The sequence below is a fragment of the Hemitrygon akajei genome, chromosome 2, assembly GCF_048418815.1.
Source record: "Hemitrygon akajei chromosome 2, sHemAka1.3, whole genome shotgun sequence".
NCBI classification, from domain to species: Eukaryota; Metazoa; Chordata; class Chondrichthyes; order Myliobatiformes; family Dasyatidae; genus Hemitrygon; species Hemitrygon akajei.
In genome coordinates, this window is record NC_133125.1 from 44,003,366 (window position 1) to 44,147,544 (window position 144,179).

Consider the following 144,179-nt stretch of genomic DNA (forward strand, 5'->3'; position numbering starts at 1 on the left):
TACTGAAGCAGCCACAGTGAATTATAGAACTCCCATTGAAATTTGTGGTCATCAGTGAAAAAGTTGCATGCCTTTTTTTGTCAAAAGAACAGTTGGATAGCTACTATGGAAACACTTTTTTTTTAGTAAAATAGCACTGTTCTGTAAAGTTTCCACCAATATTAAACATTCAGCAGAAAGGTAATTCTGATCAACTTCCTCTGGTCTGCCTTCTTTCTTCATGAGGTGAGGGTATGTGGTCTTCTGCAACAGTTCTGGAGGAGTTTAGCAGGATGTGAGGTGTTCTTATTGAAACAGGGAACGTGCTGTGGGAAATTGACAAGATATATGCTGAAAGCTTCATGAACCCATGAACTCGACCTCACTGTTCCCTATTTGTACTATTTTTTTTATTTTAACTTATAGTAAATTTTGTCCTGCACTGTACAACTGCCTCAAGACAACCAATTTCACCACATATGACAAGGTATAATAAACCTGATTCTGATTGTTCCAATTCTGAGGGGTGTGTCCTTTGATACAGATATACAGAACTTAGTGCCATAATCTTAGAGTAAGTGATCGTCCATTTCAGTTGGACATATACAAGAAATTCTTCATTCAGAGGGTTGTAAATCTTTAGAATTCTCTGTCCTCAGGGAGTTGAAGTGGCAAAGTCATTGATTATCTTCAAGGCAGAGAATGGCAGATCTTCCAATTACAAGGGATAGGGCATAACAGATTTGATGGGCTGACTGGCCTGCCATTGTTTCTAATGTTCTTACAGTATGTGCTTACATTCTGCTGTGCCTGCTCAGCTTCTGGCTCAGAAGGCAGATGACTGTAGAGGAACCTTGAGCATTAAAAGCAAAACTCACTGGCCGTGGCTGTAGTGAAAACAGAGCCTCCTTTCATATTTCTCATATATATATATCATATTTCATTGTGACTGAAAGGATGCCATTCAGCCAACTGAGCCTATACTGTCCTCACAGTATCCCCATCCCATTACCATATTTGAATCAATCAAGGTTTTCAAAAGGAAATGGGTAGCTTGTGGAAAAATAAATTGTATTGGGAAAGGAACAGGAGAATGGGGCTGATAGGGTGGCCCATCCAGGATCCAGTAAATTTACAGAATAATCACCTCCTGAGTTGCAACATTTCTTCAATTCCTTAACTCTGGATGGAACACTTTAAATGATAAACATTGTTTGTTCCTCTTGATCAATTCTAAGTTTTTCCAGCATTTTATGTCTGTTGCTCAAGATTTTCAACATCTGCAGAATCTGTAGTCTGACTTTTAATGATGATCCTTTCTCATTTTTCCAATGTTATCAAAGCATTTAGATTCCAATTGTTTCTGCAAATCATTCCATTTCTGACTTGATAAATAACGGCTGTAAAATACTGAGGACAGAAAGAGGACCAATGGGATGGCAGAACCTTGAGGGGGATTAGGGTGGTGGCCAGCTAAATCTGCTGGGTTTGGCTTCATTCCTCAGATTATGCAAAACCTTGGGAAACATGGGGCCTCCTTATAGGAAGAGATAGAGCAGGGCAACTTCCTGAAGTTCCTGGTTGAGATACGTTTATAAGGCTGAAAGAATTCTTGTGAGTTTAGAGCTCATGTGATTTATTGGGGTTGGAATTTGCTGGGGAAAGGAGTGCCAAAGAGGACTGATTAACTTTAATAATAAAATTTCGTGGAGACATACAGAAAGGAAACAGGCCACCAAGTCCACCCAAACCCTCAACCACCCACTTTTACACTAATGTGCTCTAACCCCACATTCTCATCAAATTCCTCTAAATTCTATCACTCACCTGCAGACTAGGGGCAACTTACAGTGGCCAATTCACATACCAAACTTCACGCCATTGGTGTGGGGAGTTGGAGATGGGGTATCGTTTCTTCATGACCTGCAAGGAGACCTGGAAAAGGGACTTTTCTGTGGTATCAGCAGCTCCCTCGTCCAACTCACCAGGAATCCGGAGAAGAAATTTTATATCAAGGTTTTCAACTCCACAATGGTACCTAATTGAAATGTCTTTATAATTTCCCCATTCCAGTTGAAGATGAGTCCACTAAAGTATAGCAACAACAAAGAACATGATGTGGTCATTGTCCCCATGTTCCATATATCTAGATCTTTAACGCACATTGGCCCCACCCCCACAACCCCACAATTCTTGCTACAGCTCTTCTCCTGCCTTTTATATGAAGGGTTAATATTATTTCCCAAAAAGTCCTAATACAAGAGTATATCTGGCCCATCAAGCCTGAGGTGGTTCTTGTAAGTTTCATGCAAACAGTGTTTCTCCTTCCCTCTGTAAGTTATCGTCTTTTCAAGTATTTATCAGATTCCCCTTTGATTCCTTTTTACTAGCCCCACTGCCACAGAAATGACTAAAAACACACTTTTGCACAATTTTAGTGTCCATTAGTGTTGCAATGCAGTGGCAGGCATTTTACTTCTGATGAAGGCTCTAATTCTCTCTCTCCCTTCTCCAGCAAGGATAGGATCTAGGGGACAGATCTTCCATGGAGACTCAAGAGAATGCGGATGCTGGAATCCTGGAGCAGCAGACGAAGGAGCTGGAGGAAAACCATGGGTCAGGTAGCATCTGTGGATGGAAATGAACAGTTGATGTTTGAGGTTGGAACCTTTCATTAGGACTGGAGAGAAAGAGGGAAGATAGCCAGTACAATAATATGAAGGGTAAGGGTGGAGCAAGAGCTGGTGGGTGATAGGTGGATCTGGGTGAGGGGAAAGAGCGATAGGTAGCTGGAGGAGGGAGTGAGTGGGAATGAAGAAAGAAGTTTGGAAATGATAGGTGGAAATTACGAATGTTTGAAAAAGATGAAATCTGATAGGAGAGGACAGTGGACTGTGGAATAAAGGGAAAGAGGTGAGGAGGGAATCTAGAAGGAGAATTGTGTAGTTAAATGGCAGATCGAGAGAATGAGAGAGAAGAAAGAGATGAGATGATGTTGTGCTAGTAGAGCAAAGAAAAATAGAGCAGGACAGAGGGGGTGGTATTGGTAATTATAGAAATCAATGTTCATGCCATCAGGTTGGGGATTACCAAGGAGGAACACAAAACTCCCATGGAATATTAACAAAATATTCACATTAGCTAGACCATGAAAAACCAACTGTAGTTCAGACCACAACCACAGGACAGGTGCAGAGTCAAAGAGCCAAGTGTATGTTGGAAGATCTGCTGATGGGTTTAACATGGAGCTGATCCCAGGTGAGCATAAAAGCTTCCTTCTCTTCCAAGTATCCCATATTGTGCCTCAGGACGTAAGTGAATCCCAATTCTTTCTTCATGTACATTTTCAGATGGCTTAAGGTACTTCAGTAAATTCTTGTATGAAGATAGTTTTGATTCTTCTTTCAGACTGTACAGTTATAATTTTATTTGACATTGTTAAAATTAGGTTATAAGTAAATCTAAGGTTTGGATTTTATTTTATAAAATTCTTCAGATGAACCAGTCATCTTACTTTAAACAAGAGAGAAAGGTAAATGCTGAATGAGACATAATGGTTGCATCACCTGTGTGGGATCTTAAACAAACCTCTAATTATATGCATGAAATGCAACTCAAGTAGGTCCTAAAGACGTTTACTTAAATTCCTCAATACTCCTACCTGTCAAAAGAATCCAATCCAACCTGTTGTCAACACTTCAGCGAAATCGTAATTATAGTCAGCACTGATGACTTTAAGCCATTTTGGGACTCTCATAAGGGTGAGGACATAGAATTTCTTTTTTCAAAGCTATTCAGAGGATGCTGTTGAGCTGTTTTCTCTGTCCTCATGGAAGTCCTTTCGTGACAGAGTTTGGAGGAGGTTGCTTGCTATGGTGTCCAATATGTGGGCACGTCCTATGGGAAGCTATTTGAGCATCATCAGACTGACAGCAAGAAGAAGACACTGACATTGAAAGATAGAGTGAATAGAGAAATAGGAGGAGTATAGGACCAGAGGGCACAGCCTCAGCATATAAGGTTGTCCCTGTTTCCAGGCCTTCCAGTTTGAGCTCAGTGAGAATCCAGGGTACCTGCTTTCAACTGATGGCTTCTCCTTCCAGAATCTTTGAGAAATGAAGAGGAATTCTTTACCCTGAGTGTGGTAAATCTGTGAAATTCATTACCACAGAGAAGTATCGAGGCCAAGTCATTGGGTATATTTAAAGCAGAGATTGACAAGTTCTCGATTAGAGGATCTAATGGAAAAATTCTGTTCCTATGTCTTATGGTCGTATATAAAATTATGAGAGGCATGGATAGGAGGCTCAGTCAGTTTCCCATGGTAGGAATACCAAATACTAAGGATCGAATGTTTATGATGAGAAGGGGTAAGTTTACAGGAGACATACAAGGCAAGTTGTTTTTACACATAGAGTTTAGGTGCCTGGAATGGCCTGCCAGAGGTGGTGGTAGGAACAGGTACCTTAGTAACATTCAATGGGCACTTAAATTGACACATGAACAGGCAGGAAATAGAAAGATAAGGATAGAAGTATATTGTATAAGAAGTATAAAATGGGATTCGCTTATTGGCACCATGATCAGCACGGACAATGATGGGCCAAAACTTCATCTGAGTATTTCAAACATTTGTTGCTTTTATTTTGGATCCTGGGTGTCAACATCTCTGAGGATCTATCCTGGGTCCAATATATTGACACAATTATGAAGAAGGCACATCAGAAGCTATATTTCATTAGGAGCTAGAGGAGATAGAGTATATCACCAAAGACTCTAGCAACTTTCTACAGATGTGCTGTGGAGAGCATTCTAACTGGTTGCATCACCGTCTGGTATGGAGGGACCACTGCACAGGATTGGAAAGAGCTGCAGAGGGTTGTGAGCACAGCCATCACCATCATGGGCGCTGACCAATGCTGAGATGTCCACAGTACTGAGGACATCTTCAAAAGGACATGCCTCAAAAAGGTGGCATCTATCATTAAGGACCCCCATCATCCAGGACATGCCCTCTTCTCCTTACTACCATCAAAGAGGAGATACAAGCACCTGAAGAAACATACCCAGCATTTAGGAACAGCTTCTTCCCCTCCGCTTTCTGATTTCTGAGTGCACAATGAACCAACCCATGAACACTACCTCATATTTCTGCTCTCTTTTCACACTATATATCTAATTTATTTTATTGTAGAGCAAGGAGACTACACCTGCAGTCTAAATGAAAATAATGTTGGCACCCTGAGAAGCATTGGGATTTCACATGTCGCACATCGATCATGAGCGGACGTACGCTGACAATTGGCAGTCAGTGCTGACTGAAACTATAATTTTACTGAAGTTGTGGTAGGAGGTTTTTAATAGGCAAGAGTATTAAGGATTATAGATCCAAGGTGGGTGGATGGATTTAAGATACCAATCAGCCAGTATCATCAACAATAGCATGAGAATCAGACATCGGCAAGATGACACTGGAGTGGGACAACTTCATGAGCTGACATCAGCAGATCCATTCATTGCACTTATTATAATTGTTCTACTCTCTTAAATCTCAGCTCTAAGAACTGTAAGAATTACTAAGAATGTTCTACACAATATTGTGTTTTTTCTTTTTGCTACTTTGAAGTACTTTAGTCTGGAATGATCTGTCTGAAATGCTACAAACAAGCTGATTGATTGATCTTAGAGCAGGTTAAAAGGTCGATACACCATTGTGGGCCGAAGGGCCTGTACCGTGCTGTACTGTATCTCAGTCCATGTGAAAATCATCAACCAATTCCAGTTTCAAGCCATTATACAGCCAGGCTCAGGGCTGAGTGGTGTGGACTACACTCTGTGTTCCAATAGGTTACTACAGAGATCATTGTTAGCTGAAAATCCCAGCAGATCACCAACCCTGTCAGCAAGAGGAGAAAATCCTCTTGTGCGATGATATCATTGTCAGCAGCGATGAAGAGCTTCTGCTTCTTGAACACCAAGGGGACCCCCTTGTCTGCTGGATTTTCCATTAAGCTGGAGGAGAGATACCAGATTTTTTTGGCTAGCTCTGCGACGCAAAATGTTGCAAGGTTTTATTTTAAAGCCTGCCTTCTTTACCCCCAGCACCTCCAGTTCCCCCACCCTCCTCACAGCTTTAATGAAGAGAGGTGATGTCTCCCGAAGAAGCCCTGTTTCAGATTTCAGGAAACAACTGTGTGCACTGACATTCACTCTGACTGCGTTGACTTGCACTGTGCAGCAGAAACACATATACTTCAGAAAGCAGATGGACTCTCCCAAGTCAACCCAGTCACCGTGCCAGTATGCAACGGCAATGCCCCCATCAGAAACTATTATTATTCAGAGCTGCACGGAGGCAGCTGAAACTCATTCTCTTGGGTGGTATGGGGGGTGGTGGGGAGGGGGGGGGGTGACATCTGTTTGATCTGTGACCTCACAGCCTCAACCCCCCACTACTACATCTCCAGGGCTGCACAGTGTGGATCATTCTTTCATCCACAGCACTCCCAAGGCCTGGCAACCAGCTCTGCTTCAATATGTAAACAAAACAGAAATAGTGTCTTTGTTTCTTTCCTCAATCTCTCTGCGAACATCTGCAGACATTGCACTAATTTAGACCTATATTCTCTGTGCATATCATCCTTTAGCTCAATAACTAGCCCATCCTGTAGTGGGGTAACTACTCTCGACTAGTTGTAACAGGAGACTGCAAGTGGACTTTCACCTGCTCTTTAAATCCAGCCCCAAATGAAAGCTCCTTCTGTTTATCAGTCAGAATGTTCCTTTGTGCTAAGTGCTCGGGGTTGACACAGTGGGAAATGAAGCACAGCACAAAACTGCTCCTACTTCAAGATCAATTGATCTAAGCGTTCTGCTAAAACTAGAAAGAATATTGTAGACACAAGTGACAAAAGAGACTGCAGGTGCTGGAATCTTCTGTAGCACCTTGTTGCCTCTGCCTGTCAGCTTCCACCCTCTGTCACTATCACCACTCTCCCTGCTGCCATCTGACTATTGCCCCTCCACACCTGGATCTACCGCTTACTTGCCAGCTCTTGCTCCATTCTTTCCCTTCCCTCCTTCTTAACCTGAAATGTCGACTGTGCATTCCCTCCATAGATGCTTCCTGCTGAGTTCTTCCAGCAGTTTGTTTTTTCTTCCCTCAGGAAAGAATATTGCTGTTCCTGAGTTTGGATTGAAACCCATTTTTGGGTCAGAGAAGTTGAAACTTTACTTTGCATTTGGCTCTTCTACAAACTGGTATGTTTGATGTTGAGTCCATTTTTAGACAATAATCTCATTTCCTTTAATATTAACATTAACAAACTATTAAAGTTTTTCACCAGTAACATTTACTACCCGTTGCCTCCCTTAGTTTCTTCTCTATTTTCCTTGCTAGCCCATGATATCCCATTCAAGCCACAAGATGTGCTTCTCAGTACAGTGACCCATCTCCTGTAAGGAGAGCAGTCTGTTTCTGGAAGACCTAATCTAACTTAATGTTCTGTTCCCTTTGATCACATTTTGATCACCGTTATAAGACCACTATCCTGTCAGCACTAAGTGATTTTGTGCAGGCGCTGACATAAAAACAGCAGTATCAGTTCGGAGTCAAGCCAGACCAGATTCCCGGTGGCACTTGAAGTCTCGGATCCTTTTCAGCATCCCAACCTTTTCAGTTAGATTTCTACTGCTGACTATTAAATCAGAGAAATCAGAAGCTATATCTGAAAACTGTTCAGACATCTGTGGGTTCTGTTGCTATTGTGTCCTTCCAGTATTAAAGAAAATGAAAATTGGTGCAAGATTATCCAATTAAAGAGGAAGAATAGAAAGGCAGTATATTATTTAAATGGTGTTAAACTGTCGAATACTGGCTTACAAAGAGATATGGATGTCTTGGTGCAAGAAACACACAAGTTGGCAAGAAGGTGAAGAAAATAGTTTAGAAGAATCTGAAATGTTGCCCTTTATTACAAGAAGGATGGAATAGAAGAATACGGAAGCTCTGGAGCATTCAGTAAGTCATTTTCAGTGAGATGCCATCTGGAAAATAGCACGCAGTTGTACATTTGACAAAGGATAAACTGGCAACAAAAATGGCAAAACAAAAAGGCATCAGGAAAATTCATTGAGTAATTGTGTTGGCGAATGAGAATATGTTCCTTTCAGTTCATCAACCCAGCAGGCTGAACATGTATAAAGAAACTAACTGGTCCTTGAATAAAATTCGGAGTGATTCAGGAAATGCTGCCTCTGAAACATTACTGAATATGTCCACAACTACTGTTTTAAATGTGTTAACCAGCCAATAATAATGCTCTTTCATTTTGTAAGATTTATGTTGGCAATGTAGAAAGGATTCCAAGGTGATTCAAATAGAATGAATGGCTGGTGTAGTGTAGGCAGCCGCCGATCCCAGGGGATCATGTGTTTGTACATCTGGTGGGCTGTGTCCTCTCCAGTGCACAAGCCTGGACAGGAAGATTTGAAGAACCAGCAGTTACCCATGCAGCGGGTTACCCCTCTCCATGTCACTGATGTAGTCCAAGGGAAGGGCAAGCACCGATACAGCTTGGCACCAGTGTCGTCGCAGAGGTTGCCGGAGTGAAGTTGTAAACAACATCAAACTGCCTTAGGAACCCCGGCTCCGTATTTCTTCCTCAGAGCACAAAGTAGGAACTGTTGGGCAGGGTAGGAAAAAACAACTAAATACTTGGGTCTTAGAGGAGAAGGTAGGCTAGCAGTTCAATACCCTTACAGAGGAATCTCCAGCTACTTTAACTAAATGGCTCAGTATTAGAGGTCCAATAATGGAGCAAAAGTGGAAAGGGAAGAATGTATAATTAGCCTAGAAACAGAGGAACAATGTTTAAGTCAGATTTATACATCCAGATAAGGTTGTATAAGCAGGAAAGGTCGAGGTGCATATCAGCATTAACTTACACCATAGAAGGAAGCCATCTGGCCTAATGAATCTCTGATGGTTCTCAAAACAATCCCATCGATCCCATTCCCCGCTTGATTCCCTGTAACTTATTCTCCCTTACATGTCCTTTAACATGACCTGATTCTCCCAATAGCCATCTATCGAATATAGAGTGGACGTGGAGTGGATATTTCTTCTAGTGGGGGAGTCCAGGGAAGGCACAACCTCTGGATACAACACTGGTCCTTCAGAAGAAATTTCTCTAGCCAGAGGGTGATGAACTTGTGGAATTCATTGCCACAGACAGCTGTGGAGGCCAAGCAGTTGGGTATATTGAAAGCAGGGGTCGATAGTTTCTTGACTAGTAAGGGTGTCAAAGGTTACCGGGAGAAGACAGGAGAATGGGGTTGAGAGGAAAAATAGATCCGCTGTGAGTGAGCAACAGAGCGGACTCAATGGGCCAAATGGCCTATTTCTGTTCCTATGTTTTATGGCCTTATACTTTAAATTAACAACCATTTACAGTAGCCAATTAACCTAACAACCATATGACATAGGGATATGAGAAGAAACACAAATACATAGGGCAATGGTATGTGGTGTCAGGGAGACTGTGCTAACTCCAACAGAGAGGGACATCACTGGAGCTGTGAAGGGCAGCTGGAATTTAGGAAATGAAGTTTCAATTTCAAGCTGTGAGGCACTGACAGTTCATGCCAGCTATTAAAGTTCAGGATTCAGAGAGGGGATGGGGGAGGACTAGGTATAGAGTTTTCAAAGTTCAAAGTTCAAATTAACTTAGAGGTTTTCTAATTAACTGGAATTTATTAAATATAAAAAGGCAACAGTGTAAATTTAGCCGTTACCGACTCAGGAAATAGGAATAGCAACAGAGGTTCACCAGGATGTTGCCTGGATTAGAGGACCTTAATTATGGGGGAGGGATTTGGTAGGCTGGAGCAAAGAAGATAGATGGATAAGCTGTAAGATGTAATATATAGAATTAGTTTGTGCCATTCAGCCCATCAGGTCTGCTCTGCTATTCAATCATGGCTGATTTTCTTTTCCAACCCCAACTTCCCACCTTCTCTCTGTAACTCTTAACCCTTAACCCTCTTACCAATCAAAAACCTATGAAACTCTGACTTAAGCATGCCTGATGACTTGGCCTCCACAGCCTTCTGTGACAATGTATTCCACAGATTCACCACTCCCTGACTGAAGAATTTTCTCCTCACTTCAGTTTTAAAAACACATCTTTTATTCCGAGGCTGTGCCCTCAGATCCTGGACTCTCTTACTAATGGAAGCAGCCTCTCCACATCCAGGGCAAAACTTCTTCCCATGATTGGGGTATCAATAAGAAAGCATAGGCTTAAGGTGAGACAAATCAGTTTTAAAGGGGATCTGAGGGAAAAGTGGGCAGAGGAGGTCGTGGAATCGGAGACAATTACTACATTGGGTTAGCGATTTCTGTGCTTTACAATTCTTTGATCCTGGGTCTCTATGATTTTATGACAAAGTGATGATAAATCAAAAAACAATGTGAAGATGTGGGGTCACAAACAGCCCATGACTATACACAACGTTGAGACAGTGACTAACCAGCCTTGGTCGAACAGTAGCCTACTCATAGAGTTATAGAGTCATAAAAAAGTACAGCACAGAAACAGGCCTTTCAGCCCATCTAGTCCATGCCAAACCATTTAAACTGTCTGTTCCTATCACATTCAGAGTCAGAATCAGGTTTAATATCACTGGCATATGTCATGAAATTTATTGCCCTACAGCAACAGTACATGGCAATACATAATAATATAGAAAACACTGTGAATTACAGTAAATATATATATATTAATTAAATTAAATAATAGTCCAAAAATAGAAATAAAAAAGCTGTGAGATAGTGCTCATGGGTTCAACATCCATTCAGAAATTGGATGGCAGATAGGAAGAAGTTGCTCCTGAGTCACTGAAAATAATTTAAAAATTTTTCATGCTCTCTTACTTCACGTATTTTTTAGAAAAGCAATCAAAATTGAGTACATTTTTATGATGGTTAAATTGTGAGCAGTATTCTGACTAAGGATCAAATGACCATTAGTTGCAGATTCACTTTGTAGTGCTTGATGCCTTTTAAATGCTTTTACAGGGTCTGTATCTTGTCGTGAATCTATTTCCTATATAGCGACTATTCAGAAATTCAGCCTTTTGCCACACTCTGATGTCAAAGAAATTCCAGCAACGTGTTACATATTTTTTTAAATATTATTTTGAAATGAGTCTATATTTTTGACTTACTTCAACAAACAGGCAACCAAAATCAAACAGAATGGTGAAATGAGCTGTCAGGGGACGATAGGGGTAGTTTAAGAAAAATCTATAGAGAACAACAAGAAAATGCATTTTTGTGTCGAGGTCATGAGAAGGTTGTGAATCTGTCCCCTTTTTTTTACATGCAAGAAACTGCTTCAAATATAACTAACTGTTCCCTAAATACTAACAGATATACAAGAGCATGGGTGGCCCACACTTGAACCTTGTTAACCTCAGATAAAATTCTGGGCATCTTTAGTCTATAAAGTTGAGAAACCAAGACCACCCAAGTTGAAAGCACTGCTTCACCCTCCTTGGACCCATTAGATTAGAACCCCCTAGAATTGTGCCATGATTCTTTCCACAAAAAGAAACACATGGCTTTCCGGGAATAACCCTCCTGAAATGCCTGTGGTGGCAACGGCAATCTTTGTGAGAGAATCCAGCTTTTCAGCAGCACTTTTTTTTAACAGCAGACAGGTGAAACGCAATGTTAGTTGATTTAGTAACTTATAGTTGGGTGGGCGTGCATATTTATCTTCAAACACTTTCTGAGATCACTGCGAAAACTTGCTGGGAGCGAAATAACTGAATGCGGTCCAACTGCAGTGTGGTACCGGTCTCAGAATCACTATTTGTTTCATGTGAAATTCTATTCTAGACAAGCTCCAGGCTCTGTCAACATACATCCTTGTTTAATAACCTTGGTTACAAAGCCTTATTCACACTAGCAGACCCCTGCTGATAATAATGTATTAACACCAATCCACTCCAATGTTGCTCATCGATATCTAGCACTGGATACTTGGCCAGAAAGTTACCAGACAAACTTTCAAAAGCATGAACTTTGTACTGGAATATACAACTATTTCAGTGGGAGCTGGAGGAACTGGTTCCCTGATACTGCTTAGGGCATATATGTCAAACTCAAGGCCCGTGGGCCAAATCCGGCGAGATAATTAGATATTATCTCGCGGGCCAAAGATAATTCCGGCCCACGGTGGAATTATCTTTGGCCCGCGAGATAATATCTAATTACTATTAAAGCTGGCCCCAGTAATCGAAGTGCCTATGGCGTATGATATGGCTAATGCTGAGTTTATTCAGGTACCAGGTTTTCAGGGTTTTTAGTGTTTATTCGGCAGTCTTGCTCGGCAGTCTTCTTCATAAGAAACGGAATTTGTAAAGTGAAACACTTTGTAGTTATAGCAGAGACTGAGACACATGAGAGCAGGCTGAAAAAACGGAGGCAACGAAAGCTGCGTTTGCACGCGTCCGACTGAGCCTGCATGAAGCTGCATTTTGCTCAATCCGGCCCGTGACCTAAAAAGAGTTTGACACCCCTGGTTTAGGGCTAAGAGGGAAACTGACTCCATTCAAGCTGCCTTGTAAAATGAAGAGAGGGGTTAACTGTAAGCGTACAGTAGGATCAGAGAGACAGAGAACTTCCATGTTGTAGGATTTTTTTTTGCTTTTGACAACGTGGATTTGCTAGCTTGTGATGGCGATTGAAAGAGGGGTCCATGGGCCACCAGAGTTTATTTTGTTTAGTTAAATTGGTTCCTTATTTCTATGTTGATTTTGCACATGGATGGTTAGAGTATTTCCCTATTGCTTAGCTCATAGAGTTTCTTATCCTGTCAGATATGTTAAGGGTAACACAGTACAGCAAATGTGGAAATGAAATATTTTCAATTACAGTTTTCATTTTCAAATAGAAAGTGCATTCCGAATTGGAAAGGACATAAAATGAGTATTAACAGCTAGGTCCACAGAGAGATTACCTCCCCCGTGTTTCTTCATACCTCACATGAGCCCACCTATTTGTTTATTTTTGCCATGCCCTCCTGTCTACTCCGCATCTTGTGCTGCTTGTCCTCTCCTCATTCATTCAGCTGAACAACAAACTGGCTAGCGTTACCTCGGCCTGCCAGCTCACTACACCGAGCACGTTCTGCCCGCACCACAGAGCAACAGAAGTACAAGGCACCTTTGAGTAATTCTGCTTTGAAATGGCAATAGCCCTCACCACAGTTATCCCAGTTTCCAGCCTGGCTGTAATATATGGATGTGGTCCACACCACAAGGAAGGTGGGAATCGTTATTCCTCACACTTCCAAAGTACCTCACGGCAATATTTGCAGAGGAAACCAGATTCAAAGTGTGTCATTCTCTTCTTTTGGCTTCTCCAATTTTCACCCATTTTCTCTCTCCCGGGAGAAATACATATCCACACTCACTTATTTCCCTTTTTACGTACCTCATGTAATAAAGAGTGGATCTCAACAAAAAAAAAATGAACATAGGAGGAATTATGAACAAAGAGTTATCCAGAGCTGCACCCGGTGAGGGGGAGATGCAGGGGCAGGTGAAAAGGGAATGTTTGGATGGTGGGGGTGGAACCATTGGGAGAGGAATGATGTTAAAGTTGAGTGGTCAGGGCAGGGTGGGGTGGGGTGGCGTGGCTGTTTATTAGGTGGTGGTTTGTGGCCAGTGGCGATTGTGTGGTTGGAGGGTGGGTCGGTAACTTGGGATCTGAAGGCGTAGCTGCTGGCGAAGTGCGGGTAGCCAAATGTTGAAAGCTGCAGGTAAGCTGTTGATCTGGCTGGCAGGCATCAGGGCCCAGTGTGTGTGTGGAAGAGACTAGTTTCAAAGAACTATAAAATCGCTTGGCACAGAATAGGGCCGTTTTCGTCCACCTCGTCCACACCAACCATAATGCCTCTTTATAATAATCCCATCTACTTGCATTAGGCCTGTATCTCAAAATGTCTTTCTTACATAAGTATTTATCCAAGAGCCTTTTAAATGATAGAAATGCATCCACCCCCATCAGTTCCTCCTTCAGCTCGTTCTAAGTAACCACCAACCTCTTGGATAAACTTGGATTGTTAAATCTAGAGGGATGAGGGATGAAATGATGAAGTATATGAAGTTAAGAGAAGCATAGACAGGATTTATAGTCAGAGTCTTTATTCTCAGAGCAGCAAGGTCATCTATGAAAACGGGGGGGGGGGGGGGGGTTCCCAACCTTGGGTCCACGGAGCCCTCAGTTAATGCTAGAGGTCCATGGCAGAAAGAAGTTTGAGAACCCCTGTACGAGAGGGTATAGCCTTAGGGCAAGAGGGGAAAGGTGAAAGGAGTTTTACAAGATGAGTTCTTTAAACATGTGTGGTAAAAGCCTGGAATGCATTGCCAGGGAAGTTGGTGGAAGCAGGTATGGTAGCAATGGTTAGGATGCATTTAGACAGGTCCAGTAACAGGCAGGGAGTGGAAGGGTGCCGGCCACTTTCAGGCAGATGGGACTAGTTTGGTTTGGCATCATGTTCAACACACGCTTTGTGGGCTGTAAAGCCTACAGATGTGCTGTACTTTTCTCTGTTCTCTGTGTGGAAATCTTACCCTACAGGTCTCTAGTAAATTTCTCCCCTCGTACCTTAAAAATGTGCCCTCTAATTCTGGGCTCGCCTGCCTGGGAAAAAAGACCCTCTTATAATATCTGCCTTATCTATGCCCTTCATAATTTATAACTCCCTATAAAGTTACCCTCAGTCTCTTATTCTTCACTGAGAATAAAGTCAACCTACCCACCTCTCCTTGTAAATACAATCTCCCATTCCAGCCAACTTCATGGTCTCAGCAAGGCTCAGAATTGGTCACTTTCAGGGCAATACTGCCTCTGGCCCCTACTGATAGCTGGTTTCAAGGACTTTTTGTTAGCAATGGTGTGAGTTAGCAAAGGGAACAGTGGCAGACGCCAGGCCTAACTGAGATGGTGGAGTAGAAGTATTTTCATAATCAGAAAAGTTCTTTCATCTTGTGACACTTGAAGGAGGGCAGTAGGCTGGATTTTACAAATTAGGCCTGTCAGCATAAGTCTTGCCTTTCAGCCGCACTGATCCATATTCAGGATGAACACGGCGGCCAGTTTTCCTGCAATGGTCTGGTTGAGAAATTACGGGTAACATTAGGCCGCCCTTTCTGATTTGGATTAGCAAGTGCTTAGTTCCGCAGGCTCAGTTATAATATGCGAAATTCAGATCAAGCTCATTTTGATCTTACTTTGCATATTTAAGATGCAGGGTCAGAATCAGATTTATTATCACTGACTTATACTACGTGAAATTTGTTGTTTTGCAGCATCAGTACACTGCAAAGATGGCGTGGAAGTGTAGTGGTTAGCACAACGCTTTACAGTACCGGCAACCTGGGTTCAATTCCCGCCACTGCCTGTAAGGAATCTGTACGGTCTCCCTGTGACTGTGTGGGTTTCCTCCGGGTGCTCCGGTTTCCTCCCACAATCCAAAGGCGTAACAGTTGGTAGGTTAATTGTAAGTTGTCCTGTGATTAGTCTAGGGTTAAATCAGGGGTTGCTGGGCAGCATGGCTCAAAGGGCAGGAAGGGCCTATTCCACGCTGTTTCACAATAAATAAAATACAATTACTATAAATTACAAAAACTAATTAGAATCAGAATCTGAATCAGAATCAGGTTCAATATCACCGACATGTGTCATGAAACTTGTTGACTTTGTGGCAGCAGTACAAAAAAGCAATACATAGTAGTAGAGAAATAGACAGTGAATTACAGTAAGTATAATGATGGACGCCGCCCGTTTGAGGCATTGCTCCTTGAAGATGTTCATGTGTGCATGGATTGTTCAGGAATCTCTTGGCAGAGGGGAAGAAGCTGTTTCTGAATCGTTAAATCTGGGTCTTTAGGTTCTTGTACCTCCTTCCCGATGTTAGTGATGAGAAATGTGCTTGTCCTAGATGCTGAGGTCCTCAGTGCTCAACTTTATTGTTTCAAAACTCTTCATATTGAGTGTCTCTGTGTGGGCTACTATTAAAACACAATGGTAAACTAAAATTTGGGCAGATTTGTGATTTATTCTCAAGATCCAGAGCGAAGCTGCATTGATATTTTCTCCTAGTTGCTTCCCTGCTTGGTTCATCATGATTATAAAGGTAATCTTAAGGATTTTTTTTAAAGAGTCACTAGTCTTTAAGAATATTTTGATAAATAGAGCCATTTCTTCTAAATTCAAGTGGAAACGATCATTTATTGAAGATAAAACAGATTGTGTGATAAATGAATCAGGCTTCAGAAGAGGGAGGGATTGTTCCCAACACTGGATGCGAAGAACGGTTGCACCTTATCTCCTTCCCCACCCAATGTCTCTCTCTAGTGCTCCTCCCCCTTTTTCTTTCTTCCATTGTCTTCTGTCTCTTTTACCAATCAACTTCCCAGCTCTTTACTTCATCCCTCCCCCTCCAGGTTTCACCTATTACCCTGGTGTTTCTCTCTCCCCTCCCCCTCACTTTTTAAATCCAGTCCTCAGCTTTCTTTCTCCAGTCCTGCTGAAGGGTTTCAGCCCAAAACGTTGACTGCACTCTTTTCCATAGATGCTGCCTGGCCTGCTAAGTTCCTCTGGCAATTTGTGTGTGTTGCCGGCTTTTCCAGCATCTGCAGATTTTCTTTGTGAATGGATTCATTTTGTATTCCGGTAAGCGGAAGAACATTGCCATCTGCTGGAGATCAGGGGTATTTTGCAAACCTTTTGGAGCACTGAGCTGTCTTGGGATGTTCCGAAAGAAATTTGACTCTGGTTGGAAGAGGACTGGGCTAGATTTATTTACTGAACTGACAAGCTAATACAACTGCTCTTGAAAAGATGGAGTGAGGAGTGAAGCCCCGAGCACCGAAGGGCAGGATGGACAAGGAAATGTAATATATCATCAGCAGATTTCAGGATTTGGAATTAAAGTCATTACTAAAGATAACCTGGCATTGGCCATTAGGTAAAAATGGACAAAACATCACTAGGCTAATGATCACAGGACGTCCTGACGAAGGGTCTTGGCCCGAAACGTCGACTGTACTTCTTCCTATAGATGCTGCCTGGCCTGCTGCGTTCCACCAGCATTTTGTGTGTGTTGCTTTAAATGCATATTAGCTATTCCTTTTATCAACTTGGTCTTCTACGTCCAAGGGAAATCAGGCAAATTCTGTGCATCATTATCTCAGTCCTTTCTTTGTTAGTATTATTTTGGTAAATGTGCTCTGGACTTCCTCCAAGATATATTAAACCTGAAGAGAAGCAGTCAAAAATCAGTAACATTCAAATTTCTAATGATGTGGAAAGCGAAGTCCTCCAGATATAGGTTAATCAGAGCTTTACATATCAATAACATAACCTGTTTTTGCCTGCATTACAGTCCTATTGAGATAAAGAGTATCATTGCATAGAAAATCTCAGAAAATGCTATTTCTTAGATTCATCATGGATAACCTCTTGGAATCGCACATTAAATGCTATGTATCACAATCTGCCTAGCCACTTAATCACATCCGTGCGACTTTATATACAACATGATGTGTCATCAGCAAACTTTGATAAAGTTATTCCTTCATCCTCGTCTTTTGAAAATGTCATGATAACTTAAATATTTTGTTTAGACTTTTTAAAATTTTGACTTTATGCAAGAAGGCAAGGAAGGCAGTCTATCATCTGCACTATGTGTCTATGTTGATTTTGATCATTTACAGCTAATCGAAAGAATGTATCAACAAACACTGGATGAGCTCCTCCATCGAAAACTATCAGGAACTAGTACACGGTTTATAATACATTAGTAGTGGTCTAATTTACTCTGTATTTCATCTAAATACATAATTTCTTATTCAGTTAAATTGTAGTTTGTCTTTCCATGTAATTTCAGCTAACTGGGACAGCCGCTTAATTGGGCCAAAATGTACTGATCCCGATGTGCCCCAATTAACTGGAATCCACTGTATTTAAAGTGGAGGTTGATAGGTTCTTGATTAGCGAGGGTATCAAAGTTTACGGGGAGAGAACAGGAGAATGGGATTGAGAGGGAAAAATAAATCATCTCTGATCAAATGGTAGAGCAGACCTAATGGGCCAAATAGTCTCCTGTTTCTTATGGTCTTATTGTATCAATTCTGTACCTTGCTCTGAAATTGGATCATCATTAGGAGACCTCAGTCAGTGTGGATCAGTGATAACATCTCCTGTTTGCTGACAATCAACACAACATGCCTCAAGTGTGCTCTACTCTCTACATTCATGACTGTGTGGCTAAACACAGCTCAGATGCCATCTACAAATTCACAGAATTACCATTGTTGTTGGCAGAAACTCAGATGGCAACAAAGAGATAGATTGGCCAGTTGAGTAGTGTCACAACATCAATCTCACATGTAGTATCAGGAAGACTAAGGAATTGATTGCGGACTTCAGGAAAGGGATGTCGGAAGAACATACACCAGTTGTCATCGAGGAGTCGTGCAAATTTCTACAGAAATGCAGTGGAAAGCCTTCTGACTGGATGCATCACCACCTGGTACAGAGGCTCCAATGCCCAGGATGGAAAGAGGCTGAAGAAGATTGCTGTCTCAGCCAGCTCCATCAACGGCACCAACCTTCTCATTGTTGAGGATATCTTCAAGCAGTGGTACCTCAAGAAGGTAGCAGTGTCATTAAGGACCGTCACCATCAGGACGTGGCCTCTTCGCATTACTACCATCAGGGAAGAGGTACAAACCCACCGAGAAACCCACATTCAATATTTCAGAAACAGCCTCTTCTCAGCCATCAGATTTCTGAGCAGTCAATGAACACTACCCCATTATTCCTTTTTTTGCGCTGTTTACTTATTTAGTATCTATAGTAACTTTGTGTCTTTGCACTGTAAAGCTTCCACAAAACAGCACATTTCATGTCATACAGTACTGTGCAAAAGTCTTGGGCACATTTATACAACTAGGGTGGCTAAGACTTTTGCACAGTACTGCATAACATGAAATGTGCTCTTATAGAAACATAGAAAACCTACAGCACAATACAGGCCCTTCGGCCCACAAAGCTGTGCCGAACATTTCCCTACCTTAGAACGAGCTAGGCTTTACCCATAGCCCTCTATTTTTCTAAGCTCCATGTAGCCATCCAGGAGACTCTTAAAAGACCCTGTTGTTTCCACCTCCACGATTGCCGCTGGCAGCCCATTCCACGCACTCACCACTCTCTGCATAAAAAACTTACCCCGACATCTCCTCTGCACCTTCTTCCAAGCACCTTAAAACTATGCCCTCTCGTGCTAGCCATTTCAGTCCCTGGGGAAAAGCCTCTGACTATCCACATGATCAATGCCTCTCATCATCTTGTACACCTCTATCAGGTCACCTCTCAACCTACGTCGGTCCAAGGAGAAAAGGCCGAGCTCACTCAACCTTTTCTCATAATGCATGCTCCCCAATCCAGGCAACATCCTTGTAAATCTCCTCTGCACCCTTTCTATGGCTTCCACATCCTTCCTGTAGTGAGGCAAACAGAACTGAGCACAATACTCCAAGTAGGGTCTGACCAGGGTCCTATATAGCTGCAACATTACCTCTCGGCTCCTAAATTCAATTCCAAGATTGATGAAGGCCAATACACCGTACACCTTCTAAACCACAGAGTCAACCTGTGCAGCTGCTTTAAGCGCCCTATGCCCTTGGACCCCAAGATCCCTCTGATCCTCCGCACTACCAAGAGTCTTACCATTAATACTATATTCTGCCATCATATCTGACCTACCAAAATGAACCACTTCACACTTGTCTGGGTTGAACTCCTTCTGCCACTTCTCAGCCCAGTTTTGCATCCTATCAATGTCCCGCTGTAACCTATCCACAACAGTAGTACTGTGCAGCATTATTACAGTGCAAAACATAAAATTACTACAAGATAGTGATAATAAACCTGATTCTGATTACGAACTTGTATGAGGCTTAAGAAGTGAAACTACAAGAAATATGAGCGAGGGAACAGATAACTCAAAGACAAGTGAGCTTCAACAGGCATGAAAGATAGGGGAAACAGAGAGAAATTAAAGAGGATTGCACAGTGAGAGGTAGGATGCAGAGGAAAATTTGAAATTTGAGCTGGTGAAGATTTTACTTGAGAAAAGAACAAATTCTTCCAAAGTTTGACAAGATAGATATAGAGTTAATGTTTTCTCTGGCTGATGTTTCTAGAACTATATGTCTGTCATTCAACAAAACGACAAATCGCTTTACACATGTAGTGAATCTTCAGAATTTCCTACTGAAGAGGGCTGTAGTAACTCAGTGTCGAATATGTTCAAGCAGTGATTAATAGATTTTAGATATTAAAGGAATATGATTAGTGCTAGTTATATATCAACTGTGATCTTATTGAATAGTAGGACAAGCACTAAGGGCTGAATGGCCTGTTACTGTTTCTAATGTTCTTAGATAGAAGATGTGGAACAAAATGAGATGCTTGAAGGACAGTATGCCAGAGGGGAAGAGGGGCAAACCATGGTGTGATTCGATGGTGAGATCCTCATTGCCACCTTAATAGTCTGGATGAGACAAGTGATAGAAGATGCACTCAAGTTGGGAGGATATACTGAGGCAGAAATGTCTTCCCTATTGGCCACATTTCCATAAAGACCATGATGCTGATACAGTTTTACATAATGTCATAGGTAGCTTGGGCATTCTTCAATGTTGAATTAATGCTGTGAATTTTCTAATGCAAGGGAACAATTTGTGAAAGGAAAAAGTTTGAGATAACTATGATTTAAACAGTAATCTCTTCTACTTGCTAATGCCTTTGAATAGAAAAAACATTCTTCTCTGTTTTCACTCATATTCAACCTAGTAAATTCCTCATCCAAATCATTTTTAATTTCTCTTTGTCTCAGATACTCTATCGACATTGTTTGTTGTTTGACTGACGTCTCTCACTTGTGGGTCCACATTCCTGTAGCCATGATAATTCTCTTAAAATATTCAATGCTGTTCAATACCCCTCACAATCATTTCCTTTCATTTTCTTTTCACAGCTCTTCAAAGTCCAAAGCACATTTATTATCAAAGAATGTTTCAATTATATAACCTTGAGATTTGTCTGTAACCACAAAGCAAGGGAAAAAAAAGACCAACCCCAATGCACAAAGAAAGTGAAAAAACTGTAAATCATGCCTTTAATAGAAGCGAGTAATAGCATTCTGAACCAAAATGAGTCCTTAGATCTAAATCTCCGGAGCAGACCGAAGTAGGCCCAAAGCCTTGAGCTGATGCTCAACATATCAGTGGGACAAATCACCATGTAGCTCGCAGTCAGGAAGCACAGCAGCCGGGGGTGGTGTCAACGCCGTGGAGAGAGGTGAACATCGCAAGACAGCCAACGAAATCGGCGGAACTCTCACCTCCAATCCCGACACCCTGCCTTCCCTTTATTGACACTCCTTTGTTGTTTACTGTAACTCTTCTCACAGAATCTCTCCTCCTCCAAAGCAAGATATAGATTTATACAAAACTAATATGAATACGAGTCACTAAGGAGTATATAACTGCTAATTGATATTATAAACTATCTTTCCAATTGACACAAGGTTCCTTTCTCAAGATCTTTGAGACAGAATTTAAAATCTGCAGCATGGTTATTCGTTGTCTCAGTAGTGTGATGTGGAGTTTAATGTTTGAAGTAAGCAAACTAAAGATATGACAATTAACTAATGCTTTGGCAGCTTTTTTCACTTCAAATCAAAGCTTTGATGGTGGAATATATTAGCATTCCATTGATATGCATTATCTGTGCCTTTTAGGAATTGCGAGGTCACAATATGCAACCAGTCAACTCTTCCTTGACAAAGCTCCTCTTCAGTTGCTCAGCTTTTGCAAATGTTGGAAATCTAAAATAGAAACAGGAAATACTGGGGAGGAAACTCGACTTGTCAGTCAGCATCTGTGGAAGGAGACGGACTCAACTTTTCAGGTCGCCGACCTTCCCTTGGTTTGGCTGGATCATTGATCTAAAACGTTAACTCATATGCTTTCTCCACAGATGCTGCCTGACCACTTTGAGCCCTTCCAGCCGGATGAATCGAAGGTCGGCGGCCTGAAAAGTTGAGTGTCTGTCTCTTTCCAAAGATGCTGACTGACAAGTCGAATATTCTCCACATTACTTCCTGTTTCTATTGTAGAATTCCAAAATTTACAGGGTTTTTTTGTTTGCTTTTCAAAGTAATGAGAAACTTAAACCTTTAAAAATAGTTTTCCTGTTTTGACTATTTGTTCTGTAGTAGCATGATTCTGCTCATGTTCAATACTTGAGGGAATTAGCAGCTTCATGATATTTGAGAAATTGGTTGCTAAATGAAGAGATAAGGTCATGCAGCACAAGTATATTCAATCAATCTCAGCTACAAATGGAAGTTTCTAGATTCATTGCCTCTTCCCTAAGATCTCCCTAATATTGGGAAGATTAGATTAGAAATTCCTTATTAGTATTCAGCCAATAATTTTAGGTCATTTTCCAGATAATGTATTTCATAATACCACTCTAGGGAGATTCAGCTTTGTTCCTTAATTGGCAAGGTGAAGTCTTGTTATCTGTGGGTTTTTTAATCACAAGCAAAAATTCAGAGAATCTTTTCAGCAGCTGGGCATCATACTTTAAAAGTAGTTATACATGCTGGGCAGAAAACTCTTGGTACGTTTTCATCGAATTACTTAGAAATATTGCTATATAAGTGGAGAGGGGTGGAGATGTGTCTCTACCAAAGGTGTAAGGAGCACTAGCCTGCAGGTCACCCTTAGATAAGTGGTAGCACCTGCTTAGCTCCGACCTGATCAGAGTCACATGAAACCACGGCAGCAGGTGGTGGATGGTCATATGAACAGCTGGTGCTCATCTCGAGTCTTGGTTGTGCGACCACCAGCACCAAACCGATTATCTTTGAAGAGTGTTGATAATTGCTGGGGTCACACATCTTGTAAAGAGACTGCCCAGAAGAAAGCAATGGAAAACCACTTTTGTAGAAAAATTTACCAAAAGCAAACATGGTCATGAGTTCATGATCACCTACGTCATTAATGTTCAAGGATACACATTGTATCAAAAGGACAGGCAGGAAGCCAGAGAGGACGGTGTTGCTCAGTCGGTAAAAAAAATGAAATCAAATCATTACAATGAGGTGGCATAGAGTCGGAAGGTGTTGAATTGTTGTGGAAAGAGCTAAGGAACTGCAAGGGTAAACAGACCCTTATGGGAATTATATACAGACCCCAAACAGTAGTACGGATGTGACCTACAAATTACAATGGATGACAGAAGATGCATGCCAAAAGGACAATGTTACAATAGTCATGTGGGATTTCAATATGTAGGGCAGGTAGATTGGGAAAATCAGGTTTGTGCTGGATTCCAAGGGGAGGGATTTCTAGAATGCCTATGAGATGGCTTTTTAGAGCAGCTTGTGGTTGAGCCCACTGGGGGGGTTAGCTATTCTGGATTGGGGGTTGTGCAAAGAACGGAAATTGATCAAAGAGCTTAAGATAAAGGGGCAAGTGATCATAATGTGATCGAATTCGCCCTGAAATTTGAGAAGGAGAAGCTAAAGTCAGATGTATCATTATGACAGTAGAGTAAAGGGAATCACAAAGGCTTGAGAGAGGTGTTAGCCAGAATTGATTGGAAAAGAACACTGCCAGGGATGATGGCACAGCAGCAATGGCTGGTACTTCTGGAAACAATTTGGAAGGCACAGGATATTCTGTGTATTTTAGAGCACAAATTAGTGGCAAGTTGGAGGATTAGTAAGCTTTTAAATACCAAGAAAAGGCAACTAAAAAAGTCATTAAAAAGGGATAGATGGAATACGAAAGTAGACAGCCAATAATATTAAAGAGGATGCCAAAAGTTTCTTCAGATACAGTAAATAAAATGTAAACAACAGGTGAGAATGGATATCGGACCATTAGAAAATGATGTTGGTGAGGTAGTAATGGAGGACAAGAGGCAGATGAACTGAGTAAATATTTTTCATCAGTCTTCACTGTGGAAGACATTAGCAGTATGATGAAAGTTCCAGGAGTGAGGGGACATGAAGTGTTAAGTTACCATTACTCGGGAGAAGGTTCTTGGGAAACTGAAAGGTCTAAAGAAAGATAAGTTGCCTGGACTAGATGGTGTACACCCCAGGGTTCTGAAAGAGGTGGCTGAAGATACTGTGGCGGCGTTAGTAATGATCTTTCAAGAATTACTAGCCTGATCTCAGTGGTTCGGAAGATGTTGGAGTCAATCGCTAAGGATTTGGTTTCGGGGTACTTGGAGGCACATGATAAAATAGGCTGTAGTCAGCATGATTTCCTTAAAGGAAAATCTTGCCTGACAAATCTGTTGGAATTCTTTGAAGAAATTAGAAGCAGGATAGACAAAGTTCATATTGAGTACTTGGATTTTCAGAAGACATTTGACCAGATATTTAAGGCTATTTAACAACATATGAGTCTATGGTACTGCAGAAAAGATTCTAGCATGGATAAAGCAGAAGCCAAAGGGTAGGAATAAAGGGAGTCTTTTCTGGTTGGCTGCCAGTGACTAGTAGTGTTTCACAGGGGTCTGTGTTGGGACTGATTCTTTTTACATATATGTCAATGATTTGGATGATGGAATTGATGGCTTTGTTGCAAAGTTTGCACATAGGTGGATGGACAGGTAGTTTTGAGGAAGTAGAGAGGCTACAGAAGACTTAGATTAGGAGAATGGGCATTGAAATGGCAGATGGAATACAGTGTTGGAAAGTGTATGGCCATGCATTTTGGTAGAAGAAATGAAAGGGTAGACTACATTCTAAATGGCCTGACTTGGAGTACAGGTGTCCACCGGTTTACGAATGTTCATTTTACGCCACTTCGCTTTTACAAAAGACCTACATTAGTAACCTGTTTTCATATTACAAAGAGGATTTTCATTTTTATGAAAATTTTTCCCATATAAATTAACAGTTTTTCGCTTTATGCCATTTTGGCTTAAGAAAGGTTTCATAGGAAAACTCTACCTTTGTAAAGGGGGGGGAGACACCTGTATTCTGAGTAGTTTTGGGCCCATTATCTTGGCAAAGATGTGCTGAAACTGGAGAGGGTTCAAAGGAGGTTCACAAAATTTTTTTCAGGGCTGAACAGCTTGCCATATTTAGAACATTTGATGGGTCACCCTCTTTTTACTGGAATTCAGATGAATGAGTAGTGACCTAATTGAACCATATTGAATGGTAAAATGCCATGATACAATGAATGTGGAGAGGATGTTTCCTGTGGTGAGATAGTCTAAGATTAGAGGACGCAGCCTCAGAATAGAGGGGCATCTTTTTAGGATGGAGATGATGAGGAATTTCTTCAGCCAGAGTGATGAATCTGTAGCTAAAGAAATTTCTGTGCTAGTGAGAGGGGTCTTGATGAATGTGAGGACAATGCAGAACAGACTACTATGCTGGAATATTTCAATGTTGAGGAAAAGGATATGGCGGAACTTTAGAAAAACATTAGGATAGATAAGTTCACTTCCTGTAATAATCTGGGGTTGAGATTGCTGACCTTTTGGCATTGATCTTTGCATCCTCATTGGTCACAGGAGTAGTCTGAGGACACACAGTAAATTGGAAGTGGAAAATGTTACTCCTTTATTCAAGAAAGGTAATAAGGACAATCCTGGAAATTGGGGACCGGTAAGTCCTATGTGTGTGCTGGGCAAACTATTGGAGAAGATTCTTGGCGACATGATTTATGAGCATTTGGAGAAGCATAGGCTATGAGGAGAAGTCAGCATGGTTTTCTAAGGGGCACATTATGCCTCACAAGCCTTGTTTAATTCTACGAGGAAATAAAGCAAATTGATGAGGGTAGAGCAGTGGATGTGGTGTATATGGATTTTAGTAATGTAGGCTCATTCAGTAGGTGAGGAAGCATGGGATCCAAGGAAATACAGATGTATGGATTTAGAATTGGCTTGCTTGGTGCTGTTGCTCCACAGGGATCTTCTCTGGGACCTCCTCTTTGTCATTTTATAACTGGCTCATATGAGGAAGCGGAATGGTAGGTTAGTATGTTTGCAGATGATGTAAAGTTTGGTGGTGTTGGTGATAGTATAAAAGGTTGCCATAGGTTGCAATGGGATACTGATAGGGTGCAGAGCTGGGCTAAGAGGTGGCAGGAGGAGTTCAATTTGGAAAAGTGGAAAGTGATACAATTAGAAAAGTCAAGCTTGAAGGCAGAGTCCAGTGTTGATGGCATGATTCATGTGGTGTGTTGGTCTTCATTAGGCATTGGACTATGTTCATCACCCATGAGTTAATGTTGCTGCTCTGTACAACTCTTGTTAGACCACACTTAGAGTATTGTGTTCAGTTCGGGTCATCTCATTATAGGAAGAATGATCAAGTTTTAGAGAGGGAGCAGACGAGATATACCAGGAAAGGGACCAGATTAGAGAGCATGTCTTATGAGGAATGGTTGAGTGAGCTGGGGCTTGTTTCTTTGGAGTGAAGGAAAATAAGAGGTGACTTGTTAGAGGTACAAAAGATAAGAGGAATGTAGTTAGTGGACAGGCAGCATCCTTATCATAGGGTGGAAATGACTAATTTTGAGGTGATTGAAGGTAAGTACAAGGGGATGTCAGAGATAAGTCATTTTTTTACACACCAACAATGGTGGGTGCTTAGAAGGCACTTCCAGGGGTGGGAATAGAGGCCATTTGAGAGCCTCCTAGATAGGTACATGGATGAAAGAAAAATCAAGGTCTATGCGGAGGAAAGCATTAGATTGATTTTGGAGTAGTTTAGAAGGTTATCACAACATTGTGGGCCAAAGGGCCTGTACTGTGCTATTCTATCTTTCTATCTTAAAGTGTTCTGACAATTCACATAAATAATAAACTTGATGTATTTTCTGTCAGCAGTGTTCAGGAGTAATGCAATTTTAAAGAAAGGGGGGAAAAATCACACAATTTAATTAATTTACATAACAGTCTTCACAATCTGTCTCCATGACAAATTACCTAGAAAAGAGCACACACTGTAACAATTATTCCAGGTATGGATTTAGATATTATAAATCATGCATGAAATAGTTGATACATTTCTGAGCAAATGGAAAATCAAGTCTTTAATTAGTCATTCAAATATTAACACATTTGTCTTTAAAGTATAGAAATCCACTCAAGTCAGTTTGAACATCTCATACAAACAGCACATTGTCCAATCAATGTAACACACATAAAATGCTGAAGGAACTCAGCAGGTCAGGCAGTATCTATGGAATCGAATAAAGAGTCCATTTCAAGTGGAGACTGTTCATCAGGATAGTCAATATAAACCATGCAGTGAATAAACCCAACATAGCAAATGGCTCAGCAATAATTACCTCCTGAAAGATTGCCGAAAAATAAAATGAGCCAAACTTACTTCAGCAGAATGCTTGGAGATGGCCACCATTTGCTAAACAAAATGAACGAGCTATCTGGAAAATATTGCCTGAGAAATTGTTGCTTTCTGGTGCCATCTTGACCGTAAGATAGACCAAATGTCCTAATTCTGCTGCTACATCTTATGGTCTAATCATTCTTTGTTTTTTTAGGAATCCAGTTTTCAGTCCTAAAATTGCCTTTTACTAATTTGAGTCTACGCTGCAGAGCCCCATTGTTGCTATTTAATTAAAATAACTTATTCCAAGCTTACCTGGAAATATTTCAGAGTGAAAGAGAATTCTCTTTGGATTATTCTATTTTAAGCTCAATGTATGTGCGCCTTCCTGGATTGTTCAGTCCACTAATTAATTGTTATCTCTCAAACATTTACTTTTGTATATATGGGGGTGATTTACTGCTGCAGTAGGCCATCCACTTCAAGGTTTGACATGCTATGCATTCAGAGATAGTCTTTTTCACACCATTCTCTGTAAACTCTAAAGACTGTTGTGTGTGAAAATCACAGGAGGTCAGCAGTTTCGGAGATACTGGAATCACCTCATTCCATGGTCTAAGTCACTTATTCGTCCCCATTCAGATGTTTGGTCTGAACAATAACTGAATTTCCTGACTATATCTATATCCTTTTACTTATTGATCTGTTGCACATGATTGGCTGATTAGATGTTTGCGTTAACAAGCAATGTACAAGTGTACAGATGTACCCAATAAAGTGGCCACTGAGTGTATGTTTTTCCGAAAATGAGTCAACATCATGAGACAAATTCGAAAAGCAAATCTGCAAATGCTGAAAATTGGAATTAAAAGCAGAAAATGCAGGAAATAACCGGTAGATCAGGCAGCATCTGTGCAGAATCAGGCGTAATGAGTTAGTCAATACGGAGGGACGGAGAAGGAATGCAGAGAAGCTTTTACAGGACTGCTTTGAATCAATTGACTGGACCATATTCAGGGATTCATCTTCAGATTTGAATGAATATGCCACAGCCGGCAATGCCGTGCCAGGATTCAAGATTCATTTATTATCAAAGAGTGTATAAATTATACAACCATTTTTTATATATAAATTTTTTATTGAATTTTCAAATAGGTTACAGAAAGAAAAAAATTTATCAACCCTTCCCACCTCCCCTTAACCCCTCCCCCTAACATATCCCTATAGAAAAAAAAGAGAAGAAAAAAGAAAGAAAGAAAGAAAAAAGAAAGAAAGAAAGAATGCCTGGCTATTGGAAGATCCCCAGATGCTCCATGGAGTTCATAATAGCTTTAATATATATTTCTTTCTTTCTCCAAATAACCAATAATTTTATCTTTGGAGCACCTATATATTTAATCCTATCTTTTGTAAATAAGGCCACCAAATTTTCAGAAATATTTCATATTTATCTTTTAAATTATAAGTAATTTTTTCAAGTGGAATGCAGCTAAAAATTTCATTCTTCCAACGATCTATACTTAAGTATGAATCCGATTTCCAAATAACTGCAATAGCCTTTTTGGCTACCGCCAATGCAATTTTTATGAATTCTTTCTGATATTTATTCAATTTGGATTTCAATTTTATCCCTTCAATATCGCCTAGTAAAAATAATGTTGGATTATGTGGAAGTTGTATTCCAATAATTTGTTCCAGTAAAACTCTTAAATTTGTCCAAAAAGGTTGAATTTTAAAATAAGACCAAGTAGAGTGTAAAAAAGTACCAATTTCTTGATTACATCGGAAGCATTGATCAGATAAATTGGGGTTTAGTTTATTTATTTTTTGTGGTGTAATATATAATTGATGTAAAAAATTATATTGCACTAGTCTTAGCCGGACATTTGTTGTATTTTTCATACTGTCAAGACATAGTCTTGACCAATTTGTTTCTTCAATTTTAATATTCAAATCAGTCTTGACTTATGAATTCCTTGTTTAATTGCCTGCTTTTGAATCAAACTATACATACAAGAAATAATTTTTTTAATTTTTCCTTTTTGAATTAAAATTTCTATTTCATTAGTTTTCAGCAATAACATTGTTTGACCCAATTTATCTCTTAAATAAGCCCTTAATTGGAAATCCCTTCTGTTCTTCCGAATTCAATTTTGGAAGTGTTATTTGTGATAAAAACCTTTCTATCTCAACATTATCATTTTGTGATTCTGATTGATACAGTTCGGAATAAAAATTCTTAAATATTTCATTAATTTCTAAAGGTTTATAAGTAATTTTATTTACACTTGTTCTAATTGCATTTATCGTTTTAGAAGTCTGGTCTGTTTTTAACTGCCAAGCAAGAATCTTGTGTGATCTTTCACCTAGTTCGTAATATCTCTGTTTAGTTCTCATAATTGCTTTTTCTGTTCGGTATGTCTGAAGTGTATTATATTGTAACTTCTTGTTAACAAGTTGTCTTCTTTTTTCTTCTGTCATATATCTTTGAGATTCTTTTTCTGATTTTGTAATCTCTTTCTCCAATTGATCTGTTTCTACCATATATTCCTTCTTAATTTTAGAAGTATAACTTATTATCTGACCTCTCAAATATGCCTTCATTGCTTCCCATACTATAAATTTATCATCAACTGAATGTAAATTTGTATCTAAAAAAAACTGAATCTGCTTTTTCATGAAATCACAAAGATCTTGACGTTTTAATAATATTGAATTAAATCTCCATCTGTAAATCGATTCCTCTTTATCCATCATTATCATTGTCATTATCAAGGGGGAATGATCTGACAATATTCTTGCTTTATATTCCATATTTTTCACTCTGACTTCAATATTCATTGATAATAGAAAAAAATCTATCCTTGAATAAGTTTTATGTCTATTTGAATAAAATGAATAATCTCTTTCTTTTGGATTAATTCTTCTCCATATATCAATCAAATTTAAATCTTTCATCAATGATAAAGTTAATTTTGCAACTTTTGATTCTGTAACAACCTTTGTTGATCTATCTAAAACTGGGTCTAAACAAAAATTAAAATCTCCACCTATTAATATTTTGTCATATGCGTCAGCCAAATTCAAAAAGGCCTCTTGTATAAATTTTACATCATTTTCATTTGGTGCATAAATATTCATAAGAGTCCATAGTTCTGAAAAAATTTGACAATGTATTACATATCTCCCCGCAGAATCAATTAATACATTTTGTATTTTAATTGGTAAAGTTTTATTAACCAAAATTGCAACTCCCCTTGCCTTTGAGTTAAATGAAGCTGCAATAACATTTCCGACCCAATCTCTCTCTAATTTCTGATGTTCTATCTCTGTTAAGTGTGTTTCTAGTTAAAAAGCTATATCTATTTTCATTTTCTTAATATATGTTAAAATTATTCTTCTTTTCACCGGTCCATTAAGCCCATTAACATTAAAACTTTAAAAATTCAGTAAATTAGTCATTATTTTTAACAGGGTTACTCCAATCTAAAATAATACCTAATCTTTCAACTTTCATAGTACCTTGGGGAATCTTTTTAAAATTCTTCATGTTGCTATGTGTCTCCCCACTGATCGTCCAGGCAAAGAAAGAAAGATAAAAGAAAACTAGATTATAAAGAAAAAAAATAACAAAATATCCCCCTACTAACGTTGTGAATGAAAAAAAAACATTACCCCCCTCTGTTGTACGGGTCATGGCAATCACTATGATTACACACGTGAATCCTGTAGCAAATGATCCGAAGTTCCCCCAGCTCCCCCGTAACATAAAAAAGTATATATAAGAGAAGAAAAAAATAATATCACTACTCTCGATTAATATTTCTCAAATTTTAACCTTTCTCCCCCTGTATCATATAATTAAGAATATATTTAAATATTCTTCTGTCCTTAAACATCCATCAGTTCCATTCACTGTCCCTATCTTCATCTTTAATCAGTTTCACTTTTAAATCTTTGACTGTAATTAGCGAATATTTGGGAGTTCTTGTGCGAATTCTTCTGCATCCCGATAATCAGTAAAAAATCTTCTTTTTCCATCATCCAAAAAAATTATCAGGGTTGCCAGGTGGCGCAATATAAATTTATAGCCTTTTTCCCCATAAAACTTTTTTTGCTGGGTTAAATTCCTTCTTTCTCTTCAAAAGGTCATAACTTATACAGGATAGAAAAGAACTGTTTTCCCTTCTATCATCAATGGCTCGTTTCTCTTTCTGGCACGTTGGGCAGCCGCCTTCAGGATCTTTTCTTTATCTTGATATCTTAAGCTTTTATCAAAATTGATCGTGGGTTTTGATCAACTTGAGGTCTTGGTCTTAAGGCTCTGTGAGCCCTTTCAATTTCAATTAACTGGGTTCCTTCTTCCATTTCCAAAATTTCCGGGATCCATTTTTGAAAAGAAATTATTGGATCCTCTCCCTCTATACCTTCTTTAAGTCCAACAATCTTAATATTGTTTCGTCTGCTAAAATTTTCAAGCACATCCACTTTTTCCAACAACTGTTTTCTTTCTGATGTCCAGGCAGAAATATTATCTTCCATTTTATTCACTCTATCAATGGTGTCTCCCATTGTTTCTTCCAAGTTTTTAATTTTCTTGTCCATTTTGTCCAGTCTTTTCATCATTTTATCAAACATAATCTTCATATTTTTTATATCTTTTTATTACTTTTAATGCTTTTAATTCATGCATTATTTGCACCAAAGTTTTTCTTATGTCTCCATCACCTCCAACCTCTTCCTGTTGCTCTTCTTTATTTGCCTCTTCATCTTCATCTGATTTATCCAGAGAATCTGATTCCACCTCATCTTCACTTTCACTTTCAGTTCCGATCATAGCTGGGATTTGTAGTTTGGGTTGCTCATGTTTGCGCATGCCCTTTCCTTCACGCATGCGCAATTCCTGTTGCTCTTTTTTTTGGAAACGGTTGATGGTGCCGCAGTTTCCTGTTCTGTATCGCCAGAGGTAAAATGCACTTGAGCCCGAGGCTCTTTCATAGTGACCGGCCTTGATTCTTTTCCAACTTGTGATGTCTTCAAAGTAGTAGTTTTCTTCTGCTTCTGTTTAGGAGGAATATCTTAAGACAATCCTGAATAGTTTATAAGTAGTTTTAAAAAAGTATTTACTAACTTTTCTTCACTTAAATGTTATTTTACTGGTTGTTTATGGGAGAGCTGGATTTCCACGTCTTGATCCTACGTCATCACATGACGTCCCCCCAAATTATACAACCTTGAGATTTGCTTGCTCACAGGTGGCCACAAACCAAGAAACCTGAAAGAACACAATTAAAGAAAAAAAGAATAAAAATAAAAAGACCAGTACTCGATGCAGAAGAGAAGAAAATACAAATCATGCAAGTAATTGAAGCAAACAACAACATTCCGAACCAAAATTGAGTACTCAGATCCAAACCTCAGAGCAGCCTAGAGTAGGCCCAAAGCCTCGCTTATCAGTTTATCATATTAGTGGGCACAGAGCACAGCAGCCAGGGCAGTCTTCACAGCCTCAGCGCCATGGAGATGACCATCATGGAGAACAAGTGAAATTGGCTCTCATCCTGACTGACACCCTGTCTTTTCAGTCTATCTGGGCCAGCGTTTAAATTGACATAATGGCGGAACAAAGGCTTCATGCCCTGGAAAAAGGAGTGAAGATCATGGAGAGTGAGCAAAATCGGCTCTCATCTCCAATCTGCAGCAGCGTTTATTTTGACTAAACCTCGAACTAAGACCAAGGCACTGCTGCTGCAAAAAGGCTCCAGGCCTAGACCACGCCACCCAACGACTTGCTGCAGGCCCAGATTTCACCACCCAGCCAGTCACTCCAGGCCCAGATTTCATTACTCATCCTGAAGCCACTCTCAAGCTCTTCAGATCAGCTCCACACCCAGAGCTTTCCAACCTCACACATGAGCCAGTTGAACGAACATTGGAACTTCTCTGCTCGGGCCTCGACTTCTGTTTTCGGCACCCAGGGTGATCCAACCTTGCTCTCGGGCCAGCTATATGGGCACTGGAACTCCTCTTGCAAAGATTCTGCAACACACCATCTTGGCTCATCCCCTGAACTCCACTCGCCCTTGCTCACCTTTTCACTGTGTGTGACAGTAATTTAACACAATTTACCATCAAAAAGGTGTTTTAGTGACGTATTTAGTTGGATTTCGTAGATTTTTGACCACCAAAAGGCTGCTGCGCATATTTGGTAGTGCCATCTTAACTGGAAGGCCTAAATGGACAAGTGTGAGTTTTTCAGAATATATAAATTCTTCAAAACCAGGAGATTCAAGGTGAGGAATCCAGAACCCTGCAAGAAGTCTGGGGCATCTGAGAGTACACACAGCAGTCCTCATTGAGGGGCCAGCAGAGGAAAGGGTGAGCAGCTACAAGTTCCTGCATGTCAACATCTCTGCAGATGTATCCTGGACCCAACACATTGATGTAATAAAAAAGATACTCCAGGGGCTCTACTTGGACCATAAGACCATAAGGTATAGGAGGGAATTGGGCCATTTGGCCCATTGAGCTTGCTTCCCCATTTCATGATAGCTGATTCATTTCCCATTCGCCTTCTCCCCCTAACCTTTTATGCCCTGATTAATCTAGAACCTCATCCTCCACAGCTGTCCGGCTGTCTGTAACAATGAATTTCACAGACTCACCACCTTCTCTGGCTAAAGATATTTTTCCTCATGTTTCCTATGCTGGGGGGAGTCCAGGATCAGAGGCCACAATCTCCGAATAGAGGGGCGTCCATTTAGAACAGATATCCCTCCATTTTGAGGTTGTGCCCTCTGATCCTTGGCTCCCCCTGCATAGGAAACATCCTTCAGCACAGCCACTCTGTCTAGAATGTTTAACATTCAATAAGCTTCAATGAGATCCTCCCTCATTCTTCTGAGTTCCAGCGAATACAGTCCCAGAGCCATCAATCACTCCTCATATGATAACCTTTTCAGTGTCGGAATCATTCTCATGAATCTCCTCTGAACCCTCTCCAATGTCAGCACATCCTTTCTTAAATAAGGGGCCCAAAATGCTCACAATACAGCAAGTGTGGCTTCATCAGTGTTTTATAAAGCCTCAGCATTACATCCTTACATTTATATTCTGGTCCTCTCAAAATTAATGCATTTGCCTTCCTCACCACTGACTCAATCTGCAAATTAACCTTTTTGGGATTTCTGCATAAGGACTCTTAACTTCCTTTGAGCATTAGATTTTTGATTTTTCTCCCTGTCTAACAAATAAACTATCCTCTTATTCCTTCTACCAAAGTGCATGACCATGTACTTCCCGGCAATGTATTCCATCTGCCATTTCTTTGCCCATTCTCCTAATTTGTCTAAATCCTTCTGCAGCCTCCCTGTTTTCTCAACATTACCTACCCCTCCACCTATGTCTATATCATCTCCAAACTTGGCCACAAAGCCATCAAATCCGTCATCCAAATCATTGACACACCAGGTAAAAAGAAGCGATCCTATCACTGACCATTGCAGGACACCAGCTGCCAATCAGAGAAGCCTCCCTTTATTCCCAATCTTTGCTTCCTGCCAATGCATTATCCGTTAGTATCTTTCCTGTAATAACGTGGGCTCTTATCTTGTTAAGAAACCTCATGTATAGCATCTTTTCAAAGGCCTTCTGAAAATCCAAATACACAACATTCACTAATTCTCCTTTGTCTATCTTGCTTGTTACTTCCTCAAAGAATTCCAACAGATTTGTCAGGCAAGATTTTCCCTTAAGGAAACCATGCCGACTTGGGCCTATTTTAGCATGTGCCTCCATGTACCCCGAAACTACATGCTTAACTAGAAATTCCAACATCTTCCCAACCACTGAGGTCAGACTAACTGGCCTATAATTTCTTTACTTCTACTTCCCTTCCTCCCTACTGAAGGGACATTTGCAATTTTCCAGTTTTCTGGAACCGTGCTGTTAATAATGCCTCCACAATCTCTTCATCTGCCTCTTTCAGAATCCTGCAGTGTAATCCATTTGGTCCAGGTCACTTACCTACCTTGGGACCTTTCAGTTTCCCAAGCACCTTTTCCCTAATACTAGCAACTTCACTCGCTTTTTCCCCTAACTCTCCAGAACTTCCAGAATACTGCTAGTGTTTTACACAGTGAAGACAGATGCAAAATACTTCTACAGTTCATATGTAATCTCCTTGTCCCCATTACTATCTCTCCAGAGTCATTTTCCAATATCTACTCTTGCCTCTCTTTTACTTTTGATTTACCTGATAAAACTTTTGGTATCCTCTTTGATGTTGTTGGCTAGCTTACCTTCCTGTTTCATCTCCCACCCCCCCCCATGGCTTTTTCACTTGCCTTCTGTAGGTCATTACAACTTTGAGGAGATTTGATATGTCATCAAAGATTGTGACAAATTTCTACAGCTAAGAACTTGTTGACTGCTTGCTTTACCGCTTACTCTTAAGGCTCCATGCACAGGATCATAAGAGGCTGTGAAGGGTTGCACACTCAGCCAGTTCCATCAGGTGTACAACCCTCCTGAGGATATCTTCAAGAGTTGTGTAGATGCTGTCCATTTATAAGGATCCTCTCCTTTCGAGAGATACCCTCTTCTCATTACCATGATAATGAGAAGAGGTATAGGAGCCTGAAGACACACGCCCAACAATACAGACTCAGCTTCTTCTCCTCTACCATCAGATTTCTGAACAGCCCATGAACAATACCTCATTATTTCTTAAAAATTGCAACAATAAATCATTGTGCAGAAATTATGTCTTTGCACTGCATTACTTCCACAAAACAACAAAATTTAGATCATCTTCGTAAATCAGTGAAAACAAACCTGATTCTAATTCTGAAAACAGGCAGCCTGCTCCATTCAGCTCACTCTACCACTTTACCTTAACCTCTGACTTTATTTCCATTAATAATTAATTGATTATTAACACTAATTAATCCATTTCCATTCTGAGTCACTTTAATGACTTGGCCTTTATCACTTGACAGTAATCCCATCACCAAACCCATTGTTAGGTGGATTAAACGGATTTGGCAATTTAATCAGTCACTAACTGTTGCTTTTTCCATGAGATATTTTGGCTTTTGACTAATTGATCAATATTATTTCTGTTTGTTTTCATCTACCCGAATTAAACACATACGGAGATGATTATTGGAGGAATGGCAGAGCAGACTCAATGGGCCAAATGGCCTAATTCTGCTCCTATATCTTATGGTTTTATAATTACATTTAAGCCCATTTTGAAAAAGGTTTATGTCTAGCTAATGGAAAAAAAGTAAAATTAGGTACTTTTTTGATATTAAATGGAAATAAATGATTGATGGAGAATGAGCAACCTGGGCTAAATTAGATTTACGTATGATGCAAGTGAAGCATGCCCTGCGTGCTCTCCCTACTTTAAAAATGTGATGTCAGTGGAGGCTGTTGTGAAAATTCAAGGATTGCAGTCAAGAACTCTTCCCTCTGCGTTTGAATGGAATATGAGCCAAGGCATTGAGTCATTTCATTGAGAGAAAGGTTACTGCAAAGACTGTTTTATTGCAGAATAAGTGTTGCCACATATTCCGGCACTAACATAACATGACCTCATTTTCAATGTGAAACCAACATTCAGCAAGCAATGACAACAAAACAAAGCCCCTTTCAAACCCTCCCCTACCCACACTAGCGAACTAACCCAGGCACATCCTCAGATTGCGTTGTTTGTTAATGTATACAAAGCATTTCACAATATATTTCAATGTACATGTGATTAATAAATATTCATAATATACAGAAAACCAAGACACACAGCATATCCACAGAGCAAAATGTAACACAAGGAGGATAATCTTAAGAGTCTATTGAAAGAAGTAGAATGACTGATAACAGTAACCAGGAGAAACGCAGATAATGACAGCTTGATTTGTCTCCTGCTGTAGTTAGATAATTAAAGACCTTCTCAACCTGAATCTAGAAACCTGTAGCTGACCTCCTGAGCAAACATCAGCCATCCCATATTTGTTGGCTTTGCTGTGCTTTCTTCCTGATATTGGATAGGAGATCTTTCATCCTTGTAGGCCGTCTCATCATCCCCTCTGATCAGGCCAATCACCATGGTGTCAGCTGCGAACTTGGTTATAGAGTTAGAACCATGTACAGGAACGCAGTCATAGGTGAAGAGGGAGTACAGAAGAGGGCTCAGCACACAGCCTTGAGGCACGCCGGTGTTCAGGGTGAGAGTGGAGGAGGAGAGGTTGTTTAACTTATGTTATGTACCCCGTAACTGGGTCACTTACCAGCAAAGATAGAGAGGTCCGTTGAAGTCTGATGGTACTATTTTTAACAGTATTTATTGATAAAAATACACAAAAATAATATCAATGCAAACATACAGATAATATACGTCATCAATACTAAATCTAAAAGCGTGGGTATAATAATAATCAATAAGAAATAGCTCTATCGTTGTCTAGGGGATAATGTATTGTCCGATGAAAATATAAAAGTCACTTTAGTTCATTCAGGCTGCAGCCTTTGGTTGGAGTCAAGAGAGAGAGATTTTGGAACTTGCCAGTTTCCTTTTTTATGATGTCGATCCTTCGAAATGTCGTTGGTGTCTTTTTCCTTTTAGCTAAGCCATTCTTCCGTGGTCAGTCCCGCCAATCCCAGGCAATGGGAAAGGACGCACGTGGGCCCCACCGGCTGTCGCTATTAAACGCTGTCACGGGATTTCTAGCGTTTCTCCTGGTGCGTCTGAAGGGGTTGTTCCCCAGACCCTCTTTTATCCTTACTCACAGAGTCTCAGATGTCAATCAGGTTGGGATGGTGCAATCCCTCAACCAGCCCACTCTGGTCATCCCCTGAGGGCTTCAATGAATAGTACAGTACTCAATACACAATTCCGTCTCCCAGAGACAATGGCCATTATCCATGGCTTTGTATCGCGGAGGCCAGGACACATTCCAAACGTCTCTCTCTCATTTCCTGGGTCACCAGACCCGAATTAATAGCGATCTTGCGATTCTCGAAAAGGAGGGGGCTACTTTGTACCCTTCAGCCCCTCAGAGTTGTGGCACTTTCGTAACACCCCCTTTCTTCAAAGCGTTTTTACCAGCGGTGAAAACGAAGTAGTACAGAGTCTTACAGGATTTTGGAATCTAACACAATACAAAAGTTTTTTTTCTACAGAGTAATACAGTTATACATTCAATTCAGCATCTAAACAGTTAACGATTACATTGTCACTTCCTTTAATATCTTAACATCCTGTACCTTATTAAAGTCTTGTAGCATCAGAGTCCAATTTAATAACCACCTATTTTTTTTATTTTCTTTCCTTCAGCAAACAAAACTAAAGAGTTGTGATCTTAGCTTACGTGTATACTACAAAAGTTCATGCAAATACTAATCTTTATGTTACTTTCAAACTTAACAGTCAAGCTTCCATGGGGGTTGTCTTGATTATTCACATGCTTTGTCGATATCCCTTAAAACCGGCTTCTGCTATTTAAAAATGGCATCCCATTAACCCTCGCCTCTTTTCCAGTTAATTCCCACGTGGTGAGCTGGTGCACCCTGGCAAAATAGGCTTTTGCCCGCTCCTTTCATAGGAGTTATTTTATCAACAATGTGTTCCAAACTTAGACCATTTTCCGAATTTCCACACAATTCTTTCTCTTCAGGACCCTTCAGGCTATTAGTTCTCAATGCCAGCGATCCCTCTTTGTTCAAACAGCATTTCGAATTCTGCGGTTTCACACCACACTCCGGAATAACAATAGCGTGTGGGGCCCCTTTACCGTCCAACTCAATCTGTAATGGATCCACAGGTGCTGCGGTACCAAGCCTTTGTCCCTGTAGCCTGGTGGCTGCTTCTAATATCAATTCAGACTTTAAACTTTCTTCATTCGATTTGGGAACTACACTTTTCCCTTTTCCTTCAATAATAATATTCACCTCACCACCTTTTATCTCTTCACTAACTTTTAACGCACCTTCGAGCACAAACAACTGGGAACTCTCACTTCCCACTATTACCGAGGTTAACCCTTTCTTCACTGAACCAAGTCCATCTGACCCACAAGGACTGCATTCCTTTTCAACTGAATCAAATACCTCAGACTTTTTCTGAGCTCCATTACTAGGTTCAGTACCACGTGCATCCACATCTTGGACACGCTCAAACGGGACATTTGCCTCTTCCAGGCTTTCAATACCCGTACCCTTTTCAAATTCCAAATTCCCTTGATCCTCCCAGCTACTCTCTGGGCAACTCCCTTCCAGAGTAAACTCAACCCTGCGGGCTGAAACAACCTCATCTGCCAACCCAGCAGACTTCTTCAAAGTAATGGCATCCTTTTCATCTAGGACTGCCCTCATTTCATTATCGGGAACACCTTTAGAATTTTCAACTTCTTCAAACAGTTCTGCCAAACCAGACAGATCATCCATGTCCAACTCTAGACCTTTTAACAGCCTTAGCTGTTTCTCATCTTTATTTCGTGCCTCTACAACTTTTCTCCTCGCTAAGGGTAGATCTACCTCCTCTCCCTTACTCTCTTTCACTTTACTACTCTTCGTTTTACCACCCTCTAAACCCTCGTGGTACAGGGTCGGTAAAAACATCTCGGCCAAATCGATACAGGCCGGATTTAAACTGCTCTCTGTCTCAGCTGCCTTTCTCGACATGCTGCGAGTGATCGCGCATGCGGGATAGATCTTGGAATCTAGGGGCGGGACCTCCACCGGCTGTCTCGTCAGCTTCATTGCTGACCAAACCTTACCACTGGCTAAATCATTACCCAGAAGGACGTCCGCATCAGTTCTCGGGAATTCTGATCGCACCCCCATTTCAACTGGTCCAGATACCAGCTCACAATTCATAATGATCCTATGCAAGGGCACCGTTTCTGTCCCTTTTCCTATTCCTTTCAAAGCTACCATTCCCGTCTTGCGACCAAAATCCAGTACCTTACTGCTAATCAATGACAGTTCAGCTCCCGTGTCTCTCTAGATCCGCACGGGAACTGGTGGGTCTCCCTTTCTCACAGACACGGTTCCGTTTGACATACAAGTCTCAGACCCTACTCGTACTCTGTCTACCCGGGGCTCTCTTGTCGATTTACTGATCACCACGGCACATCCGATAGGGACTGCTGCTTTCCCTTTTCCTGTCTCCTTCCTCGGAGCAAAGCACCTAGATGCAATATGTCCCCCCTTTCCACAATTAAAACAGGTCAAGCCCGGAAATCTCTGGCCGTCTTGCCTTTCCCCCTCAATCTTACCACTAGCTCCCGGCGGGACCTCTGCCTCAGCTGGTGGGCTTTCTCTATCGTTCCCACAGTCTCTCTGGTAACTTTTATTTGAGGAAAACTTTGTCTTGTGGGTTAGGGCATATTCATCTGAGAACCTAGCAAATTCAGAGATGGACTTATTCAGCTTCTCATTCAAATACATCCGGATATCCTCTGAAACACAACCTTTAAAGTCCTCAATCATAATTAACTCCCTGAGACACCAAAAATCCTCTTCCACTGTTTCTGCTGTACACCAACGATCCAAGAGCACACCCTTCTCATAGGCAAACTCGGTATACGTCTGATTCCACCCTTTCTTTAAATTTCTGAACTTTTGTCTATACGCTTCAGGTACCAATTCGTAGGTCCGGAGAATGGCCTCTTTTACTTTGTCATAACTCTCCTCCTCTTCCTCCTCTATGGACAGCGCCGCATATGCCCGTTGTGCCTTCCCTTTTAACACACTTTGTAACAACGCCACCCATTGCTCTTTGGGCCACTTCTGATTCACTGCCACCTTTTCAAAAAGCAAGAAATAACTATCAACATCCATCTCCTCAAACGGAGATACTAACCTCAACTCCCGACTAACATTAAACCGCTCCTCTCAGTCTGAACCTTGAGCTCTTCGCTCTTGCCTTAACTTCTCCATATCCAAGTCATGTTGCCTCTGTTTCTCTGCCTCCCTCTCCTTCTCGGCTCTTTCCCTCTCTTTTTCAGCTGCTTCCAGCTGTTTTAACTGCATTTCATGCTCTCTTTGTTTCTCAGCTCTGTCCTGCTCTAACTCCTTTAGCTGGAGTGCATGCTTCCACTGCTTTTCGGCTCTTTGCTGCTCTTTTTCCTTTTCAGCTGCTTCCAGCTGTTTTAACTTAATTTCATGTTCCAGCCTTAATTTCTCCAACTCTAACTGAGCTGTCCCACTAGCTGGTGCCTTTTCAGGGATATTTTCCAATACTTCTGCTGAAAACACATTCTTCATAATATAATACTGAGTTATGGCCCTCCGCACCTCCCGCTTTTTCATCGACAACCTCACCTCTGCGAGGTTTAGTCCTTTCACAATATTTATTAATTCTGACTTGGTGGCCGCCTCTAGCACCTCCAGAGTTGGGTTTTCTATAAATTCATCCACGTCCATCTTTGCTGGTTTCCCCGTCTGGCTACCCGTGCAACCAGATCCAAGTTTGGACTTACAAGCCCGATTCACTGGCTCCCCAATTTGGTATCAAATCCCGAGACGAGAACCCCAAGTTGTTACGTACCCCGTAACTGGGTCACTTACCAGCAAAGATAGAGAGGTCTGTTGAAGTCTGATGGTACTATTTTTAACAGTATTTATTGATAAAAATACACAAAAATAATATCAATGCAAACATACAGATAATATACTTCGTCAATACTAAATCTAAAAGCGCGGGTATAATAATAATCAATAAGAAATAGCTCTGTCGTTTGTCTAGGGGATAATGTATTGTCCGATGGAAATATAAAAGTCACTCTAGTTCATTCAGGCTGCAGCCTTTGGTTGGAGTTAAGAGAGAGAGATTTTGGAACTTGCCAGTTTCCTTTTTTATGATGTCGATCCTTCGAAATGTCGTTGGTGTCCTTTTCCTTTTAGCTAAACCGTCTTCCGTGGTCAGTCCCGCCAATCCCAGGCAACGGGAAAGGACGCACGCGGGCCCCACCGGCTGTCGCTATTAAACGCTGTCACGGGATTTCTAGCGTTTCTCCTGGTGCGTCTGAAGGGGTTGTTCCCCAGACCCTCTTTTATCCTTACTCACGGGGTCTCAGATGTCAATCAGGTTGGGATGGAGCCATTCCCCAACCAGTCCACTTTGGTCATTCCCTGAGGGCTTCAATGAATAGTACAGTACTCAATACACAATTCCGTCTCCCAGAGATAATGGCCATTATCCGTGGCTTTGTATCGCGGAGGCCAGGACACATTCCAAACGTCTCTCTCTCATTTCCTGGGTCCCCAGACCCGAATTAATAGCGATCTTGCGATTCTCAAAAAGGAGGGGGCTACTTTGTACCCTTCGGCCCCTCAGAGTTGTGGCACTTTTGTAACACTTAACAGATTGGGGTCTTAGTCAGAAAGACCAAGGTCCAATTGCAGAGGGATGAGTTGATACCAAGCTGGTGAAGTTTGGCAATCAGCTCGGAGGGGATCACAGTATTGAGTGCCGAACTAAGGTCAATGAACAGCATTCTGACGTAAGAGTTGGGGCTGTCCAGGTGGGTCAGGGCAGAGTGAAGTGCAGTGGAGATGGCATCCTCTGTTGACCTGTTGGTGCGACAGGCAAATTGATGGGGGTCCAGGGTAGTGGGCAGACAGGATTTCAGATGTGATAGAACCAGTCTCTCAAAGCACTTTGCAATGATGGGGGTGAGTGCAACTGGGCAGAAGTCATTCAGGCCTGTGGCAGTGGAATGAAAGGTGAAAAGTTTGAGAGATGAGCAGGGCAGGAACCTTTTTTAAGCAGAGCCGGGTACAGGCTGGCAGGGTAATGGTGGAAGTAGGATACCACAGTGGTGTTTAAGAGGGTCTTAGATGAACAAATAAAATGCAGTGAATGAAGGGATATAGAAGAGATTGTGTGTTGGTCCAGACATTGTGGATTGCAGGGCCTGCTGCTTTGTTCTAAGTTTTACATGTTTCATCAGAAGAGCCAGAGAATTTAAAATTAGATCATGAATCATTAACATTTGGGATACAAAGCTGGTATCAAGTATGATGAATACTTGAATAGCTGGTATGATGAATCTACTGGATTGTCATAAAAATCCAAGTGTTGTGCTCGCCTATCCCAAAAGCAGAAATCTGTCGTCATTGTCTGGACAGGCTGTTTAGCTGTTAACTTTCCACAGAAATTTCCAGCCAAGTCAATCAGTTCAAGGGCAATAAAGAAAGGAAATAAACATACCAGTGATAATAACAATCCATGAATAAGGAAAAATATATAAATCAATCTTTTTCGTCAGATAAAATAGAGCAAATATTGTTCAAAGCTATAATTTGTAATAATGTTGAATTGGTCTATATATAACAGTGGATGAAGTATGCTCATCTGGCTTTATTTTTGCTTTGATTATGTATTTTCTTTATCCACTCTATCAGTAGTTCCTGATATGCATCACTGAAAATAATCCATTGAGGAATTCTTCTGAAACAAATGGCCTGAAAAATGAATGAGTTATTTATTAGATGATCTGATTTGTAGTGGATACTATAAGTTTCTATTTCACACTCTTGAAACGATTACCACTGATCCATAAATAAATCTGAAAACAAGATGAACTCGCATTGGATGTGATTACCTGTATTTCATGTATCAGACCGCCACTGCATCGATCCCCAAGCAGGACACAGTTCAATGATTCTCTTGCAAATTGTTCAGCGCTCTGAATCATCAATCCAGGATCAGATTGTGACATTTGACTAGCCACACCGTAGGGCATTAAACACTGAAAAACAGATAATAAAAAGGATCACCCATTTTCAGAGTATTACCATGCTCCAGCAATCCAGGCACGAGCCTAACCTTCTGTGCTGTCTGTGTGCAGCTTGAACATCTTCTCTGTGACAGTGTCAGTTTCCCCCAGGTGTCCCAGTTTCCTCCTTGGTAAGTTAATTGACCAGTTAAATTACCCCTAGAGTGTAGATGAGTGCTAGAATCTGGGGGCAGTTTGGAGGTGCAGTGTTAATGCAGATGTTTCGAGAAAAAACATTAGGAGGGATACTGATAAATTAGTGCACACTAGTCAGTATGAACTAAGTGAACCAATGGACCTGTTTCTGCTTTGTATCTCTCTTTATGACTTTAAGATTTGAGACTCAAAATTAGAGTGAGACTTCAAATTAATTACGAGGAAATGTATATCTCCATCAAAAAATGGGCGCAGAAGAAATTCCTAATTCTCAATGCATGGACTTGAACCTTGCTTAACCTTGGGCACCTGATATCTAATTGTTATCTTCGAACAGCCTGCTTGGCAAGAGGCTTGAAGATTGGGGACATATTGTAGCAAATTCTCAAAGGGAACAAAAAGTTGGAGACATCTGGGAGAGGAGATGATTATGAGGGGCGGGTAGAAGTTAAGGTCACAATGGGAAAGTGGGTTCGTTGTGGGGGGGGTTGAGGTGGTTTAGCAGAAATGAGTCTTATTAAGCTTTGGTCCCACTGTTTCATGCAGGACACTGCATGAGAAATATTGCTGCCCTTGCAGGCTTTACATGCAGCTCAGTATTTTCAGCATTATTATATATTTGGATGGGATCTGCCATGATTTTTATATTTCATGTGGATTAGGTTTTCCTTAATGCAATCGGCTTCAATACAATCTTCCTCAAGGCAAAGTAACTGCTCTATAGATCAACAAATGTAAAATATTTCCGATGCAGGGAATCTAAAATAAATAAGAAAATATTGAAAACACACAGCAGGCCAGACAGTGCAAATGGAGAGAGATGCACAGTGGGCATTTCAAATGTATGTCCTGTCATCAAACTGACAAAACTTCTCTTTGCCTCTCTTCCATTTTTCTGGAAGTTGAATCTTCTTTTATCTCTATCTTTTTCTCATTTCTAATGAAAGGTGTTACGAATGTGCCACAGCTCTGAGGGGCCAAAGGGTGCGGGGTAGTCCCCTTCTTTGTGAGAATCGCAAGATCACTATTAAGTCAGTTCAAGGGACACAGGAAATGAGAGAAAGACATGCAGAATCCACAAAAGGGTTGGAATGTGTCCTGGCCTCCGAAAGGCGGACCCATTGATACCGGCTATTGTCTCTTGGAGACGGACTTGTGTATTGCATCCTGTACGATGCAATCAAAGCCCCAGGCAATGAACCAAGGAGGAGGTTGGTGGAGGGATTGCATCATCCCAACCTGATTGACACCTGAGACCCTGTGAGTCAGGATAAAAAGAGGGTCTGTGGGAACAGCCCCTCAGATGCACCAGAAGAAACGCTAGCGATCCCGTAATAGCGAAAGCCGGTGGAAGGCCACGTGCGTCCGCTTCCATTTGCCCGGAATAGGTGACCTTTGCCACAGAAAAACGGTTTTTAGCTAACAACGGGGAACTCAACTCCCAACGACTCTCGAAGGATTGACATCATAAAAGGAATGGGCAAGTTTTAACCCGTCTCTCTCTCCAACCAAAGGCTGCAGCCTACAGCTTGACTGAACTAAAGTGACTTTTATATTTCCATCGGACAATACATTATCCCCTAGACAATGATAGAGCTATTTCTTATTGATTATTATTATACCCGAGCTTTTAGATTTAGTATTGATGACGTATATTATCTGTGTGTTTGCATTGATAATATTTTTGTGTATTTCTATCAATAAATACTGTTAAAAATAGTACCATCAGACTTCAACGGACCTCTCTACCTTTGCTGGTAAAGTGACCCAGTTACGGGGTACGTAACAAAGGTCACTACGCTACAATGTAAGCTCTTTTTTTCTATCTATAGTTGCTATCTGTTCAGTTGAGTATTTCCAAAATGTAATAGAGTCATAACGTTATGCGGCAAGAAAATAGACCCTTTGGTCTAACTTGCTCATGTCAAGCAAGATGTCTATCTGAACTAGTCCCATTCCCCCACAATTCACCCATAACCCTCTTAACCCTGTCTATCCATGTCTTTTAAACATTGTAATTATACACCTTCCCTGCACCTCCTACTTCCTGAAATTACCACACAGATCTCTTCAAAATCTCACCTGAAACTTATGGTCTCTTGTTTTAGATTCCTCCTTCTCTAGGAAAGAGAGTGTAAACCTACACAAGTCATTATTTTATAATGTGAAACATAACTCAATATTTTTATTGTCCTATTAATGATTTGACCTCTCCTTTAGCTAGTATCAGGAGACCACCAGAATACTACACATTACTTCAGAGGCATTCCTGGGCAACGTACTGTACTTCACTGGTTCTGCACACATGATAAAGAGGAGCAGGCGGAGAGCATGTCTGATCAAATCTTGATCTCAACACAACCTTCTTGCTCTCTTTTCCCATACCCTTTGAATCCCTTGTAGTTCAAATATCTGTCAATCTTCTCTTCTGGTAAGAGGCAGTGCACACGGCCACAGTGGCCTCTTGGAGGCCAACCAAAGGTGTATTTTTTTTTAATGTCTTGTTTACAATTGCAAGACAATGCTGGACTCCAAGAACTTCAGGTACTCCAGGTCTATCCCATCAGTGAGCTGCCCGTTGGGGAAGAAGATAAACCAGGTGAAGATCGTGCTGCTGCTTGCTACAGGAAGGTATCGAAGACATTGGAATTAGAGGGCGAAGACGGCGTGCAGTATAACCATAGGTGGTAGTTTTAGGCGTTTTTCTCTTGTGATTGCAATACCCTATTGGACATAGATAATGTAAGATACCACAGGCCTGTTTCCCTTGTTCGGTGGCACGATAGACAGCAGGTGAACTGTCTGACCTGATATTTAACTGGGACTGGGCCTCAAGCTGCGGTCTTGTCTGCTACTGCAGTGCAGGAGAGGAGACACAGGAGGCAGCGTAGTGTGGTGACTACGCTCAGTTGGAGGATGGCCTCTCTCATTGGTGCTGCCCTCCAGTGCTCGATCGGTGGATTACAAGCATGTGTTTGTCTACAGACTGCCGAGAACTGCACTATCAATTTGCAGGACAGGTCACCCTGGGACTTGGACTGTATATATAATTTTTTTTTGCATGACTCTATGGGTGCTTGCTATCTTGATTATACTGTGCGCCTTGTGCTGTGTATGTTTTGCACCTTGGCCCCAGATGAATGCTGTTTTATTTTGGTGTATTTATGTATAGTTGAGTGATAAGTGAACTTGAAATTGATGATTTGATTGATTTAAACATTCATTCAGTAGCCTCTTACCCAGGTACACCTGCTCTTGATGCAAATATCTAACCTGCCAAACAGGTGGCAACAACTAAATGCATAAAAGTATGCAAACATGGTCAAGAAGCTGAGTGTTTGTTCAGACCAGACTTCAGGATGGGGAAAAATATGATCTAAGTGACTTTGATCCTGGAATAGTTGTTGGTACTAGATGGGCTGGTTTGAGTATCTCAGAAACAGCTGATCTCCTGGGATTTTCACACATAACAGCCTCAAGAGTTTACAGAGAATGGTGCAAAAAAAAAACAAAAGCATCCAATGAGTGGCTGTCCTGTGGGGAAAATGCCTTGTTAATGACAGAGATCAGAAGACAATGTCCAAACTGTCCCAAACTGACAGTAAGGTGACAGTGACTCAAACAACCAGGTGTTACAACAGTGCTGTGCAGAAGAGCATCTCTGAATTCACAACACATTGAACCTTGAAGTGAATGGGCTACAATAGCAAAAGACCATGATCATATACTCAGTGGCCACTTTATTAGGTACAGAAGGTACATAATAAAATGGCAACTGTATGTATCCAATAATTTTGTCTCATAGCTTTCCAGGGGTGGAGTCCCAAAGATTCAAAACCTAGAGAGAAGAAATTCTTCCTTATCTCTGTCTGAAACGGGGAACTCCCTACTCTGAAATTCAGCCTGCTAGCTCTAAACAGTCACATAAGGAGAAACAGTGTTTCAGCAAGTTCCCCTCAGAACCTGCTTACATACTATCATCTCTCATTCTCCTAATCCTCATTGAGTGCAAGTCCATTTTGCCTAATCTTTCTTCAAAGTGAAATCCTTTTGTTCCAGGAATCAATTGCATGAGCTTCCTTCTAACACAAGTATACCCTTCCTTAACTACGGAGATCAAAACCAGACTCAATATTTCAAGTGTGGTCTCACCTGCACCAGGTATGATTGCATCAGAATTTCACATTTTTAAACTCCACACACTCTGCAAGAAAAGCTAACATTCCCTTTTTCTTCCTAATCATAAGCCATTCTTTAAAGTTTTATGCATCATAAAATACCGCAGAACACTTTGAATAACATATATTCCATTGGATAGCAACTTCCTATAGCTCACTCTTTAAATATTTGTGTTTTCTCAATCACTTCTCCAATGTAGGTGCTCATATTTTCCCACATTATATTCCATCCACTATCTCTTTACCCTCTCAATTATATCTATCATCAGGCTACGTCTGTCCTCTTCACAACTTTTTTAAACATCAGAACTTTGTATCATAAGTAAATTTGGCTATAGTACTCTCAATCCCTTCATTCAAGTCATCAATATAGACTTCAAGTAGTCAAGGCCACTGCAGAACTCACCAAGTACTGACTACCAATCTAAAAATGATCTACATAAGCTAACCTTTGTCCTATTAGTTAGGCAATCCCCAATCCATGCAAATGTATTCCCCAATACACTTGGCTGTACAGTAGCTTTTTATGGACACTTTATCAAAATGCCCCCTGGAAGTTAAAATAATGGTTCCCCTTATGTATGTGACTACAAGACATAGGAACAGAATTAAGCCATTTGGCCCATCGAGTCAGCCACGCATTCAATCCTGGGTGATTTATTTTCACTCTCAACCCCATTCTTCTGGCTTCTCTCCATAATGCTTACTAATCAAGAACCTAACAGCCTCCACTTTAAATATACCCAATGATCTAGCCTTCACAGATGTCTGTGGCAATAAATTCCACAGATCCACCACCCTCTAGCTGACGAAGTTCTTCATCATCTGCTGTAAATGGACGTCCCTCAATTCTGAGGCTGTGCCCTCTGGCCCTAGACACTTCCATGAATGGAAACATCCTCTGCACATACACTCTATCTAGGCCTTTCGATGTTTGATAGTTTTGAGAAGATACCCCAACTACATCAAGGTAGAGCATCTGCTTTGGATTATCCAGCCTGTTTGGTGCATCCTCAAGATCAAATTTGTTAAGCAGAGTTCACATTCATAAAATTATGCTAACTTTGTTCGATTGCTTTGTGATTTTCTAATTCTTCATAATGGATTCCAGAATGTTCTCAATCATAGGCCAAGTAGTTATTTTCATTTCTGTACTTTTTTTAATAATGGTATTGCATTTGCATGGGAACCCTCCAGTATCTAGGACATTTGGACAGATTATAATCAATACATTCACTATTTCTGCAACTAATTAAAACCCCAGGATGCAGAACAACAAGTTCAGGGGATTTGTTGAACCTAGTGTGTAGGCACACTAGTTTGCCTGCTACTTTTTTCTCTAGTCATAGAAATTGTGTTAATTTGTATTAATTTCTTCCCTTTCAACAACTCTTAAGTATTGGGATGTATTTAGTGTGTTCATCTGTGAACATCAGTCTAGATAGTCCCATTATTAATTCTGTACTTGTCTCATTTTCTAAGGCAGCAAAAATTATTTTAACCGCTGTCTTTTAAAATACAATATATAGTGGATTCTGGTTAATTGGGACACATCAGGACCAGTACATTTTGGCCTATTTAAGCAGTTACCCCAATTAGCCAAAGTTTCATATTTAAAAAGGTATAAAAAAGAGTAACAAATGAGGTATTACAATGAAATTAAGAACAAATTGGAACACTACTTATACTACTGCAGTACTATAAAACTGTATTAGTTCCTAATACCTGTACTTATCAACAGATGAATTCATCCACACTGTGTTCTTTTTACTGTAAATTAACAAAATCAGCACAGGCACCTAGTGCAGGTAATGGACTGCCTTCATACAACGCTGTTGACAATTGCATCCTCCAAATCTTCATTTTTATCATAACATTCCAGATGATTGCTATTGCCTTCAAATCCTTCATAATTTCTAACTTGTTGCAGTAGTGAAATCCAATCCAGGCCACTTCTGGCATCTCTAAGCCAGAATGTTTAAAACCGCAGTGAGCAGAATTGTTCTGAATTGTCTTACTCCTTATTTCTGGTCAAATATCAGTGACCAAAATCAGTGCTTTTTGAACACAAAGGCACGTAACTGATACTATTTAAAAACTGTTTGCTTGAAGCAAATCATATATAATTCCTTCCTCTTCTCTTGCCAACCACTAATCTTTGCAAATTGCTTGCCTTTGCTTTCAATCCAATGCATCCATTCTTCCTTAGTTTGGCACCATGATACATCCTTCGAGTAGACCCTTTCTTTCTCACTGGAAAATCGATTCCTTGAGGTTTATGAAATGTTTTGTTAAACATCATTCTTTTTACTTTATAATCTATTTCCTTGGTCCACTTTGACTAAATCATATTCATGTAATTACCTCTATTTAAGTTAAGGGAGACAATTTCAGGCCCAACTTTCTTCTCTCAAGTTATACTTGGAAATTTTACCATATTATGATCACTCATTACTAGATGATTCTGGATGAGAATTATTAATTTAATCTGTATCCTTTCACAAGAATGTAACAAGTCTGGGTTATGAGCACAACCTCAAGGCTACAGTTGCCATTTAGATTTCTCTATAAGATCCAAGTTCAGAATTGTTCTGTGTGGAGTTTTAAAGTTCTCTGTATGACCATGTGCGTTTTCTCCATATCCCAAAAACCTGCGGGTTGGTGGGCTAATTGGCCATTGTAAATAGCAACTGAATGCACTTTGTATCTGTATATCAATGCAGTAGTGAGTTGAATGCGAAGTCCAAAAGTGGAGACGAAAGGCTGATGAGCCAGCACCTGAAAACCAGCTCTGCTTATATTTCCAAGCGTGTCCACACACGAATATTACTCTGAGAAACAAAACCCTCGGGTGTTGGCACATAGTGTTTTGTTACAGAAACATCAGCAACAAGTAAACTTAATTCAAGCCAAAATAAGGCCAAAATCTTGTGCATTACTGTAGCCCTGCAGGGATGCTGAAGACAAACTGTTGAATTATCAAATAGAATGGAGCATGTTGCATGTTGCAAATTAATGTTTCTTTGTATAAAAGCTCACTAAGGCCAACCCCTTTTTACAAATTCTTGGGCAAGAAAGTGACCTCCAGTCATTGAGTTCTATATAGTGTCTTAAGTTCTAAGTTCTTGAAAAGAGAATTTTGGTCATAAGCTCTTCAATAGAGAGTAGATGGAAATGAAGAACATGCTTCAACAAATGGAAGGACCAGTCTTTCCAACTGGTACTAAACTACAGCATGGATTATCCTTCACCCTGACTGCCAAAGTAACTTCATGCTTTCTTTTAGCTGTCCTGATTTCTTTCTTAAGTATTTTCTTACTCTTTTTATACTCCTCGAGCATCTTATTTCCCCCCGTTGCCTATACATGTTATACATCTCTCTCTTCTTCTTTATCAGAGTTCTAATATCCCTCGGGAACCAAGGTTCCTTATTCTTATTCGTTTTGCCTTTAACTCTGACAGGAAGCTCGAGCATCTTATTTCCCCCCGTTGCCTATACATGTTATACATCTCTCTCTTCTTCTTTATCAGAGTTCTAATATCCCTCGGGAACCAAGGTTCCTTATTCTTATTCGTTTTGCCTTTAACTCTGACAGGAAGATACAAACTCTGCACTCAAAATTTTTCCTTTGAAGGCCTCCCACTTACCAATCATTTCCTTGCCAGAGAACAACCTATCCCAATCTACGCTTTTTAGATCCTTTCTCATTTCTTCAAATTTGGCCTTTTTCCAGCTTAGAACTTCAACCCAAGGACCAGATCTATCTTTATCTATGATCAAGTTGAAACTAATGGTGTTATGATCACTGGAACCAAAGTGTTCCCCTACACACACTTCCGTCACCTGCCCCAACTCATTTCCTAATAGGAGATCTAATATTACATCCTCCCTAGTTGGTACATCTATATATTGACTTAGAAAACTTTCCTGAACACATTTTACAAACTCTAACCCATCTAGACCTTTAACAGTATGGGAGTCCCAATCAATGTGTGGAAAATTAAAATCCCCTACAATCACAACTTTCTGTCTCCTGCAGTTGTCTGTTATCTCTCTCTGCAGATTTGCTCCTCCAATTCTCGCTGACTATTGGGTGGTCTATAATACAACCCTATTAATGTGGTCATACCTTTGCTGTTGCTCAGCTCCACCCATATGGCCTCAGTAGACAAACCCTCTAATGTCCTGCTGAAGCACTGCTGTAATATCTTCCCTGACTAGCAAAGCCACCCCCCCCCCCCACCCTTCATCCCTCTGCCTCTATCACGTCTGAAACATCGGAACCCTGGAACATTGAGCTGCCAGTCCTGCCCCTCCTGTAGCCAAGTTTCAGTAATGGCTATGATGTCATAATTCCATGTGTCAATCCAGGCCCTCAGCTCATCTGCCTTTCCCACAATACTCCTCGCATTGAAATATACACACCTCAGAAGATTATTACCACCACACACAACCTTACTATTTGTGACTTTGCATGAACTACTAACATCATTTATTTTTACCCCTGTTCCACTATCTACTCTGGCACTCTGGTTCCCATCCCCCTGCAGATCTAGTTTAAACCCTCCCCAACAGCACTAACAAACCTCCTTGCAAGGCTGTTGGTCCCCCTGTAGTTCAGGTGTAACCCATCTCTCTTGTACAGGTCCCACCTGCCCCAGAAGAGGTCCCAGTGATCTAGAAATCTGAAACCCTGCCCCCTACACCAGTTTCTCAGCTACGTGTTCACCTGCCAGCGCATCCTACTCTTACCCTCACTGGCATGTGGCACAGGCAGCAATCCGGAGATTACTACCCTCAAGGTCCTGTTTTTCAACTTCCTACCAAGCTCTCTGTACTCACTCTTCAGGACCTCCTGACTCTTTCTACCTATGTCATTGGTACCGATGTGTACCACGACATCTGGCTGATCACCCTCCCACCTCAGAATGCTGTGCACGCGATCAGAGACCTCCCTGACCCTGGCACCTGGGAGGCAACAAACCATCCGGGAGTCTCTGTCATGACCACAGAATCTCCTGTCTGTACCCCTGACTATGGAGTCCCCTAGCACTACTGCTCTCCTCTTCTTCCTCCCTCCCTTCTGCACTGCAAAACCAGACTCAGTGCCAGAGATCTGACTGCCGCAGCTTGTCCCAGGTAAGCCATCCCCCCCCAACAGTATCCAAATCAGTATACCTGTTCTGGAGGGGAATGGCCACAGGGGAACCCTGCACTACCTGCCCTTTCCCCTTTCCTTGCCTGACGGCAACCCAATTACCTGTGCCCTGTTCCTTAGGTGTAACTACCTCCCAGAAGCTACTACCTATAAACTGCTCAGTCTGCCGAAAGATCCGGAGGTCATCCAGCTCCTGCTCCAGTTCCCTAATGCGGTCTGTTAAGAGCTGCAGCTGGATGCACTTCTTGCAGGTATTGCTTTCAGGGACACCGGAGGTCTCCCTGACTTCCCACATCCTGCAAGAGGAGCATTCCAACATCTTGCCTGGCATATTCTCCAGTCTGAACAAAAAAAAACAGAAACTTCCCGGACCCTACCCTCGCCTCTGCCTGTTTCTCGCCGAAGCCTGATTGAACCAAAGCCGTCCCAGTCCGACTCAGTCCACTCCAACGATGGCCGCTGTATATGGCGGTCTTTCTTTTAAACCTTGGCGCACTACGTCACGTGCCTGCGCAGTCTAGCCTCTTTTCCCTGAGCTGTTAAAGAAAAATGACCCTCTCTCCGCGATGCCTTCAGTCTTCCACTCACAAAATGTGTTTTGTAGCAGCTACAAATATATTGCTGAAATTTGGAGGCTTCCTTGAAAAAATATGATATAAAAACATCTGGAATATTTTTGGACCCAGACCTCTGCACAAATTACATCCTGTTGATTGGTGAACTCAATTAGTCCTTCTCTCAGCTGTGTTCTCAGCAAGTGCTGGAAGTAGAGGTTATAATCCATGTGGGAACGATCTCTGGCACTGATAAAATGCAGAGATTTTATCAGGCAAGATAAAATTCTTGCTGAGACTCCCCTTTCAGATAAGGAATCGCACCTGGATGTGTTAGCCAGATGGTTTCTTTCATCATTTGTAATTATTTCAGAGAAGAATCATGAAATTGTGAAAATTAATCATGGTAAGAAAGTTTGAAGTTAATAACTCATCTCCTTCTACTTTAGGTTACAAACTTATCAATCACCCCGATGCGTTATTAATTGATGAGTTACTAACTTCAAACTTTCTGCATAATTACTCAAAGAGTTGAACTGCATGTGCATGTAACAAGAGCTGTATAACTCATCTCCTTCTACCTTAAGGCCACAAACTTATCAACCACCCCTGCTGCGGACACTTTCTGGAGGTCCAAGATCTGTATGCTTCATGACCACTGGACTAAGTGTGTAAATGTAGGAGGGGACTATGTTGAAAAATAAATGTGCTAGGTTTTCTAAAATTGACTCCTTCTACCTTAGGCCACAAACTTATCAGTCAGCCCTGGTATGTATTTGTCTACTGAGGTGGAATGTGTGAATGGCACTAATACAAGATAGGACACAAGCAGATATTTGTCTGGACTCAAGTCTACAGAGGGTGTAAACTGAGAAGCAAGGTGAGATTACATTGGAACAGACCATTTCAGAGACAGTGCCCATATGCGGGCACCATTTCATATGAGGGTTCCAAAAAAGTTTGAGATTGGAATGTAAATAGCATTGTTATTCACAGTAACTGGAAAATCATCTGGAGTCAAACATTTCACCATATATGTGAACGGTTTGATTTGATTTCAGATGTTTGTGGTGAGAAGGATTGATTCAATGCTGGGGCCTGAAAACAATTCCTTTGGTCATTTGGAAGGAGCTTCTGCTCATCCACTCCTGGAGGTCAGATAGGGAATCTGACATTTTAAAAGTGTGGAGGGACCAAGGCTGGTTGGGAGTGGTGCTGTGCTGTTGGAGTACAAGCAGAAACTCATATTGTGTTGCTGAAGGCAATGTGTATAAGCAAAACAGAAGATGGTCACTTCCTCGGAGTTATTTATGAAACAATTGCACTGAATTTTCCTTTGCAAAACGGCGGCTTCAGTATTATTTCCTATCTCACCTGGGTTCTTAAAGGAAGATTTTTATTATGAATTTTGATTAATAGCCGCATTTGTTTTTCTGAGTTGAAATTCACATTTTGAATTGTAGTCTGTCTGATTGGGAAGTTGTTCAAGGGGGACACGTTCTTGTTTATAAACATTTCCTCTGTCATCCACCTCTATGCTGTGTCCGGTCAGTTAGGCTGAGGGATCAAATAGTTTTTGTTTTGGTTTGAGCTTTCATTTCTCTGGGCCAGTACATTAGCTAAAGCAGAAGACGGAGCTCTGAATAGCACAGCACAGTGTGGGGCTTTCAGTCCATGATGTTGTGCCGACGTGCACTCAGTGGCCACTTTATAAGGTACACCTGCTCATTAATGCAGATTTCACATCATCTAATCCTCTAGCAGCAACTCAACGCATACAGACATGGTCAAGAGGTTCAGTTGTTGATGTTTGGAATAGGAAAAAAATGTGATCTAAGTGACTTTGACCAGAAACTGCTGATCTCCTGGGATTTTCACACACACTCTCTAGAGCTTACAGAGAATAGTGCAAAAAACAAACGAAGTGGATAGACAATAGAAGCAGAAGAGCACACCAGGTCTGCTCCTGAACACATTAAAGTGGCCACTATATAAACCTACCCTACAACCAATCTAACTATTTCCTCCCACACTGTCTATACCCTCCATTTCTTACATCCATGTGCCCATCTCAGAGTCTCTTAAATGTTCCTATTGTATCAACATTTATCACCAGCCTAGGCATTGCATTCCAAGCACCCACCACTCTGTAAAACACCTACCTCCGACATCTCCCCTAAATTTTCCTCCATTCACCTTAAACGCAATGTCCTCTGGCACTGGTTGCTGCCACCTTTTTTTTTAAAGTGTTAGATCACTTAAAGCTGAACACAAATATAATTTCATACCACTTGTATCACATAGGAGTTTGCAGAAACAAGAAATTAACTATTACTGAATATAATGCATTTAATTGCATTACAGTGCTAACGATTTGCAATAGTTCAACTAAACTAATAATGTTTTGTAGATGATTTTAATTTGTGCTCAGTATCTCAGCTTCTCGCTTAAGTGTCAAACGATAATCAGCCAGCATTGATGGATTCCAGTTGCCCTGATACTTTCTCTATGACTGCAATGTCCTGGTGAAACCTTTCACCATGCTCATCACTAATAGTGCCAAGATTTTCAGGGAAGAAGTCCAAATGGGAATACAGAAAAAGGATCTATAGTGACATGTTGCATTTCATGGTTTTGTATGCCTGAAGCATGTTGTCAACCAGCTGCATGTAGTTTAGTGCTCTGTAGTTGCCATGGAAATTTTCAACAGCATCCTTGAATGCCTTCCATGTGATTTTCTCCGGTCCCATTAGAAATTCTTTGAATTACCTGTTTGATGTGTGCACCAACAAAAATCTTAGCATCAGTTATTCTGGGAAACATCTGTCTCAAATATCGAAATCCTTCACTGAAATTTTGTGCCTGGTGGCTGTAGATTCCATCCTTGCAGACTTGATGGGCCAAATGGCCTACCTCTGCTCCTATATCTTATGGTCCTATAATCTTGCTCAGGTAAGCATGTTCAACAAACTTATCATTTTGGCAGCCATCTTCTTCAATCCCTGTAGGAAGCATTGGCCAGGGTGCATGCATGCCTTGATATGCATTCAGGCAGTCCAACCTTATAAAGGGCTCAACATCTGTTTCAGAGTTGAAGTTTCATTCTCTGCATTCATCAACATGGTGGGTGGGGCACCAATGGTGCAGAATGGGAATTTGTTTGCCACCAAGCATCCTGCCTATTTATAATATGTATACATCAGTCAATTTCTCGGCTACAAGGTTCAGATTGTACACATTGCTGAAGGAGCTACGAATCAATATATAGAGAAAGTTCCAGAAAGATTGCTTTACTTTATGCACTATATTACTAAAGGCAGAATTGAAAACATCAATACAAAACAATTAAATTTAATCAATTGATTATGGCAAATAGTACAAAATTGTGGATAAATAAAGCAAGGCATATTTTTGTTGATTTGCCTCTGGATGAAACAAATTAGAAAATAGGGTTTTAAAATGGATAATGCTCAATTATTTAAAAACTAAATTCCAGATAAAATATAACTTTAAGTAGTAGAAAATAATGGCTGCATTCTTGTTTCGCATTATACCTCTCAGCTTCTAAAGTTGCAAAAGATATTGAAATTTGTCAGATACTGAGCAATTACACTCCAATGTCTGAACTTGCAGCAGGGAGGGAAATTATTACCTGGAGTTTTCTCAGTATTAAGGCATAACAAGACCTAGGCCATAGTGAAATCAATCATTTCAATAGTCTTTATATTAGTGAATCCAAGCATAAGATGATACATTCACAGTAATGTGCTGTAGTGCATCACATCATCTGTCCAGTCTTTATGCTGTTTGTATAGCACTCTTAGTACAAAAGAATATTGTATGCCAACAATGTCAGCAGAACCAGTCTTTGCCAATATGTGGAAATAGAAACAATGCCATCACCAGCATTACTCAATCATCAACGTGTCCTTACCTGCATCTCCTCCATTTCCCGCACTTCGGCCCTCACCCCATCCTCCTGTCACCACAACAGCGAGTGTGTTCCCCTTGTCCTCACCTACCACCCCACCAGCCTCCGGATCCAACATATTATCCTCCGCAACTTCCACCACCTTCAATAGGACCCCACCACTAAGCACATCTTTCCCTCTCTACACCTCTCTGCTTTTTGCAGGGATCGTCCCCTCCACAATTCCCTCCCCACAGATCTCCCACCTGGTACTTATCCCTGTAAGCGCAAGTTCTACACCTGTCCCTACACCTCCTCTCTTACCACCATTCAGGGCCCCAAACAGTCCTTCCAGTTGCGGAAACACTTCACTTGTGAGTCTGTTGGGGTAATCTATTGCATCCAGTGCTCCCGGTGCGGCCTCCTCTACATCGGCGAGACCTGACGCAGATTGGGGGACCGCTTCGTCGAGCACATCCGCTCCGTCCACAACAACAGACAGGATCTCCCGGTTGCCACCCACTTCAACTCTCCTTCACGTTCCCATTCGGATATGTCCATACATGGCCTCCTCTACTGCCATGATGAGGCCAAACTCAGGTTGGAGGAGCAATACATCATATACCGTCAGGGTAGCCTCCAGCCCCTTGGTATGATCATTGAATTCTCCAACTTCTGGTAATTCCCTCCCCCTCCCTTCCCCCATCCCACTTTCACTCTGTCTCATCTTCTAGCTGCCTATCACCTCCCTCTCATGATTTTGCCTTCTACTACCCATAGTGCTTTCCCTTTAGATTCCTTCTTCACCTCTCCTGCCTATCCCCTCCCTGCTTCCCCTCCCCCACCCTTTGATCTTTCCTCTAATTGGTTTTCCACCCTCCCCCCACCTCCTTTATGGGGCCCCTGCCTCCTCCTCCTTCAGTCCTGACGAAGGGTCTCGGCCCGAAACATTGACTGCTCAATTCAACGGATGCTGCCCAACCTGCTGAGTTCATCTGGCTTGTCTGTATATGTTGCTTACACAAGCAGATTAGCTGCTCAGAGATTGTGCAATTGTATTCAACAAACAAAGAAAGAAATCAGCAAAAATTTACCAGTTGTGACGCCTCATGCTTGTGTGGTATTAAGGCTGCAGTTCATTTAAGAGGGAAGTCAAGATGGCAAAAGTGACCATGAGGTAGCATTGGTAGACAACGTAAAGGAGAATCTTACAAGATTCTGTAAGAATATTAAGAGCAAAAGGGAGAGAATAGTTCCCCTTAAGAATCAATGGGTGGAATCACAAGGGATGGGTGAGATCTTAAGTGAATATTTCTCATCAGTATTTACTATGGAGAACGACATACATGCTAAAGAATTAAGGAATTTGAATTGTGATGTCTTGGAACATATCCACATTATATAAAATAGAGTAGAGTCAGTCTTAATATCACTGATATGTTTTGAAATTCATTGTTTTGCAGCAGCAGTACAGTGTAATACAATACATCATAAACAAAACTATAAATTGTAATAAGAAATTCAAATTAACTTAAATAAGTGGTGCAAAAAGAGCAAAAATAGTGAGGTAGTGCATATGGGTTCATTGTGGGTTCAGAAATCTGATAGTGGAGGAGAAGAAGCCACTTCTAAAATGCTGAGTGGGGATCTTTGGGCTCACATACCTCCACCATACTGGTAGCAATGAGAAGAGGACATGTCCTGGGTGATGGAGATCCTTAACGATAGATGCTGCCTTTTTGAGGCATCACCTTTTGAAGATGTTCTTGATGCTGGGGTAGCTAGTACCTATGTCAGAGGTGGCTGAGTTTGCAACCTTCTGCAACTTTATCTGATTCTGTGAAGTGACTCCTCCATACCAGATGGTGATGTAACCAGTTACAATGCTCTCCATGATACATCAGTAGAAATTGACAAGTCTTTGGTGACATACCAAATCTCTCAAAACTCCTAATGAAATATAGCCATTGCTGTGCCTTCTTTGTAATTGCATCAATATGTCGGACTGAGGATAGACCCTCAGAAATGTTGACATACTTGGAAACTGCTCACCCTTTTACTGCCGAACCCTCGATAAAGGACTTCTGTGTGTTCCCTTGACTTCCCCTTCCTGAAGTTCATAATCAATTCCTTGGTCTTCCTGATGACATGTGGAAGATTGCTGCTGCAACACCACTCAACCAACTGATCTATCTCACTCCTGTATACCTGTTCATCACCATCTGAAATCCTGCCAACAACAGTTGTGTCATCGGCAAATTTATAATGGTGTTTAAGCTGGGTGTATAGTGAAAATAGAGAGAGTAGAGAGAGAGTGGGTTAAGCATTCATTCTTGAGGTGCACAAGGAGGAGATGTTATTTCCAATCCATGCTCTGACTGTAGACTCCCGATGAGGAAGTCAAAGATTCACTTGCAGAGAGGTGTACAGAGACCCAGGTTTTGGAGCTTGTTTATTAGTACTGAGAGTTTGATGATGTTAAGCAACAAGCTGTAATCAATAAACAGCAGTCTGAAGTAGGTATTACTATTGTCCAGGTGGTCCAAGCACAGGAGCTCCACTTTCCATAGACATCTGTACCATTTACATCAGCATGACAGACAGGATGCCAATGCTGAACAGAGTGATCATGATGAAGATGCAACTATAGTTCAAAGACTGGAAATCAAAAATATCTCCATGATCCTCTCTGAAGTTAAAGAAAAATAGAAAAGAAAATGGGGAGAACACATAGACCTCAAGGTAGAACATCAGCAACAGTTCAACACAAACCAACAAGAGGAGTTGCAATCTCTGATATGCAGCCAACAGAAGGAGCGTTATGAATTGAGACAGAATCAGTTGGAACTTGGGCAAAGACTCACTGATCACATGAATGTAGTCCAGGGCTCCATTATGAGGCATGTAGAGCAAATAACGGTCACACAGCAAGATCGAAAACAGAGACAATCAGATATGATCTTGGCAGAAGGGTGTGAAAGAAAGGAATATGTTCATCAGAGTTCTCATAAAGACACTAATATTAACACAGCAAATGAAAGCAAGGCATTTATGGAAACAAATAGCAAACCAAAAGGGATTATTAAACCACCACAGAGAAGGATTAGAAGTAGTTGAGTGAATAAGGGACTATGGTTGCTCATTACAATTGGTTAATGTAAGTATCTTTGTTGGAAAGCATTGCTGTTTCTTGCAGGTTTATGAGGATATAGTATTGTATTTGATTTTTCTTTAAAGGGGAATATGTATTATTCTGTGTGTAATAAATAATAAATAACTGCAGTTCCCAGTGGGCGATGCAGGCGGTTCACCCGGAACCGGAAGTGAGGTTGGTGAGGTGGGGTTGCATGTGCTCATATTTAGCTGGAAGTCTTTAACTGTAAATAAATATGTTAGTGTTTTTGCTCATGATGTTTGTCTTTATTAAGACAAACAACAAAACACCAACCTCTAGGCATTTACTGTCACTGTCTGCTTTACATGGGCAAGCCAATTCCAAATCCATGAAGCCCAGTTTCCCCCGATCCCGTGCCCCCTGGCATTCTGAATGAGCTCACCATAGGGAACATTGTTGAATACTTTACTAAGTCCATATATACCACAGCCACTGCTCTACCTTCATGAATTATGCCTGCAATAAGTGGTTAAGTCCATTACCTATTGGGAATCCACCTGAGTATGATTCTGTCTGTTGCTTCCATGACCTTGGACCTGGTTAGGCAGATTTCCTTTGAGTTCCATTGAACCAAATCTCACATTCATTGCAAAAGTCTGTTTCTTAACACATGTGACATAATGCTGAGGAAGAAACATTCAAACACTTTGGGTGCCACTGAACATGCTCAAGTTGCCCTTGTAGGTAAATGTACAATGTATGTAAAGCACCAGAATTAATTTGCTGACCACAGCAAAATAATGGTAAGTTTTCAATCACCTTTTGTGATTGTTTTCCCAGTTAATTTCTGTACTATCATGCACATAAACATTCAACTGCAAAACAGAGTCTCTAGCCCTTTGTGTTCTAATACAATTCCTCATAAATTTTATGAAAGTATCTGGAATATATAGTTGATATGTCAAAACATTTTCTGACCATATTTGACTATGTCTAGAAAAATACTTCAAAGTACACTGTGAATATCTGAAATATTGTCCTGCAAACTAAAATGCTAAGAATTCACATAGTGAAAATTAATCAGAAGTATAGATTTTATGATTTTTCATTTTTAAAGACATTCCAAAAGACATAATCTATTCTTACCTGTATAATAATATCCTTTGATCCATATTCTGCTTGACAGCCTCTAGAAAATCTTTCGATAAAGATCTAGCAAATAATTTAATAAAAAAGTAATGATTTATTAATTTTAAATTATCCAGAATTCTTGGAACAGAAACTATTTTAAAGATCTCAATTTATTATAATTTTAAAACATCTTTAAAAATTTACAATATGCATACTACTATACATTCAGGTTTAACATTCACAAGGACATAAAAGGTACAAGCCTGATAACTTATTTTTTTTAAAAATTAACATTTATTACAGCAAAGATAATAATCATTTTCTGCAGTATAGATTAGCACCTTCTGAAGTTCCTTTTCACTAATTCATAGTATCTTCAATTCACTGCTCACTGAGCTAAAAAATGATCATTAAGATGAAAAGATAATTTGTTTAAAGGCCACAGACCTCATTAAAAATGCTTGGCATCATTTCATTCTTGGCTCAATTTGCATTAAGGGAGACTTCAACTTTTCCATTATTAAATGTGATGGAAACAATGAATGAGGCATTTGTTGATTATATCTTTAGTGTTCAGGTAAGACGACTAATGGTAGTAAATTCTACATCTGATTTTCAATAACGATTCTGATATACAATTTCCATGCAGCTGATGAGTCCAAAGGAATGGCCAAGACCAATACAGTTTGGAACCAGTGGCGTCGCAGGAGTTGCCAAATCAGCTTTGAACTCAACATAGGACTGCCTTAGGGACGCCTGATCTGTACTTTTCCCTTGTGGTTAATCCCAAAGCTTTTCCCATGGAGTTGGTATAGCCGCAAGGCAGCGGAGGTTGGAGATCAGGGTTTTCCTTCTCCTAGGTGTGCTGCCAACCACGGCTGATGAGCCCCGACTGCCCAAAGTGTCTGGTTTTAAGGTGCCAGTAACACACCTTTGCCCCTTTTCCTGTTAGAAATGGTTCCACTGGGCCTAGTGGCAAGCTACACGTGAAGGTCAGGAGCTGGACTTGAGGCTATTTGAGACGCATGTCATAGAGAGCATTTAATAGGTAGTGGGAGGTTATCCCCACTACCTCCCCCGGCTATGACAACCTTAAGGAAGCTAACTACAGTACAATAAAACTTATTCCATTCAGAAATCCTGATGATTCAGTGTCTGGCTCATAAGGTAACGTTTGCTGTACTGCCTTCCAATTCACTATTTCTGAGTCCCAAATTTGAATCTAATTCACTGTAGCCCAATTTCTCATGCTCCTTTTCAACTCTCCAGGGATCTAGTTCCCCCAGTTCTTGTACTTCCTGTTCCCCCAGTTCCTGTGCTCTATTTCCCCTCAATAAGGTTCCATTTCCTGGTTTCCGGTGACGTCATCGTCGAGAACGGCAGCTTAAGTCACTAGCTCCTCCGGAAAATCGCGTATTAAGCCCCATTAACCTGTCAAATATAATATTTTTTGAAAAATATTTGAACTGAAAAGAGGGACAAGAATGGGGAGAAGAAATGGAAATAAAAAAAAGCAACACTGCGGAGCGTGCGTCCAAGAGGAGTGCAGCGAGCGGCTCTCCGACCCGACCGCGTGCTAGTGAGGCGGCTGCTGGGCCTCGTTCAGTCAAAGCGGCGAATTTCTTCGAAATCCTGAAAGAAATAATGGAGCTCCAGAAAGAAATAAAGCAGCAGCTCCATTTTAAATCAGAGCTCGCCTGCGTTAATCAAAAAATAGCGGTGGCAGAGACTCACATTGAGAAGGTGGAAGATCACGTTCAAAACGTGGAACGGATACTGAGTAAGACAATAAAAATATTACATCACCAGGAAGGTAAACTGCTTGACCTGGAGGGAAGATCACAGCGGAATAATAACAGAATCTACAACGTTCCCGAAAGAGCGGAGGGCTCGTCTAATACGGATTTTGTCGGAAAGTTACTGCGGGATGTGCTGGATCTTCCCCCGGCTATGGAGCTGGATATCGAGAGAACGTATCGCATGTTAGTCCCGAAACCTACCCAGGATAGAAAGCCATGCTCAATAATAATAAATTCCTTTGGAACAGCACCAAGGCAGAGATTCTACGAAGGGCCTGGGGTAACAAGAGAGTGTTTTCCAATGATAAATTAATATATTTCGACCAAGATTACCCCCCCCCCCCCGCGGTCCTCCAGAAATGCAAAGAATACTTTGAAGTAAAGCAAGTACTAAAGCAAAATAAGATTAGTTTTCAAACTCCATACTCTGCTGAACTTCGAGTGTTTTATGACAATGGGACACGGTTGTACCAGACAGTGGAAGAGGCGACTACAGACATGAAGGCCAGAGGGTTGCCCGTCAGCATGACCAAAACGAAGGAAAGTTTGACTTAGGAATTATCCCGCTCCGCTTGGGAAATAGTGTGAGAATCGAGAAGGCAGGAGACAGGAGGCCGAGAGAAATATATCAGGAAGGGACCGGGAGTTTCCCAAAGACAGTCCTCACCCCCTTCAGAAGAGCCATAAGGTTTAGCTAACTTTAAAAAGGTTGAGAAGCTAAACTGAAGCAAAAGTACATGGTAATATACCCATCTCAAGAAACACTTATTATAATGTGGATTTTATATTACTTAGTTGTTATTGTGTGTGTGTGTGTGTGTGTGTGTGTGTGTGTGTGTGTGTGTGTGTGTGTAGATATATATATATCTAGCTGTGGGGGAGTACACAGGGAAAATATTTCCCCGTGTAATAAAAATATATATATTATACACACACACAGAGGGAAATCTTTTCTGTGTAATGGATTTGTTCACTGTGTTACGTACTCGTGACACGTGACAGTGGTACCCTTGTCACGTGACTGGGGTTGAAGCTATACTGGACTTGAGGTAATGGTCTTGTGATGGTGGAGTGATGTCATTTTCCCACCAGTGGAGGTCATGTGACAGGTGTTTTTTTACAGGGTATAAAAGGACCCCTCCCTGTGAGGAGGGGCAGTTCGTGGCTGGATTTGTCATGTTGACTTCATGCCACTGCGTGATTTAATGTGATGACGCAGTTTAGTTGAAAGATGAAGTTTTATCTAATGCCTAAAGTTTAAAAGGTCATTGCTAGCAGTTTCTTTTACAATACTGCTAGTTGAGAATCAGTGGAGAGTGAAGATCGAGGAGAATCAATTTTCGACGGTGAAACGGGTTCGACCTTGTTTGATCCTTATTCGGAAAGATTTTGTTGACTATTCTCGTGTTAATCCCTGGGGTTCCAGAAAGGATTGAGAATAGTGCGGTAAAGGAAAGGTCAGTGCCTTTAAGCCGTTCCGTTTCATAAAATTCTACGTGGGAAAAGTTCGACTTTGGGGACTGAAGAAAAACTATGTGAAAGAGAATTTAGATCGTCTTAAAAAGTCTCTCCTTTTAAATGGACTGTGAGCATTTTGAACTTTTGGCAATACCACTTTAAAAAACTGTTTTTGCAAAATCGCTTTAAGAACTGTTTGAGCTGCATCGCTTTAAGAACTGTTCAAGCTGCCGCACAGCAGCTGGTTTCCGGTTACGTTAGTGTTTTGTTTACTTTTGGGGGGTTTGTTTTCAGTGTTTAATAAACGTGTTATTTGTTATGAAAACCCTTGCCTAGCTCATCTGTTCATTGTTGCCTGAATTCGTAACATTTAAATATGGGGGCTCGTCCGGGATTGGATTATTTGAGTTTAAATGCTTGTTGAATTTTGAGTCGGTGTTTTGGAAACGGGGAATACTCGATTCTTTTGTTTGATTGGCTTGTGAGTGGCATTCAGCAACAATGAATATTGATGAGTTTCTGGCTTCGCCGGCCGCGGAGTTGTTAGTGAAGGCGAAAAAATCTGAGGTATCTGAGACAGCTAGTAAATTGCAACTTAAAGGTATTTTGCAGACTACATCAAAGGCTCTATTGCAGAGAAAAATCACGTCACACTATGTGGATTCGGGTGTTTTCGATGCATCGATTTTAGAGTCGTTTCCAATAAGTAATCTGGAGATGCAGTTGCAAATCGAACAGATGAAGTTGGAACAAAGTAAAGCTGAATTGGAGCGTTGTAAATTAGAAGCTGATCAAAAGAAAAGGGAATTTGAATATGCAATGTCGGAATTAAGGTCTGGGAATCAGTCTTCTGGTTCTAGAAAGCCGTTCGTTGCTAGTCATTAAATTGGTCCCTCCATTTAGTGAAACAGAAGTGGAAAGATATTTTCCACATTTTGAAACTATTGCTCGGATGTCAGAGTGGCCGAAAGATAAATGGTCAGTGCTGTTACAGAGTGTAATTAAAGGTAAAGCACAATAAGTTTACACAGCTTTAACTGCTACGCAAGCACTTGATTATGATATTGTAAAAATGCATATTCTCAAAGCATATGAATTAGTCCCAGAAGCGTATAGAGAAAGATTCAGAAGTTTGAAAAAGTCTGTGGAAAAAACTTATGTGGAATTTGCCTATGATAAAGCTGTGTGTTTTGAGAGATGGGTTTCTTCTAAAAATGTAAATGAGGACTATGATACATTGAGAGAGCTGATTTTAATGGAGGAATTTAAAAGAAGCATTCCTGTTGAAGTAAGGACCTACTTAAATGAGAGGGATACTGATAAATTGCAGGACTGTGCTAGATTAGCTGATGAGTATGTTTTAACCCATAAGAATAAATTTTCTCAGGGCAAAATTTTTAAGAGGAAAAATAACATGGAGACTCAAGGTAAATCAGAAATTAAATCAGAAGTTAATGAGAAAGGTAAGGAGGAAGGAAAACCTGTGAAGGAAAGACAGTTTGGTCTTATTTGTAACTATTGTAAGAAACCTGGCCATGTAATAGCTAACTGTTTCAGATTGAAAAAGAAAGAGAAGGAAGCAGTTCCAGATGCTTGTGTGCAACATACTGAAGCACCTGTAAAGTTACAGGGTTTGATAAACACAAATGAGGCTTTGTTAGAGTCTGACCAAGTTAGAAAGGGATAAGATCATTTTATAACTGAAGGGTTTGTATCCTTGAAAGAAGGATCTACTCTGGTGCCAATAAAAATCCTTAGGGATACTGGAGCTTCTCAATCACTGATGTTAGACAGTGTGTTGAAGTTTAATGAAGAGTCTGATACTGGTGAGGTAAATTATGTAAGAGGTGTTGGGAGTGATTTTATATCTGTACATTTACATAATGTAAATTTAAAGTCAGGGTTAGTTACAGGATTTGTTAAAGTAGGATTACAGCATAGCTTACCTGTGAAGGGTATTTCTTTATTGTTAGGTAATGACTTGGCAGGTGGACAAGTTTTTCCTGAAGTGCATTTGACAATGGAGTCAGAGGAACCAGAGAGGAATTCTAACACAGATTCTTCCTGTGTTGTGACTAGAGCTATGGCTAAAAAGATTGATGTGCAAAATGAGGTTGTTACTCATGACTGTTCAACTCAGGATTCGAGTTTTGAGGATGTGTCAGAGACTTTCTTACCTTCGTTGTTTGAACAAGATTCTTGGAGTAAGTCTATGAAGATTTATCTCTGTCTCGGAAGGAGATGATAGCAGAGCAGAATAGAGACCCTGAGATTGCACAATTAAGAGAGCAAGCTTTACTAGATTTTGAAATTGAGAAGGTGCCAGTAGGATATTACTTGGAAAAAGGAGTGCTGATGAGGAAGTGGAGATCGCCTACAATTCCTGCAAGTGAGGAATGGAATGTTGTTTACCAGGTAGTTGTCCCTAAAGTTTATCAAAATGAGATTTTGACTTTAGCTCATAGTGTGCCTTTAGGTGGACATCAAGGGGTAAGGAAAACTGTGGACAAGATTTTAAAACATTTTTACTGGCCTGGTCTAAGAAAAGATGTGGCGATGTTTTGTAAAACGTGTCATACTTGTCAAATTGTGGGTAAGCCAAATCAAGTTACACCAGTAGCTCCATTACAACCTATTCCAGCATTTGGTGAACCATTTTCTAAAGTTATTGTAGATTGTGTTGGTCCATTACCAAAGACAAAAACTGGTTATCAGTATTTGTTGACTATCATGTGTACTTCGTCTAGGTTTCCAGAGGCAGTACCACTTAGGAATATAAAAGCTAAAACTGTGACAAAGGCTCTTATAAAATTCTTTACTTATTTTGGATTACCTAAGGAAATACAAACTGATCAAGGCAATAATTTTATGTCTGGATTGTTTCAACAGATAGTTTATAAATTGGGAGCTAAGCAAATCACTTCATCTGCATATCATCCAGAATCGCAAGGTGCCTTGGAGAGGTTTCATTCTACCCTCAAGAATATGATTAGGACATATTGTGTGGAAAATTAAAGTGACTGGGATGAGGGTATAAACTTACTTTGATTTGCAGTAAGGGAATCGGTACAGAAATCTTTAGGTTTTAGTCCATTTGAACTTGTGTTTGGACATAGAGTTAGAGGACCTTTAGCTTTATTGAAAGAACAGTGGATTATTAAGGAAATACACACTAATTTGTTGGACTATGTTTTGAAATTTAAGGACAGGTTACATAAAGATTGTAGCTTAGCCAAGGAAAATTTAAAGTTGGCTCAGGAGAAAATGAAAACTTGGTATGATAAAGAAGCTAGGATGAGGATGTTTAAGCCTGGAGATAAGGTGTTGGTTCTTTTCCCAGTGCAAACGAATCCTTTACAAGCTAGATTTCATGGTCCTTATGAAATTGTATCTAAAATCAATGATGTGGATTACGTGATAAAAACTCCAGATCATAGAAGGTTAACACAACTTTGCCATATAAATATGATTAAACCATATTTTGAGAAACAATCTGATACTGTGACTGTTGTGGTTAGTGAGAATGAGTTTGATTTAACTAGGAACATGATAGATGATTCATCTGACTTTCATTCTAAATCCAACATTGTTTCTGTTAGGTTACCAAATGCAACCATTCTGGAAAATATGGATGAGAAATTAGCACATTTACAGTTAGAGCAGAAACAACAGATGAAGGAATTAATTTTTAAATGTAAGGATTTGTTTCCAGATGTTCTGAGAAGGACTACTATAGCTTCACATGATGTAGATGTTGGAGATGCCAAACCTATTAAACAACATCCATATAGGATAAACATAGAAAAATGTGAACTTGCTGAGAAAGAAATTGAATATATGTTAGAGAATAATATTATTAGACATTCTAACTCGAATTGGAGTTCGCCATGTGTTATGGTGCCAAAACCAGATGGTAGTATTAGGTTTTGTACGGACTATAGGAAGGTGAATGCTGTGACGAAAACAGATGCATATCCAATTCCTAGAGTAGATGATTGTGTAGATAAAGTTGGAAAAGCAAAGTTCCTTACAAAGATTGATTTATTGAAAGGGTATTGGTGTGTTCCATTAATGGACAGGGATAGATAGATAGATAGATACTTTATTCATCCCCATGGGGAAATTCAACATTTTTTCCAATGTCCCATACACTTGTTGTAGCAAAACTAATTACATACAATACTTAACTCAGTAAAAATATGATATGCCTCTAAATCACTCTCTCAAAAAGCATTAATAATAGCTTTTAAAAAGTTCTTAAGTAGTTTACTTAAATACAATCAACCCCGGCACTTTAACATATCTTACTCCTGGCGGTTGAATTGTAAAGCCTAATGGCATTGGGGAGTATTGACCTCTTCATCCTGTCTGAGGAGCATTGCATCGATAGCAACCTGTCACTGAAACTGCTTCTCTGTCTCTGGATGGTGCTATGTAGAGGATGTTCAGGGTTTTCCATAATTGACCGTAGCCTACTCAGCACCCTTCGCTCAGCTACCGATGTTATACTCTCCAGTACTTTGCCCATGACAGAGCCCGCCTTCCTTACCAGCTTATTAAGATGTGAGGCGTCCCTCTTCTTAATGCTTCCTCCCCAACACGCCACCACAAAGATGGCGCTCTCCACAACTGACCTATAGAACATCTTCAGCATCTCACTACAGACATTGAATGATGCCAACCTTCTAAGGAAGTACAGTCGACTCTGTGCCTTCCTGCACAAGGCATCTGTGTTGGCAGTCCAGTCTAGCTTCTTGTCTAACTGTACTCCCAGATACTTATAGGTCTTAACCTGCTCCACACATTCTCCATTAATGATCACTGGCTCCATATGAGGCCTAGATCTCCTAAAGTCCACCACCATCTCCTTGGTCTTGGTGATATTGAGATGCAGGTAGTTTGAGTTGCACCATATCACAAAGTCCTGTATCAGTTTCCTATACTCCTCCTCCTGTCCATTCCTGACACACCCCACTATGGCCGTGTCGTCAGCGAACTTCTGCACATGGCAGGACTCCGAGTTATATTGAGGTAGAGAGATTTCTGCATTTGTAACTCCATCTGGGTTATATGAATATAATGTTCTTCCATTTGGGATGAAGAATGCCCCAGGTACTTTCCAGAGGATGATTAACTCTGTGATTCAGGGATTGAAAGATACTGATGCTTATATTGATGATTTAGTGACAGGAAATGATACTTGGGAAGCACACATTATTGTGGTGGAGAAATTGTTTGAAAGGCTTTCAAAAGCTAACTTAACTATTAATTTAGCTAAGAGTGAATTTGGACATGCCACTGTGACTTACCTTGGTTATCTTGTGGGTCAAGGTAAGGTAGCTCCTGTTCAGGCAAAAGTTCGGGCAATTTTAGAGATTCCCACTCCAATGGGGAAAAAAACTCTCAGAAGATTCTTGGGAATGGTAGGATATTATCGAAAATTTTGTAAGAATTTTGCTAATGTTGCCCTTCCATTAACTAACCTTTTGCAGAAGAATGTGAAGTTTGTGTGGACAGTGCCTTGTCAAGAAGCATTTGAAAAATTGAAAACAATAATATGTCAACAACCTGTGCTTAAGGCACCTGACTTTGAAAAACCTTTTTCATTAGCTGTAGATGCTAGTGATGAGGCTGCGGGAGCAGTATTAATGCAAAGGAATGAGGGTGATGAGGTTGATCATCCAGTAGCTTACTTTTCCAAGACATTTTATAAGCATCAAAGAAACTATTCAACAATAGAGAAGGAATTGTTATCTCTTGTTTTAGCTTTGGAATATTTTGAGGTATATGTTGGTACAACTCAAAAACCACTTATTGTTTACACTGATCATAATCCGTTAGTTTTTCTGAGTAAGATGAAAAACAAAAACAGAAGATTATTAATTTGGAGTTTGATGTTACAAGAGTACAATATTGTAATAACTCATATTAAAGGTAAAGATAATGTGGTTGCTGATTGTCTATCTCGATGTTGAATGTACAATGTGTTTTTTTTATGGGGTACCAATTGTACCACTCCTACTGTATTGTATGCTGTTATATTATGGTATTGTGTATGTTATAATATTTATACATTTGTTTTTCTTGTAAGCAATTGTTAAAAATTTTTGTTCTTGTCAGACCAAAAATGTTTTTTTGGAGGGAGGTGTTACGTATTCATGACATGTGACAGTGGTACCCTTGTCACGTGACTGGGGTTGAAGCTATACTGGACTTGAGGTAATGGTCTTGTGATGGTGGAGTGATGTCATTTTCCCACCAGTGGAGGTCATGTGACAGGTTTTGTTTTTTTTTTAAACAGGGTATAAGAGGAGGACCCTTCCCTGTGAGGAGGGGCAGTTAGTGGCTGGATTTGCCATGCTGACTTCATGCCACTGCATGATTTAATGTGATGACGCAGTTTAGTTGAAAGATGAAGTTTTATCTAATGCCTAAAGTTTAAAAGGTCATTGCTAGCAGTTTCTTTTACAATACTGCTAGTTGAGAATCAGTGGAGAGTGAAGATCGAAGTTCAGGAGTTAAAGATCGAGGAGAATCAATTTTCGACGGTGAAACTGGTTCGACCTTGTTTGATCCTTATTCGGAAAGATTTCGTTGACTATTCTTGTGTTAATCCCTGGGGTTCCAGAAAGGATTGAGAATAGTGTGGTAAAGGAAAGGTCAGTGCCTTTAAGCCATTCCGTTTCATAAAATTCTACGTGGGAAAAGTTCGACTTCGGGGACTGAAGAAAAATGACGTGAAAGAGAATTTAGATCGTCTTAAAAAGTCTCTCCTTTTAAATGGACTGTGAGCATTTTGAACTTTTGGCAATACCACTTTAAAAAACTGTTTTTGCAACATCGCTTTAAGAACTGTTCAAGCTGCCACACAGCTGCTGGTTTCCGGTTACGTTAGTGTTTTGTTTACTTTTGGGGGGGTTTGTTTTCAGTGTTTAATAAACGTGTTATTTGTTATGAAAACCCTTGCCTAGCTCATCTGTTCATTGTTGCCTGAATTCGTAACAACTGACTTATGAATACTGCAATGGGGGCCCTCAACTCACAAGTAGGAGGGGTTATCCCCCACAGCTAGACATTTCCTCTAGCTCAACACAGGGTCATCTACTAGAGACCTCAGCCTTGGAATCACACATACGTTGCCATTTTTGTTATTACTTGCGTCTCTTGGTTCTTATTTGTTCAGGGAGTAGATCAATTAAGTTTTATTCTAATTTCAATGATACATTGACAGATAAATACAGATGGCTAAGGACAAGGTAAAATTCATTTCTTTTCATGTAAATGGGCTATTAAATCCAATCAAACGCAAGAGAATTTTATCCAAAATGAAAAAAGAACAAGCCCATGTAATATATTTACAGGAAACTCATTTAAGTGATAATGAGCCTAAAAAACTAAAGAGAATGGGCTTCACTAATCTGTTTTTCTCCTCATATAAATCAGGACATAGGAGAGGAGTTGCTATTCTTATCTCAAGTAAGTTAAATTTTGAAAAAGTATTCGAAATGGGAGATAAAGAGGGCAGATATATTCTGGAAAGGGGGAATATAGACAGCAATTCAGTTACTCTATTGAATATATACGCACCCCCGGGAAGTGATATTGGTTTCTTTCAAAAAATTACTGATATTATGGTAATGGAAACAGAAGGTCTCCTGATATGTAGGGGAGACTTAAATTTACAATTACAACCAAACTTAGACTCTTCCAATAGAAAAACCTATGAAACAAAATCTTTACACAAGAAAGTTAACACACTTTTTGAGGATGTTGGTTTAATTGATATATGGAGGGACCTTTTCCCTGACAGAAGGGATTACACTCATTATTCTGCTCCCCATTCTGTAAATACAAGAATAGACTATTTCATAACATTTGGAAAAGACAAAGACAAAATAAACACCTGTGGAATTGGGACAATAGATGTAAGTGACCATGCACCTATATATTTATCTGTTGATTTTGACCTACAACCAAAGAATACTATTTGGAAACTACATTCAAGTCTACTTAATGATTTGTACTTTAAGGAACAAATTAAAAAAGAAATTGGTCTCTACTTAGAATTTAATGATAATGGAGAGGTTTCACCTCCCATTTTATGGGATACTCTGAAGGCAGTCTTAAGAGGGAAAATTATAGCGATATCTTCATTTAAGAAAAAAATAAGGAATAAAACATTAGAGGAATTACAAAATAGGCTGAAGGAACGAGAGAAAAAACATGAATTGAATTTGGCACAGGATACATTAGGGGAAATTAAAAGAATTGGGGATGAAATAAATAATTTGGCTACACAAGGAATCAGGAAAAACTTAATGTTTCTGAAACAGACATTATGAAAGTGGATCAAAATCTATGAAAATACTGGCGTGGGAACTGGAAAAAAAAGATAGCAGAAAATACAATTCATAGAATTAGGGACCCAAGAACGAAAATGATAAAAAATAAGCTAAGTGAAATTCAAGCAGCTTTTGAAGTGCTTTACAAAACTCTATATTCCAAAGTTCCAGGGGGAAGCATAACCCAGATTAACACCTTCTTGAATTCTCTAGAGTTACCCACTTTAAGCGAAGAACAAAATAGAACGATGACTGCTGATATAACTGAAGTTGATATAAGCTGATATAACTGAAGTTGATAGGCAATTAATAGGCTTAAATTAAGCAAGTCACCAGGATCAGATGGGTATACAGCAGAGTGGTACAAAGAGTTCAAAAATGAGTTAATTCCTGTTTTACTCCCCACACTGATCTGGGCTCTAAAAAAAGGCACAAATGCCACCCAGTTGGAAGGAAGCAATAATCTCAGCTATACCGAAAGAAGGCAAGGATAAAATGGAATGCAATGGCCATTCTTAATGTAGATTATAGGTTATTTACCTCCATCATGGCCAAACGATTAGAGGAGTTTGTACCCATACTGATATGTAACGATCAGACAGGTTTTATACAACAACGCCAGACACAAGACAATATACAAAGGACACTCTACATTACGGATCATATACAAAAAAATAAAATTGAAGCAATAGTGATAAGCGTGGATGCTGAAAAAGCATTTGATTCGGTTAATTGGAATTTTCTTTACCAAGTTTTACATAGATTTGGTTTCCAAGACAATTATTAAAACTATACAGACATTATATGACAATCCTACTGCTAGGATTAAAATCAATGGATATTTATCAAATAGTCTTACCCTAGAAAGGGGCACGAGACAGGGTTGTGCATGGTCACCACTACTCTTCGCGTTATACCTGGAACCATTAGCTCAATACATCAGAAAATAAGAAGATATCAGGGGAATTACTATTAAATTGGCTTGTTATGCGGATGACATCTTGATCTATCTAGGGCAACCAACATACTCTTTGCCTAAATTGATGTGTTATGAGTGATGAACAGACCTGATGGACAATGGGGTACAGAGTTAACCAATCCCCCCCCCCCCCGAGAACCACGAACTATTACTGTTGCTATGCTGACCATGAGAAAGAGAGACGAAAAACAGGCAAGAACATCTGCGACAGATGAGAGGGGGAGATTGCTGATTAACTGTATTGCGACTCCTTTTGAATTATTTACTGTTTCACTGCAAGGACAATAGTTTGCTCGTTAACATTCCTCAGTGGACTGTAGGAGTGGCATGATTTGATGGACACAGTCATTCAGGAGTGATGGATAGCTGAGACCCCGTTAGTAGGGATAAAAAGACGGGTCTGGAGAGAGACCCTCCAGTAGACACTGATTGAGTGTTGGAACCCACAAGAAAGGTGGGGGCTTCGGAGACCGAACCAGGAGATTGGTCAGTAAAACTCAGTGTTACAGCAAAGCCGGTGGGGACTTGTGTGTGTGTCCGCTCATGCCAGAGTGACGAGTCCACCACAGAAGAACAGTCTAGCAGAAGGATGGAGGGGTCATAGCTGAATGACCACCACAACAATGGTGCAACGGAATCAAAAGGCAACAGGAAGGTTTGCTGACTGCAACTGTTTAATCTCTTGCTCTCTCTCTCTTTCTAATGATTACAGCTCAACAAGCATAACTACCTCAGCACTCATGAACTGAACTTTATATTCTATGACAATTAATTTACCTCTAGACATCGATCGAGCTTGTTTATTATTGATTATTATTATTCCTACACTTTTAGGTTTATTACTGCTACCTTGTATTATATGCATATTTGCATTATTGATATGGTTTTGCTTATTTTTATTAATAAACACCTTTAGTTTGGTACCACCAGACTCCAACGGATTCTTCTTTCTCTGCTGGTCAGACACCCAGTTACAGGGTACGTAACAAATTGGGGCCTCATCTTGAGATTTGATTACCAAATTAGGGGGCCAGTGAATCAGGATAAAAGTCCCTTATCTGATCTGGTTGTGCAATTAACCAGACGGGAAACCAGCAGAGATGGATTTTTAAAAGACCCGACTGCGGGGGCATTAGAGGTTGCCAGGAAGGCTGAATTGGTGAATGTTGCGAAACGATTAGATCTCCCAGAGGTGAAATCATCGATGAGAAAGGTGGGTATACAGAGAGAAATAACTATGCATTATTTTTCCAAGTGTGTGTTCACACCAGATGTATTGGACCTGTTCCGAGAGGAAACCAGCCGAGGGTGAGGTTCAGTTAGAGATAGAAAAATTAAGGTTGGCTGAGAAGGAGAAGAGGGAGCATGAACTTCAGATAAGGCGGCTGGAAGCAGAGAGAGAAGCTGCAGGGTGAAGGGAGGATGCTGAGAGGCGAAGGGAGGAGGCTGAGAGGGAGGCTGAAAGGAGGAGAGAGGAGGCTGAAAGGGAGAAGGAAGAAGCTGAAAGGCAGATGGAGGAAAGGGAGAAAGAGAGGAAGCATGCGCTGGAAATAGAGAAGTTAAAGGTACAGCAGGGAAGAGACCAGGCGGCAGACCCAAATGAGGGGTTCAAGATTGGTCGGGAGATCCAGTTGGTACCTCCATTCGAGGAGATGGATGTCGATAAGTTCTTCCTCCATTTTGAGAAAGTGGCTGTGAATCAGAACTGGCCTGAGAGAAAATGGGCTGTTCTGGTACAGAGCGTACTTAGGGGGAAGGCTCAGCAAGCGTATTCGGCATTGTCTATGGATGAGTCTAAGGATTATGAGGAAGTAAAAAGGGCTATATTGAGGAGTTACGAGTTGGTGCCAGAGGCATACCGATAGAAGTTCCGGAACTTGAGAAAGCCCTGGAACCACACGTATTTAGAGTTTGCCCATGAGATGTAAATGTATTGTGAGCGTTGGTGCGCCTCAAAAGGGGTTGATGAAGATAATGATAACCTGTTACAGTTAATACTGATGGAGCAATTTAAAAGTTGTACCCTGAGAGTATGAAGACGTACTTGGATGAGAAGGAGACAAAGACTCTGTCTGCAACTGCCAAGTTAGCAGACGAGTACGCTTTAACCCACAATTCAAAGTTTTCCTCAAACAAGAGCTACCAGAGAGGCAGTAGGGATGATAGAGAAAGCCCACTGGCTAAGGTAGAGAATAAGCCAGTGGAAAAGGGAAGGAGGAAAAACAGGCTGGCAGGAAGGTTCCTAGCTTTACGTGTTATAATTGTGGGAAAGCTGGTCATATAGCATCTAAGTGCTTTGCTCCGAAGGAGGAGACGGGAAAAGGGAAAACAGCAATCCCTACATGTTGCATTGAGTCGGTCAGCAGATCGATGAGGAAGGCAAAGGTAGATAGAGCACAAGAGGGGTGTGAGAAGTTTATCTCGGAAGGGACGGTGTCTGTGAAGGAAGGAGAAACCCCAGTTCCAGTGCGGATCTGGAGAGATACTGGGGCTGATCAGTCATTGATTTTAAGGAAGGTATTAGATTTTGGTTCTGAGACTGAGACTGGGGAGGTTGTGTTAAGAGGTATCGGAAAAGGGACAGAGGCTGTACCTTTGCACAGGATATTTCTGAAATGTGACCTGGTATCTGGACCGGTCAAAATAGGGGTGCGGTCGAAACTACCGATGGACGGCGTGGACGTCCTACTTGGTAATGATCTGGCAGGTAGTGACGTGTGTTCAGCAGTGAACCTGACAAGCAAGCCTGTAAGTGCTGAGGACCCGCCCATAGATTCCAAGATTTACCCCGCATGCGCAATCACTCGCAGCATGTCTAGAAAGGCGGCTGAGAAAGGAGCAGTTTAAATGAGTCCAGTGTTGATTTGGCAGAGATGTTTTTACCGGCCCTGTACCAAGAGGGGTTAGAGGGTGGTAAAATGGAGGATAGTGGGGTGAAAGAGAGTAAAGGAGAGGAGGTAGATCTACCCTTAGCCAGGAGGGAATTTATAAAGGAACAGAGTTGTGATGAGGAGCTTGTGGCGTTGAGAGAGTCAGCTCCTTCTGAGGCAGAAATTGATAGGGAACCAGAGGGCTACTACCTGAAGGAGGGAGTGTTAATGAGGAAGTGGAGGCCGACCACGGTGCCAGTCGATGAGGACAAGGCGGTGGTACACCAGATGCTGGTTCTGAAGGTCTATCGGAACAAAATTTTGAATTTGACTCATAAGATACCCCTAGGTGGACATTTTGGAGTGAGGAAGGAGGCTATGGAGGCACAGAGTAAAGATGAGAAACAGATATGGCAGTTAGAAGGTCCAGGGTTGGACACGGATGATCTGTCTGGCTTGACAGAGCAGTTTGCAGTTGAAGAATTTAAATGTGTTCCCGATAATGATGTAAGGGCTGTCCTAGATGAAATGGATGCCGCTACCTTGAGGGAGTCTGCTGGGTTAGCAGACGAGGTTGTTTTAACCCGCAAGGTTGAGTTTACTCCGAAGGGGAGTTGCCCAGAGAGTAACTGGGAGGATCAGGGGAACTTAGAATTTGAAAAAGGGACTGGTATTGAAAGCCTTGGAGAGGCAGATGTCCCATTTGCTTGTGTTCAAGGTGTGAAGGGTGTGGATGCACAGGTTACTGAACCTAGTATTGAAACTCAGGAAAAGTCTGAGGTATCTGATTTAGTTGAAAAGGAATGCAGTCCTTTTGGGTCAGATGGACTTGGTTCAGTGAAGAAAGGGTTAACTTTGGTACCAGTGGAAAGTGAGAATTCTCAGTTGTTTGTGTTAGAAGGTGTGTTAAAAGTTAATGATGAGATGAAAGCTGGTGATGTGAATGTTATTGAAGGAGAAGGGAAAGGTGTTGTTCCTAAATTGAATAAAGAAAATTTAAAGTCTGAATTGGTTTTAGAAGGATTGACAAAAGGGAAGGGACCATTAACTGAACAATGGCTTGTGAACAAGGTGCCTGTGAATCAATTACAGTTTGTTTGGAAATTTAAAGATAGGCAACTCACTGATGTTATTCAAGTATGTGATTTGGAGAGGCAGAACTTGAAATGTTGTTTTGACCAAGAGGGATCATCTGCAGCTGTTAAACTGAAAATAGAATGAAAGATCCTGAAGATAAAATTAATGACTTGCTTAAAATTAACAAATTGTGTGGAAGTTCAGCAAATGGGCTTAGTTTGGAAAACATTGGTGATAAGATAGCTCCTGTGAAAGGAGTCTGTGAAGGCCTATTCCACACTCGTGAGCAAGCTAACCACTTGAGAGTTAAGTGGAAAAGGGACAAAGGTTGACCAAATGTCACTTTGAATAACAGGATCTGGTTTTGAGGGAATTTGACAAAGCATGTGAAAGATAAAAAACACCATGAAAGATTGACTGTTTGAATGTTAAGTTTAAAAGTAAAATAGAGATTAGTATTTGCACAAACTTTTGTAATGTACTATATTATAATCACGCATGTATTGGTTCACACTTTGTAATATATGCCTAAGCTAAGAACACAACACCTTGGTATTTTTGGCAAACACGAAAAATAAAAATAGGAGGTTACTAAGTTGGAGTCTGTTGTTACAGGAATTCGATATTAAAATACAACATGTAAAGGGGAGTGATAATGTTATTGCTGATTGTTTATCTAGATGTTAATTTGAACGTGTATCTGTATTATTCTTGTAGTTAAGACAACTTCTGTATTTTGTTAAACTCTGTAATTCATCATGTGCTTTATTAGTGTTGCCATTACTGTTGCTACGCTGACCATGAGTAAGAGAGACGAAAAACAGGCAAGAACATCTGCGACAGATGAGAGGGGGAGATTGCTGATTAACTGTATTGCGACTCCTTTTGAATTATTTACTGTTTCGCTGCAAGGACAATAGTTTGCTCATTAACATTCCTCAGTGGACTGTAGGAGTGGCATGATTTGATGGATAGCTGAGACCCCGTTAGTAGGGATAAAAAGACGGGTCTGGAGAGAGACCCTTCAGACACGCCAGTAGACATTGATTGAGTGTTGGAACCCACAAGAAAGGTGGGGGCTTCGGAGACCGAACCAGGAGATCGGTCAGTAAAACTCAGTGTTACAGCAAGGCCAGTGGGGACTTGTGTGTGGGTCCGCTCATGCCAGAGTGACGAGTCCACCACAGAAGAACGGTCTAGCAGAAGGACGGAGGGGTCATAGCTGAATGACCACCACAACAATGGTGCAACGGAATCAAAAGGCAACAGGAAGGTTTGCTGACTGCAACTGTTTAATCTCTTGCTCTCACTCTCTCTCTCTCCACCCCCCCCCAACGATTACAACTCAACAAGCATAACTACCTCAGCACTCATGAACTGAACTGAACTTTATATTCTATGACAATTCATTTACCTCTAGACATCGAAAGAGCTTGTTTATTATTGCTTATTATTATTATTCCTACACTTTTAGTTTTATTACTGCTACCTTGTGTTATATGTATATTTGCATTATTGATATGGTTTTACTTATTTTTATTAATAAACACCTTTAAATATAGTACCACCAGACTCCAACGGTGTCAGGCACCCAGTTACGGGGTACGTAACAGATGCAATCCTTTGAACAATATGGTCAATTATCAGGATACAAGATCAACATAGATAAAACCCAATTACCTTCATATTACTATAGCTCACCAAGAGAAATTGAAAGTAGATATCCCTGGGCATGGCACATAGGGTCTTTCAAATATTTGGTCATCATTATACCAAAAGATTTGGCAAAATTATCAGAATGTAATTATCAGCCTTTATATAAAAAAAATTAAGGAAGATATGGCAAAATGGAAGCTGATTCCTTTTCTCAGTCTCAGTTCAAGGATTGAGTCTATTAAAATGAATGTACTGCCCAGACTATTATATCTCTTTCAGACCCTACCAATAGAGATTAATCAAAATCAATTTAATTAATGGAACAAGATGCTATCAAGGTATATTTGGCAGGGTAAAAGGCCTAGAGTTCATCTCAAAACTTTGCAATTAGCAAAGGAAAAGGGGGGATGGGGCCTACCTTCTCTTAGAGATTATTATTTTGCAGTACAGTTGAGAGCTGTGATATGTTGGTGCAACCCATCATACGACACTCAATGGAAAAACATTGAGGAGCGGGTACTTCCCATCCTCATACAAGCAATTTTGGCTGATAACAACCTGCAAAGGTACATATATACTATTGATAACCCATGGGTGAAATTGACTCTTAAAATATGGAAAACTACTATAAAATATAATCTAGAGGGAGATATTGCAATTCTTAAATGGTGTGCATATGACTCAGATTTTACACCAAATAAATTGGATACTAGATTTAAGAACTGGACAGCTAAAGGAATAACAGTCCTTTGCAACATAATGAAAGAAGGAACACTGTTCAGTTTTGAAATGCTTAAAGAGAAACACTTATTAGAAAAACAAGATTTTTATTTTTTTTAAATCGGTATTTACAGATGTGACAATGTTAATAAGACACTTAAAAATGTAACCAAGGTAAATACATCTTGATAGAGCTCTTTAGAAAAGCATATAATTCAGATAATGGTAGTAGAATCATTTCAAGCATGTATAAGGGGTTGTCAAATCTTAAAACAAATTCGACTTCATACATTAAAACAAAATGGGAGCAGGAAGGAGGGATAATTATATCCGAGGAAGAATGGACAACAATATGAAGATATCAATGGAAGTGTACCAGTTCACAGAAATGGAGGGAGTTTGGATGGAAAAACTTGATAAGATATTTTATTACACCCTCTCAGAAATCCCATTATGATAGTAACCTCCGTTTGCTGGAGAAATTGTGGAAATCAAAATGCAAATCATTATCATATATTTTGGGACTGCCCCGTTATCAAAAACTATTGGAGGGGGATACACAATACCCTACAAGACATCCTTAAATGTGAAATACCCTTAGAGAGTAAGACCATATATTTTGGATACATACCTCAAGAATGGTTGAAAAGAGATAAATATTTAATTAATATTCTGTTGGTGGCTGGTAAAAAGACTCATACTAGGAAATGGTTATCACAGGAGAGCCCAAGTTTAAATACATGGATGGAAATTACGATGGACATTTACAAAATGGAGAAGATAACAGCATCTGGTAATCATAAGCTGGAACAATTTGATTCATACTGGGAAAAATGGTTTAACGACATAATGCCTCATAGGCCCGATTTTATTCTCACACATCAATGAATCTGTTGTAAAAAAGATCACTCCCTACTTGTACATAGTTCTTTCCTTTTGCTTGTTTTTTCTTTCCACTCTTTTCTATAAGTGTATACCCCAGATAAATACTTTGTGGAGATTTATGATATATATGATTATATGATATATATGTACAATGTCTGAAATACATCTTATAGAAATGTTTGTTTGATGATGAACTTCAATAAAAAAATAAATTACAAAAAAACAGGTTCCATTTCCCAATCTCCCAAATCACAGGGGCCCCGATCCCTACACTCGCTCTAAGATTACTAGTTTCAATGGGAAATCTATTATAATACTGTGTAAAAATAGTGAATTAAAATGTTTTAATAACATCTAATGATCTGACAATCTGTTATTTTGACAAGTCATGAGCATGAAGTCTTCGAAGTATTATTTAAGTTTCATGTGATATTTTTCATCAGTCCAAAGCTACAGCCAGATTTTGAAATCCAGGAAACAGTTTCAGCATGTCTTTCAGAAAGACTGAGTTAATTTTTGTTTAGAGCAAAGATAACTTAATATCCTTAAAAGTAATGTTGGTCTAACTAATTACATGGGCTGCTTCTGATATTAGAATGCAGTTATAAAGAATGATTTTACCGAATTGATTTTGGGATTTTTCTCATCTCTTTCAGGAGATTATATGGCTGGGATGGCAGGGAAGGGGAGTGAAATTAGCATTTAATTTATCCCAAACTGGAAAAAAAAAATGGAGAATTTGTTTTAAAACTAGAAACAAATTACCAATTTTACATTTGGTTTTGCTTACACTTCCTGTATATTTCTGAATCAAAATAACTTGAAATCAGAACCATTAAGTTCTTCAGAGCCGTTTCTGTTCCACTGTCACAGATTGACCAGTAGAATATCTAATTATCTGGTGATAAAGTTACCAGGACAGAGCAGTAGATTTCTGGAAAGCTCAGTCTTAATTACGCATTCAATATTCTCGCATGAATGACCACACCAAGTTCAAAACAGAGGAATGCAAAAACAAAACGACAGCTCATTTTTGAATAAAAAGAAAGCATGGTGTAAACTGTGTCAAAGTGATAAACGTACCTTAGTAGATGAGTACAGACAGTAGAGAGGACATGGGCAATTAGCACTTCCAGATGAAATGTTCAGGATCAAACCCTTTTTTCTGAAAGTATAATATATCTGAATATACAATAGTTACATGTACTTTTTTTTTTAAACAGGAATATTTCACTGTTTCAAAATATAAAAAGGCTAACATCAGATGAGATGTGGAATATCTGGTTATCTGCTGTAAAGACTTTTTCAATCCCTATCTAGAGGAGGGGGGAGAGGGGGGGAAGAGGGGGGAAGAGGGGGGAAGAGGGGGGAAGAGGGGGGAAGAGGGGGGGAGAGGGGGGGAGAGGGGGGGAGAGGGGGGGAGAGGGGGGGAGAGGGGGGGAGAGGGGGGGAGAGGGGGGGGAGAGGGGGGGAGAGGGGGGGAGAGGGGGGGAGAGGGGGGGAGAGGGGGGGAGAGGGGGGGAGAGGGGGGGAGAGGGGGGGAGAGGGGGGGAGAGGGGGGGAGAGGGGGGGAGAGGGGGGGAGAGGGGGGGAGAGGGGGGGAGAGGGGGGGAGAGGGGCTGCTTGAAAGATTAATGTTATGGTTTCTTCTGCCAGCTTGTTTACCTTTTCCCCAAGGACACTTTGCCTGCTTGTTAAGGTTCCTGCAGAAAGAGCAGGGCAGAGCCAGTTGATGGACAGCCTGTGTCCAGCATGTGGAGGTAAAAAGCAGGTCCACTGTGACACAGACAGACACACCACGAGGCACACACACTGAACGAGCTTTGTGCACCCATGTGAAGGTGGGGTTTTGGAGGATTGATTCAGGGAAATCGATCAGTGGCTCACAGTGTGAAGAGGTGCGACTGGTGGGGAATTATTCGTGTGTCCTCCCTTGCCTGGGTGATAATTCCACCACTGAAGAACGGTCGTACGTATCATGGTCATAGTTGGTGACCACAACAGTACTTCGGAAGACAATGGGACGATCGACGGCAACGGCTCACCTCTCATCACCTCTCTCTCTTTCTCTCCTCAACGTTACTCAACAAACTACCTTGACCTGAATTGAACTCCCTTCATCATATCGTAAAACTGTATCCATTTACCCCTCGGTTTGAAAGAGCCTGATTTTAGTTCCTATTTCCACACTTCTGTATATTATTGCTAACCTGTTTCATATATTTGCATTTTATAGTACTGTATTGTGTAGTTTACTAATAAACACTATTAGTTACTAGAAATACCAAATTCCAAAGTTTTTTCCATTTCTGCTGGTTCTTTAACCTGGTCACGGGGTACATGACACATGATAGTCTCGTTGGATTTTGTACTGCTCCACTAAGACATGAACTCTTATCATAAGAGTTTAAACTTTAACAGGAATCTTTCACTGTGTTTCAAAATATAAAAAGGCTAACATCAGATGAGATGTGGAATATCTGGTTATCTGCTGTAACGATTTTTTCAATCCCTATCTAGAGCAAATCCCTACCTCCTTTCACTCCACAGCTGGTTTCTCAACACGGCTACTTTGGCTAAAAATTCACTTCTCTGATGTTGCCTGATCTGCTGAATAGCTTCAACCTGTTCTCTATTTTAACATTAAATTTCCAGAATCTGCTGTATTTGACTTTGGGAAAACACTGGTGCAAGTCTGGCCATTAAAGCTCGAGACCCATGCAATGTGCTTGGCTCTTCTCTCTCAAACAGTTTGGAAAGCCAACAAGCTGCACTCTGGCTCTGTGGCAAAATACAACAAGCACAAAACAATCCAGCGTTGAAATGGGCAACCCATTCAGACATGGGCAAAGATATATCCAATCAAGTCCAATTCTCTATAATATTGTTCAAAAATTACAAAAGCACTCCTGCCAATTAATCAAGCATTGGCAATATTCTTGCAGAATTATATCTTTTAGTCAATATGCCAGACTCCACCATCATCATCCATAGATATATCCTATCCCACTGCCAGAGATGGTAGCAATGACTATTTACATTTATACAACACTTTTTAACAGCATAACATTCCAAGTCTGTCCAGCTAAGTTATTTTGAATAACATATGGAGACTTTGGACCAAAGATTTGGACAAACAAGTAGTTTTCAAGTAGAGATTTAAAGTAGGAAGAAGAGATAGAGAAGTTTTAGGAGGCAGTTCCAAAGTCTACAGCAAGAGTGGAGCAATTAACTCTTCACAAAAAGAGAGCCAAAGAGGAGGAGTATTATCATCTTAAAACTGGATTATGTTATACAGATTAGGAAGGATGAACTGATTTAAAAGCATGGAGTAAACTTTAAAAATGGAAGCATTCCTTAATTGGGCCCAGGTTAGTGAGCACAGGATGAATGATCAAACACAAGTTGGGGAATAGGGAACAAAGAGAAAATCTGCAAATGCTGGAAATTCAAGCAACACACAAAATGCTGGAGGAACTCAGCAGGCCAGGCAGCATCTATGGAAAAGAGTACAGTCGATGTTTTGTGCAGAGACCCTTCAACAGGACTGAGGACTTGGGGAATAGGGAGAGTTTTGAGTGGTCTCTAGTTTACAGAATATATAAACAGAAATAACTTAGTCACATACCACCATGGGAAAATGGGCCAAAAAGCACTCAACATTGACTCAGGACCCCATGAATTCTCATGGTATCAGGTGAATTCAGGCAAGAAAATCCTCCTGCTAATATTCACTGAATACTTTATTTAGCCCCATCAAAGGACTTAAGCTGATGGGTCTAATTAATCAATAGCACATGTTTGAAGTTTTTGGTCTTACCGTTCTCTCATCTTTGGCAGGACAATTTGAGTCATCTACAAATTACAGAAAGATATGACTACATAGTTACACTTGATTATTCCAGTTTAAAGAGTACAACTTTCTACCTTGTTCACCAAAAACTCAAACTACAAAAGTACGTACTAGTGATATTAATTTTTGTCCAATGAATATTAATATGTGCAGTTCAGTGGGGCTGATACCTCACAGCTTCAGTGAGATGGGTTAATTTCTGATCTACAGTAACAGTTGTGTAGAACTTACATCTTTACCCCGTTTTCTCTGGGAAGACTCAGGTTTCCTTCACAAAACCCCATTGCAAATGACTCCTTAAGCAGGTGGCTGAGAGGAGGGTTAGGAGATGTTAGTGGACAAGTGTGAGAGAACCAATTACAAGGAAATAAATAGGGAAATGGGACTGGTTGGTCTGTTCTGAGAGACCAGTATAAGCTTACTAATCTAAATAGCCTCCATCTGTTTCATGAATAAATATATAACATTTACCTTATTCCAAAAGTATATGTGATGGGCTAGGAATTTAGGAGGGAGATATATATTGATATATATTGTCACACGTACAAAATAAAGACCATAAGACATAGGAGCAGAACTAGGCTATTCAGTCTGTTCCGCCATTTGATCATGGCTCGTTTATTTTTCCTCTCAATCCCATTCTCCTGCCTCCTCCATATACTCTTTGAAGCCCTTACTAATCAATAACCTATACTAACTATACTAACCAATAACTTTAAATATACCCAATGGCTTGACCTCCACAGTCACCTATGGCAATGAATTCCATAGATTCACCACCCTCTGGCTAAAGAAACTCCTCTTCATCTTTTTTTTTTTAAAGGTATGTCTTTCTATTCTGAAGCTGTGCCCCCTGCTCCTAAACTCCCACACTAATGGAAACATCATCTCCATGTACACTCTATCCAAGCCTTTCAATATTTGGTAGGTTTCAACAAGATCCCCTCTGCCCATTCTTCTAAGTAAAGACTTATCAAACGCTACTCATATGATAATCTTTTCATTCCCAGATCATTCTTGTGAACCTTCTCAGGGTCCTCTCCAATGTCAGCACGTCCTTTCTTTGATATGGGGTCCAAAACTAGTCACAATACTCCAAGTGTGGTGTGACCAATGCCTTATAAAGCCTCAGCATTGCACCCTTGTTTTTATATTGAAATGAATGGCAGCATTGCGTTTTCCTTCCTTACTACCAGCTCAACCTGCAGGTTTTCCTTTAGGGGATCCTGCACTCGAACTCCCAAGTCCCTTTGCATCTCCAGTTTCAGAAGTTGCTCCCCATATAGAAAATACTAAATGTCTGTATTCCTTCTACCAACATGCATGACAATACACTTCCTTTTCATCTGCCACTGTTTTGCCTTTATTCCCACCCTCTGCTTTCTGTAAGTCAGCCAATTCTGGTATTTCTTCTTAAGTACCATGGGTTCTTATCTTGCTCAGCAGCCTCATATGCAGCTGTTTGTCAAAGGCCTTCTGAAAATCTAAGTAACATCTATTGACTTTCCTTTGTCTATCCTACTTGTTATTTCCTCAGACTTCCAGCAGACTCCAAAAGACCTATTTCTATGCAGTATGATGCTATTTACTCAGATACTACTTTCATCTGTTCTAGAGTCATGCATTCATTTAAAAAATAAATTTACCAGTGGAAGATTACATACCTTGACCACAGCTACCACATTAACAGAAATCATATCATTGACAGTCTAATGTACAAAGACAAAAGAATATTACTAATACTGTAACATAGCAATAATAAGTTTCTTGAAACAAGTTTTAATTATCCATACAACAAAACTAACTTTGGGTTCTCATAAAATTATACTGTATAAAATTAATTATAATACATAGTTGGTTTGAAAGTAGCCTTTCCATGGTGAAACTACACGCCATTTAATATAATGGCCTGAGGGCAGAGGATTAGAGACAGGGAGGTGATACAATTCTGCCACAAAGCAGGATGTCAGCAGTTAAGTTTAACAATTTTCAATGTAATGATTATGATTGTGAAAAATCAGATAGTGCATTCGGAATATTATCAAAAATATTTATTTTTTTAATTTAAAAAATTCTCTATTCATTGGAGCGTAGAAGGTTGAGGGGGGATTTGATCAAGGTATTTAAAATGTTGAGAGGGATAGATAGAGTTGACGTGAATAGGCTGTTTCCATTGAGAGTAGGGGAGATTCAAACGAGAGGACATGATTTGAGAGTTAGGGGGCAAAAGTTTAAGGGAAACACGAGGGGGTATTTCTTTAATCAGAGAGTGATAGCTGTGTGGAATGAGCTTCCTGTAGAAGTAGTAGAGGCCAGTTCAGTTGTGTCATTTAAGGTAAAATTGGATAGGTATATGGACAGGAAAGGAGTGGAGGGTTATGGGCTGAGTGCGGGTAGGTGGGACTAGGTGAGATTAAGAGTTCGGCATGGACTAGGAGGGCCGGAATGGCCTGTTTCCGTACTGTGATTGTTATATGGTTATATGGTTAAAAACAATAATTAGATAGCAACATGAAAAGAAACCAATTTACATTGGAGTCTGCTAATACTTTCTCCTAACGTAGATCATATTAATGTAATTAATAATATGGTCCATTTTCTCCACTTCAAATTCACTCCCCTTAAGATCTAGATCTGTTGGGCCATGGGGCCACTGGCATCAGTGGCCTTCCATTCCCTCACAGAGTTAATTCGATTTATGGCATCCTGTCAGCAAGCGGTGAAATTGGACAAGGGAAAATGCACAGGAGCAAAGGAAGCTCAACAGGTTCTTCCACTGGCACGCTGCCAGGAATTTACTTCTATCCATTGCCACGTCTGCCTCTGCCAACATTCCAGGCTCCAACCTTGATGTCTCATTAATATTGGGGATTGCAGGATGCCTTTTATCTCAGGTACCAATGAATTTGAAGGAGAGGTAGTACTGTATATTGCAATTGCTAGCAAGCTACTGAGAGCAAATACTGGAGGAAGAAAATGAGCTCTTGAGAATCTCTCCTTTACAAGACCTTAATTTCTGGACCAATGGAAGTTCAGCAAGAATCTCTTTTTGACTTGAAGATCACATATTATCTTTGCTATTTGAGCTATCATGTATTAGTATATTCAGTGATTATGCATATATGAAAAAGAGAATCTCTGCTTTAAAATACAGTCATTTTCTGTATACTGAATAAAATAGTCATGTACCTTATCCGGGTCGTTCATTTCGAGAAATCTACATGGGTGTGATTCCTGTATTATTCCAACATTATTTACTGTAAGAAAAAAGTAGTAGTGTTTTCTTTTAAAATAGATACAGATCATGCAATTTTGTATGTACATCTATCCATCCATTCAGCCTCAAAATAGGCCTTTCTATCCCACCTTGCCCATGTTGACCACGATCCCCATCTGTGCTAATCTCATTTGCCTGAATGAGATCTGTATCCCCTGCACATTCCTTATCCAAGTACCAGTCCAAATGCCTCTTAAATATTGTAATAGTATCTGCCTTCACTGTCTTTTTCAGCAGTTCCTCTCTCTAAATGCAAAACTTAGTGTTCAGATCTTTAACTTTCTCCCTTCTCACCTCAAACCTGAGCCCTCTAGTTTAAGGGGAATATCTTTGTATAATTTACAAACTCAAATTCAGTCTGGACAGAAGGTGTGCACAACTAGGATACTAACCAACCAGTTTATGATAGAGCCAATCACCATGTTAGACAAAGCTGAATCATTGCACCATCACTTCCCTTAATCACAGCATGTACCTCACCCTGAATAACAGAACTGGCAAACATGGTTCACTTTACACACCTCAAGAGCCACCTCACTGTGAATGCAGACATCAGTGAATAAATTAACTATTTCCATCAATGTGCTAGTAAAGCCTTTGGCTAACTGAGGAAAAGATATTTGAAGATCAAGGGCTCAGACGTGGAGCAAAATTTATAGTCTACAGCGCAGCAATGATCTCTATCCTCCGATACCTTTCTAAGGCTAGGACCTCCTACAGCAGACATCAGATGGCTCTGGAAAGATACTATTAACATAATCTCCACAAAACCCTTGAGCTCTGACAGAAACAGGCAATATCGTTACAGAACTCACCAATTATTGGCAATCAATTATGGGGATAGTGGGATGGTTATCAGCATCTTTTGGGCAGATAGATCAATCATTTGCAGCGTCAGAAAGCAATTACTTTACAGTATTGTGTTGAGTTTTGTCGTACTGAAAATGAGAGTTGCTCTGGCCACGTCACCAACCAACTGAACCACTGACAACTCATTCTCATTCGTGAATTACACTTTATTTACTTGTGCACAAGGAGAACAGCTCAGACAAGGTCACTGAACTGCTCTGAAGCTTGAACAAAGAAATACCATTTTTTTTATACAGAAATTGACTAGCTGGTTGCAGATATTGATCAATTGGGAACCTTGTGTATGTTCAAATTCATTATTTGCATCATCAATGACTACTCTATGATAATACAGGTGTTACTAGCCAAAGGAAACTACAAGCTAATAGCCAATAATGCCCTAGAGTTGCCCCAATAGTCAGTGTATGCCTTGTACTTCTGTTTGCATACTTGGAATGCCAAATGGCCTTACATCCCATGCTGTGCAAAGGGGCACTATGGTCTCAAGGACCTTTCTCACATTGGATGATCCGCACAGTCTGTAAGCTATCCTTGCCTGCATATTATCTTAACCCTTGCCTTGCCACAACATCCACAGCCTCAGAATTGCTCATCTTCACCAAGCTCTTCACAAATGAAAAACCCAGTAACTGGATGCGATAGAAGGTTGTGCTATTTTGTCACCCAGTACAAATTTTACCCCGGTTTCCATTTGACCTATGCAGTCATTTTCATAAATATCTGTGCTACAACTGAAATCAAGAATAACTTTCACCTTCAGACTCTAGTTTCTCCATGAAATTCTAAAAATCACTTCTCCACTTTCTCACTTACATTTTTAAAAAATGATAAACCACTTAGGTCACTCCTCTTAGCTCTAATTCCAGTTTCTAGTAACATACATGAATTCACAATATGAAGCCAATTTTGTACTGAGAATCAGCACCCACAATCCAAAGCAAGAGAGTATCGTGTCAAAGAGTAAATTGTTTTTACTTACTCAGGATCCCAATATCAAGGCCTCTCAGATTTTTTTCAATGTGCTGATAAATGTCTGTATTAATAAAGTTTGCCTGAATTATTTTTACATTTCTTCCTGTGGCTTGCTCTGTCAAGAAGATGGAAAAATAAATCACTGAAATAAAGTGATAAAAATCACTCTGGGCTCAACCAAATTTTATTAAACACAACATTATCATATTACTTGATTCCATTGCAGTAATCAATCTTATATTGTCAGGATTACTCATGATGGCACTTGTTAGCAATTTTTACATTCTTATAAACAAGTATGTCTTAATGGTAAATACTTGTTTTCAAATATTTCACATTGATAGTCTGAGAAGCCTGTTGGTTATCTTTCAAAGAAATACCTTCTCTGTTCAATATAGCTACTATCAATGTATTCCCATCATTTCCAATCAATATACTTCCTATCTCAGCTACAAAACACATTCCCATCAGTAACCATTTCCTTTGATGTGATTTCTGAATAGAAAGTTAATAGGCTATAAATTCTATGGCTGCCTGCAGGTGCGCTATGAACAGTTTTTTTAGTTTAAATTTTTTTTTCAGTTCTCAAGTGTATGTTGGAACATGCTTGTTATGACTACACACTCCTTTCTTGGGAAGATGCAATGCTTCAAAATCTGCTCCATCCCCAGATTTCATATTCTACCATCAAAAATGCTCCAGTGTTTTTTTTTTGCCTGACCAAAATATGACATGGATCATCTGCTGTACCATTCTGATGATGCAGCAATGCCAGAAGTCAGGAGCAATACCTTCCGTGATTATATTTTTGTTCCAAACACTGGACCAGAATAAGTAGAAGCTAAGCTTGTAAGCACAGAATGACAAAGAAATATAGCATCATAAGCAAATGAAAAGGCAATATAGGCTCTGGGATGATGCCAAAAATGATTCAAGGATTACTGGAAGGTTGCTTAGATTGAATGCAGGGGCACAGGGATGGGAGAACCATAGAACATTACAGCACAGAAACAGGCCTTTTGGCCCTTCTTGGCTGTGCCGAACCATTTTTCTGCCTAGTCCCAGTGACCTGCACCTGGGCCATATCCCTCCAAACCCCTCTCAACCCGAGAGTTTCTGGTTGTGCTCTTACTTGTAAAAATTAAGTAGAATTTATATTTGTTTTTCTTGTGCAGGTTGCCTATCTAATCTTATGTGCCTGAGATATTTCTGCAAGTATGTTTTTCATTGCACCTGTGCATGCATGTACCATTATGTAAACTGAGGTTAAGCCCAATTTTTGTCCGTCTGCTTAGCCTTCTATTCCAGCCAGCCAACAGTGGGAGTTCTGAATCAAAAGGCCATTTCCAGTATAATTTTGAAGTTGTCGAAAGCTATACGACTTTTTCAAAGCAGTTGATGCTCAGGTTTTCAACCCACAAAATATTCCGTTATTAAGTGGGTCCTCCTATCAAGCTGGCAAATGTTCTTACTCACAAACAAGAGAAAATCTGCAGGTGCTGGAAATCAAAGATTTCAATGTCTTCCAAATAAATCTCAGAATTTTGAACAATATGATTTTTAAAGTTCCTTAAAATAATCCACAATTGTAAATATATCAAAGAAGAACTATAAGGCTTTTGATCTGGAATGTTAACTCTTTTTTCTTCCACGGATGATTCCTGATCTGCTGAGTGCTCTCTGCTTTAACTGTCTATATCTCAGATTTCCAGCATCCACAGTTTTTGATTTTCAATAAATTCATTATGATCCCTACTAGACATAACTAAGCCTCGACTTTTCCATGATTTGTCCAGAGTTTCTGTCACTCATTCATCACAGTTGCAGAGAAAAACTAAAAAAAATTCCCAATGTTGACACTTAATTGAAAAACTGAAAATTGTGATCTTACCGATTTCATTTGCAACCTTTTGTAACTTCTCTGTAGACCTGCTTATGAGTAATATGTTTAAACCACGCCTGGCCAGCTATAGCAATGAGAGAACAAAAATAAAATCATCCCACTGTATTGTAAAAAAAAGAGTAAAGTTCTGTTAATATTTATCAGTTATAGATGGATAAAAATTGATAGAAATTCTATCTGAAAGAGCCATGCTACAAGGATTCAGAAGTAAATACCCAAAGGTAAATCAGTATAGTAGCGTAGAAATTAGCCTAATGATATTACAGAACCAATGACTGAGGTTCAATTCCTTCACTGTCTGTAAGTAGTTGTTTGTTTTCCCTGTGACCATGAGTTTTTCCCTCCTGTTTCCTCCCACATTGTAAAGATGTACAGGTTACTAGGTGAATTGGTCATATGGGTGTAATTAGGCAGCATGGGCTCAAAGGCTGGAAGGGCCTGTTACTGTGCTGTACCTCTAAATGATATAAAAATAAATTATTCACACAGTCAGGACTTTCACTGACCTAGGAGTGCATTGCTAATGAGAGAGGGAAAATGCATGCAAGGGAAATTTTATATTTCCATTCCATTTAAATTGAATTGGTGCATAATAATTGTAGAACTATAATTCAGAAAGCTCCTGGAGACCGTTTGTCATCTCCAATTATCTGGACTCTTACAACTTATGCTCATCCATCAATCACATTTCACTTACTTGTGCACCAGAGGGGACAGTCCCTGTCACTGGACTGCTCTGAAGTTTGAACAAAGCTATTCCATCTTTATACAGAAATTAACAAATTGAATATAGATAATGACCAATTGGAAACCTTGTGCATAATCAATTAACAATCACACTACAATAATACAGGATTCTACGGCCAATAGGTGGGAGAAAAGTTTCCAAGTGTCTAGTTTCTGTCCACACAGTACACAGATTCATTTATTTATCCCATGTACATCAAAGTGTAGTGTTTGCATGAACAACCAACACTGCCAAAATAGAAACTACAAGCTCATGACCAATAATACTTTGGAGTTAGTGAAGTGATTGTCCAACAATTAATAAGTCAGACAGTATCTATGGAGAGGAATAAGCAGACAACATTTCAGGCCAATACCTGTCTTCTAGATTGGAAAGGAAGGGGGCAGGCACCAGAATGAGAAGGTGGGGGGGGGGGGGGCGGAAGAGTAATACAACCAAGCAGGTGATACCCGAGACCAGGTGAGGGGAAAGGTGGATAGGTAAAGGAGGGCATGAAGTCAGAAGCTGGGGGAGGGGAGGTGACATGTGGAACAGGTAAAGGACTGAAAATGAGGAATTTAACAGGAGAGGGCAGTGGACCATGGAAGAAAGGGAAGGAGGAAAGTAACAAGAGGGAGGAGATGGGCAGGTGAGGAAAAGAGAAGTGCTGAGAGGAAAGGCTTCTGCCCTTTCTTTTCCAGTCCTGATGAAGGGTCCAGGCCTGAAATGTCAACTGTTTATTCACCTCCATAGATGCTGCCTGACTTGATGAGTTCCTCCAGCATTTTGTGTGCGTGCGTGCACGCTTGGCATTCTTTGTTTGCATCCTTATATTGTGTTGTTAAGTCAATTGATCACATATCTCATGTTGTGCAAAGGGTGGCTGGTCTCCTCCAAGAATTTGTCTCACCTGACATAATCGCACACTGTCTGTAAACTATCCTTATCACAATCAACTTGCCAAAATATGAACATGCTAAACAGCTTGTCTGGCCTTTGAATCATTAGACAAGACTGAAAAAGCAGGCTAGAATAACGATGTGGAGCTCTCTACAAATAGCTCTCCAACACGAGTCCCTCCATGTTTAGTGGGCAATATCGTCAAGTTGCACTTTCCATATTTCGAACTAATCCACATCAACCATGACATTTCTCATGGTTCAGTCAGAGTGATCTGGACCTTCACTCATAGTACAGATTCTGAAAGCAAATCATCCTCAGTCTTATGAAAAAAGGCATTGACTCAACCTTAATGCATCAATTTATGAAGAAATGGCCTGAAATCTTTGCACACAAATATAATCAGGGAGTAATCAGAATCAGAAGAAATATACAAAGATTTACATATTATAAGGTGCATTATGAAGTAGTCCTGGCAAATCTTACCTCATGTGCATATGCTTTTCCAATACCATCTGTTGCGCCAGTGATAACTGAAAATATAATTAAAAGCCATGTATAGTAGGTGAACTTAAATACCACTTTCCTGAAACTACTTTTGTCCCAAAAGGCAAATAAACTGACTGATCACTCACAATTAACAACTAAGGTAGGAGAGAATCACCCACCTTCTTGATTCTTAACATTGATTTGTCCCTGTGGAGTTCTGCATAAAGTGAGCATTAGGAGATGACATTGTGATAGGAAGGAGTTAGAGGCTGTCAGTTTCTTTGTAAAATATAACTTCCCCTTATTTGCTGCTTGTCTTTTTGGTTATTTAGGTGTTGAGTTAAAACTTTATGGTGGAGCTTTTCCCTAAATGAATTTTATTTCCACATATAAATGTTTCTATTATCTACAGCTCCCTTTCTATTCGGGCTGTGATCCATCATTTTGCGATGTATGTGCTCTTTTCTGCCCGATTTATTCACTACATTTTTTTTTAAATTTCTCTAAGTGGAGCATTCGCATGCAATTCTAAAAACTAGTACTGCAGCATAGCCTTCACTAATCAGGGAACTTGAGCTAGCCAGAAACACGGCGAGACTGGTAATGTGGATCGTTTTATTATGTAATGTGTTGCATTTTTCAATGAGTCCGATAGTCGTTGAGAACTTGCTCAGATCTCTCTGAAGCTGGATTTCAGTGTTGGGGATTCAGTCACCAAACTGAACAGGAATTAGTTATACTTTTTATTTATGGTATTTGTTATATAGTCAGAAAAGTCTTCGAACGGTACAAAATCTAGTTATAAGGTCATGTTTGAATATCCGTGAATTATATCAGGTAAAATAGTTATTTATCATTAACAAGTTTGGCATTGTACTACCTTCCCGTAGCAGTTCGTGTACTTCCGTAATGCTTTCTGGCAAGGAGCTGAACATTTCGATTGTGGTAGTGCCTGATCAGAACGTATTTCCTACACAGTATCTTACATGCCTGTTGTCCTGTTAGTCAAGAAAGTGGATTTATAGATTGCCGTGAGGGTGAACATCTCAGGCAAGTGTTTAAACTCCAGCTGGAGATAGTTTTGAGTTGGTTTTCATTTATATGACACATTTCAATCCCAGAATATCCAAATGCAGTCTACAGTCTGCTAAATTCTTCTGTTCTGAAGTATAGTACATCTGAGGCACTCTAGGAAAAAGAGGAAGGTAACTTGCGGTGCAGGGATACCAGTTGCGCTCCTAAATCCCGAAACGCTCGCAACCTGACTCCAGACCCCGCATCGCGACGCGGAAGTTTTCAGAACCAAAAAGCCAGCTAAATACAACAGTGCGGAGATAATGGTCTATTGAACAATTTGAAGAATGCTTCTCCCGGTACCCTTTGCTGTTCTTCTGTCACTGCCGGGCCCCTAGCTCCGCAAAAAAATACCGTATCTGCCGTAGCACAACAACACAAGAACGCTGTCAATCCAAATCCTACCACTGTGAACACTTGCATTCTTTCCCTAAAGAAGAAAGCACCATTTCGGATCTTATTGCTCCAAGGTTAAATGTCACCAAGAAACGCGATTGCTGTCGCCGTTAGTGGTAATCCCCCCTTGTCCATTCCCAAACAAAACGTGAGAATTTCCTAATGCCACTAGGACGACAGATCTTTCAGTAACTTTGCTACCATTTTGCAAAACTGTGTTAGATTAACAAGTATTCAACCTTCTTTAAAAAAAAAATTCTGCTAATCTTACCTGCCCATTCCCCCATGGAAGTGAAGAAAGAGTTTGGTACCCCATGCCATTTGGTGAGTAGGAAATATCTAAGGCATTTCTGAAGGGGTATTAAAATAACTAGAATCCCGATGAGAACCAAGAGCTCTTCCATCTCAGCAGTGAATCAACGGCAGGCACTACTAATTGTTCGATAAATTCAAGGCGAGTTGAAAATTCTCAGATTACGTAAATCATCCGTGGCCTCGAACGAACATCTGGGAGAATTCAGTGCGTCAGGTAGCATGTGTGGAAGAAAATGGACCGTCGATGTTTCAGCTGGAGCATAAAGAAGGGCTGGATCAAGTGCTGGCAAGCGATAAGCAACTCCAGGCGAGGGCGAGTGATAGCAGATGGAGGAGGAGTTAAGCAAATAGAAGGGTGAGTGGGCAGAAGGCAAAGGTGACAAAGGGCTGCCAATGATGGAATCTGACCGGAAAGGAAAGAAGAACGTGGAATCGAGTAAGGGAGGTGACATGGGCAGGTGGGAATACTGCGGCCCGGGAGAAATGGGAGAAGTGAGTGGGTGAGGAGACGAGAGAAACTGAATGAGGACGTATCCGATGTTTGGGTCCAGAGAAGTCTACAGAAAGTACTGGATACATCCCAGTCTATCACAGGCAAAGCCCTCCCCTCGATTGAGAACACTTACAAGGAGCAACGGTCATCAGGACCCAGGCCATGCTCTTTTCTCACTACCACCATCGAGCAGGAGGTACGGATGCCTCAGGCCGCACACCAGCAACTGTCAGGCTGCTGAACCCGCGTTCAACTATGAACTGATTCAGCAACCCACACACACTTACTTTTAAGGACTCCACTATTTGTGTAATTTTTTTTGCACAATTTGTCCTCTTTTGCACATTGGTTTCTTGTCACGTGTCACAATACATCAATATTTGAATTACCTCAAAAAAGGAATATAGGGAATTGCACTAATAATAAGATTTCCAGCTTTATAACCTGCCCACATAGGAGTAGCATATAATGCCACCAATGGCATGGTGCCACTCACAGACCAAGTTTAATGAAAGAACGTTGTACAGGTATTGTTAGTTAGTTACTGCCTGTAACACAGCTGGTATTTAGGGCAGCAATGAAGGTCCTCCATCTGTCCGTCCTTGCCATAAGTCGGGTGTTGTATCAGGACCCAACTGCAGGACACAGACACTTGAGTCCCGGAAACGGGACGGGATGGGATGCAGTCTAGGCAGGGGAAGCAGGACCAGGACAAGGGACTGGGAACAAGGAGCCTGGGGTGGACTCCGAGCCCGAGACTGGACAAGGACCCAGAACCTGGGTCTTGCCTCGGGCTCGGACCCGGACCCCCAAACCCAGGCGAGGACGTGACGAGGCTTGGCTAGGGACTTGGGGTCTTAAGGCTTGGGTCGAGGCTGGAGGCTTGGGGCAAACTAGGAACTGTACATCAACACAGAGCCGGGACTCATCTATCACTCCACACCAATGTGGGGCAGAACCATCCGTCGGGTAACGGCAAAACAGCCTGACCTACCCGACGGAGGCAAAGACAAAACAAGACAGATTCCCCCCGCAGGGCAACGGCCGGACTTACCCCATGGGGGCAAGGACAGGAAGAGACAAACACCAACAAACGACAGACAGTTCCATCTCTGCATCGGGGTAGCTCCGAATAGCCGTTACGGCCGGCAGCCTTGGCTGGCTACGGAAGCAACCGGATCCCTACCTAGGTCAGAGTGGCTGATAGCCACCCATCTGGCCTGGGAAACAGCTGAATCCATACCACAATGACCGCTCCGACTACTACCAGCAAGACTCCCAGAAGCCATGGTTCTCCAGCGTGGCCCCAAAGATGGAAAGAGCCCGTTCTAGCCTTCCACCAGCTATCTGTGCCATGATTATCAGACCAAGACCAGGGCCACTTAAATTCCCAGTTCCAATATGCGCCTCAGGTGTTTCTAGTTAAGTCCAACCGCAGTAAGGGACCGCTGGAAAACCCAGAGTCCGTGGACCAGACCACGGACTGAACCACGATAGTCCTGGCCATCTTCTCTATTGTGCCTCTGTCATAAGGAGGCCGGGAGGTTGGACCCAAGTGCAGGATGCAGGCACTTAAGTACTAGGGGCAGGATGGAAACAATTAAACGATAGACAAGATGTGGTGACCGTGGTGTGCGTGAGGGACGTTACCTTCAAGGTGATTCTGGGGTTCCGGGAGAGTCTTGGAGTTCAGGCAAGGCAGGAGGATCCCAGAGTTCACTGGGCAGGCCACATAACTCCTGGATAGGGCCCAGACCTCCCAGGCAGGAACACAGGGGCCTGAGCAGGTCACAAGGCACCTGGGTAGGTTGCAGGGCACAACCCATCAACAACAAGAGATAGGTAGGGGCAGAGACCTCTGGGCAGGCCACATAACTCCTAGGCAGGGCCCAGACCTCCCAGGCAGGAACACAGGGGCCTGAGCAGCTCACAGGGCACCTGGGTAGGTTGCAGGGCACAACCCATCAGCAGCAAGGGATGGAAAAGGGCAGAATCCCCCACCAGGCAACAGCAGTCCAGCCAGGCTTGCCCAACAGAGGCAAGGGATAGGAAGGGAACTAGGTCCAGGGTGACTGCCAGATTTACTCAAAGAACTCATCTTTAACCAGGGCAACACCCCAACTCCACTCAGTCCCCCCTATATACACTGCCAGCCGATGGGCATCAGGTGCGCCTCCTAGAGCCCCAACAAGCCATGATGATCTATAGGTGTGACTAATTGGGCTCAAGGGCAAAAGGAGGGACGGCTACAAGACTCGGAGTCCGGAGTCTGCGGACTGGATCAAGACCCAGAATGCGGGCTCCAGACCGGACCATAACACTCTGGTGTGGTTCAGCATCCTCGTTTCTGCCTTTATGGTACAGTGCCAAGATGTCTTAGGTCCCTTTCATTTCCTCCACCCTTCAGGGGTCCAACAAAATGCTGTCTTGATGATGGATTTGACCTCACTTCTCATCGAGTGCCTAATCCATCTCCAATGTTTCCTCATGATGATTGTGGCCATGCCCTCTTGATGACACTGAAGGAGTAGGGCATGGTTGGAAATCTTCCTTCGCTAGAAAATACAGAGGATCTTCCGAAGGCTCGTGTTGTGGGATGACAACAGCTTGGCAAGGTCATTTTCTGTCTTGCACCAGCATTCTGACCCATACAAGACTGTGGACGGAACACAGTTCTGGTACAGCCTCACCTTGGTGTGGATGCTAAACTTGGTTGATCCCAAATGTTACTCATTGATCTGAAGACATTTCTAGCTTTGCTGAGTCTGCACTGGACGTCATCCTTGGTCCCACCATTCCGCTGAATGATGCTGCCCAGGTAGGTGAACCTGCTGGTGCTGGGTATGCTGATGCTCTATGCCTCGATGGGAGGAGGAGACTCTACATTGAGGGTCATGGTCTCAGTCTTTCTCTGGTTGACTCTGAGTCCAACCTGTCCACCAAAGCTACACAGGTGCTGAGTTTTCGCTTGAATGTGCTGGTAATGTGAGGTCATCCACAAAGTCAAAGTCTTCTAAATAAGAGAATAGAGTCCATCTAATGCTCCTCTGCTTCTCTTAAGTTGTTTGCCTCATAACCCACTCAGTCACCAGGTTAAATAATATTGCTGTTATCATACAGCCTTGCTATTGTATTCTAGACCTCTTGAAATGAATGCTAACATGGCATTTGCCTTCCCCACCACCAACTCAACCTACAAGTTAACCTTCAGGGTGTTTTGCACAAAGACTCCCAAGTCCCTCTGCATCTCAGATTCCTGGATTTTCTCCCCGTTTAGAAAATAGTCTACACATTTATTTCTACTAACAAAGTGCAAGACCATGCATTTTCCAACATTGTATTTCACTTACCATTTTCTTGCCCATTCTCCTAATCTGTCTAAATCCTACCTGTTTCATCAACACTACCTGCCCCTCCACCAATCTTCGTATCATCTGCAAACTTGGCAACAAAACCATCTATTCTGTCATCTAAATCATTAATATACAGCATAAAAAGAAGTGGTCTCAACACTGACTCCTGCAGAACACCACTAGTCACTGGCAGCCAACCAGAAAAAGATCCTTTTATTCCCATTCGCTGTCTCCTACCAATCAGCCGATGCTCTAACCATGTTAGTAACTTTCCTGTAATACCCTAGGCTCTTAAATTGGTAAGCAACCTCATGTGTGGCACCTTGTCAAAGGCCTTCTGAAAGTTGAAATATACAACATCTATAGTATCCCCTTTATCTATCCTACTTGTAATCGCCTCAAAGAATTCCAACAGGCTTGTCAGGCAGGAATTTCCCTAAAGAAAACCACGCTGACTTTGTACTATCTTGTCCTGTGTCACCAAGTACTTCATCACCTCATCCTTAACAATTGATTCTAACATCTTCCCAACCACTGAGGTCAGGCTAATTGGTCTATGATTTCCTTTCTGCTATCTTCATCCTTTCTTAAAGAGTGGAGTAACATTTGCAATTTTCCAGTCCTCTGGAACCATGCCAAAGTCCAATGATTATTGAAAGATCATTTCTAATGCCACCACAATCTCTAATGATACCTCTTTCAGAACACTAAGGTGCCATTCCTCTGGTCTGGTTGACTTATGAACCTTTCAGCTTTTTGAGCACCTTCTCTCTTGTAACAGTAAACCGCACTCACTTCTCTTCCTTCACACAATAGAACATCAGGCATACTGCTAGTGTCTTCCACAGTGAAGACTGATGCAAAATACTCATTTAGTTGATCAGCCATCTCCTTGGTCCCATTATTAATTTTTCTGCCTCATTTTCTAGCGGTCCTATATCCACTCTCATTTCTCTTATTTTTAACATACTTGAAAAAGATTTTACTAGACTCTTTAATATTATTTGCTAGCTTGCTTTCATATTTCATCTTTTCCCTTCTAATGATTTTTTTTAATTGCTCTCTGTAGGTTTTTAAAAGCTTCCCAATCCTCTATCTTCCCACTAATTTTTGTTTTGTTGTATGCACTTTCTTTTGCTTTTACAATAGTCTTGACTTCCCTTGTCAGCCAAGGTTGTACAATTTTACCATTTAAGTATTTCTTTATTTTTGGAATACACATGTCCTGCACCTTCCTCATTTTTCCCAGAAACTCACACCATTGCTGCTCTGCTGTCATCCCTGCCAGCATCTCCTTCTAAGTTACTTTGGCCAACTCCTCTCTCATACCATTGTAATTTCCTTTACTCCACTGAAATACTGCTACATCAGACTTTACTTTCTCCCTATCAAATTTCAAGTTGAACACAATCGTATTGTGATCACTGGTTGCCAAGGGATCTTTTACCTTAAGCTCCCTAATTGCCTCCGGTTCATTACATAGCACCCAATCCAGCATAGCTGATCTCCTAGTAGGCTCAACAACAAACTGCTCTAAAAAGCTACCTCTCAGGCATTCAACAAACTCACTCTCTTGAGACCCATTATCATCCTGAGTTTCCCAATCAGCCTGCATGTTAAAATCTCCCATGACTACCATAACATTGCCCTTTTGACTCGCCTTTTCTATTTCCTGTTGTAACCTGTGGTCCACCTCCCAGCCACTGTTGGGAGGCCTGTATATAACTGCCATCAACGTCCTTTCATCCTTGCAGTTTCTTAACTCAACCAATAAGGATTCAACATCTTCTGAGCCTATGTCACATCTTTCTGCTGATTTGATACCATTCTTTACCAGTAGAGCCACACCACCCCCTCTGCCTAACTTCCTATTCCTCCGCTAAACATGTAACCTTGGACATATTCAAGATTTATTCAGAATTCCTTCACTGCTCTAATATCTTCAGTATGGCACAGTGAAGTGGCTTGGAGTATTTAACTCTGCTAGAAGGGTGATATTTTATGAGGTTTTTTATTGAAAGTGGTTAAATAATTAATAAAGCCTGTGGGCTAACAGGTTTCAGAATAGACAAGTTTTTATCGGTGATATGAATATGATCATGATATGAAAGTGTAAATAATGAAAAGCTAGAATTATAGAAAGCAAAAATGCTTTGGGTTTTAGCAACCAGTCCCAGCGTTCATCATACTGTTGTGTCTGTTGTACACAATATCAGTGAGGTTTTTTTAAACCCTGTCAGAGAACCGTCCATAATTTTATCACATATTCTACTGTGCTTTGAATCTGTTGTCTCAGAGTATTTAGGATGTCAACCTCTTCATTCATTGTAGATATACCAAAGGATCACAAACATGAGAAATTCTGTAGATGCAGAAAATCCAAAGCAATACATACAAAATGCTGGAGGAACGTGTCCACTTTTTCCCAGCGTTCCAAAATTTGTCAAGAACCAGTTCATATTCTCCCTGGGGGTGCAATTTTTTCTAATGCAGTTCCACAAAAGTTTTGAGGTCAATAGCATTAAGACTTTCACCACCTATTGTGCAGAAGAAAAAGACTAGAACTGCATTATACATTAACATCAGCACCTTCTGGTAAGATGGCAACTTCTACGGGGCCAACTAAAGGTACTATTGTCTTTTTTTTTAATTTTTACAATTTCAAGACCCTGTTGGACATTAAGAACTTAAAGAACTTTAGGTCTACCCCATCAGCAAGTTGCTCATTGGCGGAGAAACTGAAGGAGCTGGACTTGATGCTGTCTGCTACAGCGAGGCATCGGAACTGGTGCGCAGTCAGACAGCAGCTGATTGTCTTAGTCACACTTTCTTGTGATTACAAACTATATTGGACATTGATAATGTGGAATAGTGCAAGTCCAGTTCACTGGTTCACTGGCGAATGGTGGGTGCTGACACCGGGGGATCTGTAACGTCTCAGCTGTAGCGAGGACTAGACCTCATGCCGCAGTGTCCCAAAGAGAAGCATCAGAGTTATCGCCAGAGGCATCCATGTTGCCCTCCAGTATTCACTTGGCAGAAGCCAAGCTGTATTGTGTTCAACTGCAAGCTGCTGCATCAGGGACTAGGACTATATATATTTTTGTTTCACTGTATTTTACAGCTATCTTACATGTGCTATATGTGCCTTGTGCTGTGTATGATTGTTGGTACTGTGTTTTGCACCTTGGTCCCAGAGCAACGCTGTTTCATTTGGGTATTTGTGTATGGTTAAATGACAATTAAACGTAAATTTAATTCCTTTTCCTTGTCATCCTGTGTTTCAGCTGGATTTCAATTATTGCTGCCTCATTGCCTTTCAAAATGGTGCAGCCTCATGGCTGCATAGAACGTGGAACATGAGGACGATATAGATGCAAGATGGCAGTACAGACAGTTTCCCACTCCATACTAATTGGTATCCAGTAGGCAAGAGGCGTGAATGAAGCCGAGAGTAGTTTTGGGCTGCGAGGGGAAAGGGAAACAAATTGGAGAAAATGCAAGCACAAGAAATGAGACAAGCTAGGCAGGGAAGGGGCAGGATGGAAAGGAAAAGAAAGGATGATGTACAGGATCAAGAAAACAGACTGAGATAGAAGAGAGCAAAGGAAAGATAACAGTGAAAGAGTAGAACTAAGGAAACAACCATAGAGGAACAGATATATGAGGAGTGACTTGAAACACTAAACATATGGTAATAGAATAGAAATGGTAATATTATTGGCAGGTTTGTGTGGATCATATCTCAAATAATGATGACAACCTTTCTCTCAACGTCAGCAAAACAAAAGAGCTAGTCATTGACTTTGGGGCCGGGGGTGTGGAGGTGATGGGCAGTGCTCCTGTTCCTATGTACATAAACAGTGCTGAGGTCAAGAGGGTTCAGAGCTTCAAATTGGTAAGAGTGATTATCACTGATGGCCTATCCTACACCAACCGTGCTGACGCCATGGACAAGGAAGCTCACCAGCGCCTCTGCGGCCCCAGGAAGCTAAAGAAATTTGGCATGTCCCCTCAGGCCCTCCCCACTGTTTACTTATGCACCACAGAAACCATCCTATGCCGATGCATCACTGCTCGATATGACAACAGCTCTGCGTGTGACCGCAAGAAACTGTGGAGAGTTGTGGACGCAGCTCGGCACAGCACAGAGGCCAACCTGTGGTCTCTGTCTATACTTCTGAGTGCCTCTGCAACACAGTCAGTCACCAGAGGTCCCACCCACCCGGACATTCTCTCTTCCATCAGGCAGAAGATACAAAAGCCTGAATTTATGTATATTTTTATCTTCTCTTTTTAAGTGAATATGTTTTTTTTCTAATTATTCATTGTCATCCATCAGCTTTTTTTCTTTGGTAGTTAGTTGGTAGAGGGTTGACTTTTTTTATATAAAAAATTTCTTTTATGATGTATGATTTATCTTTAAATTTTTGATTACAGAGTGGTATACCTTTATGTGTTATGCTATAACATTTTGATCAATTTTATTACAATATATGAATGTACACAAGTTATGTTGAGATGTATCTATGTGTTGCACTCTGTAAATCTTTTTTTTTCTGAATAAAAATATTGTAAAAAGAAAGAAGATACAAAAGCCTGAAAAGATGTACCATCTGGCTCAAGAACACTTTCTATCCCATTGTTATAAGACTTGAACTGTTCCTAAAAATGAATTCTTGACCTCACAATCTACATCATTATGACTTGACACCTTATTGTATATCTGCACTGCACTTTCTCTGTAACTATAATACTTTATTCTGCACCCTGTTATTGTTTCACCTTGTACTACCACAATGCACTGTTGTAATAAATTGACCTGTATAAATGGTAAGCAAGACAAGATTTTTACTGTACCTTGGTACATGTGACAATAATGTTCTTATAATAAAACAAATTTACCAAATAGAAAATATACAAGATTTTTATGTAAAGCTAATATACCATGAGGCTAAACAAAATGTCATTGAAAATGTGCAACCACTTACAATATACAGCAGCCTGACGCACTTAATGATTTCTAACACTGGGCAGTTATGAGCTGATGTGGGATGCTAAGGTTTGGGAGTTGGGTTGGGCTTCAGGTGAGTGGTAAGGTTGTGAAGAAAAATAGGTGGACAGTTGTCTTATTATGGAGGAGACCGCTTCCAACAGCTTTTCTATTGCCAAACCAACACCTAAAGTTTGGTTTTAAACTAGGATTTAAAATTGATAACTGGTTACTTTCAAGTTTAAAGTAATTTTATTATCAAAGTACATATACATCACCATATACAAACCTGATATTCATTTTCATGTGGGCATACTCAATACATCCAATAGCCTTAATAGAATCACTGGAAAAACACACCAATACAGCAGGCAACCAGTGCGCAAAAGACAACAAGCTGTGCAATTGCAACAGAAAGAAAATAAATAAATAACTGAACAAAAACTAACTAGCATCCAAGCAAGCAATAAATATCAAGAACATGAAATGAAGAGTCTTTGAAAGTGAGTCCAAAGGTTGTGGGAACAGTTCAGTGATGGGGTGAGAGAAGTTATCCCCACTGGTACAAGATCCTGATGGTTGAGGGGTGATAACTGTTCCTGAACCTGCTGCTGTAAGTCCTGAGGCTCCTCGACCTTCTTCCTAATGGTAGCAGCAAGAAGATAGCATGACATGGGTAGTGGGGGTACCTGATGATAGATGCTGATTTCCTGTGGCAATGCCCCATGTAGATGTGCTCAATGGTGGGAAAGCTTTACCCATGGTGTACTGGGCCTTATCCACTACTTTTTGTAGGATTTTCCATTCCAGGGCATTGCTGTTTCCATACCAGGCTGTGATGCAGCCAATCGATATACTCTCCATCACACATCTTCAGAAGTTTGTCAAAATTATAGATGTTATGTCAAATATCCACAAACTTCTAAGGAAGTAGAAGCGCCACTGTGCTCTCTTCATAATTGTACATATGTGCTGGGCCCGGGACAGGTCCTCTGAAAAGATTACCCTCTCCACCTCTGATCCCCTGATGAGGCCTGGCTCGGCACCTCTGGTTTCCTCCACCTGAAGTCAATAATCAGCTCCTTGGTCTTGCTGACATTGAGTAAGAGGTCGTTACTGTGGCACCACTCAGCCAGATTTTCAATCTCACTCCTATATGCTGATTTGTCACAACCTTTGATTCAGCCTACAGCAGTGGTGTCATCAGCAAACTTGAATATGGCATTGGAGCTGTGCTGAGCCTCACAGTTGTAAGGGTAAACTGAGAAGAGCAGAGGACGAAGCATACAACCTTGATATGCACCTGTGCTGATAGAGATTGTGGAGGAGTTGGTGCAATTCCAAACGGACTGACGTCTACAAGTGAAGAAATTGAGGATCTAATTGTACAAAGAGCTATTTGAGGCCGAAATCTTGAAGTTTTTAGATTAGTTTTGCAGATATTATGGTATTTATGTATGCATCTTCACTGTCCAGATGTTTCAGGGTTGAGTGAAGAGCCAATGAAATGGCATCTGCTGTGCACCTGTTGTGCCTGCCTGGAAAGGGAAACTTTCTTTAAATTCATTAAGTAAATAATACATTCATTAAATTCATTAAGTAAATAATACAAGTGAAACACAATTGTAAATAATTATTTTTCTCACCTCTAGATTACTTAATGTTGTCAATGTTTTGTAACATTTGGAAGAGATGCTGGAACTTGGAGCAAAAGACAAACAGCTGGAGGAAACTCAGCATGTCAAGCAGAGAAATGAACAGTCGACAGAACATCCTTCCACAGATGCTGCTGACCTGTTAAACTCCTCCAGCAGTTTACTTTCTGGAACAGTCTGCAATTGTTTCAGTAATAAACTTAGTCATTTAACATATAATACGACTGTTAGCTTGTAAAGCCGGGTAGAATGACGTGAGAGAAATGGGTGCCTACAATACCTGCAGCAAGACCAACTGTACAGCCAGTGCCAACAGAAATCGCTTGTCTGTGTTTACTTGTTCTTATCATGGCTGACGTGTTTCTTTTCAAAGAATCAGGAAGAATTTGTCCTTTCTCTAAGAACAAATTGTAGCTTTCTATAACAAGTGATCTTCCCATCAGTGATAGATAATAAGCATTCTACAAAATATGGAGAAAATATTACTAATAGTGGACTGTGCACAATGCTGTATCAGATGTGAATTGTGATATTGACAACTCAGTTTAATCTCACTTCTGCTTTTTTTATATTTTTATTCTTTATCTTGACTAAATGCAAATCACCTCGGCAGCATTAAGTTAAGCTTATCTCACACTGGCTGTATGGACCAAGGATATTCACACAGGTGCACTTCCTTAATAAGTAAGCCACCTGCAGAGAATGAATGAGCTGAGATTCTCTCTTTACGCCAGAGAAATGTAAGTGCATATCTGATAATGGTGCTGTCCTTCAGTCTGGTGGTACATGTTTTTGTATGTTCTGCCCGGTGGGAGAGGGGAGGAGAGATAATGTCTGGGGTGAGTTGGGTCATTAATCATGCTGGCAGTCAGAAATATATAGAGAATTCATAGATGGGAGGCTGGTTCCTGTGATGGACTGAATTTATTATCCAGGAAGTGGCACCTGGGCAACCTTTTCTATTCCACCATAGGCTCTCATTAATGTGCAGAGCTACTGATCCCTCCCAGTTCAATGCCATCAATGAAATTTCGGAGTTGATATTGTTATGCCCGCAGCCCCCTCCTTTGTGAGAATCGCAAGAGCACTGGGGGGGGGGGGGGGTCAGTGGACCCAGGAAATGAGAGAGAGACGTGCCGGATGCCTCGTTCCCCGGTGATGCAAAATAACGCGACATTGGCCATTGTCTCTTGGAGACACATTTGTGGATTGGGGACTAGGATACGTGCAAGCCCTCGGGCAAAGTGGGCTGGTTGAGAGAGAGATTGCATCACCCCCAACCTGATTGACAGCTACTACCCTGCGAGTCAAGATAAAAGAGGGGCTGTAGAGACGGCCCCTCAGACGCAACAGAAGACACGCTAGCGATCCCGTAATAGCAGGCAGCCATTTGAAGGAAGCCACGTGTGTTCGGTTCCCTTGCCTGGGAGCAAGTGGCGGGTACCACAGAAACGATTTTCTTGAACTAACAACGGGGAACCAACTCCCCCGATTCAACGGATTGGCCTCATCAAAAGACCCGGGCAAGTTTCTTTTCTCACAAATCTCTTTCTCTCCAACAAGTGAAAACCCAGCGGTCCCCAAAACCAGAAGCCTGCAGGAACTGAGTGACTTTTATATTTCCATCGGACAATATATTATCCCCTAGACAAACGACAGAGCTATTTCTTATTGATGATTATTACTATACCCACGCTTTTAGATTGAGTAGTGACGACGTATATTATCTGAATGTTTGTATTAACCTTATTTTTGTGCCCCTTTATAAATAAAGACTTTTAATAATAGTACCATCAGACTTCAAAGGACCTCTCTATCTTTGCTGGTAAGTGACCCAGTTACGGGGTACGTAACAACTTGGGGATCTCGTCTCGGGATTTGATACCAAATTTGAGGGCCAGTGAATCCGGCTTGTAAGTCCAAACTTGGATCTGGTACGCGGGTAGCCAGACAGGAAACCAGCAAAGATGGACGTGGATGAATTTATAGGAAACCCGACTCTGGGGGCGCTAGAGGCGGCCACCAAATCAGACTTGGTAAATTTGGCGAAGGGGTTAAACCTCACAGAGGTGAGGTCGTCAATGAAAAAGCGGGAGGTGCGAAGGGCCATAACTCAGTATTACATTGAGAAGAATGTGTTTGCAGCTGAGGTATTGGAAAATATCCCTGAAAAGGTACCAGCTAGTGGGACGGCTCAGTTGGAGTTGGAGAAATTAAGGTCGGAACATGAAATTCAGTTAAAGCATCTGGAAGCAGCCGAGAGAGAGAGAGAAAGAGCCGAGAAAGAAAGGGAGCATGCGCTCCAGCTAAAGGAGTTAGAGGCAAAACGGGATCATGAGATCCAGCTATAGGCGTTAGAGGTGAAAAGGGAGCAGGAAAGAGCTGAGAAGCAAAGAGAGCATGAACGTCAGTTAAAAGAGCTGGAAGCAGCTGAGAAGGAGAAGGAAAGGGCCGAGAAGGAGCGGTTTGATGTTAGTCGGGTATTGAGGTTGGTACCCCCCGTTCGAGGAGACAGATGTTGATAGTTATTTCTCGCTTTTTGAAAAGGTGGCAGTGAATCAGAAGTGGCCCAGAGCACAGTGGGTGGCGTTGTTACAAAGTGTGTTAAGAGGGAAGGCACAGCGGGCATATGCGGCGTTGTCCATGGAGGAGGAAGGGGAAGAGAATTATGACCAAGTAAAGGCGGCCATTCTCCGGGGTTACGAGCTAGTACCTGAAGCATATAGACAAAAGTTCAGAAATTTACGGAAAGGGTGGAATCAGACGTATACCGAGTTTGCCCATGAGAAGGGGGTGCTCTTGGGCCGTTGGTGCACCGCAGAAATAGTGGGCGAGGATCATGGGCGTCTCAGGGAGTTAATTTTGATTGAGGAATTTAAAGGTTGTGTTCCGGAGGAGATCCGGATGTATTTGAATGAGAAGCCGAATAAGTCCGTATCAGAATTTGCTAGATTCGCAGATGAATATGCCCTAACCCACAAGACAAAGTTTTCCTCAAATAAAAGTTCCCCGATGGACCGTGGGAACGATCGAGAAAGTCCGCTGGCTGAGGCAGAGGTCCCGCCGGGAGCTAGTGGTAAGGTTGAGGGGGAAAGGCCAGACGGCCAGAGATTTCCGGGCTTGACCTGTTTTAATTGTGGGAAGAGCGGGCATGTTGCGTCTCGGTGCTTTGCTCCGAGGAGGGAGACGGGAAAAGGGAAAGCAGCAGTCCCTATCGGATGTGCCATGGTAATCAGTAAATCGACAAGAGAGCCCCGGGTAGACAGAGTACGAGAAGGGTCTGAGACTTGTCTGTCACACGGGACCGTGTCTTTGAGGAAGGGGGACCCACCCATTCCCGTACGAATCTGGAGAGACACGGGGGCTGAGCTGTCATTGATCAGCAGTAAGGTACTCGAATTTGGTCAAAAAACGGGCATGGTAGCGGTGAAGGGAATCAATAAAAGGATAGAAATGGTGTCCTTACATAAGGTCATTATGGATTGTGAGCTGGTGTCTGGACCAGTTGAAATAGGGGTGCCATCAGAATTCCCGAGAACGGACGTGGACGTCCTTCTTGGTAACGATTTAGCCGGGGGTAAGGTTTGGGCAGCCATGACGCTGATAAAACCGCCTATGCGTGTTGAGGCTCCGCCCCCTAGCTTCCAAGAGCTATACCGCATGCGCGGTCACTCGCAGCCTGTCGAGAGCGGCAGCTGAGAACGAGAGCAGTTTAAATCTGGCCAGTTTCGATTTGGCCGAGACGTTTTTACCGACCCTGTGCCACGAGTGTTTAGAGGGTGGTAAAGCGAAGAGTAGTAAAGTGAAAGAGGGTAAGAGAGAGGAAGTAGATGCACTTAATGTGGGGCAAGGTTCTAGAGGCAGAAAATAAAGATGAGGAACCATCAGAGCGGTTAAGAGGTCCAGAGTTGGACATGGATGATCTGTCTGGTTTGGCAGACCTGTTTGACGAAGTTGAAAATTCTAAAGGTGTTCCCGATAATGAAATGGGGGCAGTCCTAGATGAAAAGGGTGCCCTTGCCTTGAAGAAGTCTGCTGGGTTGGCAGATGAGGTTGTTTCAGCCCGCGGGGTTGAGTTTACTCCGGAAGTGAGTTGCCCAGAGAGTAACTGGGAGGATCAGGGGAATTTAGAATTTGAAAAAGGTACAGGTATTGAAAGCCTGGAAGAGGTCAATGTCCCGTTTGAGTGTGTCCAAGATGGGGATGCACGTGGTCCTGAACCTAGTCACGGAGCTCAGAAAAAGTCTGAGGTATTTGATTCAGCTGAACGAGACGGCCGTCCTTTTGGGTCAGATAGACTTGGTTCAGTGGAAAAGGGGTTAACCCTGGTAATCGTGGGAAGTGAGAGTTCCCCGATGGTTTTGCTCGAAGGGGTGGTGAAACTTAATGCGGAGCTCAAAACTGGGGAGATAAATATTATTAGTGAAGGAAACGGGAAATCTGCAGTTCCCAAATCGAATGAAGAAATTTTAAACCCTGCAGATCGCTTACAGATTAAGCTGGGAGATGCCGGGGCCCCCCACCCTATTGTTATTCCAGAATGGGGTGTGCCGAGGCAGAATCTGAAATGCTGCTTGAACAAAGAGTTCGAATTAAAAGCCAATAGCCTGAAGGGTCCTGACGAGAGGGCTAGCCACCTGTGTAAAATTAAAGAATTGGGTGGAAATGGTCTAAGTTTGGGACACAGTGTTGATAAAATAACCCCTATGAACAAGGCGGGCAGGAGTTTACCTCGCCAAACTACCCGAGTTCCTCTGTAGGAACTCACCGGAAAAGAGACGACGGTTAATGAAGGGCGCCATTTTTAAAAAGCCCAGCCGGTTGTACGGGATTTCAGCAAAGCATGTGAATAATAAAGACAAACCCCTTGGAAGCCTGCCTGTTCATTTGAAAGCAACATAACGATTGGTATTTGCATGACCTGTGGTAGTATACACGTAAGCTTAAGATCACAACTCGTTAGTTTTGTTTGCTGAAAAAAAAACAGGTGGTTATTAAGTTGAAGTCTGATGCTATAAGACTTTAGTAAGGTACAAGATGTTAAGCTAGTAAAGGAAGTGACCCTGTAATCGTTAACTGTTTAGATGCTGAATTAAATATATAACTGTATTGCGCTGTAGTGAAAAGAAAAGCTTTTGTATTGTGTTAGATTCTAAAATCCTGTAAGACTCTGTACTACTTCATTTTAACCGCTGGTAAAAACGCTTTTAAGAGGGGAGGTGTTATGCCCGCAGCCCCCTCCTTTGTGAGAATCACAAGAGCACTGGGGGGGGGGGGGGTCAGTGGACCCAGGAAATGGGAGAGAGATGTGCCGGATGCCTCGTTCCCCGGCGATGCAAAATAACGCGACATTGGCCATTGTCTCTTGGAGACACATTTGTGGATTGGGGACTGGGATACGTGCAAGCCCTCGGGCAAAGTGGGCTGGTTGAGAGAGAGTTTGCATCACGCCCAACCTGATTGACAGCTACTACCCTGCGAGTCAAGATAAAAGAGGGGCTGTAGAGACGGCCCCTCAGACGCAACAGAAGACACGCTAGCGATCCCGTAATAGCAGGCAGCCATTTGAAGGAAGCCACGTGTGTTCGGTTCCCTTGCCTGGGAGCCAGTGGCGGGTACCACAGAAACGATTTTCTTGAACTAACAACGGGGAACCAACTCCCCCGACTCAACGTATTGGCCTCATCAAAAGACCCGGGCAAGTTTCTTTTCTCACAAATCTCTCTCTCTCCAACAAGTGAAAACCCAGCGGTCCCCAAAACCAGAAGCCTGCAGGAACTGAGTGACTTATATATTTCCATCGGACAATATATTATCCCCTAGACAAACGACAGATCCATTTCTTATTGATGATTATTACTATACCCACGCTTTTAGATTGAGTAGTGACGACGTATATTATCTGAATGTTTGTATTAACCTTATTTTTGTGCCCCTTTATAAATAAAGACTTTTAAAAATAGTACCATCAGACTTCAACGGACCTCTCTATCTTTGCTGGTTAGTGACCCAGTTACGGGGTACGTAACAACTTGGGGATCTCATCTCGGGATTTGATAACAAATTTGAGGGCCAGTGAATCGGGCTTGTAAGTCCAAACTTGGATCTGGTACGCGGGTAGCCAGACGGGAAACCAGCAAAGATGGACGTGGATGAATTTATAGGAAACCTGACTCTGGGGGCGCTAGAGGCGACCACCAAATCAGACTTGGTAAATTTGGCGAAGGGGTTAAACCTCATAGAGGTGAGGTCGTCAATGAAAAAGCGGGAGATGCGAAGGGCCATAACTCAGTATTACACTGAGAAGAATGTGTTTCCAGCTGAGGTATTGGAAAATATCCCTGAAAAGGTACCAGCTAGTGGGACGGCTCAGTTGGAGTTGGAGAAATTAAGGTGGGAACATGAAATTAAGTTAAAACAGCTGGAAGCAGCCGAGAGAGAGAGAGAGAAAGAGCCGAGAAAGAGAAAGAGAGAGAGAGAGAAAGAGCCGAGAAAGAAAGGGAGCATGCGCTCCAGCTAAAGGAGTTAGAGGCGAAACGGGATCATGAGATCCAGATAAAGGCGTTAGAGGTGAAAAGGGAGCAGGAAAGAGCTGAGAAGCAAAGAGAGCATGAACGTCAGTTAAAAGAGCTGGAAGCAGCTGAGAAGGAGAAGGAAAGGGCCGAGAAGGAGTGGTTTGATGTTAGTCGGGCATTGAGGTTGGTACCCCCGTTCGAGGAGATGGATGTTGATAGTTATTTCTCGCTTTTTGAAAAGGTGGCAGTGAATCAGAAGTGGCCCAGAGCATAGTGGGTGGCGTTGTTACAAAGTGTGTTAAGAGGGAAGTCACAGCGGGCATATGCGGCGTTGTCCATGGAGGAGGAAGGGGAAGAGAATTATGACCAAGTAAAGGCGGCCATTCTCCGATGTTACGAGCTAGTACCTGAAGCATATAGACAAAAGTTCAGAAATTTACGGAAAGGGTGGAATCAGACGTATACCAAGTTTGCCCATGAGAAGGGGGTGCTCTTGGACCGTTGGTGCACCGCAGAAATAGTGGGCGAGGATCATGGGCATCTCAGGGAGTTATTTTTGATTGAGGAATTTAAAGGTTGTGTTCCGGAGGAGATCCGGATGTATTTGAATGAGAAGCCGAATAAGTCCGTATCAGAATTTGCTAGATTCGCAGATGAATATGCCCTAACCCACAAGGCTAAGTTTTCCTCAAATAAAAGTTCCCCGATGGACCGTGGGAACGATCGAGAAAGTCCGCTGGCTGAGGCAGAGGTCCCGCCGGGAGCTAGTGGTAAGGTTGAGGGGGAAAGGCCAGACGGCCAGAGATTTCCGGGCTTGACCTGTTTTAATTGTGGGAAGAGCGGGCATGTTGCGTCTCGGTGCTTTGCTCCGAGGAGGGAGACGGGAAAAGGGAAAGCAGCAGTCCCTATCGGATGTGCCATGGTAATAAGTAAATCGACGAGAGCCCCGGGTAGACAGAGTACGAGAAGGGTCTGAGACTTGTCTGTCACACGGGACCGTGTCTTTGAGGAAGGGGGACCCACCCATTCCCGTACGAATCTGGAGAGACACGGGGGCTGAGCTGTCATTGATCAGCAGTAAGGTACTCGAGTTTGGTCAAAAAACGGGCATGGTAGCGGTGAAGGGAATCAATAAAAGGATAGAAATGGTGTCCTTACATAAGGTCATTATGGATTGTGAGCTGGTGTCTGGACCAGTTGAAATAGGGGTGCCATCAGAATTCCCGAGAACGGACGTGGACGTCCTTCTTGGTAACGATTTAGCTGGGGGTAAGGTTTGGGCAGCCATGACGCTGATAAAACCGCCTATGCGTGTTGAGGCTCCGCCCCCTAGCTTCCAAGAGCTATCCCGCATGCGCGGTCACTCGCAGCCTGTCGAGAGCGGCAGCTAAGAACGAGAGCAGTTTAAATCTGGCCAGTTTCGATTTGGCCGAGACGTTTTTACCAACCCTGTGCCACGAGTGTTTAGAGGGTGGTAAAGCGAAGAGTAGTAAAGTGAAAGAGGGTAAGAGAGAGGAAGTAGATGCACTTAACGTGGGGCAAGGTTCTAGAGGCAGAAAATAAAGATGAGGAACCATCAGAGCGGTTAAGAGGTCCAGAGTTGGACATGGATGATCTGTCTGGTTTGGCAGACCTGTTTGACGAAGTTGAAAATTCTAAAGGTGTTCCCGATAATGAAATGAGGGCAGTCCTAGATGAAAAGGGTGCCCTTGCCTTGAAGAAGTCTGCTGGGTTGGCAGATGAGGTTGTTTCAGCCTGCGGGGTTGAGTTTACTCCGGAAGTGAGTTGCCCAGAGAGTAACTGGGAGGATCAGGGGAATTTAGAATTTGAAAAAGGTACGGGTATTGAAAGCCTGGAAGAGGTCAATGTCCCGTTTGAGTGTGTCCAAGATGGGGATGCACGTGGTCCTGAACCTAGTCACGGAGCTCAGAAAAAGTCTGAGGTATTTGATTCAGCTGAACGAGACGGCCGTCCTTTTGTGTCAGATAGACTTGGTTCAGTGGAAAAGGGGTTAACCCTGGTAATCGTGGGAAGTGAGAGTTCCCTGATGGTTGTGCTCGAAGGGGTGGTGAAACTTAATGCGGAGCTCAAAACTGGGGAGATAAATATTATTAGTGAAGGAAACGGGAAATCTGCAGTTCCCAAATCGAATGAAGAAATTTTAAACCCTGCAGATCGCTTACAGATTAAGCCGGGAGATGCCGGGGCCCCCCACCCTATTGTTATTCCAGAATGGGGTGTGCCGAGGCAGAATCTGAAATGCTGCTTGAACAAAGAGTTCGAATTAAAAGCCAATAGCCTGAAGGGTCCTGACGAGAGGGCTAGCCACCTGTGTAAAATTAAAGAATTGGGTGGAAATGGTCTAAGTTTGGGACACAGTGTTGATAAAATAACCCCTATGAACAAGGCGGGCGGGAGTTTACCTCGCCAAACTACCCGAGTTCCTCTGTAGGAACTCACCGGAAAAGAGACGACGGTTAATGAAGGGCGCCATTTTTAAATAGTCCAGCCGGTTGTACGGGATTTCAGCAAAGCATGTGAATAATAAAGACAAACCCCTTGGAAGCCTGCCTGTTCAGTTGAAAGCAACATAACGATTGGTATTTGCATGACCTGTGGTAGTATACACGTAAGCTTAAGATCACAACTCGTTAGTTTTGTTTGCTGAAAAAAAAATAGGTTGTTATTAAGTTGAAGTCTGATGCTATAAGACTTTAGTAAGGTACAAGATGTTAAGCTAGTAAAGGAAGTGACCCTGCAATCGTTAACTGTTTAGATGCTGAATTAAATGTATAACTGTATTGCGCTGTAGTGAAAAGAAAAGCTTTTGTATTGTGTTAGATTCTAAAATCCTGTAAGACTCTGTACTACTTCGTTTTAACCGCTGGTAAAAACGCTTTTAAGAGGGGAGGTGTTATGCCCTCAGCCCCCTCCTTGTGAGAATCGCAAGAGCACTGGGGGGGGGGGGGTGTCAGTGGACCCAGGAAATGGGAGAGAGACGTGCCGGATGCCTCGTTCCCCGGCGATGCAAAATAACGCGACATTGGCCATTGTCTCTTGGAGACACATTTGTGGATTGGGGACTAGGATACGTGCAAGCCCTCGGGCAAAGTGGGCTGGTTGAGAGAGAGATTGCATCACCCCCAACCTGATTGACAGCTACTACCCTGCGAGTCAAGATAAAAGAGGGGCTGTAGAGACGGCCCCTCAGACGCACCAGAAGACACGCTAGCGATCCCGTAATAGCAGGCAGCCATTTGAAGGAAGCCACGTGTGTTCGGTTCCCTTGCCTGGGAGCCAGTGGCGGGTACCACAGAAACGATTTTCTTGAACTAACAACGGGGAACCAACTCCCCCGACTCAACGGATTGGCCTCATCAAAAGACCCGGGCAAGTTTCTTTTCTCACAAATCTCTCTCTCTCCAACAAGTGAAAACCCAGCGGTCCCCAAAACCAGAAGCCTGCAGGAACTGAGTGACTTTTATATTTCCATCGGACAATATATTATCCCCTAGACAAACGACAGAGCTATTTCTTATTGATGATTATTACTATACCCACGCTTTTAGATTGAGTAGTGACGACGTATATTATCTGAATGTTTGTATTAACCTTATTTTTGTGCCCCTTTATAAATAAAGACTTTTAATAATAGTACCATCAGACTTCAAAGGACCTCTCTATCTTTGCTGGTAAGTGACCCAGTTACGGGGTACGTAACAACTTGGGGATCTCGTCTCGGGATTTGATAACAAATTTGAGGGCCAGTGAATCCGGCTTGTAAGTCCAAACTTGGATCTGGTACGCGGGTAGCCAGACAGGAAACCAGCAAAGATGGACGTGGATGAATTTATAGGAAACCCGACTCTGGGGGCGCTAGAGGCGGCCACCAAATCAGACTTGGTAAATTTGGCGAAGGGGTTAAACCTCACAGAGGTGAGGTCGTCAATGAAAAAGCGGGAGGTGCGAAGGGCCATAACTCAGTATTACATTGAGAAGAATGTGTTTGCAGCTGAGGTATTGGAAAATATCCCTGAAAAGGTACCAGCTAGTGGGACGGCTCAGTTGGAGTTGGAGAAATTAAGGTGGGAACATGAAATTCAGTTAAAGCATCTGGAAGCAGCCGAGAGAGAGAGAGAAAGAGCCGAGAAAGAAAGGGAGCATGCGCTCCAGCTAAAGGAGTTAGAGGCGAAACGGGATCATGAGATCCAGCTATAGGCGTTAGAGGTGAAAAGGGAGCAGGAAAGAGCTGAGAAGCAAAGAGAGCATGAACGTCAGTTAAAAGAGCTGGAAGCAGCTGAGAAGGAGAAGAAAAGGGCCGAGAAGGAGCGGTTTGATGTTAGTCGGGCATTGAGGTTGGTACCCCCGTTCGAGGAGACGGATGTTGATAGTTATTTCTTGCTTTTTGAAAAGGTGGCAGTGAATCAGAAGTGGCCCAGAGCACAGTGGGTGGCGTTGTTACAAAGTGTGTTAAGAGGGAAGGCACAGCGGGCATATGCGGCGTTGTCCATGGAGGAGGAAGGGGAAGAGAATTATGACCAAGTAAAGGCGGCCATTCTCCGGGGTTACGAGCTAGTATCTGAAGCATATAGACAAAAGTTCAGAAATTTACGGAAAGGGTGGAATCAGACGTATACCGAGTTTGCCCATGAGAAGGGGGTGCTCTTGGACCGTTGGTGCACCGCAGAAATAGTGGGCGAGGATCATGGGCATCTCAGGGAGTTAATTTTGATTGAGGAATTTAAAGGTTGTGTTCCGGAGGAGATCCGGATGTATTTGAATGAGAAGCCGAATAAGTCCGTATCAGAATTTGCTAGATTCGCAGATGAATATGCCCTAACCCACAAGGCAAAGTTTTCCTCAAATAAAAGTTCCCCGATGGACCGTGGGAACGATCGAGAAAGTCCACCGGCTGAGGCAGAGGTCCCGCCGGGAGCTAGTGGTAAGGTTGAGGGGGAAAGGCCAGACGGCCAGAGATTTCCGGGCTTGACCTGTTTTAATTGTGGGAAGAGTGGGCGTGTTGCGTCTCGGTGCTTTGCTCCGAGGAGGGAGACGGGAAAAGGGAAAGCAGCAGTCCCTATCGGATGTGCCGTGGTAATCAGTAAATCGACAAGAGAGCCCCGGGTAGACAGAGTACGAGAAGGGTCTGAGACTTGTCTGTCACACGGGACCGTGTCTTTGAGGAAGGGGGACCCACCCATTCCCATACGAATCTGGAGAGACACGGGGGCTGAGCTGTCATTGATCAGCAGTAAGGTACTCAAGTTTGGTCAAAAAACGGGCATGGTAGCGGTGAAGGGAATCAATAAAAGGATAGAAATGGTGTCCTTACATAAGGTCATTATGGATTGTGAGCTGGTGTCTGGACCAGTTGAAATAGGGGTGCCATCAGAATTCCCGAGAACGGACGTGGACGTCCTTCTTGGTAACGATTTAGCCGGGGGTAAGGTTTGGGCAGCCATGACGCTGATAAAACCGCCTATGCGTGTTGAGGCTCCGCCCCCTAGCTTCCAAGAGCTATCCCGCATGCGCGGTCACTCGCAGCCTGTCGAGAGCGGCAGCTGAGAACGAGAGCAGTTTAAATCTGGCCAGTTTCGATTTGGCCGAGACGTTTTTACCGACCCTGTGCCACGAGTGTTTAGAGGGTGGTAAAGCGAAGAGTAGTAAAGTGAAAGAGGGTAAGAGAGAGGAAGTAGATGCACTTAACGTGGGGCAAGGTTCTAGAGGCAGAAAATAAAGATGAGGAACCATCAGAGCGGTTAAGAGGTCCAGAGTTGGACATGGATGATCTGTCTGGTTTGGCAGACCTGTTTGACGAAGTTGAAAATTCTAAAGGTGTTCCCGATAATGAAATGAGGGCAGGCCTAGATGAAAAGGGTGCCCTTGCCTTGAAGAAGTCTGCTGGGTTGGCAGATGAGGTTGTTTCAGCCCGCGGGGTTGAGTTTACTCCGGAAGTGAGTTGCCCAGAGAGTAACTGGGAGGATCAGGGGAATTTAGAATTTGAAAAAGGTACGGGTATTGAAAGCCTGGAAGAGGTCAATGTCCCGTTTGAGTGTGTCCAAGATGGGGATGCACGTGGTCCTGAACCTAGTCACGGAGCTCAGAAAAAGTCTGAGGTATTTGATTCAGCTGAACGAGACGGCCGTCCTTTTGTGTCAGATAGACTTGGTTCAGTGGAAAAGGGGTTAACCCTGGTAATCGTGGGAAGTGAGAGTTCCCTGATGGTTGTGCTCGAAGGGGTGGTGAAACTTAATGCGGAGCTCAAAACTGGGGAGATAAATATTATTAGTGAAGGAAACGGGAAATCTGCAGTTCCCAAATCGAATGAAGAAATTTTAAACCCTGCAGATCGCTTACAGATTAAGCCGGGAGATGCCGGGGCCCCCCACCCTATTGTTATTCCAGAATGGGGTGTGCCGAGGCAGAATCTGAAATGCTGCTTGAACAAAGAGTTCGAATTAAAAGCCAATAGCCTGAAGGGTCCTGACGAGAGGGCTAGCCACCTGTGTAAAATTAAAGAATTGGGTGGAAATGGTCTAAGTTTGGGACACAGTGTTGATAAAATAACCCCTATGAACAAGGCGGGCGGGAGTTTACCTCGCCAAACTACCCGAGTTCCTCTGTAGGAACTCACCGGAAAAGAGACGACGGTTAATGAAGGGCGCCATTTTTAAATAGTCCAGCCGGTTGTACGGGATTTCAGCAAAGCATGTGAATAATAAAGACAAACCCCTTGGAAGCCTGCCTGTTCAGTTGAAAGCAACATAACGATTGGTATTTGCATGACCTGTGGTAGTATACACGTAAGCTTAAGATCACAACTCGTTAGTTTTGTTTGCTGAAAAAAAAATAGGTTGTTATTAAGTTGAAGTCTGATGCTATAAGACTTTAGTAAGGTACAAGATGTTAAGCTAGTAAAGGAAGTGACCCTGCAATCGTTAACTGTTTAGATGCTGAATTAAATGTATAACTGTATTGCGCTGTAGTGAAAAGAAAAGCTTTTGTATTGTGTTAGATTCTAAAATCCTGTAAGACTCTGTACTACTTCGTTTTAACCGCTGGTAAAAACGCTTTTAAGAGGGGAGGTGTTATGCCCTCAGCCCCCTCCTTGTGAGAATCGCAAGAGCACTGGGGGGGGGGGGGTGTCAGTGGACCCAGGAAATGGGAGAGAGACGTGCCGGATGCCTCGTTCCCCGGCGATGCAAAATAACGCGACATTGGCCATTGTCTCTTGGAGACACATTTGTGGATTGGGGACTAGGATACGTGCAAGCCCTCGGGCAAAGTGGGCTGGTTGAGAGAGAGATTGCATCACCCCCAACCTGATTGACAGCTACTACCCTGCGAGTCAAGATAAAAGAGGGGCTGTAGAGACGGCCCCTCAGACGCACCAGAAGACACGCTAGCGATCCCGTAATAGCAGGCAGCCATTTGAAGGAAGCCACGTGTGTTCGGTTCCCTTGCCTGGGAGCCAGTGGCGGGTGCCACAGAAACGATTTTCTTGAACTAACAACGGGGAACCAACTCCCCCGACTCAACGGATTGGCCTCATCAAAAGACCCGGGCAAGTTTCTTTTCTCACAAATCTCTCTCTCTCCAACAAGTGAAAACCCAGCGGTCCCCAAAACCAGAAGCCTGCAGGAACTGAGTGACTTTTATATTTCCATCGGACAATATATTATCCCCTAGACAAACGACAGAGCTATTTCTTATTGATGATTATTACTATACCCACGCTTTTAGATTGAGTAGTGACGACGTATATTATCTGAATGTTTGTATTAACCTTATTTTTGTGCCCCTTTATAAATAAAGACTTTTAATAATAGTACCATCAGACTTCAAAGGACCTCTCTATCTTTGCTGGTAAGTGACCCAGTTACGGGGTACGTAACAACTTGGGGATCTCGTCTCGGGATTTGATAACAAATTTGAGGGCCAGTGAATCCGGCTTGTAAGTCCAAACTTGGATCTGGTACGCGGGTAGCCAGACAGGAAACCAGCAAAGATGGACGTGGATGAATTTATAGGAAACCCGACTCTGGGGGCGCTAGAGGCGGCCACCAAATCAGACTTGGTAAATTTGGCGAAGGGGTTAAACCTCACAGAGGTGAGGTCGTCAATGAAAAAGCGGGAGGTGCGAAGGGCCATAACTCAGTATTACATTGAGAAGAATGTGTTTGCAGCTGAGGTATTGGAAAATATCCCTGAAAAGGTACCAGCTAGTGGGACGGCTCAGTTGGAGTTGGAGAAATTAAGGTGGGAACATGAAATTCAGTTAAAGCATCTGGAAGCAGCCGAGAGAGAGAGAGAGAAAGAGCCGAGAAAGAAAGGGAGCATGCGCTCCAGCTAAAGGAGTTAGAGGCGAAACGGGATCATGAGATCCAGCTATAGGCGTTAGAGGTGAAAAGGGAGCAGGAAAGAGCTGAGAAGCAAAGAGAGCATGAACGTCAGTTAAAAGAGCTGGAAGCAGCTGAGAAGGAGAAGAAAAGGGCCGAGAAGGAGCGGTTTGATGTTAGTCGGGCATTGAGGTTGGTACCCCCGTTCGAGGAGACGGATGTTGATAGTTATTTCTTGCTTTTTGAAAAGGTGGCAGTGAATCAGAAGTGGCCCAGAGCACAGTGGGTGGCGTTGTTACAAAGTGTGTTAAGAGGGAAGGCACAGCGGGCATATGCGGCGTTGTCCATGGAGGAGGAAGGGGAAGAGAATTATGACCAAGTAAAGGCGGCCATTCTCCGGGGTTACGAGCTAGTATCTGAAGCATATAGACAAAAGTTCAGAAATTTACGGAAAGGGTGGAATCAGACGTATACCGAGTTTGCCCATGAGAAGGGGGTGCTCTTGGACCGTTGGTGCACCGCAGAAATAGTGGGCGAGGATCATGGGCATCTCAGGGAGTTAATTTTGATTGAGGAATTTAAAGGTTGTGTTCCGGAGGAGATCCGGATGTATTTGAATGAGAAGCCGAATAAGTCCGTATCAGAATTTGCTAGATTCGCAGATGAATATGCCCTAACCCACAAGGCAAAGTTTTCCTCAAATAAAAGTTCCCCGATGGACCGTGGGAACGATCGAGAAAGTCCACCGGCTGAGGCAGAGGTCCCGCCGGGAGCTAGTGGTAAGGTTGAGGGGGAAAGGCCAGACGGCCAGAGATTTCCGGGCTTGACCTGTTTTAATTGTGGGAAGAGTGGGCGTGTTGCGTCTCGGTGCTTTGCTCCGAGGAGGGAGACGGGAAAAGGGAAAGCAGCAGTCCCTATCGGATGTGCCGTGGTAATCAGTAAATCGACAAGAGAGCCCCGGGTAGACAGAGTACGAGAAGGGTCTGAGACTTGTCTGTCACACGGGACCGTGTCTTTGAGGAAGGGGGACCCACCCATTCCCATACGAATCTGGAGAGACACGGGGGCTGAGCTGTCATTGATCAGCAGTAAGGTACTCAAGTTTGGTCAAAAAACGGGCATGGTAGCGGTGAAGGGAATCAATAAAAGGATAGAAATGGTGTCCTTACATAAGGTCATTATGGATTGTGAGCTGGTGTCTGGACCAGTTGAAATAGGGGTGCCATCAGAATTCCCGAGAACGGACGTGGACGTCCTTCTTGGTAACGATTTAGCCGGGGGTAAGGTTTGGGCAGCCATGACGCTGATAAAACCGCCTATGCGTGTTGAGGCTCCGCCCCCTAGCTTCCAAGAGCTATCCCGCATGCGCGGTCACTCGCAGCCTGTCGAGAGCGGCAGCTGAGAACGAGAGCAGTTTAAATCTGGCCAGTTTCGATTTGGCCGAGACGTTTTTACCGACCCTGTGCCACGAGTGTTTAGAGGGTGGTAAAGCGAAGAGTAGTAAAGTGAAAGAGGGTAAGAGAGAGGAAGTAGATGCACTTAACGTGGGGCAAGGTTCTAGAGGCAGAAAATAAAGATGAGGAACCATCAGAGCGGTTAAGAGGTCCAGAGTTGGACATGGATGATCTGTCTGGTTTGGCAGACCTGTTTGACGAAGTTGAAAATTCTAAAGGTGTTCCCGATAATGAAATGAGGGCAGTCCTAGATGAAAAGGGTGCCCTTGCCTTGAAGAAGTCTGCTGGGTTGGCAGATGAGGTTGTTTCAGCCCGCGGGGTTGAGTTTACTCCGGAAGTGAGTTGCCCAGAGAGTAACTGGGAGGATCAGGGGAATTTAGAATTTGAAAAAGGTACGGGTATTGAAAGCCTGGAAGAGGTCAATGTCCCGTTTGAGTGTGTCCAAGATGGGGATGCACGTGGTCCTGAACCTAGTCACGGAGCTCAGAAAAAGTCTGAGGTATTTGATTCAGCTGAACGAGACGGCCGTCCTTTTGTGTCAGATAGACTTGGTTCAGTGGAAAAGGGGTTAACCCTGGTAATCGTGGGAAGTGAGAGTTCCCTGATGGTTGTGCTCGAAGGGGTGGTGAAACTTAATGCGGAGCTCAAAACTGGGGAGATAAATATTATTAGTGAAGGAAACGGGAAATCTGCAGTTCCCAAATCGAATGAAGAAATTTTAAACCCTGCAGATCGCTTACAGATTAAGCCGGGAGATGCCGGGGCCCCCCACCCTATTGTTATTCCAGAATGGGGTGTGCCGAGGCAGAATCTGAAATGCTGCTTGAACAAAGAGTTCGAATTAAAAGCCAATAGCCTGAAGGGTCCTGACGAGAGGGCTAGCCACCTGTGTAAAATTAAAGAATTGGGTGGAAATGGTCTAAGTTTGGGACACAGTGTTGATAAAATAACCCCTATGAATAAGGCGGGCGGGAGTTTACCTCGCCAAACTACCCAAGTTCCTCCCGTAGGAACTCACCGGAAAAGAGACGACGGTTAATGAAGGGCGCCATTTTTAAAAAGCCCAGCCGGTTGTACGGGATTTCAGCAAAGCATGTGAATAATAAAGACAAACCCCTTGGAAGCCTGCCTGTTCAGTTGAAAGCAACATAACGATTGGTACTTGCATGACCTGTGGTAGTATACACGTAAGCTTAAGATCACAACTCGTTAGTTTTGTTTGCTGAAAAAAAAATAGGTTGTTATTAAGTTGAAGTCTGATGCTATAAGACTTTAGTAAGGTACAAGATGTTAAGCTAGTAAAGGAAGTGACCCTGTAATCGTTAACTGTTTAGATGCTGAATTAAATGTATAACTGTATTGCGCTGTAGTGAAAAGAAAAGCTTTTGTATTGTGTTAGATTCTAAAATCCTGTAAGACTCTGTACTACTTCGTTTTAACCGCTGGTAAAAATGCTTTTAAGAGGGGAGGTGTTATGCCCGCAGCCCCCTCCTTTGTGAGAATCGCAGGAGTTATGCCCTCAGCCCCCTCCTTTGTGAGAATCACAAGAGCACTGGGGGGGGGGGGGTGTCAGTGGACCCAGGAAATGGGAGAGAGACGTGCCGGATGCCTCGTTCCCCGGCGATGCAAAATAACGCGACATTGGCCATTGTCTCTTGGAGACACATTTGTGGATTGGGGACTAGGATACGTGCAAGCCCTCGGGCAAAGTGGGCTGGTTGAGAGAGAGATTGCATCACCCCCAACCTGATTGACAGCTACTACCCTGCGAGTCAAGATAAAAGAGGGGCTGTAGAGACGGCCCCTCAGACGCACCAGAAGACACGCTAGCGATCCCGTAATAGCAGGCAGCCATTTGAAGGAAGCCACGTGTGTTCGGTTCCCTTGCCTGGGAGCCAGTGGCGGGTGCCACAGAAACGATTTTCTTGAACTAACAACGGGGAACCAACTCCCCCGACTCAACGGATTGGCCTCATCAAAAGACCCGGGCAAGTTTCTTTTCTCACAAATCTCTCTCTCTCCAACAAGTGAAAACCCAGCGGTCCCCAAAACCAGAAGCCTGCAGGAACTGAGTGACTTTTATATTTCCATCGGACAATATATTATCCCCTAGACAAACGACAGAGCTATTTCTTATTGATGATTATTACTATACCCACGCTTTTAGATTGAGTAGTGACGACGTATATTATCTGAATGTTTGTATTAACCTTATTTTTGTGCCCCTTTATAAATAAAGACTTTTAATAATAGTACCATCAGACTTCAAAGGACCTCTCTATCTTTGCTGGTAAGTGACCCAGTTACGGGGTACGTAACAACTTGGGGATCTCGTCTCGGGATTTGATAACAAATTTGAGGGCCAGTGAATCCGGCTTGTAAGTCCAAACTTGGATCTGGTACGCGGGTAGCCAGACAGGAAACCAGCAAAGATGGACGTGGATGAATTTATAGGAAACCCGACTCTGGGGGCGCTAGAGGCGGCCACCAAATCAGACTTGGTAAATTTGGCGAAGGGGTTAAACCTCACAGAGGTGAGGTCGTCAATGAAAAAGCGGGAGGTGCGAAGGGCCATAACTCAGTATTACATTGAGAAGAATGTGTTTGCAGCTGAGGTATTGGAAAATATCCCTGAAAAGGTACCAGCTAGTGGGACGGCTCAGTTGGAGTTGGAGAAATTAAGGTGGGAACATGAAATTCAGTTAAAGCATCTGGAAGCAGCCGAGAGAGAGAGAGAAAGAGCCGAGAAAGAAAGGGAGCATGCGCTCCAGCTAAAGGAGTTAGAGGCGAAACGGGATCATGAGATCCAGCTATAGGCGTTAGAGGTGAAAAGGGAGCAGGAAAGAGCTGAGAAGCAAAGAGAGCATGAACGTCAGTTAAAAGAGCTGGAAGCAGCTGAGAAGGAGAAGAAAAGGGCCGAGAAGGAGCGGTTTGATGTTAGTCGGGCATTGAGGTTGGTACCCCCCGTTCGAGGAGACGGATGTTGATAGTTATTTCTTGCTTTTTGAAAAGGTGGCAGTGAATCAGAAGTGGCCCAGAGCACAGTGGGTGGCGTTGTTACAAAGTGTGTTAAGAGGGAAGGCACAGCGGGCATATGCGGCGTTGTCCATGGAGGAGGAAGGGGAAGAGAATTATGACCAAGTAAAGGCGGCCATTCTCCGGGGTTACGAGCTAGTATCTGAAGCATATAGACAAAAGTTCAGAAATTTACGGAAAGGGTGGAATCAGACGTATACCGAGTTTGCCCATGAGAAGGGGGTGCTCTTGGACCGTTGGTGCACCGCAGAAATAGTGGGCGAGGATCATGGGCATCTCAGGGAGTTAATTTTGATTGAGGAATTTAAAGGTTGTGTTCCGGAGGAGATCCGGATGTATTTGAATGAGAAGCCGAATAAGTCCGTATCAGAATTTGCTAGATTCGCAGATGAATATGCCCTAACCCACAAGGCAAAGTTTTCCTCAAATAAAAGTTCCCCGATGGACCGTGGGAACGATCGAGAAAGTCCACCGGCTGAGGCAGAGGTCCCGCCGGGAGCTAGTGGTAAGGTTGAGGGGGAAAGGCCAGACGGCCAGAGATTTCCGGGCTTGACCTGTTTTAATTGTGGGAAGAGTGGGCGTGTTGCGTCTCGGTGCTTTGCTCCGAGGAGGGAGACGGGAAAAGGGAAAGCAGCAGTCCCTATCGGATGTGCCGTGGTAATCAGTAAATCGACAAGAGAGCCCCGGGTAGACAGAGTACGAGAAGGGTCTGAGACTTGTCTGTCACACGGGACCGTGTCTTTGAGGAAGGGGGACCCACCCATTCCCATACGAATCTGGAGAGACACGGGGGCTGAGCTGTCATTGATCAGCAGTAAGGTACTCAAGTTTGGTCAAAAAACGGGCATGGTAGCGGTGAAGGGAATCAATAAAAGGATAGAAATGGTGTCCTTACATAAGGTCATTATGGATTGTGAGCTGGTGTCTGGACCAGTTGAAATAGGGGTGCCATCAGAATTCCCGAGAACGGACGTGGACGTCCTTCTTGGTAACGATTTAGCCGGGGGTAAGGTTTGGGCAGCCATGACGCTGATAAAACCGCCTATGCGTGTTGAGGCTCCGCCCCCTAGCTTCCAAGAGCTATCCCGCATGCGCGGTCACTCGCAGCCTGTCGAGAGCGGCAGCTGAGAACGAGAGCAGTTTAAATCTGGCCAGTTTCGATTTGGCCGAGACGTTTTTACCGACCCTGTGCCACGAGTGTTTAGAGGGTGGTAAAGCGAAGAGTAGTAAAGTGAAAGAGGGTAAGAGAGAGGAAGTAGATGCACTTAACGTGGGGCAAGGTTCTAGAGGCAGAAAATAAAGATGAGGAACCATCAGAGCGGTTAAGAGGTCCAGAGTTGGACATGGATGATCTGTCTGGTTTGGCAGACCTGTTTGACGAAGTTGAAAATTCTAAAGGTGTTCCCGATAATGAAATGAGGGCAGTCCTAGATGAAAAGGGTGCCCTTGCCTTGAAGAAGTCTGCTGGGTTGGCAGATGAGGTTGTTTCAGCCCGCGGGGTTGAGTTTACTCCGGAAGTGAGTTGCCCAGAGAGTAACTGGGAGGATCAGGGGAATTTAGAATTTGAAAAAGGTACGGGTATTGAAAGCCTGGAAGAGGTCAATGTCCCGTTTGAGTGTGTCCAAGATGGGGATGCACGTGGTCCTGAACCTAGTCACGGAGCTCAGAAAAAGTCTGAGGTATTTGATTCAGCTGAACGAGACGGCCGTCCTTTTGTGTCAGATAGACTTGGTTCAGTGGAAAAGGGGTTAACCCTGGTAATCGTGGGAAGTGAGAGTTCCCTGATGGTTGTGCTCGAAGGGGTGGTGAAACTTAATGCGGAGCTCAAAACTGGGGAGATAAATATTATTAGTGAAGGAAACGGGAAATCTGCAGTTCCCAAATCGAATGAAGAAATTTTAAACCCTGCAGATCGCTTACAGATTAAGCCGGGAGATGCCGGGGCCCCCCACCCTATTGTTATTCCAGAATGGGGTGTGCCGAGGCAGAATCTGAAATGCTGCTTGAACAAAGAGTTCGAATTAAAAGCCAATAGCCTGAAGGGTCCTGACGAGAGGGCTAGCCACCTGTGTAAAATTAAAGAATTGGGTGGAAATGGTCTAAGTTTGGGACACAGTGTTGATAAAATAACCCCTATGAATAAGGCGGGCGGGAGTTTACCTCGCCAAACTACCCAAGTTCCTCCCGTAGGAACTCACCGGAAAAGAGACGACGGTTAATGAAGGGCGCCATTTTTAAAAAGCCCAGCCGGTTGTACGGGATTTCAGCAAAGCATGTGAATAATAAAGACAAACCCCTTGGAAGCCTGCCTGTTCAGTTGAAAGCAACATAACGATTGGTACTTGCATGACCTGTGGTAGTATACACGTAAGCTTAAGATCACAACTCGTTAGTTTTGTTTGCTGAAAAAAAAATAGGTTGTTATTAAGTTGAAGTCTGATGCTATAAGACTTTAGTAAGGTACAAGATGTTAAGCTAGTAAAGGAAGTGACCCTGTAATCGTTAACTGTTTAGATGCTGAATTAAATGTATAACTGTATTGCGCTGTAGTGAAAAGAAAAGCTTTTGTATTGTGTTAGATTCTAAAATCCTGTAAGACTCTGTACTACTTCGTTTTAACCGCTGGTAAAAACGCTTTTAAGAGGGGAGGTGTTATGCCCGCAGCCCCCTCCTTTGTGAGAATTGCAGGTGTTATGCCCTCAGCCCCCTCCTTTGTGAGAATCACAAGAGCACTGGGGGGGGGGGGGGGTCAGTGGACCCAGGAAATGGGAGAGAGATGTGCCGGATGCCTCGTTCCCCGGCGATGCAAAATAACGCGACATTGGCCATTGTCTCTTGGAGACACATTTGTGGATTGGGGACTGGGATACGTGCAAGCCCTCGGGTAAAGTGGGCTGGCTGAGAGAGAGATTGCATCACCTCCAACCTGATTGACAGCTGCGAGTCAAGATAAAAGAGGGGCTGTAGAGACGGCCCCTCAGACGCAACAGAAGACACGCTAGCGATCCCGTAATAGCAGGCAGCCATTTGAAGGAAGCCACGTGTGTTCGGTTCCCTTGCCTGGGAGCCAGTGGCAGGTACCACAGAAACGGATCGAACTAACAACGGGGAACCAACTCCCCCGATTCAACGGATTGGCCTCATCAAAAGACCCGGGCAAGTTTCTTTTCTCACATATCTCTTTCTCTCCAACAAGTGAAAACCCAGCGGTCCCCAAAACCAGAAGCCTGCAGGAACTGAGTGACTTTTATATTTCCATCGGACAATATATTATCCCCTAGACAAACGACAGAGCTATTTCTTATTGATGATTATTACTATACCCGCGCTTTTAGATTGAGTATTGACGACGTATATTATCTGAATGTTTGTATTAACCTTATTTTTGTGCCCCTTTATAAATAAAGACTTTTAATAATAGTACCATCAGACATCAAAGGACCTCTCTATCTTTGCTGGTAAGTGACCCAGTTACGGGGTACGTAACAACTTGGGGATCTTGTCTCGGGATTTGATACCAAATTTGAGGGCCAGTGAACCCGGCTTGTAAGTCCAAACTTGGATCTGGTACGCGGGTAGCCAGACAGGAAACCAGCAAAGATGGACGTGGATGAATTTATAGGAAACCCGACCACTAGAGGCGGCCACTAAATCAGACTTGGTAAATTTGGCGAAGGGGTTAAACCTCACAGAGGTGAGGTCGTCAATGAAAAAGCGGGAGGTGCGAAGGGCCATAACTCAGTATTACATTGAGAAGAATGTGTTTGCAGCTGAGGTATTGGAAAATATCCCTGAAAAGGTACCAGCTAGTGGGACGGCTCAGTTGGAGTTGGAGAAATTAAGGTGGGAACATGAAATTCAGTTAAAGCATCTGGAAGCAGCCGAGAGAGAGAGAGAAAGAGCCGAGAAAGAAAGGGAGCATGCGCTCCAGCTAAAGGAGTTAGAGGCGAAACGGGATCATGAGATCCAGCTATAGGCGTTAGAGGTGAAAAGGGAGCAGGAAAGAGCTGAGAAGCAAAGAGAGCATGAACGTCAGTTAAAAGAGCTGGAAGCAGCTGAGAAGGAGAAGGAAAGGGCCGAGAAGGAGCGGTTTGATGTTAGTCGGGCATTGAGGTTGGTACCCCGGTTCGAGGAGACGGATGTTGATAGTTATTTCTTGCTTTTTGAAAAGGTGGCAGTGAATCAGAAGTGGCCCAGAGCACAGTGGGTGGCGTTGTTACAAAGTGTGTTAAGAGGGAAGGCACAGCGGGCATATGCGGCGTTGTCCATGGAGGAGGAAGGGGAAGAGAATTATGACCAAGTAAAGGCGGCCATTCTCCGGGGTTACGAGCTAGTATCTGAAGCATATAGACAAAAGTTCAGAAATTTACGGAAAGGGTGGAATCAGACGTATACCGAGTTTGCCCATGAGAAGGGGGTGCTCTTGGACCGTTGGTGCACCGCAGAAATAGTGGGCGAGGATCATGGGCATCTCAGGGAGTTAATTTTGATTGAGGAATTTAAAGGTTGTGTTCCGGAGGAGATCCGGATGTATTTGAATGAGAAGCCGAATAAGTCCGTATCAGAATTTGCTAGATTCGCAGATGAATATGCCCTAACTCACAAGGCAAAGTTTTCCTCAAATAAAAGTTCCCCGATGGACCGTGGGAACGATCGAGAAAGTCCGCTGGCTGAGGCAGAGGTCCCGCCGGGAGCTAGTGGTAAGGTTGAGGGGGAAAGGCCAGACGGCCAGAGATTTCCGGGCTTGACCTGTTTTAATTGTGGGAAGAGCGGGCATGTTGCGTCTCGGTGCTTTGCTCCGAGGAGGGAGACGGGAAAAGGGAAAGCAGCAGTCCCTATCGGATGTGCCGTGGTAATCAGTAAATCGACAAGAGAGCCCCGGGTTGACAGAGTACGAGAAGGGTCTGAGACTTGTCTGTCACACGGGACCGTGTCTTTGAGGAAGGGGGACCCACCCATTCCCGTACGAATCTGGAGAGACACGGGGGCTGAGCTGTCATTGATCAGCAGTAAGGTACTCAAGTTTGGTCAAAAAACGGGCATGGTAGCGGTGAAGGGAATCAATAAAAGGATAGAAATGGTGTCCTTACATAAGGTCATTATGGATTGTGAGCTGGTGTCTGGACCAGTTGAAATAGGGGTGCCATCAGAATTCCCGAGAACGGACGTGGACGTCCTTCTTGGTAACGATTTAGCCGGGGGTAAGGTTTGGGCAGCCATGACGCTGATAAAACCGCCTATGCGTGTTGAGGCTCCGCCCCCTAGCTTCCAAGAGCTATCCCGCATGCGCGGTCACTCGCAGCCTGTCGAGAGCGGCAGCTGAGAACGAGAGCAGTTTAAATCTGGCCAGTTTCGATTTGGCCGAGACGTTTTTACCGACCCTGTGCCACGAGTGTTTAGAGGGTGGTAAAGCGAAGAGTAGTAAAGTGAAAGAGGGTAAGAGAGAGGAAGTAGATGCCCTTAACGTGGGGCAAGGTTCTAGAGGCAGAAAATAAAGATGAGGAACCATCAGAGCGGTTAAGAGGTCCAGAGTTGGACATGGATGATCTGTCTGGTTTGGCAGACCTGTTTGACGAAGTTGAAAATTCTAAAGGTGTTCCCGATAATGAAATGGGGGCAGTCCTAGATGAAAAGGGTGCCCTTGCCTTGAAGAAGTCTGCTGGGTTGGCAGATGAGGTTGTTTCAGCCCGTGGGGTTGAGTTTACTCCGGAAGGGAGTCGCCCAGAGAGTAACTGGGAGGATCAGGGAAATTTAGAATTTGAAAAAGGTACGAGTATTGAAAGCCTGGAAGAGGTCAATGTCCCGTTTGAGTGTGTCCAAGATGGGGATGCACGTGGTCCTGAACCTAGTCACGGAGCTCAGAAAAAGTCTGAGGTATTTGATTCAGCTGAACGAGACGGCCGTCCTTTTGGGTCAGATAGACTTGGTTCAGTGGAAAAGGGGTTAACCCTGGTAATCGTGGGAAGTGAGAGTTCCCCGATGGTTTTGCTCGAAGGGGTGGTGAAACTTAATGCGGAGCTCAAAACTGGGGAGATAAATATTATTAGTGAAGGAAACGGGAAATCTGCAGTTCCCAAATCGAATGAAGAAATTTTAAACCCTGCAGATCGCTTACAGATTAAGCCGGGAGATGCCGGGGCCCCGCACCCTATTGTTATTCCAGAATGGGGTGTGCCGAGGCAGAATCTGAAATGCTGCTTGAACAAAGAGTTCGAATTAAAAGCCAATAGCCTGAAGGGTCCTGACGAGAGGGCTAGCCACCTGTGTAAAATTAAAGAATTGGGTGGAAATGGTCTATGTTTGGGACACAGTGTTGATAAAATAACCCCTATGAACAAGGCGGGCGGGAGTTTACCTCGCCAAACTACCCGAGTTCCTCTGTAGGAACTCACCGGAAAAGAGACGACGGTTAATGAAGGGCGCCATTTTTAAATAGTCCAGCCGGTTGTACGGGATTTCAGCAAAGCATGTGAATAATAAAGACAAACCCCTTGGAAGCCTGCCTGTTCAGTTGAAAGCAACATAACGATTGGTATTTGCATGACCTGTGGTAGTATACACGTAAGCTTAAGATCACAACTCGTTAGTTTTGTTTGCTGAAAAAAAAACAGGTGGTTATTAAGTTGAAGTCTGATGCTATAAGACTTTAGTAAGGTACAAGATGTTAAGCTAGTAAAGGAAGCGATCCTGTAATCGTTAACTGTTTAGATGCTGAATTAAATGTATAACTGTATTGCACTGTAGTGAAAAGAAAAGCTTTTGTATTGTGTTAGATTCTAAAATCCTGTAAGACTCTGTACTACTTCGTTTTAACCGCTGGTAAAAACGCTTTTAAGAGGGGAGGAGTTATGCCCTCAGCCCCCTCCTTTGTGAGAATCGCAAGAGCACTGGGGGGGGGGGGTGTCAGTGGACCCAGGAAATGGGAGAGAGACGTGCCAGATGCCTCGTTCCCCGGCGATGCAAAATAACGCGACATTGGCCATTGTCTCTTGGAGACACATTTGTGGATTGGGGACTAGGATACGTGCAAGCCCTCGGGCAAAGTGGGCTGGTTGAGAGAGAGATTGCATCACCCCCAACCTGATTGACAGCTACTACCCTGCGAGTCAAGATAAAAGAGGGGCTGTAGAGACGGCCCCTCAGACGCACCAGAAGACACGCTAGCGATCCCGTAATAGCAGGCAGCCATTTGAAGGAAGCCACGTGTGTTCGGTTCCCTTGCCTGGGAGCCAGTGGCGGGTACCACAGAAACGATTTTCTTGAACTAACAACGGGGAACCAACTCCCCCGACTCAACGGATTGGCCTCATCAAAAGACCCGGGCAAGTTTCTTTTCTCACAAATCTCTCTCTCTCCAACAAGTGAAAACCCAGCGGTCCCCAAAACCAGAAGCCTGCAGGAACTGAGTGACTTTTATATTTCCATCGGACAATATATTATCCCCTAGACAAACGACAGAGCTATTTCTTATTGATGATTATTACTATACCCACGCTTTTAGATTGAGTAGTGATGACGTATATTATCTGAATGTTTGTATTAACCTTATTTTTGTGCCCCTTTATAAATAAAGACTTTTAATAATAGTACCATCAGACTTCAAAGGACCTCTCTATCTTTGCTGGTAAGTGACCCAGTTACGGGGTACGTAACAACTTGGGGATCTCGTCTCGGGATTTGATACCAAATTTGAGGGCCAGTGAATCCGGCTTGTAAGTCCAAACTTGGATCTGGTACGCGGGTAGCCAGACAGGAAACCAGCAAAGATGGACGTGGATGAATTTATAGGAAACCCGACTCTGGGGGCGCTAGAGGCGGCCACCAAATCAGACTTGGTAAATTTGGCGAAGGGGTTAAACCTCACAGAGGTGAGGTCGTCAATGAAAAAGCGGGAGGTGCGAAGGGCCATAACTCAGTATTACATTGAGAAGAATGTGTTTGCAGCTGAGGTATTGGAAAATATCCCTGAAAAGGTACCAGCTAGTGGGACGGCTCAGTTGGAGTTGGAGAAATTAAGGTGGGAACATGAAATTCAGTTAAAGCATCTGGAAGCAGCCGAGAGAGAGAGAGAAAGAGCCGAGAAAGAAAGGGAGCATGCGCTCCAGCTAAAGGAGTTAGAGGCGAAACGGGATCATGAGATCCAGCTATAGGCGTTAGAGGTGAAAAGGGAGCAGGAAAGAGCTGAGAAGCAAAGAGAGCATGAACGTCAGTTAAAAGAGCTGGAAGCAGCTGAGAAGGAGAAGAAAAGGGCCGAGAAGGAGCGGTTTGATGTTAGTCGGGCATTGAGGTTGGTACCCCCGTTCGAGGAGACGGATGTTGATAGTTATTTCTTGCTTTTTGAAAAGGTGGCAGTGAATCAGAAGTGGCCCAGAGCACAGTGGGTGGCATTGTTACAAAGTGTGTTAAGAGGGAAGGCACAGCGGGCATATGCGGCGTTGTCCATGGAGGAGGAAGGGGAAGAGAATTATGACCAAGTAAAGGCGGCCATTCTCCGGGGTTACGAGCTAGTATCTGAAGCATATAGACAAAAGTTCAGAAATTTACGGAAAGGGTGGAATCAGACGTATACCGAGTTTGCCCATGAGAAGGGGGTGCTCTTGGGCCGTTGGTGCACCGCAGAAATAGTGGGCGAGGATCATGGGCATCTCAGGGAGTTAATTTTGATTGAGGAATTTAAAGGTTGTGTTCCGGAGGAGATCCGGATGTATTTGAATGAGAAGCCGAATAAGTCCGTATCAGAATTTGCTAGATTCGCAGATGAATATGCCCTAACCCACAAGGCAAAGTTTTCCTCGAATAAAAGTTCCCCGATGGACCGTGGGAACGATCGAGAAAGTCCGCTGGCTGAGGCAGAGGTCCCGCCGGGAGCTAGTGGTAAGGTTGAGGGGGAAAGGCCAGACGGCCAGAGATTTCCGGGCTTGACCTGTTTTAATTGTGGGAAGAGCGGGCATGTTGCGTCTCGGTGCTTTGCTCCGAGGAGGGAGACGGGAAAAGGGAAAGCAGCAGTCCCTATCGGATGTGCCGTGGTAATCAGTAAATCGACAAGAGAGCCCCGGGTAGACAGAGTACGAGAAGGGTCTGAGACTTGTCTGTCACACGGGACCGTGTCTTTGAGGAAGGGGGACCCACCCATTCCCGTATGAATCTGGAGAGACACGGGGGCTGAGCTGTCATTGATCAGCAGTAAGGTACTCGAGTTTGGTCAAAAAATGGGCATGGTAGCGGTGAAGGGAATCAATAAAAGGATAGAAATGGTGTCCTTACATAAGGTCATTATGGATTGTGAGCTGGTGTCTGGACCAGTTGAAATAGGGGTGCCATCAGAATTCCCGAGAACGGACGTGGACGTCCTTCTTGGTAACGATTTAGCCGGGGGTAAGGTTTGGGCAGCCATGACGCTGATAAAACCGCCTATGCGTGTTGAGGCTCCGCCCCCTAGCTTCCAAGAGCTATCCCGCATGCGCGGTCACTCGCAGCCTGTCGAGAGCGGCAGCTGAGAACGAGAGCAGTTTAAATCTGGCCAGTTTCGATTTGGCCGAGACGTTTTTACCGACCCTGTGCCACGAGGGTTTAGAGGGTGGTAAAGCGAAGAGTAGTAAAGTGAAAGAGGGTATGAGAGAGGAAGTAGATGCCCTTAATGTGGGGCAAGGTTCTAGAGGCAGAAAATAAAGATGAGGAACCATCAGAGCAGTTAAGAGGTCCAGAGTTGGACATGGATGATCTGTCTGGTTTGGCAGACCTGTTTGACGAAGTTGAAAATTCTAAAGGTGTTCCCGACAATGAAATGAGGGCAGTCCTAGATGAAAAGGGTGCCCTTGCCTTGAAGAAGTCTGCTGGGTTGGCAGATGAGGTTGTTTCAGCCCGTGGGGTTGAGTTTACTTCGGAAGTGAGTTGCCCAGAGAGTAACTGGGAGGATCAGGGGAATTTAGAATTTGAAAAAGGTACGGGTATTGAAAGCCTGGAAGAGGTCAATGTCCCGTTTGAGTGTGTCCAAGATGGGGATGCACGTGGTCCTGAACCTAGTCACGGAGCTCAGAAAAAGTCTGAGGTATTTGATTCAGCTGAACGAGACGGCCGTCCTTTTGGGTCAGATAGACTTGGTTCAGTGGAAAAGGGGTTAACCCTGGTAATCGTGGGAAGTGAGAGTTCCCCGATGGTTTTGCTCGAAGGGGTGGTGAAACTTAATGCGAAGCTCAAAACTGGGGAGATAAATATTATTAGTGAAGGAAACGGGAAATCTGCAGTTCCCAAATCGAATGAAGAAATTTTAAACCCTGCAGATCGCTTACAGATTAAGCCGGGAGATGCCGGGGCCCCCCACCCTATTGTTATTCCAGAATGGGGTGTGCCGAGGCAGAATCTGAAATGCTGCTTGAACAAAGAGTTCGAATTAAAAGCCAATAGCCTGAAGGGTCCTGACGAGAGGGCTAGCCACCTGTGTAAAATTAAAGAATTGGGTGGAAATGGTCTAAGTTTGGGACACAGTGTTGATAAAATAACCCCTATGAACAAGGCGGGCGGGAGTTTACCTCGCCAAACTACCCGAGTTCCTCCCGTAGGAACTCACCGGAAAAGAGACGACGGTTAATGAAGGGCGCCATTTTTAAATAGTCCAGCCGGTTGTACGGGATTTCAGCAAAGCATGTGAATAATAAAGACAAACCCCTTGGAAGCCTGCCTGTTCATTTGAAAGCAACATAACGATTGGTATTTGCATGACCTGTGGTAGTATACACGTAAGCTTAAGATCACAACTCGTTAGTTTTGTTTGCTGAAAAAAAAATAGGTGGTTATTAAGTTGAAGTCTGATGCTATAAGACTTTAGTAAGGTACAAGATGTTAAGCTAGTAAAGGAAGTGACCCTGTAATCGTTAACTGTTTAGATGCTGAATTAAATATATAACTGTATTGCGCTGTAGTGAAAAGAAAAGCTTTTGTATTGTGTTAGATTCTAAAATCCTGTAAGACTCTGTACTACTTCATTTTAACCGCTGGTAAAAACGCTTTTAAGAGGGGAGGTGTTATGCCCGCAGCCCCCTCCTTTGTGAGAATTGCAGGTGTTATGCCCGCAGCCCCCTCCTTTGTGAGAATCACATGAGCACTGGGGGGGGGGGGGGGGTCAGTGGACCCAGGAAATGGGAGAGAGATGTGCCGGATGCCTCGTTCCCCGGCGATACAAAATAACGCGACATTGGCCATTGTCTCTTGGAGACACATTTGTGGATTGGGGACTGGGATACGTGCAAGCCCTCGGGCAAAGTGGGCTGGTTGAGAGAGAGTTTGCATCACGCCCAACCTGATTGACAGCTACTACCCTGCGAGTCAAGATAAAAGAGGGGCTGTAGAGACGGCCCCTCAGACGCACCAGAAGACACGCTAGCAATCCCGTAATAGCAGGCAGCCATTTGAAGGAAGCCACGTGTGTTCGGTTCCCTTGCCTGGGAGCCAGTGGCGGGTACCACAGAAACGATTTTCTTGAACTAACAACGGGGAACCAACTCCCCCGACTCAACGTATTGGCCTCATCAAAAGACCCGGGCAAGTTTCTTTTCTCACAAATCTCTCTCTCTCCAACAAGTGAAAACCCAGCGGTCCCCAAAACCAGAAGACTGCAGGAACTGAGTGACTTATATATTTCCATCGGACAATATATTATCCCCTAGACAAACGACAGAGCCATTTCTTATTGATGATTATTACTATACCCACGCTTTTAGATTGAGTAGTGACGACGTATATTATCTGAATGTTTGTATTAACCTTATTTTTGTGCCCCTTTATAAATAAAGACTTTTAAAAATAGTACCATCAGACTTCAACGGACCTCTCTATCTTTGCTGGTTAGTGACCCAGTTACGGGGTACGTAACAACTTGGGGATCTCATCTTGGGATTTGATAACAAATTTGAGGGCCAGTGAATCGGGCTTGTAAGTCCAAACTTGGATCTGGTACGCGGGTAGCCAGACGGGAAACCAGCAAAGATGGACGTGGATGAATTTATAGGAAACCTGACTCTGGGGGCGCTAGAGGCGACCACCAAATCAGACTTGGTAAATTTGGCGAAGGGGTTAAACCTCATAGAGGTGAGGTCGTCAATGAAAAAGCGGGAGATGCGAAGGGCCATAACTCAGTATTACACTGAGAAGAATGTGTTTCCAGCTGAGGTATTGGAAAATATCCCTGAAAAGGTACCAGCTAGTGGGACGGCTCAGTTGGAGTTGGAGAAATTAAGGTGGGAACATGAAATTAAGTTAAAACAGCTGGAAGCAGCCGAGAGAGAGAGAGAAAGAGCCGAGAAAGAGAAAGAGAGAGAGAGAGAAAGAGCCGAGAAAGAAAGGGAGCATGCGCTCCAGCTAAAGGAGTTAGGGGCGAAACGGGATCATGAGATCCAGATAAAGGCGTTAGAGGTGAAAAGGGAGCAGGAAAGAGCTGAGAAGCAAAGAGAGCATGAACGTCAGTTAAAAGAGCTGGAAGCAGCTGAGAAGGAGAAGGAAAGGGCCGAGAAGGAGTGGTTTGATGTTAGTCGGGCATTGAGGTTGGTACCCCCGTTCGAGGAGATGGATGTTGATAGTTATTTCTCGCTTTTTGAAAAGGTGGCAGTGAATCAGAAGTGGCCCAGAGCACAGTGGGTGGCGTTGTTACAAAGTGTGTTAAGAGGGAAGGCACAGCGGGCATATGCGGCGTTGTCCATGGAGGAGGAAGGGGAAGAGAATTATGACCAAGTAAAGGCGGCCATTCTCCGATGTTACGAGCTAGTACCTGAAGCATATATACAAAAGTTCAGAAATTTACGGAAAGGGTGGAATCAGACGTATACCAAGTTTGCCCATGAGAAGGGGGTGCTCTTGGACCGTTGGTGCACCACAGAAATAGTGGGCGAGGATCATGGGTATCTCAGGGAGTTATTTTTGATTGAGGAATTTAAAGGTTGTGTTCCGGAGGAGATCCGGATGTATTTGAATGAGAAGCCGAATAAGTCCGTATCAGAATTTGCTAGATTCGCAGATGAATATGCCCTAACCCACAAGGCAAAGTTTTCCTCAAATAAAAGTTCCCCGATGGACCGTGGGAACGATCGAGAAAGTCCGCTGGCTGAGGCAGAGGTCCCGCCTGGAGCTAGTGGTAAGGTTGAGGGGGAAAGGCCAGACGGCCAGAGATTTCCGGGCTTGACCTGTTTTAATTGTGGGAAGAGCGGGCATGTTGCGTCTCGGTGCTTTGCTCCGAGGAGGGAGACGGGAAAAGGGAAAGCAGCAGTCCCTATCGGATGTGCCATGGTAATAAGTAAATCGACAAGAGAGCCCCGGGTAGACAGAGTACGAGAAGGGTCTGAGACTTGTCTGTCACACGGGACCGTGTCTTTGAGGAAGGGGGACCCACCCATTCCCGTACGAATCTGGAGAGACACGGGGGCTGAGCTGTCATTGATCAGCAGTAAGGTACTCGAGTTTGGTCAAAAAACGGGCATGGTAGCGGTGAAGGGAATCAATAAAAGGATAGAAATGGTGTCCTTACATAAGGTCATTATGGATTGTGAGCTGGTGTCTGGACCAGTTGAAATAGGGGTGCCATCAGAATTCCCGAGAACGGACATGGACGTCCTTCTTGGTAACGATTTAGCCGGGGGTAAGGTTTGGGCAGCCATGACGCTGATAAAACCGCCTATGCGTGTTGAGGCTCCGCCCCCTAGCTTCCAAGAGCTATCCCGCATGCGCGGTCACTCGCAGCCTGTCGAGAGCGGCAGCTGAGAACGAGAGCAGTTTAAATCTGGCTAGTTTCGATTTGGCCGAGACGTTTTTACCGACCCTGTGCCACGAGTGTTTAGAGGGTGGTAAAGCGAAGAGTAGTAAAGTGAAAGAGGGTAAGAGAGAGGAAGTAGATGCACTTAACGTGGGGCAAGGTTCTAGAGGCAGAAAATAAAGATGAGGAACCATCAGAGCGGTTAAGAGGTCCAGAGTTGGACATGGATGATCTGTCTGGTTTGGCAGACCTGTTTGACGAAGTTGAAAATTCTAAAGGTGTTCCCGATAATGAAATGAGGGCAGTCCTAGATGAAAAGGGTGCCCTTGCCTTGAAGAAGTCTGCTGGGTTGGCAGATGAGGTTGTTTCAGCCCGCGGGGTTGAGTTTACTCCGGAAGTGAGTTGCCCAGAGAGTAACTGGGAGGATCAGGGGAATTTAGAATTTGAAAAAGGTACGGGTATTGAAAGCCTGGAAGAGGTCAATGTCCCGTTTGAGTGTGTCCAAGATGGGGATGCACGTGGTCCTGAACCTAGTCACGGAGCTCAGAAAAAGTCTGAGGTATTTGATTCAGCTGAACGAGACGGCCGTCCTTTTGTGTCAGATAGACTTGGTTCAGTGGAAAAGGGGTTAACCCTGGTAATCGTGGGAAGTGAGAGTTCCCCGATGGTTGTGCTCGAAGGGGTGGTGAAACTTAATGCGGAGCTCAAAACTGGGGAGATAAATATTATTAGTGAAGGAAACGGGAAATCTGCAGTTCCCAAATCGAATGAAGAAATTTTAAACCCTGCAGATCGCTTACAGATTAAGCCGGGAGATGCCGGGGCCCCCCACCCTATTGTTATTCCAGAATGGGGTGTGCCGAGGCAGAATCTGAAATGCTGCTTGAACAAAGAGTTCGAATTAAAAGCCAATAGCCTGAAGGGTCCTGACGAGAGGGCTAGCCACCTGTGTAAAATTAAAGAATTGGGTGGAAATGGTCTAAGTTTGGGACACAGTGTTGATAAAATAACCCCTATGAACAAGGCGGGCGGGAGTTTACCTCGCCAAACTACCCGAGTTCCTCTGTAGGAACTCACCGGAAAAGAGACGACGGTTAATGAAGGGCGCCATTTTTAAAAAGCCCAGCCGGTTGTACGGGATTTCAGCAAAGCATGTGAATAATAAAGACAAACCCCTTGGAAGCCTGCCTGTTCAGTTGAAAGCAACATAACGATTGGTATTTGCATGACCTGTGGTAGTATACACGTAAGCTTAAGATCACAACTCGTTAGTTTTGTTTGCTGAAAAAAAAACAGGTGGTTATTAAGTTGAAGTCTGATGCTATAAGACTTTAGTAAGGTACAAGATGTTAAGCTAGTAAAGGAAGTGACCCTGCAATCGTTAACTGTTTAGATGCTGAATTAAATGTATAACTGTATTGCGCTGTAGTGAAAAGAAAAGCTTTTGTATTGTGTTAGATTCTAAAATCCTGTAAGACTCTGTACTACTTCGTTTTAACCGCTGGTAAAAACGCTTTTAAGAGGGGAGGTGTTATGACATCAGCCCCCTCCTTGTGAGAATCGCAAGAGCACTGGGGGGGGGGGGGTGTCAGTGGACCCAGGAAATGGGAGAGAGACGTGCCGGATGCCTCGTTCCCCGGCGATGCAAAATAACGCGACATTGGCCATTGTCTCTTGGAGACACATTTGTGGATTGGGGACTAGGATACGTGCAAGCCCTCGGGCAAAGTGGGCTGGTTGAGAGAGAGATTGCATCACCCCCAACCTGATTGACAGCTACTACCCTGCGAGTCAAGATAAAAGAGGGGCTGTAGAGACGGCCCCTCAGACGCACCAGAAGACACGCTAGCGATCCCGTAATAGCAGGCAGCCATTTGAAGGAAGCCACGTGTGTTCGGTTCCCTTGCCTGGGAGCCAGTGGCGGGTACCACAGAAACGATTTTCTTGAACTAACAACGGGGAACCAACTCCCCCGACTCAACGGATTGGCCTCATCAAAAGACCCGGGCAAGTTTCTTTTCTCACAAATCTCTCTCTCTCCAACAAGTGAAAACCCAGCGGTCCCCAAAACCAGAAGCCTGCAGGAACTGAGTGACTTTTATATTTCCATCGGACAATATATTATCCCCTAGACAAACGACAGAGCTATTTCTTATTGATGATTATTACTATACCCACGCTTTTAGATTGAGTAGTGACGACGTATATTATCTGAATGTTTGTATTAACCTTATTTTTGTGCCCCTTTATAAATAAAGACTTTTAATAATAGTACCATCAGACTTCAAAGGACTTCTCTATCTTTGCTGGTAAGTGACCCAGTTACGGGGTACGTAACAACTTGGGGATCTCGTCTCGGGATTTGATAACAAATTTGAGGGCCAGTGAATCCGGCTTGTAAGTCCAAACTTGGATCTGGTACGCGGGTAGCCAGACAGGAAACCAGCAAAGATGGACGTGGATGAATTTATAGGAAACCCGACTCTGGGGGCGCTAGAGGCGGCCACCAAATCAGACTTGGTAAATTTGGCGAAGGGGTTAAACCTCACAGAGGTGAGGTCGTCAATGAAAAAGCGGGAGGTGCGAAGGGCCATAACTCAGTATTACATTGAGAAGAATGTGTTTGCAGCTGAGGTATTGGAAAATATCCCTGAAAAGGTACCAGCTAGTGGGACGGCTCAGTTGGAGTTGGAGAAATTAAGGTCGGAACATGAAATTCAGTTAAAGCATCTGGAAGCAGCCGAGAGAGAGAGAGAAAGAGCCGAGAAAGAAAGGGAGCATGCGCTCCAGCTAAAGGAGTTAGAGGCGAAACGGGATCATGAGATCCAGCTATAGGCGTTAGAGGTGAAAAGGGAGCAGGAAAGAGCTGAGAAGCAAAGAGAGCATGAACGTCAGTTAAAAGAGCTGGAAGCAGCTGAGAAGGAGAAGAAAAGGGCCGAGAAGGAGCGGTTTGATGTTAGTCGGGCATTGAGGTTGGTACCCCCGTTCGAGGAGACGGATGTTGATAGTTATTTCTTGCTTTTTGAAAAGGTGGCAGTGAATCAGAAGTGGCCCAGAGCACAGTGGGTGGCGTTGTTACAAAGTGTGTTAAGAGGGAAGGCACAGCGGGCATATGCGGCGTTGTCCATGGAGGAGGAAGGGGAAGAGAATTATGACCAAGTAAAGGCGGCCATTCTCCGGGGTTACGAGCTAGTATCTGAAGCATATAGACAAAAGTTCAGAAATTTACGGAAAGGGTGGAATCAGACGTATACCGAGTTTGCCCATGAGAAGGGGGTGCTCTTGGACCGTTGGTGCACCGCAGAAATAGTGGGCGAGGATCATGGGCATCTCAGGGAGTTAATTTTGATTGAGGAATTTAAAGGTTGTGTTCCGGAGGAGATCCGGATGTATTTGAATGAGAAGCCGAATAAGTCCGTATCAGAATTTGCTAGATTCGCAGATGAATATGCCCTAACCCACAAGGCAAAGTTTTCCTCAAATAAAAGTTCCCTGATGGACCGTGGGAACGATCGAGAAAGTCCACCGGCTGAGGCAGAGGTCCCGCCGGGAGCTAGTGGTAAGGTTGAGGGGGAAAGGCCAGACGGCCA

General features: G+C 42.5%; 1 protein-coding gene across 3 annotated transcripts; it reads right to left on the bottom strand.

Annotated features, from left to right (window-relative positions):
* Positions 1-37,158: 37,158 nt before the first annotated feature.
* hsd17b3 (hydroxysteroid (17-beta) dehydrogenase 3) lies at positions 37,159-97,260 on the bottom strand. 3 transcript variants are annotated; one of them, XM_073071441.1, is made up of 11 exons: positions 96,970-97,260; positions 95,226-95,272; positions 93,101-93,176; positions 91,217-91,324; positions 89,280-89,347; positions 87,755-87,799; positions 86,058-86,092; positions 83,321-83,402; positions 62,467-62,532; positions 44,075-44,221; positions 37,159-38,614 (listed from the first exon to the last, which is right to left on the bottom strand). In XM_073071441.1, the coding sequence occupies exons 1-11, from the start codon at positions 97,100-97,102 to the stop codon at positions 38,519-38,521; spliced, it is 903 nt and encodes a 300-aa protein (XP_072927542.1). In that variant the 5' UTR covers positions 97,103-97,260; the 3' UTR covers positions 37,159-38,518. The 3 variants fall into 3 exon arrangements, with proteins under 3 accessions (XP_072927542.1, XP_072927552.1, XP_072927533.1); XM_073071451.1 differs by lacking the exon at positions 37,159-38,614 and adding an exon at positions 42,071-43,173; XM_073071432.1 differs by lacking the exon at positions 37,159-38,614 and adding an exon at positions 42,071-43,934.
* Between the last annotated feature and the right edge of the window lie 46,919 nt (positions 97,261-144,179).

Excerpts from the sequence above, each read along its gene's own strand:
- hsd17b3 (XM_073071432.1), bottom strand. The coding sequence starts at position 97,102 with ATGGAAGAGCTCTTGGTTCTCATCGGGATTCTAGTTATTTTAATACCC. Across the intron at positions 44,222-62,466 it reads CAAAGGATATTATTATACAG|TGTTTAATGCCCTACGGTGT; the intron begins GTAAGAATAGAT and ends TCTGTTTTTCAG. Across the intron at positions 43,935-44,074 it reads GTCTGATACATGAAATACAG|GCCATTTGTTTCAGAAGAAT; the intron begins GTAATCACATCC and ends TTCATTTTTCAG.